This window comes from Gavia stellata, chromosome 12, assembly GCF_030936135.1.
Source record: "Gavia stellata isolate bGavSte3 chromosome 12, bGavSte3.hap2, whole genome shotgun sequence".
Classification (NCBI taxonomy): Eukaryota; Metazoa; Chordata; class Aves; order Gaviiformes; family Gaviidae; genus Gavia; species Gavia stellata.
Window position 1 is genome coordinate 18,582,035 of NC_082605.1, and position 144,179 is coordinate 18,726,213.

The window sequence follows — 144,179 nt, forward strand, 5'->3', positions numbered from 1 at the left end:
AAGGCCACAGCTTCAACAAATGGCCCTTCCACCCATACCCACACAGGTTCATGCAGCCAATTTCAGTGCCAGCAATGAGATGTCCCATGTGGGGCTGGTGGGCCCCAGAGGTATTCTTCTTGGAAAAGTCATGTCTTGAGAAATGCCTTAATTCTTCTGAATTAACGCAATCTCAATAGTCAAGTTTTTTGTCTTCTCCAAGTTCCAATTGACTAAAATGCCTCCACTGAGACATCCTTCTTGAAACCAAGAGGACTAGATGACTAGGTTGACACATAGATATCCTGGTTTGATATCGGAAGAACAAGAATCAGGGTATCTCTCCCTGGGACACAGTGAAAATCTGGGCACAAGTGCTCTGTAGATTCTTGCTGCAACTGATACTCTGATACTTGATCCCCAGTGTAGATGGTGCCTCATTAACAGAAGAGTTTTACAAGAGCCACATCCCCACGCCGGCATCTTCCTTGCACAGCCAGAAAGTAACTCTCCTTCCTTTTAGTGAGCTGAAGTTCTGAGTTAAGACTCATTTTTCTTTAAATGATATTTCACTGCTACAGTAAATGATCAATTTCTGTTCCTTGTAGCCAAGGTCAGGTGTTAGAGAATAATAGTCTCCTACCCTAGCCTTGCACACCGTGAAGAAATGATTTATTGCATTTCTAAAAGAGGATGCTTGACATTTCGAAAATGCAATGTAGTCCAACAGTAATTAAGCAAAAAGTAGACCGCTGAACAATTGATTGCCACTGTCAGCAAAGCCTGATTAACTCAGATGCTTGAAGAACTGTTTCTGCCACCTATGAATTAAAGGTTAGTAATTAAATTTATGGGCCATGGCCACTGTCTCTGGATGGTACTTCACTTATAAGGGTCCCAGTGAAGAATAATCAGATGGAAAAAATGCAGGTTGTTAACTCAAAGACTTTTTATTGAGAAACAGAGTGAAAAGTTCCTGAGGGCTGTGCCAGCCTACACACAGCATGATGTAGCGGTATCAGCCACTGGGAAACTTGCCTGAGGTGGCCAGCAAAGGCACATTTGGCAGGACTGATGTCCCAACGGGGTGAAGGAGCAATGTTCAAACTGAGAAGCAGGAGCTTGGCTTGAACAGGAATTTTAATTTGAAGGGATGAGCTTCAGTAACTTCTCTCCCACTTGGAGCCTTCAGGGTCAGTTCCTGATCCACCAGCCCAACTGCACAATGTTAAGCTTGATGCAGAAGTCACTGGTTGAGTTCTCCCAGTGATGGGAGAGGCCAGAGGGTGATCGCAGGAGCCCTTCTGTAATGCAAGCTGGTTATAATCACAGCTAGTAACAGGGAGTTTATTTTTGGGCCTGCCTGGCCAATGTGCAAAACAGATGACGGACAGCAGCTGCCATGAAAAATTGCTGAACCGTAAAGACAAGGGTCATCTCAATGTTACCAAGGCCCCATATTTCAGGTCCTCCCTTGTGCAGGCTGAGCAACATGAAGGGCTCATGGGAATTTTCCATCCTTTCAAAGACCCAAATTTAGGGCTTAGGTGTTTAGGGTTTCAGGCCCTGCTTTGGGCTGGGGCTGCCTCATCTGAGACCCACTGACCCCAGGGTAGGCAAAAGGCAGAGTTTGTACCCAACCATGGGATTTTACTGGTAAGTGACAAACATTTCTGTGAAACAACACTTTGGGGTTTGGTGAAGCCATCGTTTCTGTACTAGATTTGTGAAGGCCATGCCTTCACCATGCAGGTTTATTGAGTGCCTGTTGAGGTTAAGCCTTCCTATTTGGATAAAGATGATATAACTGTGGTTGACAAATACTGACTCATGCACTGTTGGGTTCCCTGCATCACCACTCACTGCTGTAGCTTGGACCTCTTTTGTGGTCCAGTGCACTGAGAGTTGGTCACTAAAACAGGGTGTCTGTGAACAATTCAGTGCAGTGAAAATTAAAAAAATAAACTCATTTACATGTGGATGTCGACAGGATGAGCTCGTGGCGCAAATCCGCTGTTGGCAATAAAGAGCAAAAGGTGCTCCTGGAGCCGGTTGCTCAGCAGGGTTTGAGGGGTCTGTGCTGCAGGAGAGGGAGGGTGCTCCAGCCATGCCAGTGGTGCCGTTGAGCCATTGCAGCGTACAAGGTCATGGGCGTTCTCCACCTGCCCCAGCACAACGTAGAGCACCTCAGGGACATCCCGTGCACAGGAGCATCCAGGCATGGGGAACATGGGCAACAACTGAGTCTGTTTTCACATTTGAGTGCAGATACCCAAATTCTGCCTTTTCGGGCACTCCAGTGAGCCTACAAGAGCATGCAAAAACAACAGCAAAGCACCTGGTGGGCACAACCTGAACCTAGCTTGTGCCCAGTCCAGCCATCCTCCTGCTATCCTCCATCTGCACGATGTTGCAAAAGCTGATTTAAATAATCAGGAGGTTTTGGGAGAGACCTGAAGTTTTGTTCCTAGGCAGAAGTTAATGGGTGTTTTTGATTGCTTTGACAGTCTTGAGCATTGTTTTCGAAGCTTTTTTTTCCACCACTGCGCTGTCACTCTTCATGAAAGCAACTTGAATTTAATTGCAAGGCTATGTCGGATTTCTGCAGAAGTGCTTTTTAGTCTCATTTTGACATTAGGATAAAATAATAATAATAATAAATTCAATGCATAATAATTTCTGCAATCTGCCATCCTCTTTGGTCAAACTCATCCATAACAAACTAAATAACATTAAAAAGCATTGCCTCTATGAAGACCCTTCTTAGCTAGTGGCACATTTAACATTTCTGCAGCCTTTTCCCCCCTTCTTGCCAGTCTTGACAGATACATTTAAAATCCTTGCACTTCACTGAGAGCAAATGACTCCTAGTTTCAACAGCTGGAAGAGCATAGCGTGATTAAGCTCATGCTGCACCTTTACTATTATTTTCCCTTGTGAACACATACCTGCAAACCCTGCCATGCATTCAAATGGTGTTTCCACCATGCATGGCATGTTTCTCAGAACGATTAGGGTTCATACTCCCTTGCTGGTGCAAACACATGGTATCTAAATGAGCCCATTGCCACCAGGTTTGCTCTAGTACCAGTCACCTCTCCTGATAATTGCATCTCTGTAGTTACCAGTGCTGTTTCTCAGTGTGGCTGCCAGCAGCTGAGGCATGAAGCATTTATGCTGTTTGCAGGATTTGGGTTGTGTTTGCCTGGTGGCACTGGCAATACCTGTTATTTGTGTAGGAGCTGAGCCCACTCCTGTGTGAGCAGGTCTTTCCTCACATGCTGGTATCTGGTTGGAAATCCAGAGTGGCCAGAACTGGAACCAGAACTGGTATTTTTTCCTGAATTTCAAAGCTGATAAGAGCATTAAAAATCCTGTCCAGAACCCAAAGTACTACTTTCTATGCATCTAAACAGCCAAGCATGGCATTTTCTTGGACTCAAAAGGGCAGAAATCTCATGGAAATTTTGATGATTTGGGGTTAAATTTATTAGGGTGTTTGGGAATCTCATACTGCTGGCTTTCAGACTTTGTCCTTGGGCTCTTCCTAACTGAAACGTGCACTAAACTCATCTTTCTTCTGATCTAAGGAAGGGGCTGAACAAGTCTCCATTAAAAGAAATGGTGCTTTATTGAAAGGAACAGAAAAGGGACGAGAAGACTTGCCACCATTAACTGAACACGGGATGACTGGCTGCATCCTAGTAAGTTTAAGGGGTAAGTATGGTAATCACACAAGCAGTTAGCATAGTAAATATTTCTCAAAATTTCTTCCTTTTTAAAAATACATTTGGGCATTGAGTCCCAGGAAAGTGAAGTGACATGTCCTCGACTGGGAGGTCCCCAGCTGTGGTCCATAGGCTGGTTGTGATCCACCTTACGGGACCTCTGGGACCGCTCTGCCTGGTGGTATTGCTGGTGGAGCTCGATGACGAGCAGACATGGCACTCATCTCATACCATAAGAACATGAAAATGTCCCCATGAGGCAGACTGGGGTGGCTGGGGACATGTGGCTGGGGCAGCAGCATTCACTCACACAGCCTGAATTGGACAAATAGGCACACATTCACGCAGCCGTACTGAAAGGAGAAGAAAGAGTTATTTATGATGTGTTCTGAAATATAAATTATATCAAAGTCAAAGCTCAGGGTAATTGCTGCTGAAGTAGATCCAAAGGTTGGCATTATGATTAAATAGCACTGCTGCCTTTTAGGGGAAATCTAGTTACAGACAACATGGAGGTCAGCAACAAAATATAATTCAATTCTTAGCTATGAATTAATGAATGTGTTTTAGATTAATTTAAATCCACAAAGAGACTTTGTGTTGCAGAAATATTCATTAGGAAGTTTACCAGATTATTCCTCTGGCAGGGGTTCAGCTTTCTGCGCTCCCCCAGGTGAACCCACTTCTCACAAAGCACAAGGAACGTGCCGGCTTTCCTTACAAAATGCATCTGTTTTGGTGCTCCAATGCTTTCCCTGCTTTGCAGCTGACCTGTATGATGCTTGCTACTGCCCACCGTGCTCTGAATAGGATGTTTGCGGTGTTCACCAGCAGGATGAGAGACTGAGGGTTGTTTGAGCTCAGCTCGATTCAGTAGCAATGAGATAATGGCAAATGGAACCAAAAAAAAAAATATGCTGGAAATGCCATCCATGGACCAGGCAGTATCTCTCCACCTTCTGTTCTGGAAGCGTGGCCTCTCTGCAGGAAAGCACAGGCTTCGGTGGGGCTTAAGTGTGTCCTTGAATGTTTTCTGGAATAACAGAACTCTTCCCAACCAGTGCTTATGGGGGTATGTGCTGGAAGTTTTTTATTTTTTAGTTTATTTGGAACCTCTTCTATGTGACGATAGTCTCTGGCCATCTTCCTAATTGTGCAAGGAAAAGAACTGGTGCAGCCAAGGACCATCCAGGGGAGGAAAATAGAATGCTTTCAGTGGTCGCAAGAGGGGATGGAGTAGGGACAAGTCACACCAGTAGGTTCACAGCGTTGCCAAGAGGTGCTGAGCCCTAGTCCTGCCTCCAGGAATGGTGCTGGAGTGGGAAAGACCCCTTGACCCACCACCCCTTCCCCGGAGGGAGCTGGGGCCGTGATGACTGTGCTGGCAGGACATGAAAGCAGCTCTGACACTGCCTTGGTTGCGCTGTCCCCATGTCATGGTGGTGGAGCGGGGAGGGATGGCTGGGCCAGAAGGCCTCCCACCTCCTTCCACCCCCTGTGAACTTGATTTGTTTCTTCTCAATGGTGGAGAGATTCGTGATGTGCCTTTACGGGGGCAGAAGGCTGCACTTGAAATAAGATGGGCATATCCCTCTGTCCTCACTCAGAGCTTCTACGGCTTTGGATTGCAAACCAAACCACAGAGAGTATACAGGGCATGGGAGAAGAGCAGACAGCACCTCCTAGAGTGAAATATTTGGATATTGAGAGCTAGGTCAGCTCACCCCCAAAATTAAACTGCTCTGAGCTTGCTGCCACCAGCTGCAGAACTGCTGCAAACGGAGATGGGCCGTCTGCGCCTAGCCCACGGTGCCCGCTCATGGGGTGTATGAGGGACTTTGGGGTGGCTCTGGGGGTTTGGTTAACTGGATGGAGCTGGAGCTTCCTCCTCCCACCCAGACCTGCAGAGAGATGCTAAAAGGGGAGGTGGGGGGGGGTATCTGGCTGCCCTGTCCCCCCCGGGGTCCCTGCACACTGAATGTACTGCTGCTCTCCCGGGAGATCCAGGGAGGCAGCGCGGGCCTGCGAGTTCATCTCCCGCATCTTGTTCGGAGTGGATTAGGGCGGGTGGATTAGGAAGCACTCACAGGAGATAACTGCAGGGCCAGCCCAGCTCCTGGAGATGCAGGCACAGTGGGGTGGGCTCCTGCCTGGACAGCTCCAGCCTCTGCGTGGCGGGGACCGCTGTCCTTCCCAGCCCTGGGCGTCCCAGCTGGACTGCTTCACGTCAACCACTGAGCACTCAAGTTCTCCTCCTTGTTTTTTTCACTCCTCCGATGGAAGTGGTACAAGAGGCGAAGGTGCTCTGACACCCTCCCTCATGGTTCCTTCTCATTCACCAGCACAAGAACAGCAGATTTCATTTCCTCCAGTCCCCAAAAAAGTGAGACTTATAGTTAGATTAAGACACTTTTGACAAATCCAAAGTTATAAATCCCGCTCGGGATATTTCTCACTCTGTGGAAATGGTATTTCCCTTTTTCTTTGCTTCCCCATCAGCTCCTTCCACTGCATTTGCAGTAATGACGGCCGCTCTCTGTTAGCTCTAATCTGGTGTTTGAGTGACTTCACTTTTTAACTCGAGTACAAGTTGTCTGAGCAATTTGCTCTTTGATTTCAGATCAGCTGCTCTTGACAGAAGTGCTTTGCTTTTGCGGTGCTCCTCGGTTTGTAAAACGTTGGTGGCTGAGGCTATGTGTATATGTATTATTTGAACATCTGGATTTTTATGACTTGGCATCCTGCTCTCTAATTAACAGCAATGTAATATAGCCTGTGCAGGAACCTCCAACGAGGGCAACTGCTGACCACAACAGCCGCCACCTGCTCTTGCTTGTGACATTGCTTGGTGCCCCCAAAGCACTGCAGGCAAAGCCTGCTTCCAACTCCACCTACCTACTAAGATGAAACACTTTGCTCCATGTCCTAAACATAGCTTGGTCGATTGTTTCTTCAATGCAATGCTGCTTTTTCTGGGTTTTGGGTGGGGTTTTTTTTGTTTTGTTTGTTTGGGTTTTTTAAGCAGAACAACTTTTTTCTTTTCCTGTGGCTTTATATGGTTTGTTTCAGAACACTGCCCTAGCCCTGGGTAGCCTCACCCTTCCCAGCCTTCTGCTCCAGATGGTTTTGCTTTCCTGCAACAGCAAGATCTTTGGTCACAGGGGCCAGCAAGCAATAATTCATAAGCCGGTTTTGGCTTCTTTTCGCTCACAGTCAGGAACCAGGGTAGAAATGCATTTATTAGGGACACGTTTTAGCCATTAAACCTGGACTTTGCCTTCCAAGCACTGCGGTAATTTCTCACCCCTAAGTTTCTCTCTTTGCTTATGGTAGGGAATCTGCTGCAGCAGTTTAGGATGCTCAGGATGTGGCTTCCTTCGCCCTTGTGCATGCCCAGGTCTCCAGGAGCAGGTGGAGACTCTTCCAGACTCATAAAAGATGATTTCTGGTGATCACCAACTCAGTCCTGGGGTTTCTGGAAGGATCTCACTTTGCTGAATATGGGCTTTTTTCCGGGCACCGTTTACACCATCCCTGGAGTCCCTGTACAGAGGTCAGAGGATGAAAACCCCTGTCCTGGGGTAAAGAAGCACATGGACTAGGGCATGTGTTTCTCTCTTGTATGGCAGCTCTGATAGCTGGAGTTTGAAAACAAGATTCATTGCTGGCATGAAATGGTACAGCTCAAATGAACTCAATATCTGCTTGAAATTAGCTGCTCCTAGTTTCCAAGCAGCAGGAAAAGCAGCTGAAGTTGCTCTGCTGAAGTCCTCCTTTTTGAGCACCAACGAAGCAGCAGAAAGAGGATGGTGAAGGCAAGTCTGCTTGTGCTGCTTGTGGGGATCGTAGCCCAGATCCTCCCCTCTGAGATTTAATTCAGCTTTAATTCAGTCACAAGTCCCAACCTCACTCTTTCTGGGTGCTGGAAATTATTTTTCTGTAAGCTTTTTTCTTAACCGAAATGCCACAACGGCATTTGAGCTGTGCACCTGCTCCCAGCAGAAGCACTTCACTTTCTAACCAATAATTTAATATTCTGGCAGTCCCCAGGATAAGTGTGCATGTGTTCCTGTTATCAGCCGTATCTAGTATCCATTACCTAAATATGTTAAAGGGTCAACATGGTGTTTGTAACCCTGTCCTATAAAGGGCCCCACACTGGAAGGAAGGGCCTGTGTTGATAGTGTTGCACTGATGACCAAACTGGATGCTTGATTCAAACTGAAGTTTATTAAAAGAATCCTATAATTTTGAAGGATTTGGGCCTGGACCCATACTAAGCAAGAGAAGAAATCTGTAACTAAAACTCAAGCCACAGTGAGAGGAAACACCAAGAGTGTGAATATTTGAAATAAGCAGCACACCATAATAGGTTCAGGAAATAGATGTTTTGGGCTCATGGAGAGTCCTCAAAAGCTGTAAAATTAATTGAACCAGGAATGACGCTGGTGACTCCCAGGAACAGATGCAGCAGAGATATCTTGACTATTTAGCTGTTGCTATAAAACTCCAGCTCAGTTTCTCTTTCCATTCTCACCCCTCTCTGGAGGGCAATCTTCTGGTGTCACTGGTGTCCTGCAGCATGGAGGCCACTGTTCCCCTTACCAAGCATTGGATATTGGGGTGCTTGCAAGTCAATTAACTGGGAGGTAGAGAGGGAAGCAGAAAGACTGTCCAATGGAAAACATGTCAGTTTGAGATGTCTCACCTGCAACCAAAGCATTCCCAAAGTGTTTACTGCTTTTCTCTCCAAGGGCACCTGGCACCTGCAGACCTTGGCTGAGATTTTTACCTCCACTGCTGGCAGCCCTATCTGCACTGCACACTTAAATTTTATAGGCTGGTTGCTGCATGTTTCTAGGAGAAATTTTTATCTTGGAGGATAACCAGTTGAGCGGATGGGAAAGGCTGAAGCAGCTGCTGGTCCAGGGAGCACATCTGGAAGGCTTGCTAGGCTCCCATCGGCTGCCAGCTCCCCCTGGATCAGGCCATGCTGATGCCTTGGTGCATCCCCCAAAGGGCATCTTGCACTGACTCTGGTACCAGCCTCTGGTACCAGGGGACAATGTCTCCCATTTCTGGAGCTTGAAGCTGCCAAATGCTTATTTTCATTAAATACAATAGCTTTATTGCCAGATTTGGAGATCGTGGGCTCTGTGTGTGTGTTCACTGACCTCTCCTGGCCGGACCCAGGATGCTCGGCTGGGCTGCACCAGGCATCTCGCAGCCGGCTGGAAACCAGGCACCCCTGAACACCTGCCCAGGGAACCATTCCCACTGGGCAAGCAGCGAGCAGCCTTAACTTCCAGGCAAAAGGCAAAAAAGAGGCAGCCCTTTGGGGAAATGCAGGAGATCGTCAGTGACATCTTTAATTAACAAACTAAATCACTTGTGTTTGTGATTGCTAATAGACCACAGCATGCACGTGTTTATTATTGCAGTAATAAACCACAGTATAGGACCCTGGATGAGGCAGATCTGGAAGCATCCAAAATCCATCCCAATCCTGCAGTCCTTACTGGGCAAAAATTAGGAGTGAAACTAAGGGCTGCAAAATCAGGCTTGAGAGGAAACTGGGCAACCTCGGAAATATTAAAGAAATAAGCGTAAGGAAGAAAGGAGACAATCCAGGAGATTATCGCAAGTATCGGGGAGGGCATCTTTTACTGAAGGGATCTGGTAAATCTCTTAGCTGCAGTGTGGGACCTTTTGTAAAAAACTGTATGAAAATGACTGTTATTGTGCAGTTGTAGTAAGACTTCAAATAAGCAGCAGTAATTTTCCTGACAAGATAAAACCAAAATCTCCCTGTTCTTATGGATTTCCACAAATTCCTCTTATTTATGTAACTGCCTCAAAATACCTCATTCAACTGATATTTCTCAGCTGAACGTTTCAACACCTGCCACCTTCCAGGCAGAGTACCATCGCTTAGAGCTCACATTTGCTTTCAGGAAGAGGCCGATGATGCAGTGGTGCCTCTCCAGCAGCCCCAGGGCAGCACTCGCCCCTCTGCAGCTCCCTTGCAAACCACTGCTCTGGGGCCGAACAGACCCAGACCTCCCTTCTCAGCCTGCTTTCCTTTTGGTTTTTTTCTCCTGGAAAACAAGGAGGATCAGCTAAGCCTATAGCTTAAATACTATAATTAATTGGTGCTTTTAAATTTTTTTTATATGTCTTCTGCTGCTATGCTAAAAGTGGGGTTTCTTTGTGTGAGAAAGCCTTTGTTTGCCTGAAATGGGTTTTTCCCACCCCTGCATAAATAACTCTTTGAAAAATCGCATCGCAAACCCCACAGCATTGCACTTTTAGAAAGAGAGCCTGAGAGGCTCGAAACTTCACATAGCTCCGCAGTGAGGAGAGCGTGGCTTTCATCTGACAGCCTGTTTAAGGATGGTTTGACCTCTCTCTTCCTTTACATGCTGGGAGTTAACTTCTCCTGTAAACGTCCAGCATAAATTCTTTTAATGCAAATTTCCTTGTCAAAACTACAAACAGACATTTGATCAAAGGTCAGCACTCCTTTGTGTTCCTGTTTGATATAGAAATTTCTATTTCATCTTTGACTGTCATGGTCAGTTAAGGGAACTGTAGTCTGACGGGAAATTACTGATGCATTTCATGTCCTCTCTCCAACGAGGCTTTTTTCCCCTCTTTCATATCTTATGGGTGTTTTAATTTGAATATGTTTTCATTTTTTAATGGAATAGTTAAATTAGCTTTGAAAATGTAGCGGTATGACACTGAAAATTGTCTGCTTTTTAACTGAAGCTCAATTTACTGCTATTTGATACCCTGGGAGCTGATCAAATAATTATTATTCCCTTACTGCTGGCTTTATTTCATGCTTAACTTGTGGATCTTTTTTTATGGGGCAGTCCCTGAAGAACAGGAATTGCAGCAAATAGAAGGGTTTGGAAATTTTTGTATTTACTTCTTGGGGTTCCTTGGCTCTGCCGGATCCAAGAGAGTGTGGGGACCCCTGTGACTGCGGCACTGGAGCCCGCTCAGACTCCTGAGCCAGGGATGCTGCAGGGAACTGGCCACACTGAGATTTGGGATGATGCAGAAAGTAGCCCCATTTCTATCCACACTGACTCTCCCAGGAGATATTTTCTTCTTTTCTAGAAGCAGCTCCATCGTTTAACTAGTCTGCACCAGGCTGTCCGAACTGTTTGCCTTTCCAGTCCCCCCTAAGCCCATCTGCCTCTTGACGTACAGTCCTTCTTGCCTCATTAGCTTTGCACCTGAGTCCCATGATGCGCTTTAACATCAGGGCACCTTTGGGAGGCAGGGGAATGTCATTTTACAGCTGTGGTCCTCGGGTTAAGTCTCCAGGGATGAAAAACAGTAACTCCCAGGAGCTTTCAAGGCACTGGACTTACATGCTTTGCTCAAAACAGCAAAGGAGGTTTTTGCCAAAGCAGGGAATTGAACACAGCTCTTCCCACACCACTGGCCAACATCTTAATCCCCATTTATCATCCTCCTGCAGTTTTTTTGGAGCTCTTCACAGTGTGTAAAGTCAAGCCCATGTCTAAGTCCTTGTAAGATTAAACCACCTCTACTGTATCCCTTCATTTATGCCTATGTAAGTGCACAGACATGGCTGTGTGGCTACGGGGCTGACAAAACCCTGGGGACAAGTGAAATTTGAGGACAAAACCCCAGATTATAACTACTGTACAGCTGTCCAAACCTAGAGCCACTTTGGGGTTCCCTGCCTGTCGATGAGGTCTGAAACCCAGCCCCTCTGGGGTTTTTGCTAATATGCACCATGATTGCTACTTAAAACAAGTACTGGAGCCATAACCATATCGGATGAGTGGGGTGGCATAATTGGATATCACTGTGCCTCTGGGAAAAGTGGCCGTAAAGCAGATCTCTGCTGCAGGGGCTGAGATGGACAACAGCCTCAACAACTGGGACTGTCTCCTGTGAAGATGCCTGGACCAAATGCTGGGCCATGCAAAGGCTGGAACGCAGGTGAGCATTGCTGCTGAGCAGATTGCAAGGCCTGGGAGTGGGCAGGAAAAGTGGGCATTCAGAAGAATAACATTTAGGAAATAGCCTTAAACTTAGCTTTATCACTACCACTCAGGAGAGCTGCTGAAGCACCTCTCCTGCTGCAAATCTGTGCCCTGGACCTGTAATTGCTGGTGAATTGATTCAGCTGCTTTTAGTGCTATGCAGTTCAGTGAGAAGCTGTAGCTTTCCAACCTGCAGGTAGCAAAAGGGACCGTGATGAGTGAGTCCTTCTATTGCCATCAGTTAAAAAATTGACACCTGGGCTTGTTGGCTTGATTCCCTACTGAGTATAATTGTCTCCTGAGGGAATAGGAGGCCATGGGCCCCCTCTCTCGGGATGTCACCTGGGTCTTGCAGCATCCGGGAACGGTGTCTGTTCAACAACTAGCCCACGCCAAGAGAGATTGTCCTTAGTGGCGACAAGAGGCACAAAAATCTCCTTTGTCACTGATCTCTTTGAAATAAATCACTTCTTTGTGTACCGGAAACAGTTCTTATAAATCAGAAACACATCACCCCTGCTAGCCCGGCTCTTGCCAGGGTTTAGCTCTCAGGAGCATCCAAGGCTTAATGAACCCATCAGCCAGCTGGCCCTGGGGCTCCAGAGAGGGGTCCCTGGTGCTTCCCAGGGCCTGACCCTTCCCTCACGCCCATGTTGGTGGGGGAGAAATCTCTCCCATGGAGAAATGCACATGCAGCTGCAGGACACAACCCTGCAAGCTCTTACGCTGATGGCAAATGCAAAGAAGATTTTCCCCAGATTGTCGCTATTTATTTTGTTTTCCTGGGAGTTAAGTTGATGAAAATACGCACAGCAATGTATCATGTCAGGAGAAATTGCATGAGATATCTGGAGATGGTCACCTAATTAATGCCACTAATGTCCCCTCGCTGTCTCTGAAATGAACCAGTGCTGCAGAGAGTTGTGCATATGCTTGCAGGGAGCTGGGGCAGTGTGGTGGCACCCAGTGCTGCGGCCAGGCTCCTACGGCTGGGGTGGCCCTCTGTGCCCACTGTTCCCAGGAGCCAAGCACTCTGCTCAGCCCCAAATGCTGTCTCAAATCCAGGTTTCTGGAGCCCCATATGAAATATGCTGCTCTGGCAGCCTGGAGTCAGCATTGCACTGGGAAAGGGAAGAAAGTGAGTTTGAAACTTGAACTGGTGATCGTAAAGGGCACGTTCTACCACGGTGGTCAGTGTGCTGGGATGAAGGAGGGAGCAGGGCTGGCCCCTAAGGCTGTAAAAGTGCGAGGGATGTTTGTATGAATGCTGTCTTTTAGTGAAAGAGGTGCCTTGGTTACAGGGCCAGGGCTTGTAGGGCATCTAGGGGTTGGTAAACACACAAAAGATAGATCAGGAAAATGCTGAACAAATGGCTGTGGAAGCACCATCCTCTCTTCTAAATGGTCCTCCTTCCCCAGTAAGGGTGCATTTTAGCCTTAAGGGAATGTTGCCTTCATACATAAAACTACTTAAGACCAAGGCTTGGAAGACCTAATCACCACTGAGCCACTGCCTCCTCCTCCCCACATGGCTCCAGTTTGAGCTCCCAGAGACCTGAACTTCCCCCTCCGCTCTGTAGCTTTGCAAACCTCCCCCCTTCCAGGAGCGCTTCCCCATGGCTCTGCTGGAGCAGGCTGACCACAGCCGCTGATCCGTAACTCATGCTGCTAGATTGCGTCTCTTCTCAGCAACAAGCCTTTTAAGCAATTTCTCTTCTCCTTTCTTACGTCTCTTTCTGTTATCTTCAAGCACACAAGCTGGCTCCTTTTAAATGGAGCTGGACGCGAGGTGGCTCAGATATCGGTGCAGAGCCGTCCTTTGCCAGGGAAGACTTTGTCCTTCCTCAATGTCTGGGTCCAAGTCACCTCTCATTTATCCAGCCTGAGTGAACACAACTTCTCCAGCCTGCACCGTCCCCGCTCTCCTCCATCCGGTGACAGTGACACCAGATGGCAGCAGTGGCCTTCGGATCCCAGCACAGCTGCCAGCTCCGAGTGAAGATGGGGGCGAGGTTTTCTCTGCAACCCGGGTATTTCGAGAACATCTTCCCTCTGTGCTCTCCTGCGCCCGGGCTCACTCAGCATCCTGCCCATGTGGGCTGTCAAAATATAATTGCACCGAGTATCTATATGCTGTAGCTGTGTAGTGTGTCAAAATGACACACAGACTCCAACTTAAAAAGTCAAGAAAGAAAATTCCTATCTTCAGTTGTGCTTTAATTAATCATTTTGTCATGGCTTTGATGGCTTTGGTGCTGCATTGACAGGTGAAAGCAAAGATTAGCATTTTTGAAGGTCATGGGGATTTTTGGGTGCCTGGTTAAAGTGATTGCTAACTCTGATCATCCGCTTTCTGAGGGGCTCCCAGTTGATCACTCAGGACTTGTTGCATCCTGCATCTTTGACCCTCGGACTCAAGAAGCTTTGGAAGACACTGGATGGCACTGGCTGCATCATCGCAGAGCCTCCTGCTTGCTGTGCCACGGTGCAAGTCCTGCCACTGGCCGGCCTGCCTGAACCTGCCTGCAGCACCTGAGTCTTCAGCGGGGTTAACATTAAAACCTTGGCAGAGAGAGACCGAAGGCTAGACCAGGAGGCCACAGGCTGTGTCAAGAGGTGGGTTTTTGGAGACGCATTCACCTAGCAAACCTCTTTTGCAGGTGGGGAATATGGGTCCTTGTGCAGTGCTCCCCAGGCAGAAATCGCCTCGGCCACTGCAGCCCAGGTGGGAGACAGGGTGCCGGGTGCGCGTCCTACGGAGCGGGAAAGACAAAGCAGCAAAGTGGAGGAGAGATCCTCACAGGTCAGATGAAGATGGCTTGATTTGGCTGGCTGCACCTCAGAAAACTTTCAGAGCATGTTATGAACCATACCAATGTGCAGTAGGGCAAAATATTGCTTATTCCACATTTTTTCTTGAAATAAATCAATTGAAGAAAGTTACATTAATTCTCTGGGTAGCAGTTTATTCTCTCACTTCAAATTACCATGCTGTAGTGCTTTAATCTCCTGAATGAGTTTTGTTTGTGATGACACCCAAATATTTATTGATTTTTTAAATGGATTTAGGGGCTAACAATTTACCTGTTAGCCTCTGGGTCACTCCAGGAATTATTAGTGTACTAACTGCAAAGAGAAAAAGAAAAAAAACCCAACGTGGATGATTGATTGTTCTGTGTGTTTGGGTAGAGAATGTCAGCAAAGAGAAAGAGCGGAGCTAAATCCTGTTGGCAGGGGGAGGACCTGTTTCTGACAGACAAAAATGAAGAAAGCCAAGTGAGTGCTGCTGGCAGTCCCGTCTGTGCTGGACAGGCTGCCTGGCCATGCTCGTTCTGTGGATTTCTGAATGGTACCGATGCCCAGTTAAAATGGCACTAAGGAACTCATATTGGCACACTTTAAAACAGTAAGCATTTTAAGCAGCCTGGCAGTGAGAATAATTTTGTTCAACACTGGAGATGGAGTTTTTAGGTTAAATGAGAGAAATACTGAAACAGGCCAGGATTCCTGCTCTTAGATACTAATAACTCTTAGATACTCTTAGATTCTCTTAGATACTAATAACTGCATTTTAACCTCTCTGCTACTCACATTGCCCTGATTTGCAAACAGAAATAAACCATTTCAGCTTAACTTAATGCAGGGCAGTGACCCTGCAAGTAGCAGGACAGGAGGTCTGGGTTCAGCTTTCTCTCTACCTGTGCCCACGAGCTTGGGGAAACTCAAATTTTAAGCAAAACCTCTGGAGTCAGGAAAGTCTTAGAAATGCCAGTAGTTGTGGACCACAGACTTAGTTTCTTTATCTGCCTCCACTACCCCTGAGCAAACCACTGGACTGGCCTCCAGGTGTACCCATTGCAGCAGGGATGAGCCTGGAGGGGCCAGGAGAGGCTGGGATGAATACCTCTGGAAGTGTTATACTAAAGGCTGGAAAATGAAGCCTGGCAGTGTCTCCTAGACACTAACATCTTGGAAACCTGATTAAGCTCACTAGATATCTCTGCCATAGAAATAAGTTACCATCTAGAGCACAGACCCCATTATGGCAGCCAAGCAGAGTTGGCTGGACACTGCTCTTGAGTTACCAGCACTTACAACCGGCTGCATAACCTGAAAACAATTGGCAGCATGTGACCAAAACTGTGGGTGTTCCCAACTGTAAGAGGAGCTTGCGCTAGCTTTGGATAGCAATAGCATTTAGGCTTTGCAACTTTGGATGCTAAGAAGGTGTTGCAGCATATTGCCTTGTAATAACATGAAGCAAAAGCTCAGCAGAAAGTCTGTGAACCAGATAAGATTGATTAAACAATTTCTAACCAACGGGGTTGCACATAAAAATTTTATTAAAACCTCAAGTGCTAAATTTATTTCCTGGGTCTGTCACTGCTATTTTTTTTTTTATTCAGTAGTGATAATTACTACATTAGAAATTAAATGAACCTCATATACTACATCTTTCAGACCTCCTAGGAGAGTTGTGAAAGTGATTTAGGGAAGTGAATTTGCTATTGTGCCTAATCAAGTTACAGTAATTGTCACCTATAATTTTAACTTGACTGCTATGCGTTTAATTGGAAGCTTTAGCTTTGGTTTTTCGTAACTGAGGTTCTCTATGACTGTTTTTCTACTTTCCATCCCCTCCCAAAACCCACTGACAGAAAACAAATCATTATGTACAGCTGTGCAGTTAACAGCATTGCCGTTTGCTACCACACTGGCATTTTCATCAACCTGATGCATTGCAGCATCAAGCGATTTTCCTTGTGGGACCAGCACCAAGGTTGTCTCCCTTGAGATTATAATCATAGCTGTGTAGATATCAGTGGCAATAAAGGGGCTTTCTAACCCTTAAACCCTTAACAGGACTGCAAGCATTGCAGCACGCTGAGAATCGCAGAGTTAGGGTAAGTCCTAGGAGTGTTTTATGTGTGCTGGGGTAAAAGCAGAGCTAATACGTACTAAAATCTCTGTGGTTGTTTCTGAGGGTGCTGACTTTCAGCAACATGGAGCCACGCTGATATGGCTCTGTGCGGCCCCTGGTTCTGTAGGTACTTGGTCAGAGGTACTTCCAGGGACTAGCTGCCCTGCTCTCTACCTTGTGCTTCAGAGATGCTGGGTCTTATGCAGATACCTTAGAAAAGATTATTAATGAGTCCCTTACCCTGATTCCCCCAATCAGGCCACAGCTTGTTTACTCAATGAGCTCTACGAGGCAGCAAACTGCACAGCAAACCAAAGAGTTTACAGAACAGCAGCAGGGGACCTGCAGATGGGTGGCAAAGTAAGATACAGCAGAGCCAAAGGTACCCCAAAGCCTCTCAGCAAGACCCCAAGGTACATAGGTTGGAAGCTGAGTCAAGGGTAGATTCATAGAGGCTGATAATGCCTCTTACATGTAGTGAGTTTAACACGCAGGTTCCCTTCTGCGGTCTGAGATCTAGGCAATTGCTTTGGTCACTCAGTGCTAAAACAGGCTCTCTGTGTGGCCACAGACCTGCTTGTTCCTCCTTCCCTTTTCTTGCTAAAGAAATGCGTCTATGCATGTGTATATATATGACTTCATCCTGCAAGGAGACAAGGTTTCTTCTGGATTTAGGGAAGATGGTGATAATTATGAGCATGGAAACTCTAAATGGGTTCATCAGATTATTGATCTTCAACCCTCCTGGATGTTTGCCCAATATCAGATTGAAGAATGAGGCTGCTTCTGACTGTACCTATTCAACATAAAGTAACACTTGTCCCATTGGAGTCGCACAGTATATAAAACCTGTTCAATTTAGACTGGGATCAAGCCATTCATTTTTAGAGTCTGTTATGGATCCTTAAAGATCCAGAAAGGCTGTATTATGTTGATGCAATTAATGGAGGTTATTTGAATCTATTTTATCACTGTAACACTCATAGAAATTATTGTGCTTGTGTGGGTTTGCGCTCACATTCTGGAGCGATGTGTGTAGAATAGCAGTAATGTTGTCCCTGAATAATTCATGTTGTTTGTTAGCCACTTTTTAAGCCTTTCTGCTTAACCACAGAAGATTAGCATTTTTTTTTGCTTTTTAATCAAAGGTTTGGGGCAGGGGGAAGGGAGAGCGTCGGTTTTCTTTTTAGCTTACTTTAAACAGTTCCCCAGGCTTTCAGTATGCAACTTAGCTATTCAAATTGGGGTATTTTGGCCTTAGAAGCATTTTAGCTAGCTCTTAGGCCTGCTACATTATACAACTTTCTAGCAAATCATGAATAAGTTGAAAGGCTATAGAGCTTTTTTCCTAATTTCTCAAGGGTCCTTTTACTACCTAATTTGTTTTCATCCCATGTTATTTACTGACTAACTCTAATCAACTCTTCTGGTATTGTTACAGTCCGCAAGTGTGGGAAGGTTTGGCGGGTAATGTGTGGCAGCACAGGGAGTTTGAAAGATCCTGGCCTTGAAATGAACATTGTTGGTTGGAAACTGGACTGCATTCATTACATGCTGGAGTCCTCCTGAGCTTTGTCTTCAAGAAAGGATGCTCCACTGGTGTAAAACAGCAAGGCTCTGTTAGGACTCCTGAGCTGCACAGCTGCAGTTCAGAAATACTTCGCTTCAAAATCAACAGGATGGAGGTAAAAGCCAAAGGTCTGGCTCAGAGCAGAGTGAGAAGGGAATGCCAACCTTGGCAAATGCAGGGCTGGGTGTGTATTTTTTTGCTTCCATCTTGGGGTAATGCAAAGTAGCATTTGTGTTTTGCTGCTGGGTTTTTTTCTCAAAAAAAAAAAAAAAAAAGTGGAAAGTTGAATTAGTGATCCCATTAAGCATCCATCCTGTGTTCCTCAGGGAAAGAGGACAAGAGAGGTAAGATAAGGGGTGTGCAATACCATTAGCTGATGAGATGACAATAGGAGACTGCCCACTGAAACCAGCCTGGCACCTTGGCTGGGAGCTCCTTCTGCCCAAGAGGTCACTCAATCAGTGACACACTCATTTGTCTGTGGATCCGCATCAGCCCTTTGTGTCTGAGTAAACTAAAATCACTGGTATGCAACCGCAGCCAAGTCCTGTTGGCAAAAGCCTATCACTGAAGGGGAGTATGTTTGGGTTGTTATGCTGACAGATTTGACAGAGAAATGTTGATGTGTGCAGAGAGGTCTATGGACATATTTGGTGAAGGAGAGGTTGGAGTGAGATCACTGCTATAGGAAACAAATTCCCTGTCTCTGCAAGGCATCTCTGCTCTCCGTTGTATTGTGTTTTCCCTTTATTTTCCATGCTCTTTCTTTCATTCTGAACCTTCCTCTGACATACCAGGTGAAGTCTGGCAGGGGATGGGGTGACAGAAGTCAGTACACGGCCACAGCTGTTTGAGTGTGGAGCACTGTGGTGTGACATTCACAGCTTCCTCTTGCACTTAGAGTTGTCTTATCTCCTTTTTCTTTCTTCTTCTCTCTATGCTGTAAAATTTAAGAAACAAAACAAGGATGCTCTTGGAAAAGCATATGGATTTTGAAAGAGACTGCTGTGTTAAATCCCAAATTTTGCAATGCTAACTTTCCAATCAAGCTGATTTTCCAAAATGCTGGCACTGATTTTCTCTTCCTTCTCTAATACTGTTCAAGCCTCTTCTCCTGGAATTGCAGCTCATTCTGTTGTGCATGGTTGTCAAGAGCCAGTCCACAGCTCCCACACTGACATGCGGTTGAAATGACAGCTCCAGCTTTCACACGCTGGTGCACTGTAGTTGCTGGGGAGCTTCTCTGTTCCTGTTCCACTATTAGGTTTCAAACCTCCCTGCTGAGCAGCTGTCCTCAAGTCACATCAGGTAAGCTTAGCTATGCATTGAATTCAGAGAGTGGAACTAATCCCACATTTCAGCTTTAGATAGAGGAGAACAATGAGATGAGGAGCTAAGCCTGGCCTCTGCCTCAAAGGTAAGGTTTTTAATATATTAAAAGAAAGAGATGCCCTACACTTAAGCATGTGTGGTGTATTTAATTCCAGGTCTACCTCTGTTTAGCTGAATGCCAGGCCTGTATATCTGAGGCAAAGTATGTACAATGCATAGTGCATTACACATGTCTAAATTACGTATATTACATTTAACGTGTGTATGTTTTGGTTCATTACTCTTGACAGGAAAGCTGTAATGTCAGGATCAATAGCTTCCTGAATTTATATACAGACTATAGAAAACTATTACTATTAGCAGACAGGAGCCAACCTCAACCAGTACATGCTTTTGCTTTCCCAACTGTTGATCTTTCTGTCACTGAAAGAATTAAGTTCTGCCCCCAGGTTTCATCTCCACTACTCTGTGGAGAAGTGACTGGCTCATAGTGAATTTTCTCCCAGCATTCCCTTTGCCTCAAAGGGACATTTATATTGACTATGATAGAACTGGATTTAAATTTTTTTAATGATAAAAAGATGAATCTTTTTTTGGATCTGATTTTATAAAATCCTTATTTATAAAGATTTGAATCTTTCAGCTGAAATGAGCAGATATGCTAGCTGCTAAAAATGGTACTTAATTGTCTTACCAGGTCCCCAAAGCGCACTTGCTATTTTCTTTGGCAAATAGAGGAAAATTTTAATTTCCCCTCATTTGAAATGTAAAAAGAATGGTGAATAAGAGTGACTACCCTGAGATCTTGCCTGCACAGCGCCTGCTAGAAATCAGAACAGTCTCTGCAAGAAGAAAGTGGCATTAAAATTACTTTCTCTTTCAGCATTTATACTATTGCTATGATTAGTAAAAGAACTGAGCTCTGAGTGTTCTTCATGCCTATGAGAAGCAAGCATGACGAATCTGGAAAAGAAATTAATGTCCTAACTCATTCTCCCTGCCCTTCAATTCCCATGCTCCATATGTTGCTGACAAGCTTTGCCTTCCAGTTTGTTAGGGGCAGGAGTGATGGGCTATTTCTGAGCAGGTGGAGGAACACTTCCCAGGCCATGTCTTGGGAGGGACTGGCGAGCCTGCTGAGGAGTTGCTACAGATGGCCTCAAGATTGGACAAGGAGCTGATGGGCATGTGGGCCCCTAGCTAGCCCAGCCATACCTGCAGTCACGTTTGTAGGCTTGCTTTCTGGCTGATCAGCAAGTTTAGTTTTGAAGGCACATTCAGACTTAAAAAAAAAAAAAAAAAAGCACAGATGTATCCTCTTGTAGTGACAGATCCTCCAGCGTGGCTGTCTCAGATTTCCTATGGGAACTGTATGTCCTTCTAGGCTCGCCTGGCATGTGACTCAGGCCAATGCCATTTGGTTTATGGTGAGTGCATGCAAAGGGTGGAAAAAAATAGTGAATCAGGCCCTTAGGTCAGGCTGTCTTTTCCCTGTGCATGTGCTGAATGTCTTGTCCTGGGATGAGGCAGGGAAAGGCTACTGTATGGAGCTTCGGTGCACTGGTGTGCATGGGCTATGCAAAGAAGTACTTTATGCAATACCAATTATCCATAAAACAAAACAAAAGGCACCAGAATGCCAGTTAAGGGGGTTAGGCTTCTTCAGCTGAGCATCCGACCTAGCACCAAAGTACTACTTAAAAAATTTGTAAGTGTAGTCATTTGAGATGTGGCCTCAAAAGTAGACCTTCCCCCATCTTGGCTCACAGGCTGTGCAGTCCCTTGGCAGACCTTGCAGTTCCCTTCTTTACTCAATTAATGGATTTTGCAAGTATCTTTTACCATGTGGTGCCCCAGTAAGTGAAACTGGTCACAATCTCTCCAAGATGTAGCTAATTCTAAATTGTTGACCTCTCATTTGTTTCTTACATTCCTCCTAAGGAGGGCCGAGTGCTAAAACTCATAAGGTTGAAACAGAAATGGTTGTGTGGGGCTCAAATGAGTGCTGAATAGAAAGCAAGGGGCTGGGGGGCACAACAGCTGGCAATTTCTGCATTTCAGCACAGCATGTTCCGTCTTGAGCCCGACAAATAAGAATCCTGGTTTTTGACTCGAATGTGGCCTTCGGTAGTTGTTCTTAAATTCGTGTAACAGTGCAAAAGAATTAAGTTTAAGTATGAATGGATGTTATGGCAGGATAATACAGGTATCTACATATGAACCTCTACTTTTATTTATATGTCACTTTAACATCTATTTATCAAACAAGCCTAGGAAAGTTCAGTAGTCAAGATACAGTGATAGTCAGTGTAATTATTAAATGGTCAGATTTGAAGTCTTGGAAACCCTTCCTCTTTCCACCCAATAGCAAAAAAGTGAATGCCCTGCTAGCTCCAAGTATTATATGAACCTTTTTATCTTAACTGTTTTTGCTTGGAAAGCTCTTCTTTATTTTACTAGATTAAAGAGCAGGCATGTTGTCTCAGCACAGTTAAATCCCACAGCTTATTACCATGAAATATGTGAGCTTCAAGGATATGAAAGTGTTCCATCCAAGAGGATATGAAAGCGGTCTGCCCAGAGAAAGTTCAAGGCCTCTTATATAAGGAACACAGTTCCAGGCTTTAAAGTTGCACCATGTGTCAGGATTCTCAAAAAGGTGGTTCCCAAAATGGCCTTTTAAACTGGCAGTTATTTCCCATATATCATCATGACAGACTTTTAGAGGAGAAATGAAGACCCTAAAAAGAATTTGGTTTGGAAGGGTTCCTCTGCTTCAGAGGCGCCATGGCAGGATGTGCAGGGACAGTCCAACTAGCTACAATTTGCCCAGCCCAGGTTCCCAAGAGCAGCTTAATCACTGAAGCTTTTGGAGCCTAAATTGGGTGGCTGGTCTGTATTACAGCCAGCATCACTGCAGCCTTGCTGTTGCTAGCATCTCCTTGGGCCAGATTAAAGCTGAGTGACTGCAGTTAGACATAGTCTTACTTGGCAAAAGAATTAGAGAGCAAAACCTGTATGACCTTATTTGGGGGAGGGAGGTGGGTCAAATGGGGGAAATCCTGTTTTCCATCTTACTGATGTAGATTCCAGAATGACTCATCTTCCTTTGTGTATATTTTAATACAGTATCTGCAAATAATTTCTAGGAATCCACCCATTGTCTGACTTGCAGTTATCTGATTTATTCTGTTGTACAGAGATTTTTAGAGGCAATAACCTCTCATTCTTTTTAATATGTAAGCATTAAATACACTTTTATAGTCAATAACAGACTAGGTGTTCTCCCTGGACCTCAGCTCAGCCTCCCTCCATTCAATAATAAAGCTATTCACCACAATGAGAAAAGGATCTAAAGCCACAAACAGAAAAGAAAAATTGCCAGTGCCCAGAAATATGTAAACTGAAGTTTTTCATAAACAGTCCAATACTCCAAATTGAATCCATACATTATGCAATTGAATTTGGGTGGGTCAAGTAAATAAGGACAGGTAATGAGACATCTGTATCACAGTCCATTATTTAAAAAAACTAATACCATGTATTAAACTTATTTCCTTACAAATGCTGACACATTGGGCTTTCCTCTATACAAAAAAGCAGATACAGGGGCACTTACAAAAATACTCACACTATCCATTACCCTTTCAAGGATGTTGAGATTGTTCAGGGTTGTTACCTTTCTGCATTCAGTGAATAGGTCTGTAACACCACACTGCCCCATCTTGTCAGATAGTATTGACTCAAAAATAGCTGTTAAAAGTTAGATGTCTAAGACACTTTTTTTTTAAGCAACAGGCCTTCTGAGTTATGAAAATAACTCCAGTGTATTAAGCTTCCAGTGTTCTTCAGGCTGAAGGTATGAAGGTGAGGGATACTTTCCTTCCTGTTGCAGCTCCAGGGATTGTCTTTTCTATATTCAAGTTCTTTAAAACACAAGAAAAGTTACTGAAGAGAAAAGAACTGAAAAACACTGCAGCTCTGAGTGATGACTTCAGAATGGCCCCGGGATATAGGATGGTGTTGAGTGATTCAAGTTTACTGTACTCTCCCTAAAAAGAAACAAATGTGGCTGAAGCTATGCCAGCTCCCCCAATTAAGAATGAAAACTAGTTTGCTCTTAACCTTCTCACCTTGTTCCAGGCAGAAGAGGCACTTTATTTTTTGCTCTTCCCTTTCTCTAGCCAACTGTGCTCTTTGGGAAGTGTCTGCACCTTTCCCGCAGTTGAATCACATTCTGACTAGTGGCTGGATCAGTTTACATCTGTATTAGTGCATTAAAGTCCCAGCTCTTCATTGTTGGAGCTGGCCAGGCCGTCAGTGACCTATTTCTTTGGAGGTCTGTATGGGTTTTTCCATGCAAACTGAAGAGTTTTAATAACACACACCCACATGTAGGTAGAAGTAAAGATGGATGGAGGAGAGAAGGGGCAGCAAGAAGTCATTATTCTTCTCTGTTGTTACCTCTTCCACCATTGCAAGGGTCTGTTTCATCTGGGCCCTCTGAAAGTAGAGAAGAGTTAGCCAGAAGGGTTTAGAGATGAGATTAAACTACTTGCTGAAATCCAGTTCTGGAGACAAGGTCAGAAATACACCTCTTCCTGCTCCAGAAGGGGCATTATTTCCCCTTTCTGTGTGGTTTGTTTTACAGAGTGGCCGAGAAGCCTGGGGGATATGGGTCATGTTTGCTGGCAAGAGGGATTTCAGAGACTCCAGGTCTGATAGGCAGTGTTTGTTCCAAATAGCTGGGAAGCTGGTTATTTTTTAAGTAGTGCTTTTAAACACGACTTTTAGGAATAAGAAATTAAACATGCACAGATGTGCATGAAATACCGGCAGAAATACTTTACCTGCAAAGAGGCTAGACTTAATTCAGTCTCAGTGAATGCTCTGGTAGTGACACATTTTCTGTTGGCAACCAGGGCTCTGATGCACACCTCTGTAACACAGCCACGAGAAGCTTAAGGGTCCTGGCGTGTTAAGGAGGGATCATCATAAAAATACAATCGGAGACTTGAGAAATTGGAACAGGGCTCATACACTGAGTCCACTGTAACCCACACAGGGCCATTTCCTCTGAGATCACTGTTGGGTGGTATCTGCTGAAAAATGAGGTTTCACTGGGACCAAACTCACTGAATCTCCTCTTTCTGTCCCCTGGGTAGAGCAGATCCAGCAGAGTACAGATTTCTGGTCTCTACGCAGGTACCCAAGCCTTCTCTGTCAGGCTCCTAGTAATTGCAGATTGCGCTGGTGAAACTTTATGTTGACATTGGATCAATGGGTATTTTGTTCTAAAGTGACTGCTCCAGAATACATCACTGTCACATCACCTAAAAAACACCAGTCACCCAGATTTTCGGTAGCTGCTGCGACTTGCCTAGAACAGTAGAGCCTGTCATTCTGAGATTAAGGAGGGATTAGCTGTGCGATTTCAGTCAGCCTTAAGAGAAAGGTTAAACACTTTGGGAGGAGGAAGTACATGTGTGTGCACGCATGTGTCTTCCAAAACAACAGATGGTTTCAATGAAGTTGCTCCTGCTGCTAGGAATTGGCACTTCTTGACATTAGCAGAACCGTATCTCATCAGGGTTCTTGTTTCTACCAGCCTGTCTCAGCAAGGCCAAATCCACTGTACAGTATGGGGTAATCAGAAAAGGCACTGCAATATCTGCCCCATTAATTGCCCCCTGCCACTCTCCCCTCTCTTCTGATGTAATGCCCACTGTGCTCAGTATGGCAGGATCGATCGGCTTTGAAGGGCAACTTCCCCTAATGATCCACAATTCCCCCTACTTAAACTGCAGCAAGAACTGTCTTTTTAAAGATTCTGCAAGATATGTGTGATTTCTTGGAACTGCTAAACAAAAACCTCTCTGCTTCAATCAATGTATCGATGTATTAAATTATTGTGCAACTAAATTAACGTGCCCCTTGGTGACAGAATTGCAGAAAATGAGCAGTGTTTTATGCATTAAAGACAAACTGCTAAAAGATTGTTTTTCAAGGTTAGATTGTTCCACAGTGAATATCAAAATTTTTCCAATTAAAATATGAGGGGTTTTCAGAGTGCAGTTGTATCAGCTGTATTACTTCTCACAGATTCACAGTACGAATTAACACATACAAGTAATTGAAAAATTGTAAATATTAGTAATTGAGACATATTTGGGAGATAGTAAGTAGCATTAATTTTTTTACTAGTATTGTATTTAAATGTTATAGTTAAACAATTTTGCTGGAAATTAATGTTTTTTTTTAAACTCAAGAGATTCATGAAAAAAGTGATTGTTCAAAATGTTGCTGGGAAAAACTAAGAAGTCTTGTCACACTTCTGCAAAACTTACTTTCCTTTGTTTGGACTCAGTGGCATGTGTGGGGGTAGTTTGGCCCTTCCTTTCATGATGTCCTCCACTTTTCCGTGAAAAAACACCATACAAGGACTGTCCAAGAAAAAAAGGAAAAGAGGCTGCAGTGACCTCTTTCTACAAATTTAAACTAAATTCGATATACAAAATGAAAATAGAAATATTCACGTGGATTAAAAATTGTTCCCTTTTAAAGCTGCTTGAACAAGCCCCTATTCATATTTTTCTTTAAGTTTTGGTCCAGTTGCATTTATTATCTTCATTTTGCCAGCAGCAGAAAACAGGGAAATTCTTGCCCAATACTGTGTAGCAAGAGCTGGATCCTCCAGAATTGCTCTGTGCATCATCTCTTATGCAGCAGAAGCACTGGGGATGGTTCAGGCAGTTCCCTACCAGATGACCCAAACCAAGAATTTGCCAAAGATACGATGCTCTCTTGTCCCTACATTGAAGGTAGGTGAGCTACAGTTTTTTAATTAACTACTTCTGTAGGTGTCATGAAGAAGGGAAACATTTTCAATAGCTTCATTGTTTGTTCAAACTTTTTCCCCTGGTATTTTCTAAGTTCTCAAATATCTGAAAAAGTGTGTATTTTTTTCATTGTCTCCTGAAACTTTTTCCTTACCCTCTTTTTCTTGCTTGGGCTTATGACAAAGACATTCTTATTCAGAAGGCAAGAATCCCAGAACAAGCAGTGCCAGTTCTGAGTTCATAAGGGGGACAGTGTTCCTAATCACTTATAGAAGACAGACGTGGACTTTGTGTTCCTTCTCAGTCAATGTTATTTCATCTTTATTTTTGAACCTTTGGAATATCAAATGGGAAAAAACACTTTCTCCATCAAGTGTTTTCAGCTGTATGTTTTCAAGCTGTATCTGCAGGAATGATAAATTAGGTGTGAAATTAAAGCATAAGTGAAAGCATCCCAGTCCCTCAATAACCAGGACATTTTGGATTCTTTCAAAATCTTAAAATGCTTTCAGTGCGTTGCTGGCCAGAAGAATTAAAAAAAAAAAACCAAAAAAACCCACCCCATGCTACCAAAAATTATTATAATATTGATAAAGGAATTTACATCAATATATCTCTAAGGGCTTCACAGCTCCTCATTGTCTCCTGGGAAGGCAGAATCCATGAAATCAAATTATTTGATCAACAGCATGCAGTAAATTAATGTCAGTACCAAGCCAAGAACCTAATTTTCTGACTTCTAGTTCTATGCTCAAATACTGGGCCTGCATCACTTCCCAGGCAAAACAATGACAGAAGAAAGAAAAGGATGCGGTGGAAGGAAAGGGAGCTGGAACTCACTAAGCATCCTGTAATTTCTGAAAGAACTGGTTCTAATATTTGTGTGTAATGCAAATGCCATTTATAATACCTAGCTTTAACATGCTAGGTGACTGCCACGGATTTCAGAGCAACTTGCTCAGGCACCATGCTTCTCATTTTGCACCTGAGAGATCCAGCAAATAATATGCAGAGCTGGGTGAAAAAGCCAGGTCCCTGGACTTCCACGGGAGTGCTACACTGTGCTAAATCTTCTGAGCGCTGGGGAGTGCTAATGAAGGTTTCCAGAGAGAGGAGTGGGTGATGGCATATTACACTTGACAAAGACTTCAGACTAAGAGAAAGTGCTGATATCAATGCCTCTTAAAGAATATTTAAACCTGTTTGTATGGCAATTTATTTGCTTCACCAAAAACCTTACAAAGGTAAGCTATTTCAAGAAAAGCTTGCACTCCAAAGTACCGGTTCAATGCAGTATCTGTATTAAAAAACATTCTCCATTTCGTTTCTGCATTTTGAACACTAATCCAGCCTGGCCTAAGTGTCCACACCAAAGGAAATGAACTGTATCAGGCAATGTCATTTGCTAAAAGGTAAGAGTGGAGGTATTCTCCTTCCCTTCGTTTTATATTTCTAGGGACAATTTCAAGGCCGTGCCATTGCTCAATGGGGAAATTGGAAAACTGCAGAATCGATTTACAGACGTGAAGTTCTATTTTCTTTTACACCTCCTTCATCAGAGTCTCCATCATTCCTGTGTTGTGTAGCATTATTATCGACAGCAGCCTGGACACCACTGATAATTGCTAAACTAGGGAAAAGCTATGCCTTGCAAGTGAAAGCAAAACCACAGAACTAGCAGTCAGATGACACTGAGTGGTACTATGCTCGCCTTTAAATTCATATGCTTTAGAGCATTGGTAATGTACCCATGCTATGTTATTTCTGAGAGTTAAAGGGAAATGTATTTTAAAAATATTAGTTAAATTGGGTTTGTTTGCATTTTTTTCTTAACAAATCTTTCCAGCTAAAAGCTGCAAAGTTGTATTAGATCTGTTTTGATTAAAACCAGAAAAACAGAATGGATTACAGAGTGCTTCCATTATTTCTTGTCTTCTTTCATTAATTGCCTTTCACAAAGAAGAAAAAAACCCCTCTTCCACAGCGAACTTCTGATAATGACTCAGTTACCAAGAATGAAACCAGTGGCTAGTTGCTGCACAAAACTTGAAAAGCCGGTGACTATCAGCCACTTCATCTCCAGGCTGGAGAGAGAGATGTGCTTTGTGATATTAAAGGTCATTGGCAACAAAACAGTTGCTTGTCTGCTGGAGTCATTCAGCTGCTCTCTGTATAGGATTGGTGTGGCTGATCTGGCTGGCCAGTGTGCTGGGGGGTACAAACACAGGGAAAAAAAAAAATACTCCCAGTGTGATGAGCTTTCAGACTAAGTAGCTGATTGTATGTTTTTTGTTAAAGGTCAATTCAGCTTCGCACAGCTCTGAGTCCTGCATCCAGGCGCTGCCCTGCCCCTGAGCATGTCCTTGCAGCATTAGGATAGCAGGATGCATTTTCTTTTCCCCTTTTCTGATTTTCCAGCAGTGGCCGTGGTGTCTGCTCTCCCTGGCCTGCTGGGCAGACAGCTTCTGGGTGACACCACTGACACCCTTCTGGAGTGTTTGCCCCAGGAGGTGCAGGTCAGTAAGGACAGGAGAGAGGCAGTGCAAGGCCTGACGAAGCAGGAATTGAGGGGGATTTATTTATGCGGAGAGGCCATGTCTGCTGGGTGCTCCTGGAGAGGAAACCACTCTGAGGCAAGGCGATGAAGGCCGCACACACGCCCCTGCCTGAGGGCCCCAAAATGGCCGATCCGCCCTCAGGCGCCCGCCTCGTCGTTGCTACGCGACGGGCAGAGCCCGCCCCCCGCCGCCGCCTCCTGGAAACTACAAGTACCAGGCAGCCCGCCCCGGAGGAACTACAACTCCCAGCAAGCCCCGCGCGCCAGGGGCGGTGCGCCTCCAGGGGCCTGCACTACATTTCCCGGCAGGCGGCGGGGGCGACGGCCAATCCGCACGTCCCAGGTTGGTCTGTGCGAGGAGCGGGGTTGGCTTCCGCGGGAGTAAGCGGGCCGCGGAGAGGAAGCGGCGCAGGGGAAGCAGCGCCGGTGACATTTCCTTTCGGGCCGCCCCCCTCTCCCGCTGCCGGAGCGGGGCCCCGAGAATGGCAGCTTTAGGAGGTCGGTGCGGCCGGGCCACTGGGGCGGTGGAACGGGCTGAAGGCGGGGAGCGGCCTATGGGGTGGGGCGCCGGGGAGAGGTCGCTGCTGAGGAGTGTTGAGGCCTATGTGCTGGCGGGTGTCTCTGTGGGGAGGGCACACAGAGGAGGGGTGCTGGGGCCTCCCTGCTGAGGGGTGTCCGTGCGGAGCACCATGTGGGGCGGCGTGCTTGGGGCCCCTGGGCTGAGGGGTAACTTTGAGGGGTGGGTGTGCCTTAGGAGGCCTGGTGGGGCAAGAGTGCTTGAATGAGGGGCCTGCAGTGTGGGGTGTCGCATCCGGATGGGGAAGGTGGTAGTGGAGGGGGGTGCCTGGGAGGTGTCTGTGGAGGATGGGGTCGGGGTATGGGGTAAGAGGACGCCTGAGTGAGGGCCTGTATACGGGGAGAGAGCAGTACCGTGTGAGGGAAGGTGTGCAGTGGTACTGTGCTTTGTTAGGGTAGGCAGTTTGTGGAAGGAGGGTTTCCTGTGAGGGCACCCTCGCACTGTGATCTGTGTGAGGGGAGCTGAGCCGAGAGGGAGGAGTGGGGTTGTCTGTGATGAAAGGCTTCTATGAAGGTGAGTATTTGAGGAGTGGAGACGGGAGAGGTGTCTAAGAAATTAATGTGGAGAGTATTTTGGGGTGAGGTCTGAAAGGAACAGAGTTAAAATTTTGAGGTGCAAGTGAGAGGAATAAAGGAAGAGGAAAGAGATGCTTGGGGTGGGAGGGAGAAAATGAAGGTGATGAGTGTGAGTGGGAAGGTTTTATGGGGTGAAAACTGTAATGTGGATAGTGTCAAGGATTAAATAGAAAAACTGGAGTACGGGAATGAGTATCTCTTCCTGGCTGAGTCTACCAGCGCTGGAAGCTGCCTTGATTGCATGTGCTCATTGCCCAAGTGACTGGCAGAGTCAGAGAAGAACTATTTTGCATCTTCTTGACTGTTAGAAAGTAAATTAAACTCTTCTGTAACTGTAGGTACATCAAAGTTTTCTTGTACATCAAAGCTTTGCTAGGTGGGAAGCCTTGGAACTGATCTAGCAAAGTATTGTTTACTTGAATTTGCTCACTAGTGATTACCATTGTTTCTGAACAAGTACAAGAACAAATTCTCCCCTTTGCTAATGATTGGTTAGTTTTGAATGTTGGAGCTCAGTTACTGTGATAAAGTAAACTCTCTTGCTGTAGATCTTACCTTCAAGTATTTACTATTGTATTTGGGGAAAAAACAAGTGTTTTGAAGACTTTTCCTAGCGGTACTTTGAAGAGACACTGACAGTATTTGGCCCAAGCCTGCCATGGGAAATGCATGCCTAACAGCAGATCCCTACTGATTTAATTGTGACTGTGCTCAAAGCTGTGTCTGAATTTTGAGTAAGAGAGATTGTAACTGCTGTATATCGTCATGAGTTAGAATTTAAATTTCCTATTCATCATTGACATTGTTGTTTGCTATCCTCTTTGCCCCTTTGTGTTGCTCAAAATTTGTTGGAAGCATTCTCTGTTGCAGTCAGCAGCTTTACCTGATTTGCAGCTCTTACCACCTAATGTTTTTCTTTTGAGCTCTCCTTTGTTGTTGTTGCATAAAAAATTTTGTTGCTATTACGAAACAGATTTTTGTGCTTGAGACATTGCTCAATTTTCACTTTGGGATTTACTTCATTAGGCATATCACATTTTACTTAGAAGCATATGCTTCACTTCATATGTTTTCACAATGATATGCAAACTCTTTCATACCTGAGTAATTTTAAATGGTAATTGTATTTTATTTGTAAAGAAAAACATATAACTGTATATACAAATTTATGTGAATTTAGGTTTGTTGCCCAACATACTTACTGTAGGGCTGTTTCTTCATGAGTCTACGCTATTAACAATCACTTGTGTAAGTTAGTAGCCAGTTCCTGTTTCAGTGTAAAGTTAAATATGTACATATAGACTTGCGTAATGGTGGTTTAGGTTGAGGGCTTGTTTTATTCTTCTGCATTCTTTGATTTTCCCATTTAATAGGTCAATAAGCATTGTGATTCTTTACTTAATTTCTGCCCCCCAAGTGATATAAAATAAATATGAACTATATATGATATATATATGATTTTTTCTCCTAATATTAATGGATATAATTTTATAGGTTAAGCTACACATACATTTGAAAAAGGGAAAAAAATGGAGATCTCTTTATACCTTTACTCACTCTTGAAAATTTTAGACTTGCTGTTGATGGATGGTGACAGTGAGGAAGTACGGAATATTAATTTGTGCTAATTATTGTTTGTGCATGGGGTTTTTTTTGGTGTGTGGGTGTTTTTTGAGGGTAGTTTGTTTTTTGTTAAACAGTTTCAATTTTGCTTTGTAGAACCAAGTAAGTTTTCACAAACAGTGAACGGAATTCCTTCTTCAAACACAGTCAGCAGTGGAATGGACCCCTTCCATGCTTGTAGTATTCTTCAACAGCTTAAAACCATGTATGATGAAGGACAACTGACAGATATCGTAGTGGAAGTGGATCATGGGAAAACATTCTCCTGTCATAGGAATGTTCTTGCTGCAATCAGTCCTTATTTCAGGTACAATAGTCCATTGTTCTAGTGGTGATCAAAAGCAGAATTATAACTTATTTTCATTAAATGAAAATTAGAAAAAAAAAAATCACACCTATACTAATATTCCATGGAACTATCAATATAGTGCATCTAGTAAGTAAAGATTATTGTTCTCTTAACATCAGTGCTTTATTAGTGTCTGTTTATCACAGGAGAGTTTCATTGGAGAAAATGTCACATGATTTAAAAAACAAACAAAAATGCCTCCAGTATTGTGGCTATCTTGGATACAGTAACAGCACAGTTAAACTACTTGTTTCCTTTTGAAGTTATATATTCTAGCATGCTAGAATATGTATATGAAAGGACATGTTGAAAGTTGAGTGCAAAGACTTGGATATGTCAAGAGCTTTGCTTGTATACTAGGTGAATTTTAATATGGGGTTAGTGAGATAATTAAGCAAGAAATTCCAGCTTGACGCTTTTGTTTCAGTAAGTCTAGAACTAATCTTAACTTTAGGTACCAAAACAGGACAGTGTAACATCAGTGATAACTGTACTTGTGCTGATATAAGGGCAAACACATTGAGATTAGCTGTACAATATAATTTCATTTGTTATACCTGTAGTTAGAAAGTAATTGCAAATAAACTGCTAAATATTTTTCTTTTGTAGATCTATGTTCACTAGCGGCCTTACAGAGAGTACCCAGAAAGAAGTTCGTATAGTTGGTGTTGAAGCAGAGTCAATGCATTTAGTATTGAACTATGCATATACCTCCAGAGTAATGCTGACAGAGGCCAACGTTCAAGCTTTGTTCACTGCAGCTAGTATCTTCCAGATCCCTTCCATACAAGACCAGTGTGCTAAATATATGATTAGTCATTTGGACCCACAGAACTCCATCGGGGTGTTTATCTTTGCTGATCACTATGGTCATCAGGAGCTCAAAGACAGATCACAGGACTACATTCGTAAAAAGTTTCTGAGTGTCACCAAAGAGCAAGAATTTCTTCAGTTGAGAAAAGACCAACTGATAAGTATACTCGACAGTGATGATTTAAATGTAGACAAAGAAGAACATGTTTATGACAGCATTATAAGGTGGTTTGAGCATGAACAAAATAAGAGAGAAGTGCACCTTCCAGAAATATTTGCCAAATGCATCCGTATGCCTCTGTTGGAAGAGACATTTTTAGAGAAAATCCCTCCCATGTTTGCACAGGCTATGGCCAAAAGCTGTGTACAAAAGGGACAACATAGTGCCAATGGCTATACACAACGGCTTGGAATGACCGCTTCTGAAATGATCATATGCTTTGATGCTGCCCACAAACACTCAGGAAAGAAGCAAACAGTGCCTTGTTTAGATTCGGTCACAGGGAGAGTGTTTAAACTATGCAAGCCACCAAATGACTTGAGAGAGGTTGGAATTCTTGTATCTCCTGATAATGATATTTATATTGCGGGTGGTTACAGACCAAGCAGCAGCGAGGTCTCCATTGACCACAGAGCAGAGAGTGATTTTTGGATGTATGATCACTCTGGCAATAGGTGGATTCCGAAAGCTCCTTTGTTGCGAGCCAGAATAGGCTGCAAATTGGTTCATTGCTGTGGTAAACTGTATGCAATAGGTGGTCGCGTTTATGAAGGAGATGGGAGAAACTCACTCAAGTCTGTGGAGTGTTATGACAGCCGAGAGAACTGTTGGACGGCTGTCTGTCCAATGCCGGTAGCAATGGAGTTTCATAGTGCTGTGGAATATAAGGATAACATCTATGTTTTACAGGGTAAGGTGGTTTGACTGACTATATGGTGTTTTATTGGAAGTGGGGGTTGTTCAATCCAACTGTCTGCACTTGCTTAAGCACCTTAGAAAACTCAAGTTTTCTGGACGTTTAAAGAGTGCCCTGGGACAATGGGGTGGGAGGAAAGCTAGGGAGGGCAGTGGGCAAGGAAGTGTGAGGTTGCTGCTTGAGTTCTTGTGCCCTGGGAATGTGTCACTAAGGTGTAGATTGAGTTATTGCACAAATGGCAGTTTTGGTGGTGTTCTAAGTCAGCAGTATAGTACTACATTTTACTCTGAAAATTGTTAATTAAATCTTCTTTATCTGGGTGAAATGCAGTAATGTCGAAGAAAAGATATTGTCCTATGAAAAAGCACTTTGAATTTTATTTAGCTAAACCTGTGAAAATTCCTGATGTCTGTATTCCTGGTGACTTGTAAAAGTCAATTAACCACTGTAGGCCTTTGTTTCCTGCCTACCCTGCTTTTTGAGGTCATCCTGGTAACTACGAGAGATGATTTACATCTTTCTAGTTAGCTCTGTTTCTTTGGTCAGTAATTATAGTACTGCCTTTACATCGTTTTTCCAGTAAATGATCAGACTTATTGGTGTATTAGATATTGATTCTTAAATGAATAAAAAGGATCATTATGGGAACGGATCAAACAATTTATTCTTCTCTTTATTTTATTTATGGAGATCTTACATAAAATATGTATTTGTATGTATGCATGAGCCATATAGCAGTCTACACTTAAAAGTGCTGAGACTGATCTATGAGGCTGTAGTTAAGATTCCCAAGAAGTGGAAAGAAAGGAGGAGGGGGTGTCTTGGTTATGTTTTGCTAAGGGCCACCTCTGTAAATGCCTGCAGAAGTTGGGGTCTTAGATCCATATCAGCTCCTTCTTTAGGTCGCTCTCCACACAAAGCTGGACCACAGGAAAGAAACAGGATAGAGAATACTGTAAGGTCATTGTTATTTACTGGAAGAAGTCAACCCGATTCCTTGACTTTGCATTCTTGCCACTTGGTAAGGTTGGTGGACTTCCACATGATTTGTAGAGAGTTTTCTTCTTTTGTTGTTCCTGTATCAGGTTTGATTCTTGTTGGTTGTGGCTTAAAATAATTCTGTTACACTAGCAAGTTCTCACAATCTGTCTCTTCTATTGGGTCAGACATCTGCTTTAGATGGTTAAACAGGAATGCTGAAGAATATTTAACTTGGTAGAGTATTTGTTCATCCTTTTTAAATGTTTCTTGGAACTGCTAAAAAGTGGATGTTGTTATACCCCATAGAATAAGAGTTAATCTTGTTTACAAATTTTAGCTGCACTAATTCTGTGCTTCAGTGGTTTAAACGACAACTCAATGCTCGCATAAATAAGCAAGCTACTTCACTGTGCTAACCAGCAAATTATAAAGATTCATGTTATGGGCAATAGGCAACTTTTCTATTTGAGTGTGGCAGATAAAACCTCAATTGAGTTGCGCTGAAGTAGTACAAAAAAGTTAACTTCCAATGATTTTTCTAGAGAAAGCTCGTAAGTTTTTAAGTAGCGAATAAGGATTGATGAGCGTGTTAAAATGCCAATGGAACGCAAGCGTCAGTCGTAGGAGATTACACCGTGGAACAAAAATGAATAATCAAAAAATGTATTATCTGTAAGACTTAATCTCTTAAGCTATGTTCCACTCATTTTACTGTATTATTTCTGTATTCTTTGTTATACTTGAGGTGCTTGGTTACACAGCAGCTTGGTTAAAGTTTTTAAAATAGCCATGTGAAATTATATATGATTTGGATTATGCTAATATTTGGCCAATGTTAGGCTTTTCTTCCCCCAGGCTTTACAAAAGGCAAGCGGTCTTTATCCATGTTCTTTTCATCAAGTTTGCAGAGCATGAGCTTTCAGTCGTCTGAACTTCCATTACCTACAGTCTGTAGATGCTACTCTGTGCAGTCAACAGAAGAGGGGTTTTATAATCTAATCGCAAAACTAACGATGAATCAGTAGCTTCATCCAAGTACTCACCTGGCATCCTCTTAAACAAATCAACCTAAATGTGTAGCCCAGTCACCTGATATAAGTAACTTCAAAATCTGTGTGTAGTACAAGACACAATTACTTGCTCAGATTTAACAACTTTCAAGCACTGAATTCTGAGACTCCACAGTCTGTAGATGATACGTTGTGAAGATGTTAAAGAATGAAACAAATACTTCAGACACTTCAAGACTGGAATCTTGAAAGGTTTTGTCCTAAATTAAGTGTTGTTCAGAAGTAGTAAAGGATAGCTAGGAAATATGTAAAACATTATATTTCTGATATCTTCAAATTCCCTCTTCCTCAGCTGGAATAGAAACTCAAAGTAGTTTTTACTCAGCTGATAATATTTTTGTAATGCACTTGGAAGAAAGCAGGTGATGGTTATTGGATTGAGGCTTATAAAAATTGGTAGACCATTTCTTCTGAAAGCTTAGTAGCTGCAGAATTGCTGTTCTAGAAATGAAGCATAAGTTATGTTTTATTTTTCCTCTCTCTTTTCAGGGGAATTTTTTCTCTGCTATGATCCTCAGAAGGATTACTGGGGATTTTTGACCCCAATGACTGTGCCTAGAATCCAAGGCTTGGCAACTGTATACAATGACTCCATCTACTACATAGCTGGAACCTGTGGAAACCATCAACGTATGTTTACCGTAGAGGCCTATGACATTGAACAAAATAAGTGGACTCGAAAAAAAGACTTCCCATGTGATCAGTCCATTAATCCATATATAAAACTCGTACTCCTCAAAAATAAACTCCATCTGTTTGTCAGAGCTACTCAAGTCACTGTTGAAGAACATGTTTTCAGAACCAGCAGGAAGAATTCACTCTACCAGTATGATGAGGTTGCTGACCAATGGCAAAAAGTATATGAGACTCCAGATAGGCTCTGGGATTTAGGCCGGCATTTTGAATGTGTTGTTGCTAAACTGTATCCGCAGTGTCTTCAGAAAGTTATTTAATTTTTTTTTTTCAGTAACAGGCCTTAGTGATTTCAGTGGTAATCTGATGCTAGAGAAAACATGTCTTAAAAGAAAACAAAGAAATTCTGTCAGTATTTATTGTAAGCTGAAACAGACAGTTTTTTGTGTATGGGGATGGGTGCTCTTTAAAGGTTGCAGTCTCGGGAGGGAATTACTCGTTCAGTTTCATATTTACTGATATTTTCCTGGGAAATGAGAAGGAGGTTACAAAGTGCAATTATCAGCATTTTTTTTCTGGTAAACACTTAATCATGTCATACTAGAGGGGTGTTTTTGTGGTAAGAGCAAATTAAGTGGAAGAGCCAGGATAACTATGCACTACAGTGAAAGAAAATCTAGCATTAATAGCTAAGGATGTCCAAGATGTTTTGAAGTGACTTTTCTTTTTTTTCTCTTTTTTTAAATACGGGTAAAATTTGAGGCAATATCACTAAGGTTTTTTTTAATTTTAGATTGAAAGTACATAGAGGAATGGTAGATCTTGATTCATAATGATCTTTTTTTTTGTATTGTTTTTGAAGTCTGCTGAGAAGTTTGTGATGTTGTTTGTGCACTACAATTTGGGAGAAAAAATCAAGTCAGAATTGGAACATGGAGTACCTTTGCCCCAGACGGAGGCCTGTTCAGATTACTGTACCACTTCTTGTCTGTGGATTTTTGGTAAAATTGAGCTTAATGATAGGGGGGGGAAATCCCAACACCTATTTTCTGCCACATAGATGTAGTGCTGTAAAAACATTTTTTTGACACTGCTCAAAACCTTTTTTTCATCCCATAAAGGGCTTTAACCCAAAAGTTGATGGTGCTAGTACGTTTTTAATACTTGTTTGTGTGAAATGGGCTAGCCTTATGCTACTGTTTAAGACAGCCTGTTATTTTTCATGGAGTGTGTGTCTGTCTTCAGGCCCTGTCCTGTCATCATATTGTCTTTTTTAACATAACATTTTTACTGCAGTGGTATTCTTGCACAGAATGGTGACAGGATATGGCCTTAATAATATCGATTATATTTTCTTTTTCTTTTTGTGTGGAGTGTTGATTCTGTCTCCACTAAAGTACAGTGCTATGTGCAGAGTTGGCATGTGCTCCAGTAATTTGGAAAAGTGTGGCTTAACTTTACAAGTTTTTCTTTTCTCCCCACAATCAAGCCCTCAAATACCTTCTATTTCATTCTGATCTATAATGTGAAAATTTGCACTACTGAGCTGTCTTCATTATCCGGTGTATTAAAGCAAAATTGACAATAAGTGTCCATGGCTTAAATAATCTTAGATGTAAATATAGAATAGGGATCCAATATACTGCAACACTTTTCTCTATGTATTTAACATTTAGCTTATTTTTAAGAAGTAAATAAGTTCAAAGTTCAGCCTCTACTTCAGTAGTGAAAACTGGATTTAAAAGGGAAAAGATGAAACCTAAAACTTGTATCAGCTGTAATTCACCGGGTTTAATTTGTTACAGCTCTAAATTTTGCAGAGCTGTGAGTATGTTATCTTACTCGTCCCTGTTTTCTCAAATTGACCTAAGTAAACCAGTTAACTTGAAATGGCAGTGGTCATCACTGGCTGCAAGTGCTTACCATTATCTGGCTTAACAGCTGATATTGCAGTAAGCCAAATATTTAGCTCATTGTTTATCCCCCTGGCATGGCTGAGGATTTGGATAATGTTTGTTTACCATGTGGTCTTACTGTTCCCAAATGGAATCTTTCTAATACATGAAAATACTTGCCTGGTTCTAGTTCTTAATTCTTGCACAAAATGTTTAAAAGGCAAAAACAAACAAAAAACTGTGAATTGAAAAGGAACAAAAAAATGCCTCTTTGCATTACATACCTCATCTTCCAGAGATTCACCAAACCGCTTCTTTCAAATGCGAGCGCCTGAATTTTTTTTCTGAAGTTGAAGTTGACAATTCTTGCTAAGACTGTGTTTTCCAACAGTGTTGAGGTGTGTTGTTTCTCTGTTTAGTTTTCTTCTGGATACTGTTTTATATATATCCATAGCCAAGAATAAGAGGTTTTTTTAAAAGTACAACTAATTTCATTTTTAAAATTATCCTTAGTCCTTGGCTAGCTCTCTTTGCGCTGTTGTAGGCCTCTAGCTGCAAGCTTTCTGAAGCACCCTCCCTAACAGTGTTGCATTTGTGTGTAAAACCATTTTTTTTGCAAAGTGTTATGTAACTTTTTTCTTGGTTTTTTGTTTTTTTTAAGCTTGGTTGAATATTTACAAGACTTCTTGCTGCTTTTTGACAATCTTCTATATTTATTTAGTAGAACAAATTTCAATATATTACTTGAAACTATGAAATAGAATTGAGTTAGCAATTGACTGGTCATGTGATGTATAGAAGTACAATATGCTGTGGTTAATTCTGCAGTAGGTTTGTTAATTTTGTTTATCTGCACTAAAGTACGAAGATCTCCATTCTGTTTAACCATTCAAACTAAGGGTGTGATCCAAGTCTGTAATGTATTTAAAAGCTAAATTCTGGAACTTGCTGTGGGAGTAGAATATACTAAATCTTGTGCATGAGGAGTTTGTTGAGACAGTAATGTAGCTGTGACATTTTGCCAATTCTTAAATGCTTTTACGTTTTGCTGAAAGTCAGATTCCTGGTAAAGTTTTGCTTTAGAGTCAGGCTTAAGTAAACTTGCACAGCACAAAAAAAAATAAAAGCACCAAAGGTACTGATAATATTTAAACAGTAATCTGTACATTTTCCCCACTTGGTATTTTTTCTGCATTCATTTATTTCCCTTTATTAAATGAATTTCTAGCGTTGTAAGGACTTACGTAAGTGTAAATCTCTTTTCCAAAATTTATTAGTTACTTTAGAAGGAAACATTTTGTAATTTCCACCTGATTCCATCAGTAAACTTTAGAATAACTAAAAGCAGTTTTGGTGCACCAAACATGCAGTGTGTGTATGTTCTACAAGAAGTCGAAGAGCTCCCTGTTCGTAAGGCTGTTTAGAAATGGCATCCAACATTCAGTGCTCAGGTATGTTAGTAAGAAGTACTGTAGTCCTCTGAGGGCAAATGTGTGGATTTTTAAACATTTTGCCATAATTGCACAATTTTGCATTTTTACTTAATGTCATGTTATGTTTCTTAAAATAAACCTATTGTTGAAATATAATGGAGTGCAGCTGGTTTTGTGATAAATCTCTTGCATGCATTTTAGTAGATTAAATTTCTGAAAATTAACCCAATGGTACAACTTTTTGATGCTTGTTCCATTTTTCTATTTCTGCACATGTGTGTCTCAGCTGTACGTAGTGTCACATGTTTGGGGTTTTTTTAAGGCAGCACTGCACTGTTGCTTGTGGTGGAAGGTGCTTTGTTCTGCTTTTTTTTGTCTCATTCCTTGTGGCTATTCAGGTCTAACTTCTCATTTGCTTACACACAGGTGACATTGTCTTTCCCCTTCCCTTCCTCCCTGTCTTTGGCTGGAGCTGACATCCCAACAGGAATGTCAGGTAGAACATTGTACGTTGAAAAACCCTGAAACACTTTGTACTGAATTTCCCAGCATCCTTACTTAGTAGGGAAGTTACTTCCCAGGTGGTAAAAGGGACGGAGAGCGCAGTGATGTTGGTTGCAAAGGCGCCTGCTGCAGAGCTGAGAATGAGAGGCCTCCTCTCCCCTAGCTGTTTAAGCAAAACTCCAGCATTGTACGTGGCTTCTGATGTAGTGATGGTGCTTAGCACACGTGCTTGTAAATTACACTTTTTATTCGAGAACCTTTGTTCCCTTTCAGAGACTCTAATGACTTTAGCAGTGATGCTAAGTCATCACAGCCTAGGAAAACAACGTGAAGTTCTCCTGTTTGGGAAGGCACTCCTATTACCAGGTTCTCTTAGGCATTGTTTACATCCTCTCAGCCCCTCACCCCCAGCCGTGGGAGTGATTTGAAGGCTGTTCACCTGGCAGTTTGGTCATAGCAGAAACAATTCAGGGATCTGGGCTAGTGGTGGTTGTGTATGTTCAGATCGACTCTGCCACATTGGATCAGTAAGCCAGCCTGGGTTGGCTGCCTAGGCTGTCTGTGCAGCCAGCTGATGTGGCAGACTGCTCGTGAGCTATGCAGTGTGGTACCCACCTCTGGAGAGTACTGCATGACGATCCTAACCTTGGGTGAGCTTGTGCTGACAGATCCGTGCTCCTGGTCACCGGTTCAGAATGGTACACTCCCTCCAGTCAGACTCCCTGGTTATAGCACCCAAGGGTCCCAGCCTCTTTGTATAATCACTGGTTTATTTGGTGTCATCATGGCATTGTTCCTCATATAGTTGAGCTCCTTTCCTCCAGCTTATGACAACACGTACCAGACAATCCTGGTATCTTTTCTGTTTGCAGCCTTCCATTGCTGGGAAGACTTCTCCAGAGAAATTAGCCAGAAGAGCAAAGGCACTGCGTGCCTTCCCGCATTCCTGTCCAGATCTGCAATTGCGCTGTTAAAAATCAGGGACGTGTCCCCTTGAAGACATAGTGGAAAAAGTGATGAAGCCAGCACAGAGGAGGTAGGCTTACTTTAGTGGGCTGAATAAATCAACATGTGCTAAACTATAGGCATTCTCTACTTGCTTCCACATTCAAGGACTCAGCTGAGGCAATGAAATACTAATGGCTGCTGTTAGGCAGAAAGGTCTAACTAGATTTGGCTGTACTTTCATGCTGCTTCTGGAGTTTGCTAATAAAATAATGACTGAGAGTCCAAATTGTCCATCCCCAGCATGGAGTTTGCAGTTGTATTCAAATACTTGAATGGTAAAAGCATCCTAACCTGAGTCTACCTGTCTGCTGCCTCCTTTGGAGCACCTTGCTCTGTCCAGAACTCTAAGAACTTACAGGGGAAGGTCCTCTAGTGCCATGTTAAGGTTTTGCAACATGCTAGTGTGTAATGAACTGTTGGGACTTAAAGAAATCAAGAAAGAGCTGAAGCTGACAAGATCTGTGATCCCCCAAGGGAAAAAGTTGTATCAAAGCAAAATAACAAGAGACTGCAAGAAAAAGATAAAAGATAATCAAATCGCGTCGGCTTCCTGGGGACAAATCAAATTAACTCGGGGTCCACAGTTTGGACATAACTAAAGCTTCAGAAGCTAACTGGAATTATCTTCTTATAAGGGTTTTTTTAATCAGAAGGGTAAAGAAACTGAACTGAGCAGTTGTAGCAGAAGCCTCAGTGAATGCCTCACTCTTCAGATACATCTGAATGGTTCTTGTGCTTTGCTGCTCATGGCTCCTTCAAAAAGAGGTCAGTGTATCTCTGAGTTAAGTAGTAACTGTTACCTGTTTTATAAAAGATGTTTATGGATGTATCTGCAAACTTTCAGTGAAGTAATCAAAGCAACATCTGGAAGGCACTCTGGGTTTGTAATGGCCAAAGAGAGGGACCACAGCCAAAACTGGAACAGGGGTAGTTCGACCATGTTCTTCGATTCTCTAATTTCCCTTTGCTCTCATGGCAAAAAATAGATAAATGAATCAGCCCCCAGTGCCCCAAATTTCCTAGTAGCTCTTGTGAAATCCTCTTAATGTTTGGCATGCATTATAATGTGAAATAATGCACAGCAGTGGATGAGAGAACTTTGCATGGTCAGGTTGACCTATTCAGGTATGAGGAGGGCTAACAGCTAACTGAGGGAACAGTTTTGCCAGTTTTGCGAATGAATATACCCTCTAACCATGAAAGAGAATTTTCCTTCTTTGGACTAAAGTACATTCTGATGTATTTTTGAAGAGAAAAATAGATGGGCAATTGAGACGCTGCTTCTGTCCTGGGGGGTTGGGGGCATGGAATTCTTTTCTGGCCATGTTGTTTTTCCTTTCAGACATCCTTTGGGAAGCAAGGCATGTTATTTTGGAAGCATTTGCTGGAGGAATGGAACACAGCAAAACGAAGTAGCATTACTTAAATGAAATAATCCACCAGTTTTGTTCCATGGCAGTCCACTTCTGTGAATCCATGCTCTGGTTCTTCATAGCTCCAAAGCTATGAAGAAGTACACTTGTGTATGCTGCGTGCAGGGGAGTATCTCACAATTGGGCACTCGGGTGCAGTCAATAGATGGAGAAATAACCACTCAGCCATTGCTTTCTCCTTATCTCTTTGCCACTCATACTCCCCCCTCTGCCTCTCAAAGGGGGAAGAGTTAGACCAACAAAGCTTGAACCTCTCCCCTTTCTTAACATCTAGTTAAGGTCCCATGTGCCTCACTGCTGAGTTATCTGGTTCTGTACCACATATCCACTGTAAGAGGCAGGTATTTATTAACTTTAGCTAAGTTTGTGATCAAGCTACGGTTTAACTAGTTATTTCAGGAGCAGCAAAACTGATTTCTAATGTATCTCTCCATAGTGGATTTTCTGAAGCATAACAAAGGTTGTGTATGTCAGCTTTCCCTTATGGGAGGTAGCAGTGTGATCTCTTCCCTTTTCAGCCACCTAATTGCACAGAAAACCTGTACAGAGTCTTTACATAGTTGAAAGCCTTGGCCCTCTGCAAAATGTCATTTAAACCAGGCACTATCTCAGAAGTTGAGGTGTCTGTGGTAGCTGATAGTGACAGGGATCGAGCACATGTACAAAACTCTAAATATTGTGTTTCCTCGTGGAAAAAATGCTGAAATCCCCACTTGGAGAACATTTGGCTGGGTTTGACTGTTTTTGAAGGGCTGGGCAGCTTCCTGCATGTCATAAGCTTTGAATAAAGAAGGCATAGATGTACCTGAAGAGGAACAAAAGGGAAATAGATAAAGTATGGTGTCCTACTCTTTATGGTACCTGGCTGATGGTGAGGCCCTCCCAGCGTGGAAGGACCATTGCTGAATGCAATTCTATAAAAATGGTCACGGGCTTCTCCTGTGTGCTGCTTCTCCTACGTGCTACTGCTCCCTACAACTGTGGACGAGGAGATAGCCTGGCCCCACAGCCACAACAGGTTAAGGGGAGAGGAGGCTGCGTGCCCCAATAGCCTCAGTTACTGTCTTTAAAGTGTGGCGTCTGACCTGTTAAAAGACAGTATGTCCTTATTTAGATCTTTAAGTGTCACTGAGTACCAGCAATGATAACATACCTGTAAAACATCAACCAAAATAGTACCAAATAAATCCATTTAAAGGAATGCTCTCTGTGTTCCCATGTCTCCTTAGACCTGCACATGACCTCTGTTCTGCAGCTCTTACTTTTGCAGAAAACTAGCAACATCCAGTCCAAATGTAAGAAGTAGGAACTGTATGCTTGGTTTGTGCCAACAGTTGATTCTCTTTTTTATGATACATACAGGTGGACTTGGCAGTGTTAGGTTTATGGTTGGACTTGATGATCTTAAAGGTCTTTTTCAACCTAAATGATTCTATGATTCTATATATTTTTTATTATCTGTAAACTCAATTTTAAATTTCATTAGATTAATTTGAAGTCGAGATGGTATGTGATACATCAGCTGCAGAAAAATATTTGCAGATAAATTTTGAATTACTTTATTAACTTCCAGTTTGATTCTATTCATATTCCTTCAGTAACAGATTTTTTTTCAAATGTTCTGAAAAACAAGTTCAGGGGCAGGAATATTTGGTGAACATCAAATTAATCTTCTCCCACAGCCAACAAATGAACTGAAGCACTTAAATTGTATTTAGTCTGCAAATTTGCTTTTTGCTTTTATTTAAACAACAAAAAAAGATATACCACTTTTTACATCAAAACTACTATATGGAGAGCAAATCTTAAGAAGAAAGAGCCATCTGATAAGACATTCAAATTTCAATTTTTCATAGGCCAATTAAATAGTAAAGGAGGGTTTCTGCTGCTCTTGTTCATCTCATCCACTGATGGAGGTGACCAAGGTTTTCCAAAGTGATTTTGAAAAGCAGTCTCAATAGTTTGAATTGCTATTGCTTCTGAAGTGCATACATATGATCACAGCCCAATAACTATCATCAGAAAACCTTTATAATTTAGGCAATAGCTATTAGCACAGATGTGGAAGGAGGGACAATATAATTTAACAAAGGCAAGTTCATGTTTTGATTTAGTAAAGCATCAGTCTAAAATGGCTTAGAGCCAAGGGAACTGTCAAGTGTCTGCAAGCAAAGGAGAAAGCACGTTTTTGGAAGAATATGTGTAGAAGCTACTTAATTCTGAAAGTGTAAAGGAATTTCACCTTTCGCAATGCCATTAAGTTTTTACACTAACATTATTTCTAAAGGTGTAGTGTTGAAAGAAATGACTCCCATGAACACTAGATCTGGTGTGATTCCAACCTCTACAACAGGCAGCTTCTGATGACCTCCTATGGGATGGAGCACAGAGGACCACATGCATCTTGAACAATCTGTAATGAATTCTCATAGCACCTATAACTGCATTTAAGAATTTATTCCTTTTAGAAGACAGAAAAACACCAGATATGCTTGTTATATTTCTGGTTGTAAAACATTGTTAGAAAGAATAACTGGTAGAAGCCATGACCAGTGAGGTAGAAAGAGCTGGATCACAGCAAGGTATGTCCAATTGGTATTCTCTCCCTGACAATGAATTAGTGGTGGATACCTGGGGAGACAAGAATGGAGCTAGCTGTCAATATTCCCCAGTCTCCAGCAATTTGCAATCCGCGGTGTCAGAGGAGTCATCTTTGTATTTAATAGCCCTCGATGGATTTCTCCCAAGAATTTATCTTACTGTCTTTTGACCATTGGAGACTTCTTAATATGCTGTTACTATTGGCTGGTGGAAAATCCTTTTAAATGGGAGGCGTGTGTTGTGTGTCCTGTGTTTGTGAGAAGAACATCTGAGCTGGCTGCGACAGCACTGGTAGCAGCCATTCTTATTAACATAAACTGGGATGTAGTGCATGGTTTTATGCATTTGTTGTGTCCTTGCAAGGAAGATATTTTTGCTGGGGCGATATGAAATAGCATGGCTGACTGCATGTGGCTACAAGGCGGGAAATATGGGCTACAGTAGGTGCTGACTTGCAAAGTTAGCTTGGATGAATAATTTTTCACTTTGTCTCTGTTTACCTTTCTGCTGAGTTTTCTACTCAGATTGGATGAGAACAGTACCCCATCCCGCCTACGGTCAGCTTTTTTCCTGTTTTTTCTTGTGCTTAAGTAGTGCGTTGCAGCGTCTGGATTATAAACACGGCAGGGGAATGTTTTAAATCCCCCAAACGGGGATTTGCAACGTAAGTCTTGTGGAAACATTCCTACTGAAATTGGGTTATATAAACCACCGCAAAGCGCAGACTCGAGTCGTGGACATTGCTCGCTCACTAGTCCAAGTCAACTGCTCTGTTACTGGCTAGAAATTCAGGAACTTTCCATACCCCCTCCCCTCACTCCAGGGTGAAATTTACCCCTTGATAAATGTTGCTGTGGCCTGCGAATCCCTTCCTTTGTTCTTAAGTGATCAAAATAAGTCTGATGCAGGATTTTAGGTGACCCAGAGGTCATGCAAGAGAATTTCAGCCAGAAGGTTAAAATTGCTGTAGCAGGATGGGCAAAGATAGGGGCTCTCCGTATGCAAACTCCCCCAGAGGACAGTGGGAGAAGAGCCTGCACAAATGTGTCATGAACAAAGAATAAGTTAATATGTACAGGGAAGAGAGGGAGGACGGAAAAGGGATATCTGACAAATAATTTATTAACATCCACAGAGATCTGAGAGAGGCCAGCACTCCGAGCACTGCAAATGGGGAGTTTGCCCTGAATTTGTCCCTGGTGGGTGAAGGGCCATCCCTGTTCATGAAAGGTTAGTCAATGTGCGATGCAGTTGCCTTTGGATGTAACTTGAGGGGTCGGGTGGCAGAAGGTGTTGCAAGTTACAGAAAGGTCTTGCATCTGAGGATAAGCTTCTGATCTCAACCTTTGATCTCAGCTGCATCTGGCATGGGGGAAGAGTTCAGCAGATGGCTTTAAAAGCTGAGCAGGTCGCTGCGAGGGGAGCCAGCAACCGGAGTGCCACAGGGAGGGGAGTCCAAGCGGTACCCACCTCTGCCGAAGAGAGAGCAGTCCCACTGAATGGCGGTTAGTGAGTTTGTGCATCTGGTGTGTGGTGGCTTGCTTGGGTTGAGGGCAGCTGGGCACCAGGGAGTCCCTGGATCAACAGGTGAAGCTACGTTAGACTTGGTTTTGATTTGTCGTGGTGCTCTCATTTAAAAACAAAAAAAAACCCCAACCAAATAAAACAAATGTTGTAGAAAATAATAGTATAGTCCAAGAATAGTCCCCAGTTGATTTGGCTTACAGAATGTGAAGACTGTGATAGTATATGTTGGTTCCAAAAGATAAAAGTTCAAAAAATGAAGGAAAGAAGCTGGTAATAGCAACTGAATTAAGACGTAAGGGTCTTGATTGTGCAAGAGACCTGGAATTTCTTTATTTTGAAGTTGTTGATGGTAGCCTCAGCCAGTTTCCTAAAGAGAAGGGAAGAATAGTGGATAAGGAAGATCCACATGTGACCAATGAATAACTAACTACAAAAAAGTAACAGGAATAAAGCAGGAAGGCAATAGGGAATGGTGGATGGAGAAATGGGAAGTCCAGACATGTATAACTTCACAAAAAGGAAATAGGGGTAAAATGAGAGAGCCTACAAGTGAATTTGAGTCAGACCATGGCTCTACAAAGGCAACTCTCATAATTTTCCTCTGCTACAATGAAAGAGGAATAAAGAGGTGGGGGTTTCAATGCTCTCTGGGTAAAGCAAAGATAAAACCTGTCAAGGATGGGGTGAGATGGGATGATCTCAAAGAGCTGACAAATGAAATTCCATGCACAATGTAACTGGAGAACATCAAATGAAATGTAATGTCTCCATTTGTTTAAACAGGACCTGGAAAATTATAGGTCTGTAATTGTACTTCAGTAGTGTGGCAGGGCCTGAACAATATTGAGCGGAAAAAGCAAGCGTGGTCCTGGAGGTAAATGGGCATTGACCTAAGAAAACAAGGGCTTCCCAGAGGACATCAAACAATTAAAAGAACAGTTATTAAAAAGGAAAATCAAAATGTAGAAGACTTCCTTGAAGTGGATATTGGAGAAGGAGCTGCTGTAGTGCCACATGGAAATTAAGAGCAAACCTGTAGAAGATGGGGGGCTGGTGCAAAGAAACTTTAAGGTGACAAAGGCATGGCTAAGAGGGTGGTAATGGAAGGGGTAATGTCACATGAAAGAATGGTCCTGGGCCCTCCTTAGTGCTGATGTCCCCATAAACCGTGGGAGTGCCACAGGAGAAATGAGGGGAGCATGTGAACGTATCACGTTGTCTGTTCATTGCTCAGGCTATTAAACTCATAAAATAATCCCTAAAGTTCAGTTCCTCCAAGTTAGCCTCTAGAAGCCTTGTTTTACAGTCAGGAAAGTAAGAGTCAACTGATGTGATTTTTATTTTTTAGTGCACACTACATTTTCATTTAACTTCAGTTCCTCTCTTTGGTTTTCTGTAGTATGTAAGAATTAGCCTTGATATAGAAAAGCTGGACAATGAAGCTGATACCATAATCTGATTTTATGATAATGTCTTCTCAATAAATCTCCCATTAAACAGAAAATGAAATTAAATGAACAAATATATTCATAATGTGAGACTTTAAAAGGTGGTGTACAATTAGTCACAGTTTTACAAGCAGAATGAATTGGTGGTAATAAAAAATAACCTTTCTTGTTAATCCCTGAAAATATATTTAAAGTTCAGGCTCAACCTTTTTAAAGGACTGTCAAAACCAATTTTAAATTGAGGGGCCTGAGAATTTTTGCATATCCCAAGCTTTGGTAGATTGTGAATACCAAACATAATGTTAAGTAAGGAATCATGTCCTCACCATGATCACCCCTTAATCAATTTTAGTTTGTCTAATTTCAGAACCTCTAGGATATGTCAATATTTTTTGGAGTTTGGTATTCTCCGTAATATTTGAATGGCCTAAATTATGTGGAATAACCATAAATGGAAACAGTGCAATGAAATGCATATTTGATAAGTAATAAAAGCTCTTAAACAACTTGTCAATGAACAGTCATTCCAACATCACCGCTATTACTCTTCAGCTTGGGTTTTCTTTTAAATCCCACCCTGCAGTAATGAAGTATAGTTAATATAATTCTAAAAGACAATTATTTTTTTCTATGGAAAAACTTAGATGAGGGGAGATAATAGATTCTGCATCAGAATAACTTGTTCCATATATTCTGGATGCCTGTAACGGAAAAATATTGTTCCACAAATTTCTATCAGAACATTTTATTACTTAATATCCGAACAGGAGAAACTTTGCAAGTGCAATCTTCCTTGCTGCTGAAATTATAACATAGCATCCCTCATAGTGTAACAGGACATTTTCATTATTATTTATTACTTTGTTGTTGTAAAAGATTTCTTAGTTGGTCTTCTCTTGATACAGCGATGAAATCTCAGAAAACCCAACAACTTGCCACCCTGGATGTTATCCAGGTAGAAATTAGACTTCTTCAAGAGTGGACTTATTAAATATTAGTATTTTGGACTAATGTTTCCTCCAGTTACAATTGGGTTTTGCTCATCTACTTTGGACAGAGGTCTAGGGCCATAGGGATTTTCTTTCATGTTAAGAGTTGAGTAGTTCTTTTGTGTGCGTGGATCTCTGGAGCAAATCTTGCAGCCACGTGAGCAATGCAATCGCTATGTGCTGTTAGACTGGATCTGACCACAAGTTGTTCTTGCCCGCAGTGGCTGGTAGTGGATGCCGAGGGAGGAGGATGAGAATAAGACTGATGTGTGGCGATCTTTCTCCAGCGTAACCTTTGAGGGCCTCCAGAACCAGTGGTGATGCCTTTGCAACTCTGAGCATGGGGTTAGATAAATTCCCTTAAATAAAACGTAAAAGGAGGTGAACAGCCTCAGTCTCTGATAAAAAAGACAGTGAAGAAAGGTTACAATAGGAAAAAAGCAGCAATTATCTTCGGGGGAATTGAAAACTTTCAATGGACATCTGATGAGTATTTTGCAAAGGGCTTCCTAAACTCATCCCTATATTTCCAGATGTATCTGGAAATCTCATCCAAAAGCAATGTGGTATTCTCTTTGATTGGGGCTGTTTTCCCTTTCACCACCTTTAGTTGCCACCAAAATGATGTGCAGTGTGGACATGAGTAACCAGGGGAAGGTAGGTTCTCTGTTCCCACCATCCTTGTTAAGGAGAGGCGAAAAATACAGCTTCTTTACCTAAGTGAAGTAAAGGCTAAGAGGGATATGCTTACTCTCAGTAAAACCATCAGAGGATAACACCAAGGAAGAGGATAAAGCCTTTGAGCTGTAGAATGCCATCAGCACAAAAACATTATAAAATAGAAGCAGATAAACTTGAGTTAGACGGTATGTTATTAACAATGAGAAGTGGGAGGCTCTGGGATGTCTTCATGAGAGGAGTGGGGAATAAATGCTTACGGCAGTTTGAGGGTTTACGAACCAGCTCTCATTATATTTATAAGTGTTCTTGAACTGGCTTTCAGCTCCTTGTCTTAATGCTGTACGTTCAGTCCGCAATCAGGGGGTGCCCCAGCATGTTGCTGAGGTTGGAGAGGAGATAACGTGTCTCTGTCTACTGCGTGTGCAACAGCTGTCCAGACATAGGGACAGCTTGAAGCCTGTAGCATAAGGGCCCCGTATTAATCTTATCACTTATAGCTGTAAAAGTAGATGAAAGAAAGTGTGAATTCAGGAGTGTATCTGTAGGCACATCACTAGTTTAAAATAATAGTTTTTTTCTCTACTGTTCCAGCATCCTCCTCACAGTTTGAATCCAAACTGCATCTCTGAAGAGACAGTGGACTCTCAAATAGATGCAAATTACACCATATTTTTCCTACAGTGGTTTTTTGCTTTTTTTTTGCAAGATAAGCAAAGGTCCCTCTCTCCCTAGTCAGCTGACTACTGCTTCTGAGGTTCAGCAAAATGTGTCCAGCTGATATCTGGGCCTGCTCCTTCCCATGAGCTCTGATGATGCCTTTTCCTATCAGCTTCCCTTGCTTCTGATTTTGCAATATATAAAGGCAATAAACCACCTTTTATCTGCAAAGATGCAGGTGTACCTACCTGGCACCCTTTGCTGTGGGACCTTCTCCTCTCCCCTCTGATTTAATGTCTTGACCTTGAGAGGAGGCTTGTGGATTAACTCCTGAGAGGCATGTAGGTTTTACTTTTTTTCTTTTTACCCTCATTTTATTTTAATGGCCAGGGAAAATGGGAAGAATGCAAATGAGTGAATGCCCTCTTTGATGTGTGTTGCTCCTGAGCATAATCTGCTAACCTGGCAGGCACCAGGCACAAGAGGAATTGCTGCCCCTAAGCAGGAAGAAACTTCAGCCTCTTTTTGCAAGCAGTTGCTCGCAGTTTGCTTGTTGGCTCGGGGGAAGCGAGCAGCCAAGAGAGCCTCGTCCTCCCGCAGAACAGGGGAGCTGGACGCACCGTGGGGCCAATCGCCTGCTGCTCACGTAATGGGAATTATTCTTTTAAGCAGGGATAACCTGAAATCATAAGGTTTTCCACCCGCATCTGAAAACTACACAATGAAGCGTTTACCCTAAAAACGGTGCAACTGTGGCATCTGCTTCTCTGCGGAGGGACGGGCTGAGCAACTGTGAGAGGGGCAACCTAGAGAAGCCATCTCCCGAGGTGAGACACTGAGCCACGGGCTGGCTGCGGAAGAGAAAATGGAGGCGTTAACTTCAGTGCTGAATGAGGTCCATCCCTGAACACGGAAGCCGTGGGAGTATTTTAAGGGTGTGTATTTAAAATACAGGTGAAAGGGCTGGAGAGGGTGATTGGGGAGGGAAGGGTGATTTTGGTTGTGTTAGAATTGAACAATAAAACTGTTAATAGCCAGCAGAAGATCGAGGCTTCAAGAGTGGGTGATCCTCTGTACCTCTAAATTATTTTACTGCCCTTCAAAATGATGCCTGATTACACGATATGCATATGCTGTAAAACACACGTATCCTTTGTGCTGCAGGACACCGGGAAGTGGTTTTTGCTCTGCAATCTGGACGGACCATGTCTCCTCCAGTCCCTTCAGACCTGGGCTACGTACCCCCTGATGGCGGATGGGGGTGGGCAGTGGTGTTTGGAGCCTCCATCTCAGTTGGGTTTGCATATACTTTTCCTAAAGCTTTCACAATCTACTTTAAAGAGCTCCAGGCTGTTTACAGCATCTCCTACAGCCAGATTGCCTGGATAACATCCATCATGTGCGCTACCACCTACGGAGGAGGTAAGTGAAGCAAGACTGTATCTTTCTTTGGAAAAGAGGAGGTCTGACCTCTTCAGCAGAAGGGGAGGGGAGAATATATTCCTCTGAGAGAGGTCTTGGAAAGTTCTAACTGCAGGTTTGTCTCTCTGTTTTCTGATGATGTACATTGGCAAAACAGCGAAAACCAGTACTGCGGAGTATTTTATTGACAACATATATGATGTCACCATTTCTTGTTATTTTATCAGAAATCTTGCTATGTGTGGGTGGAGGCTTGGCCATGGTGGAATTATTTGAGCCTTGGACAGTTATTTCAGCATATTTAGTATTGCATCTTTTCTGTTCATATTCTTGGCTTTCTTTTTGAAACAAAATGTATTTCTTGCACTCATGATTGTAGAGAAGATGCTGGAAACTTGAAACCTGAAGTTTTGCTCATGAACAGGCATGGCATACATGCCTGTAAATGTTGAGATAGTATGTAAATATGTTTTTAAATATTCCCTAATTCTGTTGCTAAAATCTTGCTGTAAGTCATTTATTAAGGTATGGTGTTTTAGATTTCTTTCTGCAGAATCTTTCTGAAAGGACAAATGTGTCCATTGGTTACTTCAAGTTAAAAGGTTCACTGAGTACTTGCACCTCGTCTGCAAAAGTTGGTGTTGTGCAAAGGTTGTGGGAAGGTATTGCTTGTCCTCAGATTTAAATCACCAAATGGATATTCTCAGAGGGATGTTTGCCTCAGATACTGATGCGAGGTATCAGTCTGCCACTTTGATCTGAGTAGCTGGTGTGTATCATTAACATTGCTGTTAATGGTTAGTAGAGGACCATCTTGCTTTTAGGTTGCTGATGCCTGTGAGGTGCGGCTGCTGGAGGTTATTGCCGGGCTCTTAGCAGACTCTTGGTTCTTCTTAGCTTGTTTTGCAAGGGTGAAACATAAAAGGATTAGCACTTAAGAACACGAGAATAACCACACCGACTCACATCTACCCAAACCCGTATTCTTCCTCAAACAAGGTCAGTGACACACACTTTGGGAAAGACTATCACAGGCAAGTCGTAGATGGAGGGATCCTCTCGGTACCCCCTCACCCTCAGGATGGTGCGGTTCGGAGGCTTCCTGGGTCACACACTACAAACGTCAGGGTACACCCTGTCTACGGGAGTTGTGCATACTCATCTCATGTACTTTAGGAACTGGTTTTATGTGGCAATACAGAAAGAGCTGTTTTGTCATCTGATATGGAAAGGATTAAGGTGAAAGGAGAAAATTGCTGTAAGGCTCACCTGGCGCTCGGGACAGCGATACACGTCGCTCTGTCAGTGCCCTCAGCAATGCCTGTGACTCTGTGGACAACCTGTGTCTTTACTCTTTTGACAGAATCACACAATCACTAAGGTTGGAAAAGACCTGTAAGATCATCAAGTCCAACCATCAACCAACAAACACCACCATGCCCACTAAACCGTGTCCCACAATGCCATGTCCACACGTTCCTTGAACACCTCCAGGGATGGTGACTCCACCACTTCCCTGGGCAGTTTATTCCAGTGTCTCACCACTCTCTCAGTAAAGAAATTTTTCCTAATATTGAGTCTAAACCTCCCCTGGTGCAACTTGAGGCCATTTCCTCTTGTCCTGACAGCTCATGCCTAGCGTTATTGAGCGTGCGATTCCCAAGATGACTGCATGCCTGGGAAAGCTGGCACGGGAGCAAGCGACTTTTTTCTTACCAATTCAAATCCAGCCCTCATCGAGGGAGACGGAAGGCTCCTCCTGCCACCGAGCCAGCAGCTGGTCTCAGCCCGTTCCCAGCGGGCAGGTACCGGCGTCGCTGACCCACTGGGGCTGACTGGCACCCTCAGGGTTCGGGGTGACCAGGGAGGTGTGAGAGATGAGTTGCTTCCCTGCTTGCAGAAAGAGCCTTTTCGGGTCTGGCTGGAGTTGATCGGCCAGGCAGTGAGGAGGCTTCGTTGGGCTCTTTGGCCTATGGTGTCTGCTGCAGATGGACAGAAACATTCACTTCCAGGGTTATTAAATCAGCAGCTCTGCTGAGCACCTATTTGCCCTTGAAACAATGAATGCGTGTCCTGTGGCCGCTGTTTGGCTCTGGTGCTTTCATGTCAGGAGCTGAGAAGGGCTAAAGGAGTCTGAGAGAGAGACGGAAAAGCGACTCAGGCTGTGGGGACTGTTAGAGGGCTCGTTTCCTCAGGGTGGCTGTTCAGGCCCTCTGAAAATTGGATGTCTGAAACTGAGCACTGAACATTAGAGATGTCTCAGAGTGGTTGAGACTTCTGGCTTTTGGTTTTCCACATTCCCTGAGCTAGGGCTCTCGACACCCAGACGAAGATACAGAGGAGATTAAAGCAAGGGAACGGCTGTCAGTGATCCTGATGGGGGAAGAAGCCATTACAGTATAAAAAAACCTTGTGGTTTTCATCATTGATCTTCCCATCTTTAAATACAGACTTCGGTGAAATCTTATTGCTGCAGAGCTATCATTATAAGCTACGGCTGAGCATGCAAGCGCCTGACTTTCCCAGATGTCGCATGTAACATCAGGAGGCTGTCAGCCTAAGCAGGAAAACACGAGATGCTGTGAAGCAAGATGACTTTTCCTTTTCAGCATTGCATTTACCTTTACACTGACTCTGAGCTAAGAACTCGGTGCTGGCAGGGGGGTCCTGTCCCACCTTTCCTGGCATTGTCACAAACACCTGTGTTCATTGCTTCAAGAGCACCTTTCCTCTTTGGGGGTCTGTCCTGTGCTGGGGTAGCTGTTGCTGTTCAGCTCACTTAGTTTTTAAATCACTGTAGCATCTGGGTTAAAAAAAAAAAAAGGAAAGAAATAGATCTTGAAATAAAAGTCTGAGGAAGAATCCCTGTGTAACGATTATAGACTCTTCCAGAATTAAGGAAGATCAATTATCTCCTCTGTTCTTGCAAATGATTAATAATTCTAAACATTTCCCTGTCATGCTCTCATCTTTCAGTTGTTGTTTCCAGTAAATGGTGTTGACACCTCCATAGATCTGAAAGCAGCAGCATGCTAATAGTAATAGAAGAGGGAATGGCAATAATAACAGATTTAGGAGTTTCATCTCGGGGAATAAATATCTTTGAATGCATAAGTAATTGAATACTCAGTTTGATCTTCCTTTCAGCTACACCAGCATAAATGTAGAGCAGTTCTGTAGCATCCAGTGAAGCTGTATGCTGTGTTTGAGGGAGGAAGAGAGCACCAGCAATGCCTGCCCAGAGTGGTTGAGGGCATGCAGGGCATCCCTTCAGGGAGAATTATACCTTTAAACCCCAGCTTTAGTTTTACAATATTCAGAAATGCTACAGCTAACTGTATGCAAAGTAGTCCTTTAGGACAGCATGTGTTTCTTTGCACTAGAGTAATTTAAAAAAAGCTCCAACAAACATTGAATACCGTTTCTGGGTGAAACTTTGGCTGCACTGAAGTCAGCAGGCACCTTGCCATCACCTTTAGCGGAGCCAGGATTTCACCTTTCAGCTGCAAAGTTTGATCTGCTGATCTATAGCACTAGAAGACGGGCAAATTTCAGCCCCAAGCATGGCATTTGGCAAAGGGGGCTGAGAGCCCTGAGAAATTTTAGAAATGAATTCTGTGTCTGTAAATGCCCGGTTTCACAGAGGTCTCCAGGAATGTTGAGTGATGGAGTGCCCTATAAACATCACCTAGATAATAGGTGCGTCTTTGAAGCCTGTCTTACAAGGAGTCATTTCTGTGGCCCTTAGGGGGCTCTTGGGAAGGTCAGTCTGTAAACCCAGGATTACAGCAAGCTTGAGCAAATACTTGGACCAAAAGTCTCCTGTTTTTGATCTTGTGGGGTAACATGGATGTACAGTGTCAAAAGTTCAACAAGCTCCTAAAGAACAATCTGTGTAAGACCTTGAAAGTTAATACTAAAGCATTGTGCTTGATCTGCTGGACAACGGTCAGCCAGAAGGGCAAAGCAACACAGAAAATGCAGGCGCAGGAGCCCGACTGAGTTTACCTACAGTAATATTGTGTATTGCATCACCCTGTGTTAAGGGCACAGAGGGCTGATCAGCCCCAGGTGGTATTAGACACAGCTAGCCACACCGCGTGCTGCATGAACTAATCTCTTCCCATGTTTGATTCTGTTTCTTGTTTCCGTATCCCAGCATTTAGCTGAGTTTGAAAGGTAATGAAGGAGCTTGCTGGGTTTCCTCCACCCCGTGAAGAAGAGCTGGTTACGTGCAGAGTGGCTGCAGACTTCATCCTGCAGTCCTGCTTCCCACCCGCTCTCTTGCAGAGTCCAGCAGCCTCACTGGTGATGAGAGCTACGTGGTGTCAGCTAAGATTGGCTTCTGCTCGGTGCGTCCTTGTCCGTGAAGCAAATCAAAGGTGCCCTACATATATGCAGCAAACAGCGGTACCTGTTCCAAGAATGCTACAGTCCTAGAGGAAGGTTTCTTGGGGGAACTCACATCAAGAGCAGAAGTCCTCATGGAATTACGATCACTTGTCACAACAGTTTTATCTGATGGGGGGAAAAAAACCCAACAAAGCCCCATCTGCCTCTTCATGATAGTTTTCTGTAGCTTTAATTGACTATCCCTCTAATACCTTAAAACTTGGGTGAGGTGGGGTTAACTTTTTGGGAAAATAAATACCTGCATTATATAATGGCTCAGAGTACTATGATCTGCAAACAGCAGTGTCCCAGAGACTACTTGCAAACTGCTGTGACGTCCCCCTATCACCAAGCCACTGACCCTCAATTCAAGCTCAGCCAATGTTGTACAGTTCCAGCTTTTTGCTGTTCTCAAGTGGGAATCGCTCTTCATGGTGGCCCTGTAACATCTGTCCTCTCTCAAACATCAGAAGGGTTTAATGACATCTAAAGCACTCCACCTTGTTGAAGCGTTATTCAGGCAGCCCTGTGGCAGGTGATCCTCTTTCTGTCTTGTTGACAACTACTTGAGAGTTTGTTTGTGGCAGGACAGCCTTGGAGATGCGCTGGAGACAGCAGTGGTCTTCTGGACTCAGCTGTGCCACAACTGCTTAGGGCCATGCCTTGGAGAAGGTGCTTGTGGAGGGACTGGATGTGTTTGGACCCTGCAGTCACAATGCGTTGGATTAGTTTTGACAGTCTAAGCTGCAGATCTTTGCTAACCTGTTTCCTTTTCACTGAAATGAGTAAGGAAACTCTCACAAGAATATCTCCATCAGAAGTCACAGGAGAACTGTATGCTCAGTGGAGGTGAGCCCAAGCCCACACACTTGTGCTGCAGTACACGGAGGGTATATCCACCACCCAGAAACTCTCTCCGTGTTTGCAGGCTGTGACCTTGTGGAGATCAGCTAAATTCACTCAGGGTGAAAAATGTAGTAAAGTAGCATCATAAGCAAACAGGTCTAAGATACCTAGCATGCATCATGGGGAATACGGGTTGGGGTAACACAAGGCAAGAGCAAACACTGCCCTTGGAAACATCTCCAAGGATTTAGGTGGTTGCTGCCTTTCTAGTACAATACCATCATTTCACATCTTCCTAAGTGAAGGGGTGCACAGGATCACATGAAAATAATTATTCTAGCTAAAACTGGGATTATGCAGTGGCTCTAAGTAAGTTGGCTGAAAGTGGCAGAAGATGCTCTGGGGTGGAGGAAGCCGCTGTCTCTGTCGCTGGTGTAACCAGGTGTCCCTGGTGGGATCAGCTACTCTGTGACAGCACTGGGGAGCTGCACGGTGGTACCTGTGTGACACAGCTTGTGTTTACCAGGACTTCCCATCCTTGACAGGACAGAAATGTAGGTCCTTTATTTTTTTGTATGCTTTTGCTTCAAAATAAGAACAAGCAGGCAAAGTAGGTAAGGCAAACTGGAATAAGATGGGATATAGTACTGATTTTACTTTGACAACAATAAATTGACTTTATTCACTACGTGTTTACCTTGAGCAGAAAGGTATGAACTCGTTATCCTGTGGTAAAACCTCACAGCAAGGAAAACAAGGCTGGAGTCTGGGAGTGGAGAACCACAGATTGGCAAGGCAGAGGTTTCCCTTGGCACACAGTGTCCTGCAGGAAAGAGTCCCCTTTACTTTCGGTACAAATGAAAGAGTGACCTGCTCTGCTCTGGCTAATGTGTAATTACACCTTCAACACAACCTTATGCCCCAGCTATTTGTTCCCCCGTGTTTGTGTGCACGATCTGAAATGCCACCAGGCTCTGCATTCAGTGGTGTTTGGAAAAAAACACAGTATTTGTCCTAATTTTCAATCATTCAGGGCTTGGCATAGCCAGACTTCTGCCATAAAAGTTAATAGCTAAATTCTCGATGCGTCTTTGAGTACTTCAACCATGTTGTTTTTCCCTTTCTATGCAGTCATTTTCCAAATGTAACAGAGGAAGATCCTACTGGGATTAAAATGTAAATGAGATGGAGATGCAATAGCAAAGGAATAATTTGTTTTAATTCCCTGTGAAAACATTCCAGTTATTAGGTTTAGATTAACTGCAGCCATCTTTTTACCAAGACAAATGTTTTGGTTTGGGCTGCTGATTAAAATCCTGCGTCAGGGGAAAACCAAAAGAAGTGATGTCACTGCTCAGTTTATTTTATCATCTCCAGGAAACCAGCACATCCAGCAGCGATGCTTCATGCACCTGGCTGGTTTGACAGCACTGACGCAGGGCTGGAGCCGTCTAAGAGGTCTGCTGGCTCGGGAGAGAGTTATTTCATGTCGTATGAATCCCTCCGCCTGCCTGGCCTCCGCGCTATTAATACTGGGGCTTAGCAAAAAGCAAGTTTGACATTTCATAACTTTCTGTTTTGACCTGTCCTTGACCCCCTTGTAAAACATTACTTGGTGGAAAGCAGAGCCACAAGGCTCTGCCAGCATTCCGGGTGGTTCCCAGCAGCACCAGCACCGACATCCCTTGGCTCCGCGCTGTGTCACCCCGCCACCAAGCTCAGGGACCTGTGGGGCTGGTGGCTCTGCCTGCAGCAGAGCATCTCGCACAGCCGCGGAGAGGCTGCGTGGAAATTAGAGGTCTCCCCAAAATAGCCATAGGGATGCAGATTGACTGTGCTTGACCCGCGTGCCCTATCGGAGCATGCTCAGGTGCTGTGTCGGTGGGGTGCTGCTCAGCATCCCAGGAGCTGCCGGGCAGAGTTAGGTTCCCTTTAATTAAAACCTTGAGCACGAAAATATTACTGGTAAATCCCTGAACGCTGGAGGTCTTGTGGCTAAACACTGAGGAATGTGTTGTATCAGCCTGGTCACGCTCAGCGGTGAGGAAAGCGCGGGGGGGATAAGGGTAATTCTGCACTCCCCGGGCAGGGAACTATTGATCTGTCCTCAGGCTTGCTTTTCGTGATTGCTTCTGGTTGGGGTCCAGAGCCAAGAATTTTGCTGAATTCAAACCTTTTCCCAAGCAATAATCTATATTAGTATGGATTGATCCCTTGGAAAAAGTTAAGGATATTATTAGGAATGTAAATGCGTGGGCCTATTTTCAGAGGACTGGGATCCCTCTCTCCCAAGACAGATTGCACTGAGGAAAGTAACGGCATTGCAGCCTGGGTCACGGGGGCCAGCCCTCCGGTTTTGCAGACAATTGCTGTATATAATCTCATTCATAAATTCAGAAGATCTGTTTTAACCGTGGTTATGGATTGGATTTGACTGCTGATGCATTTTATGAGCAAATGGAAAATGACAATGGAATAGTTTTGAGAAATGCGGGTATGCCGTGGAAGTGAAAATCACAGATGCTTTGAAGAAGTGCAGAGTTACCTCTTTAGGAGCTCACTTACCCGATGCTGTTTTGATGCAGCAGAGCTAGGAATGGATTTTTTTTCTTTAATGTGGAAGCAATTTCTAAAGCCTTTAATTGACTTTCAAAGACTCAATGAAGGAAAACCACTGTTGAGTTTATAGAGTTGTAGCTCCTACCTTTGGCTGCAATAAAATGCCTTGCGTAAAAGGCTTAGAACAAAATTCTTTTCAAATACCGAAGTGGTCCACTGAGAATAAATAGAAATGCTTTCCATTCTCAGGGGAGCCCAGGGGTTTTTTTCCCTTTTTTTTTTTTAAGGAAAAGAAAAACACTCAAGTTGTCAACACTAGTCACTTTTTCTCGGTGACCTTACATTTTAAATATTGTTTATCCAACCTTGGACTTCAATAAGTGAAGGACATGAGTTCATTGGATTTAAAAATCATGACTTAAAATATCTATAGGAACTGTCACAGAAAGCTTTGCAAAGATTGGAAAACAGGCCCTTTTGGGGAGAGAGGAAGAGTTTCAGATTCTGCCTTGCTCCAGGCCCCTTTTCCCCCCTTGCCCCTCTTCTTTCAACAGCTCTGGAGTGGAGTCCTGGGAATACAATAGCAGTCACTTATTTACATGGAGGACTGCGACAGGGAAATGAGTCATTTGAAAAGGTATTTTGCAATTTTAATCAATTTTGTTGCCGCTTGCCAACAAATTAAAAAACCTGCCCTCCAGGAAGCGTCTGCTGTCTGTGGGTGAGTAAGCGGAGCCTGGCTCTGGGGGGGCTGTGTTCCCGAAATGGAGGGGGAGCGCTCACATAGGCAGCTATTGTGAGATGAGCCCAAGTCTCCCCAAATTGCTGGGAAGTCCTTTTTGGCCTTGTGAGCCCAGGATTGCTGCTGTCAGTCCCTCCCTCCGCCCTCAGGCTGTCGTGCTTTGTTTGTGAGCATCTCTTCAGAGCAGCGACACAAGAGCAAAGACTAATCGATTTCAGACATCTTTAGAAATAATTTGTGTCCCTCCCAGCATCTCCTGCTGCAGCTGGTTTCCTGCTGGAGTTTTGAGTTTGCCACCAGTTTGTGTGAACATTTACCCAGAAGCTGTTATGCCAGGGTTTGCTGCAGAGCAAATTCTTCAACATTACACCAAATTTAGCATTTCTGCAGAAGGAAACTGTCCCATCTTCCAGCCGAGGTCATGGCTGGAGTTGTAGCTGCTTCTTCATCCCTCTGCTCCCGGGAGTTTCCATCTGCCCCCTCCCTCCCCGATGCTAAGGAGGTGCCCAAGTTCAATCTCAGGTGTGTTTATTTAGATTTGGTCCAATTTTTTATTTTTGGCAAAACACAAAAACCAGCTGCTGAAACAAACTTAATTCCCATTTATTAGAAAAACTCCACTGATCCAAACTCTCATCCCTCTGTAGCAAAACAGAAGAAAACAGCCCTGTCCCCTTGGCCGTCCCCTTGTTCAGCTGCAGACAGGGTTTTTGTACCCGAGAGACTTTCATTGTCTCCTGCGATGGCAGACTGCCCGCCACTGCACCCTGCACCTTCGTGCATGCAGGACTGTACGTCGTACAAGCGATGCTGTAGAAGCAGGTATCTTTACAGCCCATAAAGTGGGTCTGGGCTGTACCAAAACAAAACTGTCCAGGTCATCACGCTGTGACCCTGCACCTGAGAGTAAAGGTCTTCTGGTCGTTTTAAGTTTACTCAGTTTTATAGGAAGAAAGAAATAGTAGTAATAAAACATCTTACAGAGGTGTTGTAAGGAGATCTTTAAAGCTCTAGATTACTGAGCAAGGCACTGATTTTTTTTCCCCCTCTCCATTACCGCTTAATTGCGTATGTAGAAAAATGGGATTTACAGTAACACAGGGGCTGTTTCGGGAGCATTGGAGGGAAGGTGGAAATAGGGAGGAGGGGACCTCCTTCTCGTTTCATTAGAGATTGACATGTTTGTACCTGAACCGAAAGTGGTACCGCTGTTAAAATCTAATTCAAAATTAGAGAAGAAACACCAGCCCAGACCAGCAAGCTTTGCCTCCCCATGTTCTTGGGGAGGGAAGAGCTGCGTACAGGCCCAGAAGGGTGTGAGAGTGGCAAAGCCTTACAGAGCCCTTCTCGAGCGTAAGGATTTGCTCTTTCCCGGACTATCTGGGAAGGGCTCCCGGCATCCCCATGCAGAGGCTGTGGGCAGGCAGGGACCCCCTGTCTCAGGCGGAGCGGGAAGGGGAAGCCCACTGCCCCCTGCGACATCACCACGTGGGTAGCGTTCGGCTCAAGAAGAAGAGGAGGAACGAAAAATGTAAACAGCAGCAGTGTTTAAATGCAGATTTTAAAAACAACTGATTTCCACACACCTAACTAGCGTGACTTGGTTTTTGAGCGTTAGGTTGCCTTTTTTGCAAACAGATTGACTAGAGATTTATAAGAGATTAGGGAAGAGTTCGTCTGAACCTTAAAATACAGCAAAGCCAAAGGGGAGTCGAAGCTCTGCCTGGGGGAAGAAAGGGCCGTGTTTGTGATGCGGGTAGTGTTACTGATTTGCAGGCAAAATGTCTTTTGCCAAAATGATTTGTAAAATCTGCCCAAATCATACCCCAGCCTTCGTGGTTACGCATGGAGGGAAGAAGGCCTCCCTCTCCCGGGAGGCTGGAGGCAGAGCGGGACGTGCCAGAGCGCTGACACTCACCTGCCAGCTCCATATGAATTTCCCCAAAACTGGGGCCGGGAGGGCACGTGGCTGAATTCCTCCAAGACCCGTGGGGCTGGTACTTAAGCCAGGGGGAGGCAAGGTGGAGCAAAATGCACGTCTGATCGTGGAACTGCAACTTCCCAGCAAGAGCAAACACCGCACTTTTCCCCAAAGGGACTTCAGTGTAAAAACGAGAATATACAGCGAATTGGTGAACTTCAACAGCGGGTGGACAACTGCACAAGTCTGCAATGATGTGGTGGTACGGGGAGAGGAGAGTGTCCTGCAACTTGGTAAAGAGGAGAAAAGAGCTGGGATGCTGGTGGACACACAGGGGGAAAAAAATAATTATCGTTTAAATAACTGAGGATGGTTTAATTAATGCCCGGGGGTGGCTGGGTGCTGCTGCCTCCCGCAGCGCCCGGGCTTGGGGGGGGGCGAGGAAAAACAAGGGGAGAAAGGGAAAAGGAGAAAGGCATGTAAAACCCGGAGGAGGTTCGGTCCGTGTCCCCGTCTGCCGGGGCGGGGTGGGAGCCGGGCCGAGGCGGGCCGGTCCCGCGTGGGGCGGTGCGGGCGGCTCCCCCGCCCCGCCCCGCCCCGCCCCGTCCCGTCCCGTCCCGTCCCGTCCCGTCCCGTCCCGTCCCGTCCGGGCGGCCGCGGCGGGGCTCAGTGGCCGCGCCGGCGCCGCGCTCCCGCAGGTGGGTGCTGCCGCGTGGGGACTGCGGGGTCCCACGCGTGTCCGGGGGCTGCGGCCCAGCCTGCCGTGCGGAGGGGGTCCGGGGGGGCTGAGCACGCACGAGTGGGGCGGTGCACCGGGTCGGAGCCGCCGTTTGTGATCTTACCCACCGCCACGGGGCAGTTCTGGCACCGTCCGGCTCTCCCCCCAGCCCCAGTGTGGGTGCCAGGGGACACTGCTACATATAGCTGATATTCTTTGCGTTAAATGGCAACGCAGAGCGGCATGGGTGGGGTGCGACATTAGAAATTGATAACCAGACTGAAGCTGCGTTGGGGCGATGCCGTTGCTGCAGGCCGGGGATCTGGGGGAGCAGCATCTCCGGGACTGACCCTGCGCCTTTGCACTTTCTTTTTCAGGGCTTCCCGAGGAGCGCTGGGCACAGCTGAGCGCTCGCCCAGCCCCGCCATGCCACCCCCTGCCATGCCACCCCCTGCTAACGTGGGGCGAGCCCCTGGCCCGCCGGACGGCGGCTGGGGCTGGGTGGTGGTCTTCGGCGCTTTCATTTCTATCGGCTTCGCATACGCCTTCCCCAAAGGCGTAGCCATCTTCTTCAAAGAAATCCAGGATTTCTTTGGCACGTCCTATAGCGAGATCGCCTGGGTCTCCTCGATCATGTTGGCCACGACGTATGGTGCAGGTGAGTAAACCTGCACCAGCCCCTGCGGTTGTAACACCAGAAATAAGCCAGAAATCCCTGCTCCGGGCCAGCGGACAGGGAAAGCAGCAGTGTCCATCTGCATGAGCGCTATCAACAGGTTCACTTTCTGATCGTGTTTCCAATGTCGTTTAGGGAAACAAGTCGTATGTGGAGTCGAAAGGGGTGAAGTGGCAGTTTTTTCAGAGGTAAATTGGTGTTGGTTGGGATTTTCAAACAGGTCTGGTGCCTTCCAAATTTGTCACTGGGTTCAGCGGGTGCAGGCATCTTTTGACCCCTCTGGGTGCCTTTTGCACCTGTGGGGGACACCAAATGCCTTTGAAAATGTCGTCTGTGACCAGTTTGGTGCTGACATCCCCTTCTTTTCCAGCTGGGTTTGCAGCACCTTTGCTGCTTTTCAATTTAGGGCTTATTTCACTAATATGGGTGCGGGGTTACGTGGAAGCCTTTATAAAGGGGTGCAGTATCCTCTGCGCACCAGATACTGAGCTGCATGGTGTGTCCAATTGCTGCATTCCCTTCCCCGGCTATGCTGCCAGCCACGGGCTGCATTGGAGGATTTCTCTGACACCACAAACAAAAGGTGGCCTTGGCCCTGTCACACAGCACCTCTGTTCGCCCAAAGACAGGCAGCAGCAGCCCTGCTCCTTGTATCCGAGTGGCGAGGGGACGGGTGAGCTGTTTCGAAGAGACACGGGCATCCTCCTGCCTTGCTTGGACACAAACTCGTAACTTGCACCCAAGAGGCTGTGAAGTAGAAGCACGGCCCAGACCTGGCATGTTGCTGAGGGTAGCACTGGTGGTCCACTACCAGCAACCAGAATATCATCTGCGAAAGCTTTCCGTGGGCATCAGTGAAAAAGCCCTGAGAATAGGCTGGTGTGAAATAGCTGGGTCTGGGTTTCAGCCAAAGGTGAGTGTGGAGTAGAGCAATAAACGAAGTAGCTGCTTGTTTATTGTGGCGGCTTGTAATTACAGCAATGAAATTGCCAGAGTCAATCGTTCTTATCAGTTGCAAAGCAGTGCATATAACTTTGCTCTTTTTTTATGATTTTGATATCACTTTCATGACTCAATGAAAAACTTGGGCTGCCTTTGATTAAATCTCCAATGGGAGTTAGACAGGAACCACGCTCTGTAATTGCAGGAAACTTCATCAACATTTATCTTGGCTTTTAAAGCAATTCTGAAAATATTCTTTGTTTTTAAAAAGGGATTTTTTATTCCTTAATAATGCACTGTAGAGCTTTTTGGAGAGCGCAGTTGGTAATGAAAGTAAAGATGCTTTGTAAAGGTTTGTAAAGCAGAAGCGATGCTTGAATCAGAGCCTATTGTAATCCACTCTTTTGTAACCCACTGCGAAGGCTTGGTCCCACGGAGAGTAGCTCTGCAAGGGCTGAGTTGCTATTTGAGAACCCACAAATGGAGAACTTCGAGGGCAAAACCCAACCAGCGATTTAGAAAGAGAAATCCTCCACTTAAGCCAGTGCCATTGTCTCAGGCCACCCCCTTGGCCTTCCTGATGGGATGCTGAGCCTGAGCCCTGGGAAGCGCTGCGGCTTTGGGATAGGTTTCCACTGGAGCTTCTTATTAAATGCAGAGAAAAGCACCTTTCCCTCAGCCCCAGCAATACAAATAAGCAGTCTGCAGTGAAAAGGAAAGAGCCGGGCTCTGTGTAGGCTGAACAGGAGCATGTGGGTTGCAGTGAGGGAGGGAAACACTGCCGTGGGGAGGCAGGCAGAAGGACCGCTTGCCATTTAGATGCTACTTAAGCCCTGTTTTAAAGGGGTAAATTTCAGGCTGATTAGCTGGTTTCCATTTGGATCTGCTGTGTTGTGGAACATCTCTGAAGCAGTCAGGTGGGAAAAAAAGGAAAAGTAGGCAGCCCATGCCTTTGGTGTGTTCAGTTGCCTACAGATGAGTGTCTAGGAAGCTGCGTGGTTTGGAAGTCAAAGACAGATGGGTAATATTTGGTTCCAGAAGTATGTGAATGAGTGGAGACTGCTGTAAATTTCATGGTCTGGTACTAAAATTAGGACATGACTTCTTGGGAAGGCTGTAGTTGGGGTTTTAATATAGGTGAGTGTGCTAAATGTGTCCCACGGAGAGCAGGGACTGCTCCTTTCCCTGATGGCTGGGTCCCTAACACATTTCCTTCTGTCTGCCCAGTAGCTCAGGTTATCATACAGTGCAAGCATTCTTCCTGGGGAAATGCTGTTTCTTCCACTGCACTTAGTCTTGGGTAGATGTTAGCTGGGGCTCAAGGCACCATGATGATGATCTTATGATTTCAACCTCCATCATCCACAGTGAAGCAGTGGGAAACCCTGCTCTGCCATAGTGTAGGGGGGAGACGCTGATGGAGCAGCCCCAAAAATCATGTCCTTTCCGCAGACCGCCATGTGCTGAAGTGATATCCCATTGCCTGTCCTGTAACGCTGCAATAAACGTGCCAAAGTAGTTACCTGTAGGTTGGGGGCTCCCTGGCTGCCTCTGTGGGTTGTTGCCAGCTCTGCTTTGTCTTCCAATAAAAACGTGTCCCCCCACCCTCTGGTACGGAAGAGGTGCCTCGTGCCTGACCATGGGCGAGCGAGGAACGTGCTTTGCAGGCTAACCCTGCACCTGGCAGCTCCTGAAGTTACTCACAGGGGTGTAGATGGGGATCTTGAGCCTCTTGGCATGCAGGTCACGGCTGATGAGCTGGTGCTGGAGCAGGTGAAATTCTGCTCTCATCGCCTCTACCTTCTCCCATCTGCAGACTCTCCAACCCACTTTCTTCACTTTCTCTCCAAGTGTTCAAGCCAGTGGCATGTGCTCTGTACCTGGGATGTTGTAGTGGACTTTTATCCCAATTAACTGAGTGTCTCCTGCCTTTTTGCAAGGAGCTTTAACTTTACCCTCCCTTACACTATTATACGGTAATATGGGGCATGATACAACTGGGCACTGTTAGACTTAATTGCAGATGATTGTACCTTTGTACCTTCACACTTGCCTTGCAGTTGCTCGGAGTTATGTCCGTTTAATTGTCCTCCCCTCCTCTGCTCTGCTCTTGAATAAGATTTATGCTTGTTTGATCGTCCCTCTCTCTGCAGCAATCCAGGCTGAGCCGCCGAGTCGCTCAGTGGATGCAGACAGGTCCGCGGTGGGAGTTTGCAGAACATGGAGCAAATGAAACACATGTGCCCAAGAGCGTATTTAACACATCTAATTTGATTGACTGGGCATTTAATGCCAGAGCAGGTTTGATTTATGAACCGGGCACCGGTTCCTGTGAGCTGCCAAAGTCTTGCTCTGCTGCGGTGCCTGTTAGAGCTGTTAGGATGCCTGTGTGCCAAAGCTTCATTTACTTTGCTGAAAAACTAGAAAATAGTTTAACACTAGATTTTTGCTAATCTTTTCTGAAAAAAAGAAATTCTAAAAATGCCAAAGTAAGCTTTCAACATAGTCCTGAGTAACTAGTAGAGTTACTAAACCAGGTAATTATTGCTATGGCTTGTCCATTCCTTCCCTTCCCAAACCGGTGGTGAGGCAGAATCACAGCCTGCGTGGAGGTGCAGGGGTGGGTGGGCTATGACCACGCAGAAACCACGCCGGGTGCACTGAGCATCTGCTATGTGAAGCTTCAGGCCTTTTGTCCTGGGGGCTGGAGGGGCCAAGGGGTGCATATGCTGGTGTCAGGCATGGGCATCGCAGCCACGAAAGGAAAGCCCCAAACTTGCCTCACCTCCACCCCTTCCCCTGCTCCAGCAGCAGTAAATGGCCATGATTTGGAAGGTGGCCACGTAGATCAAAAGCTTTGCTCAAGAGTGCAGCGGCTTTGCTGTTTGCTCAGTTGGCTTCAGGGAAAGGCTGTGGCATTGCTGTCCCCTCCCCGGTGTTCGGCCACGTCTCCTGTGTGTCGTGGCTCTCGGAGCCAGGACTCAGGGCAGCGAGGCTGGCATCCGAGCACGGGGATGTCCCCTGCGAGGACTGACCTGGCCGCCCTGCTCGACTCCTTCCATCGCCGGGAGCTCGGGGCAGCTGTGTCGCCCGGTGCCTTGGCAGGGTGCGGAGGGTCTGATGCTCCCACTGACAACAGCTTTTGTTTGCAAACATCCTCAGGAGACAGTTCCTTGTTTCCTTGGCCTGCTCGTTGGTGGGGACTTGTTTTTAGGCTGTGCTGCTTACTGTGTAACAGAGCTTATGTTTGCATTTTGTAAATAATGCAAATGAAGCATGTTTTCTGAAAATGCTTGTATAAACTAACCCAAATCTCCACTGGAGTAGCTCTGTTGACTTTGACAGCATGGATGCAGATTTACAGTGACCACCTGAGGCTTCGGCTTGTAGCAGCAGAGCAGTGCCAGTTTTTCAGACTAAGACTGAAAAATCAGCAGCCAAGACTGTTTCTGCCCTTCACTTTTTGCTTAATTCCCCTAGGAAGCTGTTTTACACCAGCCGAGCCTCTGGCAATATATATTGCAGAAGTTTTAATGTGTCTTATCCCCCAGTTTCTTAATCTGAACTAGGTTGCAGAAAACAATTCTGTCACTATAATACAAGTAGTAAAACAGATTAGTGTGCAGTAAAGTGGATAGCCTGGACTTTATGATAGGGTACTTGTAGTTCTCTCCAGTGTTCATGTTCAGCAATTCCACGTTTCCAGTTGCGGAGGGCAAACCGGGAGGTTGGTGAGTGAGGAGCACAAGGGAACATTGCTTTTCTCTGACTAATCCTGCAGGGTGAAACCCTGTCAATCTGATAAAGAAGGATTTCTGTTTTGCAATGTTTCCACTTTTTTTTCTGGTCATGGGCAAAGAGCTCATTCCTTACCCGAAATGAGAAAACTATTATGGAGCAGAGTCTTTGCTGGTTGTAAAGAAAAGGTACCAGGACCTGTCCGTACGAGACCAGGGGAGATGCCACGATCGTTCTCTAAAGGTTTCTTCAGCTGCAGCCTAACTCCCCGATCAGGCTCTGGGGGTGACAAGGACACACCAACATTGTCAAAATGTGGAGAATCATAGGGCACCCGTCGTCCTGCTGCGTGTCCTTGGTGGGGTTTCCTTTTGCAAACTGCCTCCTTGGACTTTGCTATGCCAACACAAGACCAAGGCTCCCAAGGTCTTCCTCATGGGCAGGGATGGGTTTTGTTCAAGGAGACAATCTTAAATAATATAATTGCAAAAATGAAAGCCTTTGGCCTTCACGCCTCCTGACTTGGGCCGCGTGCCTGCATCGTGTTCACAATACCAAACTGAGCTGCCCTTTTCCCATTTTTAAGGGTGACACATTTCAAGCTAGGCCACAGATGGGTCCCCAGAGATAACCATTGCCCAGGGAAAGCAGGAGGCAGTTGAGCTCCCAGGAAAGAGAAGATAAGCAATATTAATTTGCTAGTAATTTAGTTGCCCTATTCAGCATCGGGGGAAGCAGCCAAACATTCTAAAAATAAGAAATACTGATGCTACTAATTTAATAGCAGCAATGTTCTTGTAGCTGTTACGGTCTCCTCTAGGGCTATAAGAGAGGTAAGGATCATGGGAAGAAGTAATGTCTTTTATAATCGCCAATTGTTAGAGTTTGAACAATGAGACGGCTTTCCGGCACGTGTGCCAGGATAGAGAGAATAATTTAATACCTAGGTCAGTATCTGCATTTTCAGGGTTTTTTTATGGTGACTTTGTGGCCAAAATGCTCCTTTCATCATTGTAATGAAACAACAGAAGTCGTCTGAGTGAAACTCCAGAGACCAAATCCTGACACAGAGTCATTTCAGCTGATAAGCTTGAATAGCTGGGGCTAGAGCAGGAGATATCTGACCAGTTTTTTCCCTCATTTTGAAGAATCTCACTCTTTCTTTTGCAATTGTTGTGCGGCTAAGCCTTATGCATGTTTGTATACAGTTGGTAGATGTAAATATGTGCTGCTTCTGTTGCCCCTTAATACATAAAAAGCTAAGTTGCATCAGGACCATACAGTGTTTTTATTCAGTATGTAGCGCAGCAGAGTCTTGGTCTCAGTCTTGCTATAATACTCCCCTCAAAGTCTCCAGGGTGCTGTTCTTACAGATCCAAATTTCTATTAAAATTAGGGAATCACCTTTTGTCTATTTTGCAAAGACAGGAGCAGAGAGCCACCTTTTGCAAACACAAGAAAAATGAGAGCATTTCTGAAGTAAAAGCCTTATCCTGAAGCCAGCCAGTGTTTATTACTCTTGTTATTTATTATTTATTGTTTTGTAATTGGATGAAATGTCTGAAGATTTAATTTTGGAGGTGCTCCACAACTGAGTCTTTTCTCCAAAGAAACTTTCTCCCAGAGCTTGTAACTGCTTAATAGAGCATCTGCTAAAGCAGCAAGGAAGAGATTGGGAAGTTGAAAGTCAACCATTGACCTTGAACATTTAATCCAAAATTTTATAGCCGTATTTTATTACACTGCTAGCATGATAAATTGCAGTGACAGGTTTAGAAAGCACCTTACAACATGCAGTGGCGTAAAGCTATATTAATAATGAGTTTGATTCTGCAGTTTTTAACTTAATCAAAACTGCCAATGTTCTCTTCTGGTCTGGTCCAAACGTCATCAAAACCTTCTCTGCTTCTGGAAGACCTCACCCAGGGCTCTCCACGCATCCCAAGTGCTTGCAAATAGTTGTGAAGTACCACAGCACTAAAAGGGGAAACTGAGGCACAGGAAGGGAGGTGTGGGGTTTTTTCAAGGACAAGCAGCAAGTGGCTAACAGAGTCCCGGCCAGGCCTCAGGAGGTGCCTGCCCTCCGCAAGCCAGTTTTGGCTCAGACATTGCCTGATGGACCGCAAGCGCCAGGGCAGGATGTACCCTGACTGGTGGTGGCTTTACCTGCTAGAAGCTTGGTGATGGGGGTACCTGGCAAAATTTTGCAGTAGATTTTCTATGTGTGGAGTCCCAAAGAGCTGGGCAGAGGAAAAGAGCTGTTTGCATGAGAGCAGGTTGCCTGTGTGAAGCGTCCTGTGGGGCTGTTGTTCGGCTTAAGAAATAATCTCTGCAAGGCATGTGTCCTTTTGCAGATGCTGAGCTCACATGCTGTTGCTACTGTTTTCATCCCCTGCTGCTGAGAAATGAGTTGCCGCAGCATGTGCTGGGGCTTTTTCTTGTTCTTTAACAAACCCAGAGCCCCAAGCCTGTGAGTTCCCACATGAGTGGCTTCACTCCTAGAAAGCGAAGGGGTTATCCTTGTGCGTTATGCTTGGGTGGTTGAAATAAAAGGGTAAGTACCTGGGCACGGTTTGCATTCGGAGATGCTCAGCCCGTACGGATGCAGTGCGGATCTGCGGTGCGCAGCCAGCTGCTCGCTGGTCCTTCCAGGAAATCCAGCACCTGTGTCCTCTGGGTCCTGTGCTGTGTCTGACCACCCCGTGGGATGCCTCATTTACCTGAGGGTGTCTGAAATGACACAAGCGCCTCCTTCATCAGCCGTTAGTGCTGAGCGAGGGTTACGAGAGAGGAGAGGGAGAGGTGATATTTGCAGTAATGTATCATGCATCAGCTCGCTCTACTTCACAGTATCATAGAATAGTTTGGGTTGGAAGGGACCTTTAAAGGTCATCTAGTCCAACCCCTCTGCAATGATCAGGGACATCTTCAACTAGATCAGGTTGCTCAGAGCCCCTTGAATGTTTCCAGGGATGGGGCATCTACAGCCTCTCTGGGCAACCTGTGCCAGTGTTTCACCACCCTCATCAGAAAAAATGTCTTCCTTATATCTAGTCTGAATCTGCTCTCTTTTAGTTTAAAACCATTACCCCTTGTCTTATCACAACAGGCACTACTAAAAAGTCTGTCCCCAGACTTACACGCTTACAGCATTGGTTCAACAAAAATTCTCAAGCTAGGATTTCCCTGGGCAGGTGCTTTTCCACCTGGATCTTTTGTGTAGGCTGAAACAAAAGGAATATCTCTGGTTATCCCTGATGGATATCCAGCATCCTGCCGTTGTGGCCCAAGCCCAGGCAGGTTCTCCCTGCGTACCCGCAGCTCAGCTGCCCAGTGCTGGACTTCATCCTTTTGCTTATTGTCACCACCTCTTGGAGTCCCACCAAGAGTCAATCAGTCTCCCCGTGTCATTGAAACAAGACATATTCCCACGCTGGGGCAATCCCCGAGGTAGCAGCACCATTATGATCGTGGATTTTGTTAAGAAAGACGGGTGAGGAATGATTTGATTTCTGTAATGGATGGTGCTGCAGATTCATATACTTCTGACTCTCAGAGAGCACTCAAGCCCTGCAAGGTCACCACGTATGTGCTTGTATTTTTTATTTTTTTAAATAGCCCTGTTCTACTTAAGAGCAATAATAGCACTATAGGTTTAGGTGAAATATTTCTGTGTTCGTGGACTTGGTCACAAAGCTTTATCATTTTGCCCTTCATTGGAGTTAGGAAGGTCACCAGGCAGCAGTAAGAGAGATGTGATAGACTTAATAAAAACCGAGATTAATAAGAACTAGGAAGAAGAAAGCGAAGAGTTTTGGTTGAGGGGTTCTTAATGCTTCGCAAGCAGGTGTTAAGGCCAGGAGTAAGTTATAATCCACTCCCCCAAGTGAAGTTCAAACATGTGAAAGCTGCTTCTCCCGGTCAGTACAGCATGCGTTTTCTGTGTTGCTGTAGGAAGGAGTGCGAGAGCTTTGATGCCAACCTATCCTGCAGCATTGCAGCTCTTCTGCCCCTGGATGGCTCTCCAGCATAACTGGTCTCTTGGTCAAATTATGTAGGGCTTCCAGGAGGTGGACAAAGCCCTTTGGAGAACATGGCCAGGTAGGGGCCAATTTGCTTGCAGAGCAGTATGTTAGGACTGGTAACGAAGGGCTGCTGATCTCAGGGAATAGGTGTTTCAGCTGCATAGGGAACTCATGTTCTGCAGCTGGGCTTCAAATGACGGAAGGGATATAAGTCTGCAGTCCTGCCAAAGCAAAAGGTTAGCTAAAAAAAATCATGGGAAAGAAATTCAAAAAACGTGAAGTCATGACCTTCTGATGGTCAGCGGCTGTGATCTGCTGTGTGGGTGAGATCCAAACCAGCAGCCCGGGGAAACCACTGAGCACAGGCAGCTGCGTGCTCGGCACCTGCGACGCCATCCCCTTGCAGGAGTGGTTATTTAATTGCCTAAATACGAAGTGACACGAAGGACCTTGGCTCCAGCCCCAATTTTGGAGCTGTTGGCCTGTGGCTTCTCCGTGTGCCGCAGGAGCAGCGCGTGTCAGCTGTGTAATCTGGAAATTGAAATGCCGAAGCACTGATCAGATAAGATTGCTGGATAAGGAAGAGGACGCTTTGTCTTTCTGAAGCTTGGGCCTCATCTGCTTTGTTTTTCTTCTTTTTTTAACATCAGGATGCTGCTGTGGCAAATGCGTGTATTTCTGATGGGAGGTCAGGGTCCCTGGCTTCCCAAGGACGTGCCTGGTGGGTGCTGGGGAGGGAGGGCTGCCGCGGCTTGGTTTCTGCACCAGATCATTACACTCACTGCCTTCTCAGCTGGATACGGTGCCAGTCCTGCCCGGGACACCCAGCACCACAGAGCCTGGACTGACCAGTTTGATGACCAAGTAACCTGTGTCCAGGCACTCTCTCCCATGCTCGGCTTATGCATCTCACAGGGGTTGTGCTGGAACTGCAGCCATTGCCCCCTTTAATGTATAGACCATTTTCCTCACCTATGAGGAAGAACGAGAGGCAGCTTCTGGTGAGTGGTTAGCTGTTGGAGCTGCTATTGCGTATGCTGGACTTCAGCCTCCGTACTTAAAAATTATTATTTGCAGTGTAAAGAAATACTAACAGAAGGCATCAGGGCAGTTTAGGGGTGGACAGGTCTTTGGAAGCTGCCCTTTGGGGTCTGGCAGAAGGGTGTATGATACCATGGCTGTCACCTGGGGCGTTTGCTCGCTGCCGCTTGTCCTCCAGCACCAGCGTGCATGGCCGTCCTGTCTGCAGCAGCACTGCCTGAGGAAGAGCCAGTTGTGTGTGGGCTCCTCAGCCATTGCAGGTGCAAAACAAAGCATCTGAACCAAGCAGTTGAGACTATTAATACACGGTATTATTACCAGATAGCAGCAATTCTCCTCCTCTGGTGATCTGGAGCAGGCATGTTCAGGGCTCATTTTACATGGGTCAGCTGGTGAGCAACAGTCTTCCAAGCCCTGGTGACAAACACTTGAGAGCAGGAGCCACCCAGGTCCTGGACCTTGGAATTCTCTTCTAGCAAGGCAAAGGACTGAAAGGCTTCAGGTTTTAACCCTCTCATCCCTTTCCCCCTGCCTTTGCGACTGTGCCCTGTGTTTTCTCAGGCCACTTCCCTTTCGGGCCATGCATCGTTACCGGGTGCTGATGGCTGATGCTGATCCCCTCCACCTCGGGAGGTTGGTGGATTCTGGCAGTGTGTTAATAACGTGGGGGCACTTGCTTTCATTTGCCGGGTAATGAGGAGGTTGCTCTGTTACAATGGGCTGGTACCCTGGTGGATAAGTTACGAGGCCGAAGGCAGTGTTGTTATTCCACCGAGGGAATGAGATTATTACTGAGGAAATTGCAGGCCTGCTCCTGTCGTTGTTTTACTACTAGTGTAATAATAGACTTTGTTTTATTAGTATAAATGATTTCCCCCCTTTTCCTCCCAGCTGAGTATGCTCCGCTCCTTCTTACGTCCCCAGTGACTCCACATAGTCAACGCCAGTCATGTCGTGCTGAGTTCCTTAGTATTGTCTGTGTTTTCACAGCAGTTTGGAAAATATTAACTATCTGGGCAGTTCTTTTGGTGCTGACCAATGTCCCTGTACAGTAACAGCTCTTTAGAGCCACTTGTCACTACGGAAAAGTGGTAAAACCTGAGCTGCACGTTGCAGCCCCGGTGATGGGGGCACTGGTGGTCCCAAATCTGCCAGCACTGGGGTCCTTTCAGTGGGCTGTTTTAAAGTGTTGCTATTTTATCATCTGCGTGGCCGTCAAATGGTCTTACCAGCAGACATATGATGTTTGCAGTGGCTCTGTGCCACTTTACACTGTCAGAAGGTCAGTCTTGTGAAACCTGGAAAAAACCCACATTGCATGGAGGCCTCAGGGTTACGGGGTCTGTCTTTCAGGGTCTCTGCTCCTAGTTGCTTGTCTGAGAGCCCTGCACAGAAGTATTTCAGCAGAAATTCATGCAAGCCAGGTCCCACTGAAAACGGGGAAAACTGTTTCTCTTAGTATTAGGTTAAGATAAAAAAAAAGACAAACTAAACTTTACAAATAAGGGATATATATGTGGTTAGAGGTATGGGAGAGAAGAATGCTTTAGCGCTTGTTAAAAATACATTGGTGTTTTTCACCAACACTGGAAGTTTTACAGCTCATAAAAAATTCATAAAGCTTATTGAGGAAAACAGAAAGGCAATTCAGGTGTCTATTTTTTGAGCACTGTCATACTTGCAAGAGTTTAAGCCAGTCTGGATTGATGTTTCTTGTTAAATGCCAGCTCTGTGTTATGATCCTGTCTGGATCATAGTTCAGCGGCTCAAAAAGGATAAATGACAAGGTGGCCTGGCTTTGTGGAGGAGAAGAGAGGACGGTCCAGGGTATTTGCATTTTCTTTATGGTTTTACAATCTCCTCTTCAGGGTCCTTTTCACTTCTGCAAACACAAAACTCAAGGTGAAAAGTAATTGGACAAGCTAACAAATGAGTTAGGGCTTGCTGTATTTCCCACCGGCGAGTTGCTGTGTTTTGCTTGCCACCAAGATCAGCTTCTTTGACATGGCCTTTCATGTACCAGCTAACAACGAGTGGAAGTCTGCCACAGGTATGAGAAAAGAGAGGCTTTATACAGGACAGGCGCTAAACCGGCATGATTTATATGAGCTGAGGATAGTGCTTTATATTACATCAGTCTTCCAGGAGTGCCATGATCCCAGCTGCATCTTTCAGGGATATTTGGTGCGAACTGTTGCTCTCCAGACTGCAGAGTTTTGCTGCAGGCAGAACCCCCTTTGTGTGCACCCTGCTCTGCAAGGGCTTGGGGTGTAAAGCGAGGCATTTCTGAGCCGGCTTTCCTTGCTGTTATCCAAGGGATGATGGTAGCTCCACCGGAGAGAGTGTCCCCCAGCAGTGACCTGAGAACCAGGGGCGGTGCAGAGCCACAGGGATGGCTCTGAGCGAAGCCAGCAGCAGGGTGAGGCTCAGCATCCCCCCTCTGTCCTCCGCTGTCTCGTGTCATCGCCTTGCGATGGATGATAAATGATGCCTGCGGCTGGAAGGTCATCAGGAGGGAGGAAGCCTCTTGCTGGGTTGTAGAAGGGGCTGCCTTCTTTCCTAAGGCTGGGTGGGTGGAAATCCCACCCCTTCCCACAGGGAAGCACTGGCTGCTACCACCCCTGTGTTGGCAGCCTCATCCTTGGAAGGTATTGGGGTGCAAGGTAGTGATTAAATTTTACTTCTAATTTCCTCATTAGAAGTTGCAATGCTGCCATGGTGGTGGGGTTGTGGGGACAGCGCTGGCTGGGTGACACTAGCCCTGGCTGTTCCAGTCTCTCAGCAGCTGAGATGGCTTTTGCTCCTCACCATGACTTTTCAGGGACTTAGACAGCATTAGTGCGGCTGCTTCTGCAAGGTCAAGCCAGGTAAATGGCAGCTTTCTGAGAGCTTTGCCAGCTGTTTCTCTTGCCCTGTCCTCACCTCACTCTGTAAATTAAGAGGCAAAAATCACCCCGACTCCTGTTAGCTTCTCCCGCCGTTGGTTCGCAGGAAGGAAGGATGATTTAGTTTGGATGCCAGGACAGGGAGCCTGTGGTTCCTGCACGTTTGACCAGGCAGGTATTAGCAAGTAAAGGTGCCTTGGGATCTAAGCTGCACACGTTGTTATCATAATTGGTTTCTGTGTGGTAATATACAGCATCTTTATTCTTTTCACGCAGGCTGAATAACTGGTAAATGACAGGTCCTGCTTTTCAATTTCACCGTGTTTCCAGGGGCTGTCACACTTTTAATTTTTGCAATAGCTGCAAGCAAAGCAGTAATCGTGTTTCCTATTTCCCACAACTGCAGTGCTGGCTTTGTTGTTCCCTCTTCTGAATTCCTCTGCCTTCACTTGAGCTATTTGATGTTTTCTGAAGCTCCCCTGAACACTGCTGTTAAAGTTACCTAGTGCTTGATGGCTAATCAGCCCCCTACGAGAAGTACACTATGGGTGGCATGCGGTGGAGCAGGGCAGGAGAGGTGCATTTATATCTGTTAGGTGTGATGCTGATCATTGAAGACATCTGGGCAGGGTGAAGGTGTACGTGTCTGTGCTTCTTACGCCTGCCCAAATTGGCAAGGTTTGCGTGCTGAAGTGTGCAAAGCTATGTGACATATTGCGTGCGCCGGTTTCTGCCAAGAGATGGGACAGCTTTTGAAAGGCTGCTCCGTTAAAGCCTATGGACGTTTCTGTAGGTCCAAATGACTAAAGTGGAAGTAATTCTGGGGATGTGATTTTGCATTTGCTTCAGTGCATTTGAAAGGTGTGCTCAGGGCTATTACAAAACCGTCGCCCTATGAGCAGCAGCTCGGGGAGGTTTGGTTTCCCAACTGTTCGAGGCCTTGGGTTGGATCCTCTGGTGTCTCGTAAAGTGTAGGTCTAGCTGATGCTTTCCCTGCAGGTTGAGTGCTCATCATGGCCTTCGCTGTGGATTCTCCGGTGGCTGGAAAGGTTTAGTCCGGATGCTCTGCTCCTGTTTTCTCCTCTAATTGGCTGCACTTAGCATCTTAGAGGTCTCCGACCCTCAGTCCTACGTGGGTGAGGCTGGTCAGGGAGATCAAATGCTGGCATTCACGAGTGTGTGCTATGATCCTGTATGCCATGCTTATTTGCAAAGCAGGCTCACAGGGCCTGGACTTAAGGTTTCAGGCTGCAAAGGAGAAAGGCTTATGTTGCTTCTGAAGTTTGTCACAGTTCCCTGTGAGCTCATCCCAGCCCAGGCAGATAACACCTTTGAGACCACAGCTCTCCCACCCAGACTGGCAAACAAGTGGGACTGATTATCCCCCTGTAAAACTGGTAATGCTGGTTACAGCAGATGAAGGCTGTTTGCTGAAGGTCATGCAGACCTGCTGTAAAGCATTGCTGAGAGATCACACAAGACAAGAACAGGGAGCAATTGCAGTTGGCTTAATAAGTGATCGCTGGGAAGTTGGGATGCAGTTGAGGACACTGCACATTCATGGAGGGTGCACAGGAAGGGTGCTCTCATCTGTAAAGCCAGTGGTTGGGATAGGAACTTTTGCTTTCATCTACTCCAGCCTCTACCCCGGGTTGTCCCCGTAGCTGGGAAGCAGAGCAGAATGTGTCTCGTCCTCACCTCTTCCAGTTCAACATCTGCTGTCATGGTCCAAACCCATCCTTACTGATGGGTGAAGCCAATATGAAAGCTTATGGCCTGGAGTGAGAGGGGCGTGGATCCATACTCCCCTTCCCCTGAGGTGGATGCTGCAAGAGTGGGACATAAGTGAGCATTTTGTTTTACTTCTCATAGGAGGGGCTTCTATTCCCAGGAATTGACCCAAATCAGAGCAGGAGAGGGGCCTTAGCAGAAATCTTGTGGGCTTTAAATGGTCTGCTCCATGGTACGATGTCCTGTAGTGAAAGTCCCCTTCCAGCGGGAGGGGGAAGTGAAACCACCTTCTCTTAGTTGAGTAATTAGATTAATTCTGGAGAAACATGGACATATGGAAAATCGAAAAATGGAAGAGTTGTGTGGCCTTAGGCTGCAGAGGAATGTGTTGGTGCCTTTCTGAGGAACACTGGCTCCATCTATTGAATTACAGGACATGCTGAGACCAGCTCAAGCATGATGCAAGTCCAAGCCCTGACCAGGGGAAACTCAGTGAGAAAGGGGTCCCTTTCCTGCTGTGCTGATTTGATATATGTATCTCTTTCCCCAGAACTTCTTATTGAATTCTGTAGTGCTCTGTGCAGCAAAAGGGTGCATGCATGTGAATCCAGTTACAGGATTAGGAGAAAAAACTCTCCATGTAATTACACACTCACAGAAAATTTAATTAAACGGTGCATTCAATGGGACCAGCTCACAGATCACGCAGTTAAGACTGTGCTTGTGTGTATTTCATTTATGAGTGTTTTGACCTTAGACATCTAGTAGAAAGTATTTTACATGTTACTGATGTAACAATGGGCTTCATTCCCTAGATTAAACCAGTCATACCTACTGTTTTTTATTCTTGCACATTATAACAGCTTATAACAGAACTTGTTTGGATGCTGTCAGCCACACTGAGGGGATATGGGGTTTTTTGGGTCTCGCTCCTGTGCTCAAGTGTGCCGTGGTTTGCAGGGTCTGGGAAGAGCTCTGGCACTATTTCTGGCTGAGATTATTTAAGCAAGGGTAAATATCCTACTAAATGGCTCCGCGGTGAGGTAGATCCCACAGTCGAACTCTTCAGAGGTGCCTGTAAGCTTAAAATACCCATTTCCAGTAATCTGTATGTGGGTGGTGTGGGCTGTTCGTAATGGCAGGAATGAAGGCAAACAGACACACTGGGCTCTGAAACACCATTGCTGTGTGCTGAGTAACACCAGAAATAGTCAGGTAAAATAAGATACTAAATGCTGCCTGTATCCCCCTGCCTCATTTCCAGCATCGTTTTTGCAGCATTTTGGTTCAGGGTTTTTGAGTAACACAGAATCTTTCTCTTAGATCTCATAGTTTGACTTCTGGACCTCTCTTTCTGCTCAGTTTGCTTTCTCTTGTTCTGACTTCTCAGCCTGATCTAACTTCAGAGTTGGCTCTGCTTTGAGCAGGAGGTTGGTCTTGAGACCTTCAAAGTCCCTCTGACATATATTATTCTGTGATTCCGATTTTCACTGGTCCTCCAACTGGTAGAGACTACTATGCACAAGACCTCCCTTCTTTCCTCCTCCGCCCAAAGCTGCTGGCATGTTCCACTTCCTCAGATTTAAACCCTTCCTTTCAGCGTGCACAGTCTTCGTTAATCTATTTCCCTCTTTCATAATTTTGCACTTTCCTGAACCACCTCTTTACATAAATGCAAGACCAAACTCATTCTTCTGAGCTACAGCTAATCCATCATCCCAAACTGTTTCTACCTACATAGATTGCTATTAAGATTTAATTAACAACTGTTCTGCTGAAGCTTCAGTCCTGGTCAGCAGTATCGGAGTTGCATTATATAGAGGCATTAAAAATGCAACAGTATTCATGATATGAGCTTCGTAATATGAACCAGTGCTTTGTGTGTATGGTTTAGCATCATAATAAATCAAGAAGCTCCTATGTTGCGATCATGTATTCACCTGGTTTATTATTGCCATTTGCCTTCTCTGATGACAGTTTAAAGTCCTGGAGGCAGGAGCTGTCACCGACTACACAGCCACCGTGTGGCATGGGACATGCTGCCATCTCCACACAGTGCGGATCATCTTTCTCTTCCAATTTTCTTCCTGAAGTCACCCTAGAAGCTGGCAGCAGCACCTCAGGGGCACTAATATTGCAGAATTTTACCTGCTTTGTGTCAAAGATGCCCTTCTGTCAGAAGATACCTGCCTCAAGGACCATTTTGCACTCTTTCCCCAGGTCCCATTAGCAGTATTTTAGTAAACCGCTATGGCAGCCGACCCGTGGTTATATTCGGAGGCCTGCTGTGTGGCATTGGGATGGTCTCAGCTGCCTTCTGCACCAGCATCCTGCAGCTCTACATCTGTGTGGGCTTCATCACAGGTAAGAAGAAAGTGTCTCCTTTCCACTTGCATTTGAGGTTGTCTTCTGTTGGCTTGGGCACCCACCCTTGGACACCTCAGCCAAACACAGTGGGAACCTGGGGAGATAAAAAGCTGGTGGGACAGGGGCCCTCACTTGTTAGCTGCTCCAGGTGAGCTTTAGCAAAGAGCATATCCCCGGCTAAGCGTGGTGTTCCTGACTGAACATCGCGTGTGGGATTTTAGCAGGGGATGTGCTCTTTGCAGATGAGTGCTCTCAGCCAGAGGCAATGGTGAGCATGGACATCAGTGCCCTCAGCTCCCAATGAAGTGAACGCGGGTTGACTGCACTCTGCCCTGGGCAAAGCAAGCCCTTTGAGATACAAGTGCAACTATGAAGAAAGCACCCGTGTTCCTATATTACTGTACGTTATCTTCCCTCTATGAGATATACGAAATGAGATTTCAGGGGTTTGCTTTGGTTTACTTGCCCTTTGCTTGCTTGTGAGGTTAGGAGGTCCTTTATCTGAAAATAATAACCACTAGTGTTGATTGAAAATGTGCAATATTCTCCATATTGAGAAAAAAAATAAACTATATTTCCTTATTGAAGTTATAATTTGAATTTTCTGTATTGAAATATGAATTTCCATATTGGAAACTCAAGCAGGAGAAGGCATAGGCTCAGTCCAGCATCTTTAAAACCTGCAGGTCCTGGGTTACTGCTTTTAAAGGTGGATGGATTGGAGTTCTCCACCTGTGTGAGTATAGATGCTTAATTGTAAGCATTTTTGTTTGATTGTTTTGGCTAAGGTACAGCCAATATTTCTTCCAGTGCAGGTGGGACGTCTGCCTGAAAACATGACACAATGAGTTCAAAATTGGCTTCTGAGGTTGCAGAGTGTATGTTTTAATGAATGTTCCCTATCTCTCTGCCGCTGCATTAAGTGTTGCTGCTTTCTGAACATGAAAAGTGCGAGCTCAACATTTAAAATCAATAAAACCAGCCACTAGCAAAGTAAATTGGTACAGAAAGTTTGTCACCCTGTTCTCCTACAACAATATTGCTTTATTAGATCTGTACAGTAGTGAATAAATCCCCATGTAGGTTTCCCTCTCTTAAACCTTACTCTTTCTAAGGTGAGTCACTGTAGTTAGATGAAACTGTGTTATTACTAAGTGGATAAATCTTGTAGATTCCTTGAAAGAGATTCTAGAAACAAAGTGATAAGAAATAAAAATAACCACTGTCTCCCATGGATAAATTCAATATTTAGCGATGCATGAGCTTGCATCATTCCCTGCTAAACAAATGTCCTCTAGCAAGTTCACTAACCCTGGATTAGCACAAGAAAACCATAAAACCTTTACTAAAAACATGCCTTTTTGTGAGCAGAAGGGCTCAGGCAAGGAACAGTGCTGTAGGAAGGCACCAACTCCTATTTTCAAAGGTACTTGTCTAAAAATGTGCCAGGAGGGAATTTTGTGCCTAACCCCAATGGGCCTAGGATTTATGAAGACCTTGCACTTTTTTGGTCCAAATCTGGTCCGTTGCCCATCCCAGAGAGTCGATATATGAGCTGTGCACGTGTAACCCTCATGCCAGTGACAGGGTACAGGGGCAAAGCTGCCCCCGTGTCTCCCTTGTCTTTAATGCCGTGATGTTTCCTCAGAGCAAATCACATTTTTTGTCACGTACGTCTTTCCCTCCTGCTTGCTGAATGAGGGCAGCTGCATGGATGAGGTCTTAGCTAATAACCCACCGTTTCCAGGCATGGTGTGTGTGTGCTGGGGAAGGAATATTAATTTGTCAGAGAAGGGAAGATGCTTGTAATCCTGCTAACATGCTTGATGCCTCTAATTATGCTTGAAGCGCTTTCACTGCTCAGGCCTAACGTGGAAGCATTCAAGGGCAATTAAGAAGCTGCCTGCTCATCACGCGGCTGAGACAGCGTTACTGTATGAGGAGAGAGACTTCTGTAAAGGCGATTTGCAATGACTGTAAAGCAACCTGTAAACATCACACTCTCTCTAGCGTCCTTCCCACTAGCCTGAAAAGAAAACAGACTGATGTAAAAGACCATGTTCATGTAATTTGCAGGGATGGAGATAAAAACAAGATAGTTGGTACTAGGCGGTCCCTGCTACAGTCCTGTGCCTTTGGCATATTAATAGAGGTCTTTTCAGAGGAGCAGAGCAGGAAGTATCTGTTTACAGTGGAGGGATTAGACACGGCAATCTCAGTTGCTTTCTTGATTATGTCTTTTTCCATTTGCATGTAGAACAGGGGCCGGGCTCCACTGTCAGAGGCAGGTCTGAAGCAGCTCTGTCCTTGATGGCACCAAGCTGTGGGCTGCACGAGGCACTTTGCATATGCTGTAAAACCCATGTTCTCTTCCTCACTTGTTTCCTTATAGCACTTAGAAAAATAAATGGGGTTTGCAAGCTGTCGACCTGGATAGATGCCAGCCAGGATGCATTAAATAGGTGTTTAGGCATGCAACCTCTTTGTCAAGTCCGAGGTAGTAGCAAGCAAATTTCAAAGCTAAATACAAGGCAATAATGACTGGTCAGAGTTTAGTTCAATGTGTAGCAATTAGACTGCCACGAAATAAAATGGGATGTAGGGTGAAGCATGTTGACTAATGAGTCTGGAGTCTTTGCCTCAGCTGTTAATGTTGAACATTGAAATACCTGGTAGGGTCTTCCCTTGCTAATAAAGTAAGAACAAGATCAATAGCTACACAGCTCACTCCTGAAGCACCACTTATTTCCTTCTAATATGAGGGAGATGTATTTAATCTAGGGAAGGATGCTCCCTCTGGCACAGGCTTGCTTCTGTTCATGCAACATCACTGATAGGCCTCCCTGTTGTATCCTTGGGGAGAAAATGTGGCTATTATTTGAGTAACAATTTCAGCCATGGAAAAGCTGCTGTAGTTTCTGAAAACTGGAATAAAATGGATGTAAATATTTCCAACTAAAGTCAGCCAAAAGCTTAAAGTAAATTGAAATTCCAGTCAGTCAATTTGAAACTCTCTGAATTTAATTAATGGGAAGAGCATGAGGTAATATTAAATTAGATTTGTCTGACTGGCAAATTAATGTTCACATAATAAAAAATTTGATTTGATTATTGGTTAAGTGGGTAGCTGGCATCCAGTCTGATTTTCCTTCTCCACACAACATGTGGTAGGTCCCTACCAAAAATGATTCTGTGGAAATGATGGTTCAATTTCTGCCCTTACCTACCAGCCTGGGAAATAGGGAGTTAAATGCAGTAATCCACTGGGTTGCATCTTCTCAGGTGAAAGAAGATGCATTCCTATATCTGCGCACCATCAAGGGTGTTCTCTAACCAAGGCTGTGTTTTGCCTCCATAGTTCTCAGGTCAGCCCTCTCACCGGGATGAATTTGGCCCCTTATGGGTTATGAGCAGGCTGTACTTCCCGAAGACATGCCCTACCAAATATATGGACTACCTAGAAAAGCTCATGCTGAGAATGTGTTTCATATCAAGACTAATTTTTATATGTTGCCATTTCAATTTATTTTTAATGTTGTAAACTTCCAAGTAATTAAAAAAATGAATCATATACTTGGCAAAAAACATACTTTTGTGTAACCATTCAAACTGAAGCTATCCAACATCAGTTGAATTCTGCTGCATCAGTTGGATTCTACTCTATCAGCGACTAATGGTAGTGTTCCTTAATTAATTTTGAGGACCTTGACCTTTCTAAATTCTCTTCTGTAAAGCAATATGCCTAATTATGTACTGCACAGTTAAACAAACTAATTATGTAGACTAATGAACAAGAAAAAATCTGCATGACCCTATTTTCAGGATTCATGTTCTCTGGTATAATCACTTCAAGGATTACATTTCTGCTTAGTTCTAATGTGGCTCATTCTTTCTTGGATGATAGGGTGGTAAATATGTGGCATGATTTTAAAGTGTCATTTTGATGGAGTTCTGACAATTTAACTTTTTAAGGAAATACAGCACATCATAGAAATGTTTGAAAGGAAGAGATTATTACATGCTAGCACTCTCAAACAGAACCACAGAAAGTTGAGACCATGACAGCATTTGGTATCTCTGCCTTCAGATTTCACCTGTGCAAGAGAAGCTGGCTAACTGAATTAGCAATGCAGATTTATAATACCATTTATATATCTAAATGCAATAAAAATACATTTTAATTAAAGGAAACACTCTAGGGTCCTGTTTAATTAGCATCCTCAGTAGCTGTTTTGCTGTGTACTTGCAGACCTCTTAATCTTTTGCATCAGACCTGAATTGCTCACACCACCAAATTAGTAGCGGCTGAGACAGGTGATGTTATTTTCTGTGAAGGTCTGTCTGCCCGGCAGCAGTGTTGGGTGCCCACCACCCGTGGAAGGGGGTGCCAGCCCCAGCCGCACGTGAGGAGGATGCGCTTTGGTGGTCAGCACTGTCCAAGCCAGAACAACCTACCTCAAACAGGGAGTTGTCATGTTTTTTTAATAGATCCGTCTTCTTCTCCAACAAGGCTGCTGTGTCTGGACAAAATCAGCCAGCATTCGTTGAGGGTATAGTTTCAGTTTATTCTGAAGCAAACTCTTTGTGCTATGTTTGCCACCCAAGAGATTTGCAGTGCGAAAGGAAGGGGTGTTCTCTGACTGAAAGTGTCTTTGTGGGGTCTGGTTACCCAAATGCGGCAGCCAGAAGCTTAGGGATATCTTAAGCAAAGTTGGCATCCAGACTACCATGTTGAAGAGGCACCAGTGGACCTACTGTTCATGAATTTGCCTAAAACAATGAGCTGAGGATAAATGGGTCTCAAATCTTCCCTTGTGTATCTCAACTATTTTCCTCTGTTCCAGGATTCGGCCTTGCTCTCAACCTCCAACCATCAGTAATAATCATAGGGAAATACTTTTTAAAGAGAAGACCCATCGCAAATGGCCTTGCTATGGCGGGGAGCCCTGTGATGCTTTGCACCCTGGCTCCTCTCAACCAGTTCCTTTTTGACAACTTTGGCTGGAGGGGCAGCTTTTTAATTCTTGGGGCAATTTTATTAAACTGCTGTGTGGCTGGAGCCCTTTTCAGACCCATCGGGGCAGCCACAGCATCAGTCAAAACCCAGGCGATTGAGGAAGGGAAGGATGCTCTCAAGGACAAGGTCACTAAGGATGTCATGGAAATGAGTAGTCCTGTGAACATCCCCATGGAGACCAAAACGGAAGACGAAGGAGGAAAAGACTGTTGTGAGAAAATCAATCAATACCTTGATTTTTCCCTCTTTAAGCACAGAGGGTTCTTGATTTACTTGATCGGAAATGTGCTCATGTTCCTGGGATTTTTTGCCCCCATTGTTTTTCTGGCACCCTATGCAAAGCACATCGGCATTGATGAATATTCAGCTGCTTTCCTCCTTTCTATCCTTGCTATTGTGGATATGATTGCCCGACCTACCACTGGCATCATTGCAAACAGCAAGTGGGTGAGGCCGCGGATTCAATACTTTTTCAGCTTCTCCATTGCTTTCAACGGCACCTGCCACCTTCTGTGCCCACTGGCTTCTGGCTACACGGGGCTTGTCGTCTACTCTGTCTTTTTCGGCTTGGCCTTCGGCATGGTTTGTGCCATGCTCTTTGAAACGCTCATGGACCTCGTGGGAGCTGCCCGGTTCACAAGCGCTGTTGGCCTGGTCACCATTGCGGAGTGCTGCACAATATTGCTGGGACCACCTATTGGAGGTGAGTGTATTTTCTTCCTCTGCTTCCACTGGGTTGTTGCTTATATTTAGACTCTTGCAAGCACAGTTGGCAAGAACTGATTCTAAATGTGTTTTCTCTGCTTCCTACCCAATTTTCCCACTAGTAATTGGGCAGGGAAGGCAGGTCCTAGGTATGTCCTCCAGCATTTACTCTTTACTCCTTTCTGTGTAGTCCTCCAGTTGGAGTCAAGGGTTTGTAGAATGATCTTTTAGTCCCTGATACCTTCAAACACTTGAACTGAACTTGCAGAGTGGGACTTCCTGCAACACCAAGAACCTTGCACTTCAGACAACTCCTTCTGGAGGCTCCTCCTGTTGCAAAAGGCTGGAGTCCACCACAATTTAAGCACAGTAAAATACAATGGTTCTATGAAATCCTCTTGTCGACTCAAACCTGGTATATGCTATTTGTCTCTAAGGCTCTGAGTACTTCCACTTATGGATTTCAATTATCTCAGAGCATCTGATAGATTTAAGGCTCTTCCAAAAATAAAAAAATGTTTATTTTGGATGGCATGGTTTGAAATATCAAAAGACAGAGACCCTCAAATGTCCATGCTGACAATATTGAACCTCCAGCAGGGCTTACAGTCATCTGAAGATAAATGATTTTAACAGCCTCCGCTTCTTTCCCTCTATAGCGTGTGCTCATTTCTTTTTCTACAAGGAACACACCATGTCTGGAAGACACCATATTTGAATCTGGCATTTGGCTCAAGTGCAGTCCTTACCAAATCTGAGCTGACTATGAATTAAATGACTTTATAGGTGACATCCTCTCAGTGTATAGATACCATCCTATCTATGTGCCCTGTCCTGCAATTTGCATTTCACCTGTAGGCAAGCTTGAATAACTGGTTTGGAAACTGTTTACCTTTAAGTATGCTAAAATGTTTAATTAGGTTGTGTGTGCTGTCTGTATTTTGATGTATAAAAGTTAAAGTCTGCTAATTCTTTTGATATGACAGCATCATCATAAATTTAAAGAATACACAGAAAGAAGGCAGTTTAAACCCGTTTCCTGGATTCAAAACTGAGATCTGGCTAATACTCTGTATGACGCAACTTGCAGAGCCGTTTAATTCTTCATATGACCATGTAGCTCATACAGTGTGACAGAAGCAGCTGTATCCTCTTGCTTAGAGATTCATTATTTAGTTAATGACAAACAAAAGAAAATAGAATTTTAAAATGACCATTTTCTGAATTATGTAATTTTCTGTGTGGAAGATTAAGTTAATGACCAGAGACTGCTAATGAGGCTAAAACAGTTCTATGTAATAATCAGTAATATTAGTTTTGTAGGGTTTTCCCCACCATTTTAATAAGCAGCAAATTTATTGGTTCTTTGGCATTTTAATAACCTACTGCAGGGTTCTGCTTTAATGAACTAAGTAAATTGTTCCCAGTGTGTTTTACGACTTTATCTTATTCTCAAAGGAAAAGAGGCAAGGCTATCCTACTGTTGAATTTTCCAATACTCTACTCATTAAAACTCTCATTGAAACCAATTTAGGAGACCTCTAGGTCATCCTGATTAGCAGAAAAGGAAAAATTGTTGCAATTAGCGTTTGGTTGATGTTTCACCAGTAACATGAAAAACACAGTGCATTGAAAATGGTGCACCAAGACATCTAGGAATGATTCAGGAAGAACCGTTGACCAAAACCAGTTAAAAATTACTGGTTTTGTGATCAAGAAATCTATTTGGTGGCCATAAAATCCCTTGTTAGTGTAATGCAGTGGGATAATTAATCATCAGCTTTTCAACATTAGGGGTCAGTCAGGAAGTAATTAAAGGTCCCTCTTTTTAAGGAGGAGAACGCATTCCAAAAAGTCAGAGAGCTAATGGATGATGGGCCAGTTTCAAGGAGGACTATCTGTACTGTGAAGGCCAGGTTAGGAGTGGGTCTTACTTTAATCAGGATTTGGGATGTTAAGGATGGTTTGTGTTGCGCCAGTAAATGGGAATTAATGCTCAGGATCATAATCCCAATAAGATTTGCATTACATTTTGACATAATGGAGAACACTGACATTTCAATTAAGCCGTCTCCCTTCAATTATTCTGTAACTCCGTAGCAGAGGCATTAACCTTTGAGAGGAACCTGTCACATTTGTCTTGGCATTGAAATTATCTGACATTGACAGCATCATCTTTGCTTTCCCTGGAACTAATGTTTTCCAGTTCCACGCAGTGCCCTTTCATCTTTAGCTCACGAGTATAGACGCAGAAAGGGCAGCTGTGACCAAAAGCTGAGTCCCCTCTAATGCTGGTGAATGACCCGTGGTGGAATAAATTGGAGGGTCTTTGTCAAGAGTCTGAGATGAGACCCTGTGGCCAGGTGCCATCTCATGAAGGTCTTCCTGAAAGCTGTCGCTTTTGTTGGCAGCCTGACGACTACCGAGTCAAATGGACATCCTTGTAGGTGATCATTGGAATCAGTGGAAAGACTGCAGACTCTGTGATCAGAGGACTTAGGTTCTGCATGGAAAAAATAGGTGTGCCTGAAAAGTCCAGACTTTGCAATGTAGGTTCTCTGTTCCCTTCTACTTAACTGTACACATTATTGGTAGTATTACCTGTATGAACGTTAACTACCCACAGGCTAATAGTGGAACATGTGTGAAGTATTTGCAGGATTTCCACAAATACTCTACGTATTTGTGGAAGAGATCAGAAGTCCAGAGAATGTCTTATCCTAAAGCCACATAGGGTGTCCCTTTACATTTAGGATCTGAAAACACAATGTTCTTGCCTTCATCTCTAAGTTTCTTTTTTTTTTTTTTTAATATATGTTTTACAGGAACTCTTATTGATACCTTTGGGGACTATAAATATATGTTCATTAAATGTGGAGCTGTGATGGTCCTGGCAGGAACCTTCCTGTTCATCATGAATTATTATAATTATCGTATGCTTGCCAAGGAGGAGAAGGAAAGAAAGGCAAAAGAAGAGGAGCCTAAATCTGTAAGGACAGAAAATGAAGGCAGAAATAACTGGAAGAAAGAAACCACACAGGATGGGCCTGAGTTGGAACCTTTGAGACAGGAACAAGAAGGACTGAAGAAGGAAGTGAATGGCACAAATGAAGTTTAAACCTGTTCTCATGGACTGAGCGGAAAATTACTTCTGGGCTGCTTAAGTGGACACCAGCTGTGAAATCACACTAGGTTTTTAAATCTTGCTCTATGCTCTGCCATGTGCATCCTCTTCTTTGTTGTAGGAAAAGACTAGAACAGAAACAAGTCTAGTTTCTTACACAGTGCTGGGACACACAGTGCAGTATCCATTTTCATACCCAAGGTCCTGCAACGTTGTTCTTTAGATATTTCCCATTTCCCAGAGGGGCTGAGTAAGGGTGTAACTGACACGCCACTCTTATTCCCTGTACTACAGCTCTACTCAGTGAAAAGGCCAAGGGCCATCAGAGTCAAGGGCCACGTAGGGCCCTTCCAGCAGCCTGAACAGGCTTTGTGTTGAGTACTGTTGTGACTGGATCTTCTCATCATGCAGTCAAAACTCTTTGACACTCTTTGACTGCAGTGTCGGAATTATCCCAGGGATTTGGTGCTGCCTTCCACTGGCAGCTGCACTGTGACTTGCACCTCTGTCTCATGGAAGTGTAAAATAGATCTTACACTCATCTTAAATACTGCATGAGAGAGCTGCTTGAACAGAACAAGGGCAGTACATGCCTGTGTGTGAAGCGGCAGCAAGGCAGCCTGTGCTTGTGGCCGGACCATGCTAGGAAGGAATGAACTTGGGGTGGCTCCTCATGGCTTGACCAGGGACTTTCTCAGGGACCTCTGCATTTAGCAAAATGCCTTGAGAAAGGTGATGTTATGCAGGGGGCCAGCACAAGGCCAACATGCTACAGGAGTCCTTCTTCCAGGTCCTTTGTCTGTGCAGGGCAGAAACTTAGTCTTAAAGGGCTTAAACTTTGATCTACATTCGACCAGTACAAATTCTTTAAAATTTTCCCTAGGAGGTTACAAAGTCTGTATTATCCAATATCCGAGTGCCTTACTGTTTTTAGCATGCTTTTTCTTTACGACACCCTGGGGAGGCAGTAAGTGTTGTTACTATTAATTAATTGTATAAATGAAGAACTGAAGCACAGAGGAGCTGTGGGCATCATTGCTTCATTGAATAAAGCTTAGGCATGCCATAGCTGTAATGGGATCCACTGGTGTGAGTTAGGTGCCTGCTGAGCACAGGTATCCCCCTGCTAGAAAATAGGAAATACCGTGGATAGTCGTGCATTAAACCACAGCCCTCTCTGCAGTGCAGCCTGCTTACTTTGTGCTTCATACTACTCAGGATTAATGATTTTAAACACTGTCTTAGACCTGCGACCTTGTGCCATATTTTTTTAACTTGGTTAAGTTGCATCCATCCTGGAGGGAATCCCAACACAGCTGCCCCCCCCTTGTTTGGGCCAGGTTAGGCACCTCACTGTTGCTAGCACTGCAATACCTGGTGGCCTCATGCCATCCTGTTGCACGAGGTCAGTGATGCAGAGCTGGAGCTGAGGCTGCGTAGGAGGCTCTCATCCAGTGGTGATAATTTTGAGCTGGGAAGATCTGGACTCTGATAGCAAGCACTGATATATTTTATAAGAAGCAGCCATTGCCCAAGAGCCGTGGATGCTGAGCATGGCATCATGTAGTTGAATCATCAGCCTTTTGTGGATTTAGTTCCAAGTGACTGGATAAAAACAAGGACTTTTGAGGCAGATCACCCAAATCCGAAGCTAACACCAGTCTGTAGGCTAGGTCTCTTCTTTCTTTGCTTCAGTGGCACCCTTATGTGATCAGATAAAGTTTTTTTCATGACTTTGTCACTGAAGAAGTGTATTTAATTATCACTTGTATACACACTATGAAGAATGGCTTGTAAAAATAATTCGATAAATACACTATACACTTAAATTTAGATCACTCATATCTTCTTGTACACAACCTTTTCTGTGAAATCTTTTGTTCTGCTAAAGAATAATGGCCTTTAGCCATTGACTTCAGTAGGACTTAAATTTTATCCTTATGTAGTATCTTGCATTTTCTCTGCAAAACAAAATCTATACAATATACTTAGGCTTTTGTTGCTGTGTTTTTAATATTCTTTATTTCTGTAAAATATAGCTATAGTATTTCAGTAAAAAAGGTATTGATAGAAGGTCCTGAACATTTTCCAATATGCCTTCTGGAAGCTTTAATATGCTTAATAAAGCTCTTTTAAAAAAATGAAATGAGTTTACATTTGCCCATTGTGATCTGTAGGGTTTTCTTTCATTCTTTCTATTCAGTAAGGAATTTATCCTCCTAGGGTTTCTACTCCTGGCTCCATGTACGTGGTAATACAACTCGGTTGTAGCCTCTTATTCCAGGACAGCCATCAGGACCTCCTTGCCACACAGTTTCTTTGACATTTTCAGTGATCTGGGCCAGCCTGACTCACACCTCCAGTTGTGTGGGCCCATAATGAGTCTGAAAGTGGCTGAGAATAACCTGGCAAGGATCTGACAAGATGATTTTCATACTGTCCCATCAGGTCATATCAATTAATTCTAGGAACAATGACCCAGATCCTCAGCTGTCCTTACTGCAGGAGCTGATGCTAAGGCTCTTTGTCTAGCAGAAAACCAAAACAAGCTTTTTAGATCATAAAACTCTGTTAATACAGATAAACTTTTTGATAAAAAAGCTTTTTGTCCAGCTATCTATGAAAGTCGTCTGGAAAAGAGACACCTTTCCTAACCTGTCCATGAGGGCAGAAAAAGCTACATTGGATAAGTAGTTCTTTACGGCTTCAGAGGTCTTGTAACATTAAGCAGCTACTTCATTTAACCTATTCAACCTCCTGTCATAGAAACATATACTGTCTGTAAGATTATGGCCCTATTTCTATCATGTAGGAAGCCAGGCTATTTTAATATAATTTTGGAGATTATGGCTGGTTTTCAGTGGTGGGTGTCCTGCCTCTTCCCTGTTACCCTACCTCCTGTCCCCACTGTGGGTTCAAACCACAACATCTCACTAATCAATGTGGCAAAGCAATGCCAAATAACTGTGTACTTTTAAGCATGTGAGCAACCCTAGAAATGCTTCACTGAATCAAGTCCTGTGAATTCAACACCTTGTAGGCTCAAGCTGTAATCCAGGCTTGGAAAACTCTAAAACTTCCCTAAGAACATTATCAGTTATTAAAAATGGTTGCTGCAATATGAAACATTCATTAGAAAAAGCTCTTGTGAAGGAGTAGAAGCTGCCTGTGCATCTAATTTAGTGATTTGTGTGGCAAATGGAACACAATATTCATATTTACATGCATGCTTAAGTCTGGAAAGCACCTGTGTAGGAAAGCCAAGAGGTGTGAGTGTTGTACCATAAACACATGTACTAGGCACATGGGACATGTTTGGGATACCAGAGGTGCAAGAATGATTACTAACACTTTCATTGGAGTGCAATTATTAGATGTCTTTTATATTTCATTAGCTTGCGACACTATTAGAAGCAACTGCCCATTGTTTCCAGGGTTGCCTGAACTTCTACGAGAGCCTGATTTTGATGCTGAACCATCATTCCCAACAACCACAAAAGAAGCCAACAGACCAGGCAGCAACACAGCACTCCCTGCAGCCACGTCCTCCTGGTGAGGCATGAGTGAGGTTTGATGGGGAGGTGTGACAAATCCAAATCCATGGATTGGATTTAGGTTTATCCCACATACTCATTTCTTATTTATAGTTCCCCTCACTTTTTCTTTCCCTATATTTAGCTTTCCAAATTTAAAGGCACGGGGGAGGAATTCAAATACTTCAACACTTATTCAGAAGTGGCAAAATTTGTACACCTTCCCACCTCCCTTTTTAACAGAATGATAAAGCAGCGACTCTGCCACACTACTAGAAGGGGACACTTTCCACCATCACACGTCGTGCCAGATGCTCCTTTGCCACACATAGCGTTGTCTTAGCCTGGGAAAGGAGCAACATGGACTGCCCGAAAGCAGGGCTGATGAGCCAGGCTGGGGGACACAGCTCTGCAAGGTCAGCTCTAGATTTCAGCTCATCACAAAGAGCTTTAGTGCTTTTTATTTCATACCACTAATGAAAACCTTATTCAGTGAGGTGATAGCCAAGAGGATGCCAGTACCCAGCACTTAAGGAACAGGGTGTAAAACCAGGCTGTCTTGTTACATGAGCACAGGAGGCTGCAGTTTTCAGGTTTGTAACCATCACCGGTGTGTATTTATGCTGCTCTGGGCAGTCCTCCACATTCAGCACACAAAGGAGCTCATGGCTGCAAAGGGGAAGGATGTTCACTGGCAATATGTGCAGCAGTAGAGCAAAATATAATTGACCTTCTTTTAATATGAAGAATGAACCATGTCCAGAAAGTGCAAAACACAGGAGGAGAGCAGAGAGGTCTGGAACCACAACTGAGTAGAGGTAACTTGGTAGTAACTGTGTTAATAACAAGCAAGCAAGCAATCAAACAAAAAAAATGAACTGCCAACCTGTATGTTTGAAATATGCAATCATTTTAGACAACACAAGAGATTATTCAGAGGGACAGTTCCTGTGGCAGCTGACACCAAATTTATTGGGCTGCATTCGGAAAACGCCTAGTAGACAATACAGGGGCATTCAGATTACATTGAGGAATGAATTTAAAAGACGACTTCCGTGCCCTCTGCGGTGACAGTGACATTGACTATCAAACAGCACTATTTAGACTTATCAGAACCATGTGAGGGTGTTTTGATGAGTGACATTCATAACTGTCAGCAAAGCTTCCCATAATGGCGGTGCAGCTCAGAAACAAAGACTCGATTTGCTGTCTGCTTTGGCACTCGCTAGAACATTGCTATGCTTTTGTTTGTGTTTGGAGAGAGGCTCATTTACATTCTGACACCAAAAAAAAGAACAAATACAGGTAAATGGGATCTTCTGTGTCACCATGGTCAAGACCCTGCTGTCACAGGTAATGGCGTCATATAATTCCTTTTATAGAAGGTACAACCCATTGTCCTGCAGAGCCAAGCACCCGTCAAGGTGTGACCCTGCTATGACATCTGTGCCTGCAACTTCGGTGTGTCTGCAGAGAGTGAATCTCCACATGTTCGACAGTGCAGGTGTCTAGAGGCTTAAACATGATCCTACATGGCTTGAGATACCCAAGCCCTTTAGCCCATCAATCAAAGAGTTAGAGAGGATATTTATACAAGGGAAAAATTGTATGTCCCCTCCCTCCAAAAAGGCATAAATTTGGACAATATTTTAAAATAATCTTTCTTTTTTTAGTATTTATTTATTTGTTTGTTTATACTTTATATGTTCTACTTTCTGAAACATACTCTACATCTCTTCAACTTTAGTATTACTGATGAATTTGGAGTGAAAATGCTTCCTCTAGTGACTTCCCTTTCTTTTCTCTTTTTAAACGACTTTATTCAGACACACTAACTTTACACTGAACTTGGCTGTCATAGCATGCTGTTTCTGTACTTTTCAAAAGCATCTTTTCCCCTATTCCAACATTTTTGAAACGCTACAAAGTCATTTAAGCGTTGTAGATCATATTTTAGTCAGAAATTCAAGACGCAGTTTTGCTGGACAGCCTGAGAAACCTCTTACAGCGCAAGGCAGACAGGGAAAGCTTCAGCGGAGCAACACCATGCCTCTTGCAGCAGGGACCGGGCAATTCATGGAGACTCTAGCACAGACACTGAGGTTTGCACCTCTAAATATAACAGTCCCTCCCAGTGCTCAAAAGATTCATTTACATTTTGAAATCTCTGAATTCATAGGTAAGTCAGTGACAGATATTTGGCCGTAAGTGTCCAAGGCAGCTGACTGTCCCCATCAGCTGTCTTTGGGAAACTGAACACTGCAAAGGACCCTCTCTTCAGAGACCGCATGTCCAGCACTGCGGAAACTGCCTGTCTGCAAAGGGTTATTAAAATCACACCAGAAGCTTGCATTTAGCTGAATTAGTGTTTCCCAGCCAATGCTGTGGGAAAGGCTAGAGGCAGTCCCAGCAGGCCAGCATATAGTTTAAAGCCTTTTGGTGAATGCAGCTCTGTTTTATGTCTTACCTATTAAGGCATACGTGCCCAGCAGATTTTAGGAGGGGTAAGAAGGAAATACGGCTATTGCTACAAAGGCAGCTAAGAAGTATCTTATGCTGGAAAGGATGGGGGTGTCCCTCAATGCATACACAGGAGAGAGTCCTGCACTTTGCCCATAGGTACAGGGACCACAGTCTACATCTACTTCAAACTTACTATCTGATAGTCCTAATGGTGCAAACCCCTCAGCTGGTACTGCCCATCATCACACCGTGATCATCTCTGAACAGTCTATTTTTCACTACCAACTCCCCAGCCCATGAATTTGTCATTTTTCACACCAGAGTAAATCTGTGGGAAGAGAAACACAAACAAACATGACTTCCCATAGGCTCTCCAGAGTTTTGTAGACTTCTGTGTGCTCAGCGCAAAGGCATCCCACCAAAATGTGTCGCATGAAGAAATTCCCACCTTCTGAGGGAACACTGCTGTTTTGGATAGGCACCAAACAAGAACGAGCTTCTATGCTTTCCTGGTCAAATCCATTGGCTTCTGAGGAGGGGATGATATCCATTCACCAAAGACATCAGCTTCAAGGTCTAATTCTGATGAAACTCGGACACATTGGATTCCTTATGTATCCTGGATTCCCTTTGATGTGCAAAGCAGAGTTGTTCAGTGCCTGCTGCTAGTGACAGATGAACTTGTACAACTGAAATGAAATAGGAACAAGCACATCCCTCGTACTGCAGGGCTTGGCATTCCCTTCCTGGACAGATGAGATTCTTAAGTAGTTTTTAATCAGTATGTAATCAGCCCCAGCCATTAGTTATGCCATCTGATCACAAAACACAACTCCAGAGAGAGATCCTTAGTATATCTAGGAGGATCCATGCATTATTAAGTGAAAAAACCACAGACTCTACCAATCACCCATTAATACTATGTATAATAAGTGCTTGTTGAGCAAACTTGCCAAGTCTAATTATTCTACCAGCAGACGATGGGGGGTTTTTTGGCACTTCTACAAGTCTAATGGAAACCACAGTAGGCCTGCTCCTGCAGAGGCAGCCTGGGGAAGAAAATCTCTCTGATGTGCTTCAGACTTCCCAGATAGTCCCTATCTTGCGTGCACATGCATGCACCCATGCCTCAGCCTCGCTCCAACAGATTGGAGGGAAAATCCTCAAGCTAAAGCCTTGTGTGCAAGGGCTGCATTCCCTGGTGATGTAAGGACTGATGTGTTGAAAGACTGCGAGTCACTTAAATCTGGTGGTAAGAGGGAACCTCAAAGCATATTTGGTGGTGCCAGGTTGGTCCTAGCCAGGTGCCAGTCACCATGTGAAGAGAGAAGGGAGCTTCTTTCAACCCTCACTTCCAACCCCAGACCACAGCCGGGGACTGAGGAGGCAGCACAACTTGCTCTCCACGGCTGGGCTCTCCTCTCTGCTCTTTCAGCCAGGACAATCCATGTAATAAAGTTTGTTCTCAGCTCGTGACTGGGGGCATGATGTATGATGGTTCATATTTCTTATTCCTATGGACTTAATTTTTTTTGAGATCTTTTACCATTAGTCCCAAAAGTCAATTTAACACTGAGATTGTGGGTATTTATGTGGAAAGATTTTTGAGCACACATGCTCCTTCATGAGATGTTGTGTTCTCCAGAAAGTCTGTCAAGAGTCTGTCGGACAACAGTGCTAGTGGGTTGATATGGGGAAGATGAATGAGTCCTCATATCTCGTCCAAGAAGTTAAAGATGACTGTGCTGATTAATTAAGACCAGAAGCAGAATGTCCCTGCTGCTCAAAGGGTGAGCTACAGCCATGTGGGGCTTCTCCTCCGTGGCGTGCAAACGTCATCTGTATTACAATATTTAAACAGAGGTCTACAAGGAGGAATCATCACCTTTCCAAAGATAAGCCTCCATTTGGAGACCTCCATCAATGGATTGGCTTAGAAAATCCCAAACATCCAGAAGGCTGGTGTCCTTCTCACTAAGCACAACATTTTGGAAAACAGCCTGACTGTTTGGGTTTATCTTTTTCTCTTTTCGTTTTTGTTAGCAAATGATTGCCAAACTCTTTATTTACTTTTTTAAACAAAAAAGATTGTGAGTGCAATGGCTAGAAATATATTGAATTCATTTACCCAGTAGATATTTGTCCTCTGACTTAGCTGTTACAGATATCCTTCAAAATACAGCATTGTGTAGTACATTCCGGTATGAAACATGAGGGACAATTATATCATGATTTCAGCTTTCAGCCAGAGAAGATAGTAGTTACACACTATATAAATAGAAGTGCTTTGTAATTCCAGTGTACCTAGGCTGTAGCTAATTTACTTGTATTCTGAAGCGTGTCTGAAGTTAGTAATTAGGGCCAGTACATGATGAAACACTAGCAATATACTTACCTTCACACAGTGTATTATTTTTCACTCGTATCTATCATGAACTTAGATGTTTTCCAGGGATTAATGATAGGCTGTGAAAAGTTGATAGCCTGAAGTTCAGCAGAGAGCCATTAAACTGGCCTGGTCATTAATCCCTAGAAAATACCCTACACCAAGGTTATTATAAGGTGAATATGGAAAATAACTTTCCACACATGTTGATTTTTGTCTTAGCTGTTATGGTTTTGACAGTGTGTAGAAACAACACCCCAAATGCAAGTGACTCCCTCTCCCTTGTGTTTGCATGTGCTTAATGTTAAAGAGGATGAATCGTCCCTAAGTTCACCTTTGTACATCACTAGGAGATGCCAGTAGAAGACCCTGAATAGACAGCTTGTATTCCAGCAAGTCTGTCTTAGCCACAGTTGTCTGACAATGTTTGGAGGTTAATTTTAGACTGAACCTCCATTTTCTGAAACGTGTAATTCCAGCTTCTGTGAACTGAGAAACAACACTGGCGGCCAAGTAAAAATATCCATTACCAGGGGAATATATAAAAACACTGTTTCATCAGTCATTCTGCTCACACGATTCCCTCCCAGAACTGAGGGTGGTAATGAAAGTAATTTAACATACATCTATAATTAATTTACTACATTCTTCCTGCTGATGGCAATCATCTTACCTAGGAAAGTTCATGAAATTGATCTTAATGCGTAAAAATAGAGATGGAAAAGCGTTAAAGGCAGCTAAATGTGGTTTACTCCTAAGCATGTAAGCAGTTAAGCACTGTTTGGAGAAATGTTTTGGGGCTCATTTAGCAGGAGCCATTACCTGTGAGAAACGACGGCAAGCACACAAGCTGAGCAGGGCTTTCCCCTCGACACACGCAGTTTGCAAGCACTGATGAGAGCAGCAGGTCTTTGCTCCTGGAGCTGCTCCTGTTTTGCATAAAGTGAACAGAAATGTGAGAGTAGGTTCAAAGAGGCTTTGCAGAAGGGGACAAACCTGCTGGACAAAGCTAGAGGCAGCACCAGGGACATGAACTGCACCAGCTCGTGGCTGTTACTCCAGTGCCATTTTAAGCCATGAGCCCAGGCCCTGGGCACCCAGTCAGAAGGACAACTCTGGCCAATGTGCAGAACATCCAGATGTGCAGATGTGTCGGGGCACTCTGTGCACTGCACACACAGTTATCTGTGCATGCATTGCATGCAGAGAACAGATACCGTGTCATGTGTATATGTTTGCAGGCTGTGTATAGGCCTCCCTAGTGGCTTAAAAGCATTCTGGCATTGCTGAGATATCCCTGGGTCCTTGTCTGTTAGCCATTATCATCTCACCAGCTGTGGCTTTTCTGCACATCCATGAGCCCCACACTCAGCTGGGCTGGTGGCCGCTACCCTCCCAGTGTCTCTACACTCCTAGAGCAGCAGAGCACCACTTGGGCCTGTCAGCCCGGTAAGAACTCATACATTTATCTACAGACCATGAGCTGCACTTCCCAGAGACCCTATTTTAAAATGCCAGTCATGACATTATGACTTTAATACAAGCTGGAAAACCTAGAAAAGCAGAAATCCATAACAAAGAATACTTCGATACTCTTCCAGCAACTATATAAATACGCATATAAATAAGTAAGAAGACTTTTAAGTGTGTCTCCCATCACTGTGACCTCCAAACGAGAGAGTACAGTAGCCTTATCTGGATGGGGGTCAGCGGAGGAAGAGTTATTGCTCCCTTTAGTGCCCCCTGCAAGGTGGAGCACAGCCTGTCCTGCCTGCGCTGCAAGAGGGGAAGGAAATCCTGCATGGGAAATGTCACTCCTCCTATGGAAAAGCCCCAAATAGCATAGAAGTAGGGCAATTCTTTCATTCCCCTACACCTGCCTGTGCATGAGAGAGACTACTGAATGGAAACCTGGCCTCTGCAGCCAGGGCTGCTCATTGCAAGCGCGGCGGGGAGAGGAGGATTCCTTGGCAAGGCTCAGCGAGAGGTGTTTTCTACAGGCTGCTTCCTCCGAGTGCAAAGCTGTTGACTGGCTTCTCCTTAGCACCAGAAAGAGCAGGATGTGTCAGGCCCGTGCTGCCGGAGAGAGAGGCATGAATCAGCCAAAGGATCCATACAGATGGCAGCGGGTCGCTGCAGGACTTTTATTGCCCGTTGGCTGTCACACTGCTCCTCATCACAGGGCAACAAATGCTTTCAGTGCTCACCGCTGGAGCCGTGAGAGGGACAGACAGTGGCAAAATGTAAAAAAAGGCTCTGAAGCCAGCAAAAAGCATTCAGGGTTGCTTTTGAAATTCTGGGGCGTGAGCCCTGAATACCAGCTTTTCACAGTGCCCCCATGGCAGGAGCCTGAGAAAGCATCTGCCCCACCAAAACCCAAACTGCTCTCCAAGGAGGTACAGGAAAGTTGCCAAAATTGGGGAACTTCCTCTGCACAGGTTTGTGCTCCCAGTTTATGCTGGCATGAGAGCCTCCAGAGGCCCCTGCCCAACTCATGGCATGAACTAGTATGTTGTGCAAGACCTGCACACCTTCCTCACTTTAACACCGAAGTTACATTAAAATGAAAAAAGCCATGTAGTTAACCCTTTTATTATAGACATTAAGGAAATTTCAGGACATATAAGCACCATATGGAAAGGCTGAGACCTGCCCTGACTGGCTGGTGGATGGATGGGACTTGCCACCACTCTCTTGAGGAGCGAGGTCTCTTTCTTCCCATAGGCACTTGTCACTCGGGAGGCGTTGCTGCAGGGGACAGCCCTGCTTTTGCCAAAAAGGAAAGATTTCAGCAAGAGGCAGGAAAAAAGAGATTCCCTGGACTGAAAGCACGATTGAGAACTATAGCTCCTTCTCAAGCCAAAATATGGACATTGACTATGGCAGCACAGGTCAGTGAGGAGCTCAGGGCAAGCCGCTCGCTATCCCTGGCTGAGCTCCACTACCGAGTGAGAGATGCCCTAAGACATGCTAATTCCTGAGGTTTTAAAATGTGAGGAACATCAGAGGGATTGCATTCACCTAAAAAAGGGGATCTTAGTAGTGCCATTGGTGGGAGAAGAATTAGACCAGTGTTGGAAACTTAAAGAAAAAAACAAACCTGCCCTTTCTATAAATTCCCGTATCCCTCCTCTTGGCTCCTTCCCACTACATTGCGGTTATGTGCTGATTAGGTGTTTCTGTTTTTCCCTGAAGGGGTTGTGGTTTGGGTGATAATATTATTAGTTGTTGTTGTGAGATGCCCAGCTGGGGAATAGATCATGGGGTGTTAGCTTCTGTACAGGCAGAATGAAAACTGCTTGGGATGGGAAGGATGTGATATGCAAAGCATCCTTGAATGAACTATGCTAGATCAATTTGAAGTATTCTTAATCATATCTTCTTTAACTAAGAAAAGGTAATATTTTTTCCGGAAAAAAAAAATCATCACCTGTTTCAAAGGACAACAATGGATGAAATATTTTTCTGAAGTTTGTAGGCTTTTCTCTCTAGACTTACGTGATGTTCATCAGCAAACGTTATTAAGCAATGATTACTAATGGAACATACAGAAATATACAGCAGTGCTGTGTGTTTTATCAGCTAATAAAAGAAAGCCCTTAGATTAAGGATGTGTGAGCATATATAATCACGTAAGTGATGTTCTGAATGTGTGGTTTCTGTCTCAGTGACTTGTCAGCACTATGCAGAACACAAATACATACAATGACTGAAAAAGCGATAGTATCGTCACTATTTGTCTTGCAGCTTGAGAACAAATTAGTGGGTTTAGGTGGTACAGCACAACCCAGAGGGAAATGATTTCTCCTGACAAATCCAATATTATATAGCCCTTCAAAGTACATAGTACTCATAATGTTTGTCTATTTTGAAATGTGGATTCCTTCTTTCCTCCTTGTTCCTATGAGTGGTGGCTAGAAGGTGCCTGATTTTCCCAGTTGCCTTTTCAGAGAGTCTGACTGAGAAACCAGAAAGCATGAACCAGGCACTAATTGACTGGGGCACATTTGAGCAAGAACTGCTTTGCTGCCTGGCTGATGGCACAAGTGTGCGCTTTGCTTAGTGAGGAGTTGCATTTTCCTATTGGAAAGGAACCAGCCTTTTTTCCTCCAAAGAACTAATGTCTTTTTTTTTTTTCTTCTTGTTAATAGCATGGCAAATATTATGCATAAAAGGCCACTTTTTTTTATTTTTGTTACAACTAAAAAGAAAATTGTTTCAAACAAATAAAAAATACTTCATGTCTGGCTTTACCTTTTCGCCTTCCATCAGTCATAGGAGGAACAAGATTGGACATCACAGAGAAAGTAAAAAGAAACCAAGTATCCAACCGAGAATAAAAAAGAAACAATTGATTTGAACCAGAATCTTAAAAATTCTAGACGGATGTTTTCCTGTTTTGTCCAAACAATTCTTATTAAGAAGCCCAACACAGGAGCAAGAGCTCCGCTCCAAGAGACACACGGTAGTGCTGCTACAGAAACAGCCGCTTCGCGAGAGAAAACACATTCTGGTGTGTTACTTAAAGGCGACAAAAACAATCTGGGCAAATTTTCACCCTGCTCTGGGTCGCGGTGCTGGGAGAGACACTCCGGCAAGACAGCCCTCACCTCCGCGAAGCAGCGGTGCGGGAGCGGTCCGCCCGCAGCCGCGAGCAGCCGCTCCGCCCGCAGCCGCTAGAGATCAGCCTCGCCCCGCTCCTGCCCGCCGCGGGCTGCCCTCCGCCCGCCCTTCGGCTTGCCACGCCCGACTTCTTTCTTCTTTTGAACGTGCATGCCCTTTCCAGAGCGTTTTCAGCTTCCCCTCTGTGCTTTCCCCCATCACTTTCATCTGGGGTGTCATTAATTAGCTGACAGCACGATAGATACAGTTTCTTGCAGGGAAATTTTGTGCATTTCTCCGCAGCAGAAATGCAGAACTCCCTCTTTCCCCAGGCTGTTTGCTTTGGTTTAGCTGGTTTTTTATACTATACTCTGTTACAAACTTTTAGAGTTTTGTTTCCCCCCTCCTCTCTCCCCCGGCTCCTATCTGCTGTTAGATGACTGTGTTAGTGCTATGCCTGACATTTTCCTTTCTTAGATAATGCAAATCTGGGAGGGGGAATAAAAACAGCCAAGGAAAAGGATGTTTTGCCTTTCTGCAAGGGCACTCCCATCCCAGCCCGCTGCCTGCTCTCTGAGATTGGAGGCAGCAGGCAGCATGACAAGCCCAGCACTACCCTATATGCTTGGGGCAGGGCTGGTGGGCACCCATCTTCCACCTGCCCTGTGCCCACACCACTTCACTCGCGCGCTGGGGATACTGGGGGCAGTGATATTGCACTGCGCGATAACCAAAGTGGCAAAGCAGTGTGCAGTGGCCCTCCATAAGAAGCAACTCAGCAGATGCTTCCCCTGAAGCAGAACTCTTCCAGCTCCCGCTTAGTGCCACACTCAGACTTACTGCTGCAATTAAGCTCATAGTTTTCCTGTTTCGGATATTTCAGAACTTCTCTGATCATCGCTCATTTTGGACCTCGGAAATATATTGAATATGATGTGCCGAAGTATCCAGCTGTGACAAATTGTTGCATAGATGTGGGAAGCATGTGGAATACAGAAGGATGAGAAACGTCAGGAACTGGACTTCAACATAATTTGTGTTATAGGACCTCAGTTATAAGTTTGTCTCAGGCAGAACCACGTTCACCCTCAGGATTTGTCCCAGTGCTGTACCAAATAGCTGGGATTTTCCTCCTAAATGAAGACCACCAGAGTTAATGTGCATGCCTGTGTGTGCACATATTTATGTTCATATGTGCATCTCACATGATATGTATATGTTTTGAGTGCACGCCTCACTATTAGAGTGAAACAGTTAATCTGCAATAAATATTTTTAGTTCACTACAGTCTTTTCTGGAAAAATGTATAGCAGTTCTCATTATGCCACACTGCAAAAACCTGCCTATGGGTTGGCTTAAAGTGATGAGGCTGCTCTCCTGATTCTCCAGCTAAAATGAACACACTGAAAATGAAAGTGAAAATGAACAACGTGGCTGTGTGGTAAGCTGAGGGCAGATGTGGGCTCAGCCTTCTCCTGCTGTGAGCTGGCCAGATGTGGCAGCCCCCAAGGAACCTGCTCGCCTGAGGTCACTGCCGCTCGGGAAACGATGCTGTGCAAATACCTGAATGGGTGGATTTGAAAGCCACTCTCTTCAGGTGCTGGGAACTTTCCTCCTCCTGCTCATCTCTGGGAAACAAATTCGGAAAGCACAGAGAGACGGCCAAAATGAATTTATGAATTCTGCAGAGATTTTAGTGTGCAGAGCTAGAGCTGACAGTTAGTGTATATGGCATCAAACGTCTCTTTTCATACTAGAAGGACAGTTATCGGCCACCCAGAAATTCAGATTCTAACACCTGTATCTACCTCAATCTTGAAAGCCTAAAGTGCTAATATCCGCACATTAGACTTGTGATGAGCAGGAAGGCTCTTTGAAAAGCCAAGAGTGACAGCACGTGACTGCTGGGTGATGGAAACCAGACCAAAAGAGAAGCCAGCCCTTCTGCCGGATCCATAAGCCGCTAACCCAAAGTGATCCCTGCAAACTGGGATGGGCGCTTGAGGGTCAGAGACCGAGTGGGAGGAGAGAGAACTGAGAGAAATGGGAACAGTGCAGGAAGTGTCAGTTCAAAATAACCTCCATGGCCACCCAGACTGAGAGCTTTTTTCTGCTGTCACACATGGTATGTAGGCACGTGTTATTCTTATGTATTCATAAGAATTATGCATTCATGCAAAGTCCTCATGACTGCAGGGGACAAGAATGGGCCTGGCATTATAATATCCATTCCTGCATGTGCGCACACATGCAGAGGATTTTACGAGAAAGATGGCAATATCTGAGAACCTAATCTCTTTCAAAGAGAGAAAATAACCAGGAAACACTGGAGTGAGTCCCAAAAGAGATGTCACTGTGTCTAATGTGTATTTATGCAGCTATTTAGAGGCAAACGAGAAGCAGTGATTATGTATAGAATAAAATGGAACAACAAATTGAGATTGTTTTAGCTTCCGCTCTATCTGATTAGCCAGGAAGAACAACAGACTGATATGCTCTGAACAAACAAAAATATGCTAAGCCTAAATGCTCTGGTCCTTGGGGGATTCATTTTTATTTACTACATGAAACACAGGGGGAGAACAAAAGAGATTTTTTTCGAATCAGCTGGGAGGCTGGGCAGCCCAGGCTGAGCCGGTCCTTCTGGGCACCTACGTGCTGCTGAAGTTCATGGGACTTCTCAGTGTCACTTCTCTGCTCCTGGGATGAGAAGTCCTCAGTTAATTGTAGCACCAACAACGGCAGCTTTGCAAGTCAGCCCTGACAATTGGTGGGAATCGTAGCACAAAAAAGGGCTGCAGCACAAGATATTCCTCTCCTAAATGCATTTAACGGCAGAATATTAGGTTGAATAGCTGAACTTGATGCCTCAGGGTCCCCCAGCTCAGATGCCTGCTCAGTGCTGTGAGACATGAGTCAGATGCTGAGAGAATGAAAACCCATTACAGATACAGCCAGACTGAATGGAAAGCAGTGATTTACAGGGACAGCCAGTGGTCTTTCCAAACCTCACGCACAGCTATCGGGAGCGGTGAAACCCTGAGACGATTGGCATGATCACAAGTTGTAACTGGGGAGAATTCCAGCACCCAGGTTTCAAAGAAGCAAGCAAATTGTAATTGGCATGAGCTCCTCTCTAGATGGCATCTCAGAAAGACCGAAGTCACCAACCCATGGCCTTGCTCTCATAGAGCCCTGACGGGCACACAAAAGGGATGTGCTGGGGTTGAACAGGAACCACTGGATGAGCTCTTTGGAGCTGCCTGACTTCATTCATCTACCTTTAGCACATACCATGGAATCACAAATCACTAATGAGCATCCTTGCTCAGTGCACCAGGTGATGATATATATTACCAAGGCTTAGGTACTACATTGCAAGGGTAACATGTCTCAGATAAGTGACAGAGTGGCTGAAATAACTAGTTTAGTGGTAAAGGTGAATGTTTAGTAGCTTTTTCATGCAGCAAATAGAATCCTACACCAACAAAGTCCTCATGAGCTAAGTTATAAGTAACACGACTGGAGCAGACTATAAGACTGCACTGAACAAGTATTTTGCATACCTGCAGCCATCAAACAAACCTTTCATGCAGCTGGGGAGGACAAGCTAAATCTTGTTTACCTCCTCCTCTCTTGTAGGGCCACGCTGGTGTGGGTACCCGTCAGGGCATAATGCAGTGCAGCAGCAAGACATTCAATTAATTCATCACCGCCAGCCATCGGAGCCCTGCTCCCTCCCTGCTCTGTGGGGAGACGCAGTGCTGTGCACAAGGTAGAAAGCCTGAGTATACCCCAAAAGCTGCAAAACAACTGAAATACGGCTTAATAAATGATGGATTTTGTTCTGTCTCATCAGAATATAGGACACCAAGTGCTTCACTCTATTAACCTATCCCTGGCTCCTTAAATGTTTTAATACTATTATTTCAGTTTCTCAATTTTGTTTTATATAGAATCAGAAACTGAGGTTTCCCCACAAAAGGTGTTGTGCTATAAACACCATTACAGACGTACTTAACAAATGGTTGAATAAACACACTGACGCAGAATAGAAAGAACTATTCCTACTTAGAGTCAATGATATGATTTTCAACTTGCAAAAAGATCCTGTTAAGTATAAAGAAAGGTCAGCAGCATAATTCTTTGTTCCTTTCCCCAAAAAGGGAAGATTCATCAGAAAAAATATCTATGGTTTCTGCAAACACGCTTTAGCGAATTTCTAAATGAAGAATGGCAATAGTTTTACAAAGCCTGGCATGGAAAAGGTCATTCGTGGAAAGGAGAGCCACTAATGCAGAACCTGAGTGAAACAGAAGCGACTTAATAGAATATGTCAGAAAGGACTGTTCAGCTGTGTTAATAACAAGGCTTCTGCATTTTATTATTTTTTAGCGTATTTTCCCAAGCAAGTGAGGTTCACACAATCATACTCCATGTACCACTATGTGTCTATGTCTGTTCTCCCCGAGTAATTTTTGAATCCATGGGGCTGTCTGCACCAAATTTGAAAGGGAACAGCAGTTTCAAAGGCAACTGAGATCTTCTGGCTGTCATGAAAACAGGTGCTGCTATCCCCGCTGATGGAAAGGTTGCAACCAGACCTCATCCTCACTCAGCCATGGAAAAGTCCACATGGGGAAAGATGTTATCAGGACCCCAAACCCAGGAAAATGTTCAACTGGAGTCTGCCCCTTCCTGGCTCCCAGAAAATCCAACTACAAAGTACAAAACGGTAAGAAATCAGCTTTTATTAGTCCTTATGCTGAAGGAACTACTCATTTAAAATTCAACATTTCTGAGCAAGTTCTGTAAGGAGAAATCTTTTTACTTCTGACTTTTACAAACAGATCTCAAAGCCATTGCAATAAGCTGTTAGGCTGTTCACTGCTGAAAACCAGATCTGCAGAGGACATGGCGGGAGAGGTACAGGCTGTGAAAACTTTTCTGTAACTTATGGAGCTCAGGGAGGTGTTTCACCCCTTGAGCTCGCAGGGGAGAGCGGCCCCAGGGAGAGCTGCAATCCCTCCTCTACCATGAATTTGGAAACCCAGGACGTCCCCATGTGACTGTCCCCATGATGCCTTCAGAAAAACTACAAGATTGTTGTCCTCTGTCCTAAAGGTGTCTGGAAGATTTTGAGCTAGATTCTTAATCTCTGTAATGGGGAAAACCTTTGGTGGAGCCAAGGGAAAATCCTATAATTTACTAAGCTGGGTGTCAGCATACTGTGTCTTTTCTAGGCTCAAGGACTCGGGCAACTCTCTCTTGGCAGCGCAAGGTGTTGCCCTTCATTGGGCATGCGTTGGTCTTTAGACAGGTATAGGACCCTTATTTTGTATGGAGGAAGGATGCTCCACCTTGTGGCTTTGGATAGCTGTGTTCAGTTTTCCCGTAAACATGTCACTTAGTGCCCGAGCTTCTTGGCAGATAAACATTTGTATCTCACTTTTTTCTGCACTGACTGTATTGAGGTTACTGTGCTGTTACAGCCAAGCCCTGTGATCACTCAGCTTTCCACCACTTGATGCAATTCAAAACACACGGCAAGTTCAAAGCGCAGCTGGGGATGCATTATCTCCTTCCCAGCGGGGCGTGACTTTGTAAGAGTTTGCAGAGGAGGCTGCAGAGGAGAGGTCCTGGCCTCTCTCCTGCTTGTCCTGACCATCCCTTCTTCATTTCACACCTCACAAGCAAACCAAGTGCCCTTCTCAGCTGATAGCTGAGGGTCTCTGCTGTGTGACCCTACATTTCCCCGTGACAACAGGCTTTTGGGGTGTGTGAGAGTTGGATGCTAACAGCCAAGTAAAGCAAAGCCTCTCCCTAAAGAGCCCCTCTCTCCATTCCCCAGGTCCCAGTCTGACATGTGGGGGTAAATGCATGAAAGACTGAGGTATTCAAAGACCACACCACAGAGCAGAGACACAATAGGTAGACCAAAGACCTCAAGCAATTCCAGTCATACAACAATATAAATCCCAGAGCTATGTATGGCAAAGCAAGCCCAGCCTGTCCTGAGAGACCCTGCTTCCAGACTGGAGCTACCCTTTCTACATGGTGTTGCACTGCCTCATATAAAAGTTCCCATTCAAGCCAATGCTAGGTTAGGTTTCATGGGTAGGTCAGGATTCATTTTATGCTGTGAAGTACAGATATCCCTGACAGAGTTCCCTTTGTCCCAGCCTCAGTGATGCCTCACACTGCCCTCCCAGATTTTGGAAGGATGAAGGCAACCATCCTATTAAAGCAACACAGTACTTTGGTGCTATCCTCTGCAGGACAGGGGAGGCAGCTGGGAACATTATTTGCAGGGGTAAGGAGGAGGCTGATTGAATTGAGAAGCAGCATTTGTAATCCTGATTTGAGGAAATGCCTGTGTTTAACAGGGCATTATGCCCTCCATTTATCTGTCATCTCTTCCCTTCTTCAGCTGACCAGTGAGGTTTTACATTGGCCAAATTTGGCAGGCTTCATTTTGTGTATTTACTTTTTCCTTGTCATCCTTGCAAACAAATGCACGTATCACACACTGACTAGTTTATCTATATAGCGCATACAGACTATCATCTCTTATGAATGCACCAAAAAGGTCAGAGCATTCAGCTTGCATTGCAAATCAGCACCAGTTATGTACTCTGACAGCACCAGATGTCAGCTCCAAAATGAACTGCATCTGTTCAGCAGTACACGAGGAGCAATGCATGCGAGGATGAGACTAGACTCTTGAATGGCCCCTCAGAGCCAGGGCTGTGGACTTGCATTGCAAATGCAGCAATGAATCCATCTGCAGACAGGTTTGGACTTCTCTCCTAGGACTTGTTGCTCTGCTTAAGCTGAGTTGAGAATGAGCACTGCAGGTAAAATACACCAGTCAGGCAAAATAACTGACCTTGGGGCTGGCCTGAGTGTGGCAATTCCCTTTCCTGGCTCTGAGCAGCTTAGGTGCGCTCTTATTTTTCCATCAACTGTTTCCTATTCCAAATCCTGCTCCCCACCAGCTAGGTGTTTTGAGACACCCCACATTACATCTACACCAGCCCCTTGCTCTGCCTGTTGGTTGGAGCAGATGACTTCTTTGCTGGGCTTTTGGGACAAGGGGGCTTGTCTACTCAGCCTTTCCAACCTATTGCACAGGTGCCTCGTGCCACATCAGTGGGTGGTCAAGTTTAGCTGAAGTTCAGAGACACAGTGTGCATCAGCCTGTCCGCCTCAGCTGCTCGTCCCCATAGTCCTGCTCCTCCAGAAGGAAGATGGCGTTTTCCTAACAGGTTACTGGAAACATGTTGGAAGGAGTCACCCCCCACTGATAAGCAATCCAGAGGATCTTGGTCTGTGATGTATTTGGACTCAGCTGGTTGAAGGGGTGCTTGAGCTACCCTGTTACTCATGTGCGGGAGTCTGGGCTGGGTTTTGCAGTGTGAAGAACCTTGTTTGCACATCATTTCAATCAAGATCTGACCTGACTGCGACTATGTCGATGGGAGCAGGGCCAAGGTTTTAGATGGAGCTATGAAGTTCTGTGCTTTGCCAAGCAACTCCTCCAATTAAAACTTTTCTAGTATATTTGCAATCCAAATAATTAGCACCCTTGAGATATCCATGGCCCTCTATAGATTACCAACTTCTACATTTACAGTAACCGCTGCATTCAACAAGCATTTCAGAATAAAGGCAGTAGCACAAAAACGGAAACACATATCTGCTTTAATGTTACTTGTTCGTAAGTATTTAAAAACATCATGCATTTTAATATCTGTGACACACTTCCTGCCACCCTTTAGAAGAGGTATGATGTTATAGGCTCAAAGTGGTTTCCTTCCTCTTGTCAAGTCCTCAAGTAGCATCTACGTACCAGAATGCCAGTTTTCACCGATGCCGGGGGAAGAGCTGGTTTGGTAGCTACAGCCGGGGCAGGGCTACCGGCCCTGCCCCAGAGCATCCAGCCTGGAAGGGCTCCTCAGGGTTGTACCATCTGAGCTAATCGTGCCCCTTGTGAGGCTTGGCAAAATACATGCTCATGAACATGACAAGGATAATTTGGCTTATTTTGTCTGTTTGATTTTTTTAAGATAAGGGCAAGGAAGGTTTTCCTTTCCTCCCTTGCACATTGCACCTGACATGATAGATCTTAGAACAGTAATGAGAACAAGTTAATATGGGACTATATTTTCTTTTCTTATAATGAGCTTTGTCATGGAAATGGATTGATTTTATGTCACTTTCTGTTCTCTTTATAATTTTTATGGGTGGAACAAGGTAGCAAAATTTTCTCTCTCGTAAATTCAATACAAATTTGCCTTAGCTTACGTAACTCGGTGTTTATTTCAGCCACCTATTTCACTGCTCCCCTGTTTACAGCCTGGGAAAGAGGGGAAATGGTCAGTCAATCAAAATCTGGAATACTGAAAAGGTCACAGCCATCCTCACAATACCACAATCCCCTGCAGCATTAGGCATCTCCCAGCTGCTGCATCGCTCCAGATGTGCCTCACTCTGTCTTTCCTGTAGTTTCCTCAGGCCCTGGAGGAACCGGGGAAAGGCAGATCATACCTAAAGGAAACCCAAGCGCAAAGGATGGGAGCGAGAGGTTTCTGCCTCCCCTCCAACCAGAGCAGATGTCCCGTCTGGCACATGGCGAGCAGTGCGCTGTGCTGAGATGAGCCACCGTGCTCTTGTATGGCAAAGCTCCCGTCACGCTGCTGTTATCCTGTCACTGATATTGTCAGCTCCTCAGAGGGAAGAATGTATTAACTATTTACCAGCTTCTTCCAACTGTTTTTCACTGCAGCCCCGAAGCTTGAGACTGTGGATCGATTCTGAATCATTTCCCCTTGAATGCTGTACGGCTTTGTCCATCCTCTCCAAATTTCTTGCATACTACTTTTTATTAATCCTCTTTCCCTCCAATTCAACAGCTGTCACTGTGACAGAGAATCAATTTTCTCCCAGGTACACGCAAATAAATGAGGGGTTGAACTTTCGCTATTCCTCCTTGTAAGGCTAAACCAGACACCTGTATATTCATTGGTGTTCATCTCTCATTGCACCAACTAATTGAAACTTACCCTCATTCAAAATGGAAGTGTGGAAATACAGAGGGATTTTCACTTTGTGCAGCTGACTGTGTGCAAAATCAGCTGTGATGACTACAAGAAGGACAGTTATCTTCTGCTGCCCACAACAGCAGGGCAGCAGGTATGGGCCCAAGGATGGCCAGTGTGTACCACAGCGGCCTCCGGGTATGTTAGGAGTCGGACTAGTCCTGTCCTGACCAGGTAAAGATCTGGCCTCTTGAAGTCAAAGTGGACCAATAATTTGGACTCATAATGAATTGGCACAGAGTCAGAGGCTAGCTCAACTCTCTGAAAATCATAAACCTTTGCAGTAAAATAGCATATTCCCGTAATAAGAGACAAAAACATTGCTTAACGGGTTTTTGGATGATAACTCTTTTAAATGGGAAGACTGTATAGAAGAAAAATTAAGCAGGGGAATTGCAATTTTGCATTTTATGTGATAAAAACAATGAGGGGATGAAGAGAACATGTGGATGGTATTTTACAAATTGAGTTGTGGAAGCCAAGCTCCAGCTTTGCTCCCATTAAGGATTAACATCTGGAGATAAGAGTTTAAAATCCAATATTGCCTTGAAAATGATGCACAGACACAGCTTCAAGTCGCTGTCTTGGCTGCATATTCACAGCTCACCAATTTTATACCCATTGTTTCCCCCTAAATTATTCATCCTGAGCATCCTTTGTTTTCCTTACATCATGTCACAGCTGGAAAAGGAGGAAGACATCCTGCATGTACAGTAGGGCCTTTTGTCCCTGCTTTCACCCTCCAGGTGGGGCACATTTCCTACCTCCTTTGCTTCCCTACGACATCACTGCTGGCAGGTTTGGGGTCCCTCTGCCTTCTCAAACAGAAGAGTGGAAATAAGAAGTGGGCAGGTTTGTACACAAATAGTTGCCAAAGGCAATGAATATGTCATGGATCGTGATCAGCCCAGGAAATCAAGCATGCTCTTACTTCAGCTCCTCTCCAGCCTGTATCGCTCTTCAAATAAAAATGACACCCCACTCCAACAGAAAATAACATCCCACTTGAACTATGTCAAAGACTCCTCCACTTGTGCACAACACCCTCATTAACCTCTCCCTGCTAAATCGCCAAGCAGTTGTTTCTGCTGCCTTGCAGTTATATCCAAGCATCCATCAGAAAGAGAAATTCAGGATATTCACCCAAGCTCACACGTGCCCTGTCAGGATACACACTTACTGTAGGCACTACACAACTGTTTTGCTAAACAGCCCCATCAAACACTGCAGAAAGGGAGGGAAAGCTGAGGCACGGACGCGGGGAAGTGCCAGGGGAATATGGTTGTGGAATGAGACTCTTCCTCTCCCTTGTCCTTCAGGATAACTGTCCTCTATCAGCACCTCAAAACCATCACACTAATAAATGAGAGAAGAGACCCATTTGCTGTTAAGAAGGATTAATTTTTGTCTTTACCTTTAAAGAGAAATTTAAAAAAATGTGAAAAAAAAAAATTACTGCAGCAAATACTGATTTAAATCACTGGAAAATTTTAAACCTTATTATATAAGGGGAACAAGTCCTAGAGAAGCAGAAAAACTATCCCAGCTATTGAGTGATGCCAACATACAGACAAATGGGTGTCATATGGCTTTCTGAAGGCATGAAGTTTGGAAATGAGAAGTCAGCTTCCATCGAGAGATAGAGCGAGAAAGGAGTAGGTTTAGGTCCTTTGACACTAATATTAGCAGGTTTGCATCCATTTTCCTTCTACAGTGTAACTGAGTAATCAACCAGTGATATAGGGAATAAGAAATCTGTAATGTATAAACAGTGCGTAAGAAGGAGACCTGTCTGTGTGTTACATATTCACAGAAGGAGAAGGCAAATAAAGAGCTCAAGGTCCTCTGTTTAAAAAACCAAAATCCTTATTTTTCACAGCAAACTGAGTGTGTCAGTTTGTCTCAAAAGTGTTGGGAATAAATGTAATTGTAAATAAGAATTCCTAGAGGTAATGTAAATAGAACAAAAAACCTCAGCCCAGTAAGCAGTGACGACGTAATGTTGAAATCATAGTCACTCTTGCTACCATGGGTTCTGAAGTTTGGCAAAGTCAAAACTTAAAAGAGACACAAAAACCTTCTAACTCCACCCAAACACAAAGCTGAGGGGTCACTGCAAGTGCGAAGCCCAGGGGGGCCCTTCTTTACCAACATTTGTTTCTACTCCTGGATGAATCCTCACACCCACTTAAAAGGCAGCAGGGCAGGAAGGTGTGTGCTGAACTCGAACTCCTGGTTCCAGGACTGTGACGATTTGTTTGGCTGCACGGTGTTTAGCGTTGAGCACATCAATCAGCTAATTGACAGCTAATTGGCTTGTCAGCTAAAAATAGTCCTTTCTGCCATAAGTATTAGGGGTGGGGAAAAAAGCCACCTGGGAGTCAGTATAAGTTTTTCTGCATGCAAAGCTTTCAGATAAATCGTATTTTCTTGGCAGCTAAAACAGAATTGTCCACGGAGCTGTTCGGCGCAGTTCCATTGCTTAATATAAGGGCTCTAACATACTGTTCACATATGAATGGAGTTACGAAAGCATGCTGTGATTTATAGGCACCTTTCAGTTTATATGTCTGATTTAGCTAGGCTGGGATTTGATTCTTTAGGGAGTTTTTCACTGGCATTTACAAAGCACCAGACCACAGCAAGTTGTGAAGGACTTAGAAGGTCAAGAAAAATTGTTACTGTACATCTCTAACAGAGCCAGAGTGCTCTGAATGAGGACAATAAGAAATGTTTACCCTGCAAATGCTCTTTCAAATCCTCCTTCAAAAAGACTGGTTCTTCTGCAGTATTGCTTTGTCATCTTAGCTTTACAGCATGCCTGTAAGGAACAACTCAGGGGACAAAACTTAGAGCAAATATGTCTTTCATTTCCTAAATCGGGAAAAATATCTGTTGCCCTGGTTAAATACATCTGGAAGAGGTAAAGTGATTTGAATGTTATACTCTTTCCATCACCGCCTCCTTGACTTTGTTTGCCATCTGTTGCCCAGCCTTTGCAGCAGGACAGAGTGGTCCATCGGTGTACGAGAGACTCAAGAGAAAGGTCTTGGTTTACAGGTGCTGAGCAACCTTAACACATCGCCTGTCCTCCCTCTCCTCCTCCCTCAGTTTGCCCGTTTGGAACTGGAGGACAGTACTGATCTCCTTGGAAAGACCCTTTGGGATCAATGGCTGACATATTAACTTCAAAGCAGCAAAACAAGCAGACGATGGCTTATGAATCAGGAGGGATGAGGGTAAACCATCCCAGGTCATAGCAGCGCACAGTGGTGAGTGACGGGGTTTATCACACCTTCCTGCAGAGGCCTGTGGGACCTCATGCAGCTCTGTCTTCTGAGCTGCTTTCCTCAGGCTCCTCAGTTGTCAGCAATCCTTAGGGTCTACAACCTGCAGAAGGCAGTGGGCATGCTGTCACATCCATGTACCTGGCTAGTCGTGTTTGCTTCTTCGTTCTCTTCTCCTCTCACTGATTTGTGCTGTTCACCCAGGTCTCACCTCTCTGCTCAGGCAGTAAATGCTTCATGCTGGGGCCATCCACGGGAATGGGTGCACGCACAAAGAGCTGACACCGTAATAAATGCAGTATTAACACAAAAAGAAAAAGGAAAGGACTTCGGCAGGGACCATGGTGTGTTAACTTGACAGAAACAGCCAATAACATGATCGTATAATTTTAGTTCTCTTTGCCGACTATATGGCATGAAGATTCCTCCTAAGTTCATGTCATCAGAGCTGAAAATTTAAATAAAACTTACATCATTTAACAATGCCTTAAACATGGGTGACATTTATTTGCCTTCCCTTTTTCTTTCATTAGTGTCAGTTTTGCTGTTAGATTTGTTTGTTAATCCTACAAACGAAATTAAACCAAGGCTGTTTTACATAAAGGGTTTGCGCGGATCAGATCCAATAATGTCGTATTGTGTTATTTTATACAAAATGATTAGCTAGTAATTGGTTTAATGGAGGAAAAAATAAACAAAAACCTCCATGAAATGGATATTTCACATGCCATGCATGGCTGAAGTTACGCTAACTGGGCAAGTAGTATCAGCTACTTCATGCCGGACACAGTCTTGTTCCCACTTGCATCAGCAGAGATATTCCAGTGTTGGGAGCAAGCTCAGATGCAGTATGTCATGGACCCAGTTGATGTAATTCACTGTGGTTTTACTGATCCTGGCACTGCTGAGCTGACAGCAGCATATTCTGGTAATGAGCAAATCTCCCTCTACAAGGTGTTCTGAGTGGTGCAGGAATATTCCACTTTATTTTCTGTTTGTGTGTGTACCAGCAGTCTCTCCAGACCTGCTTTCCTTTGCCACAAGAGCAGCTGTGATAAATGACTGTAAACTTTTGAGACCTACAAATCTGGTTCACCACCCTGTTACAGCCCCGATCATCTCCCCACACCTCTGTGGTCTGCAATGGCTCAGGTCCCCCCTGGCTGTGGTGTCCATCCATCTGCATCACCCTGCAGCTTCAAGTCTCTCACAAATCCACTGAGCACGAGTTTAGATGCTGCACAATGCCAAAATGACAGCATAGGGGCAGTTGAGGCTTTTTAAAGAATCTTATACCTATAGAATCTTTTACATACTGCATCAAATTTTTAAGCATCATTTTGGTTTGGTGTCTGTTTAGAAATTCTACTCCATTCTGTTAGTATCAAGGGAACTGTGTTAATTTGCCCCAGAAGAGGATTTGTCTCTTGTTTTGATCAGTGGCATGACCAGGATATTTGTGTATTTTCTGTTCTAATGTCAGAGTGACTTGATGACAGGCACAGGCTATTATTCAATAATGATGCCTAAATGGAGCTATCAGAAAGGTTATTATCAAGGTTATTAAAAAGCAATTCTTTCTGCCTTCAGTTTAACCATGAATTGCAGCGCTAACCATCATCTAGGTGAGGATGTGTGTATTAATCAAGGGGCTTCCTATGGTCTACCTAGATATCCCGAGCCTGGATAATGATTGATTTACTCTACCCTTAGATTAGCACACAATCAACCGGGAGTGTTGAACATCTGACCAGCAGAGTTAATTCATAATGCTTGGCAACCATTTTGCAATTTTCTCACATCTGTTCTTTCTGGCTGAGACACTAGATTTCTTTTAAGAGCCCAGAAAATGGCACATAGAGAAATGTTTGTGGTGCAGTATTCCCTGCTATCAAATGGTAACGGTCCTGCTAAAATCCCTTTCACTTCAACATATTTCCAGGAGAAATAAACCTTCTATATAATAATATGCCAGATGCTAAAGTATGGAAAATGCCAATAATTTTTTAGTAATCATTTAAAGGTAGCTGCACATAATTGCACTCCTATGCAAACCAAATTTGATCAGGTAAGTTACTAATGAACCTGTGAGCACCATTTGGGCTGAGTCACCAACTTTAGGGAAATGTATTTAATTTCACTTCTTGCCTTGCGTAGGTAAAGGGCAGCTCCATATTGCTCTCACATGCTTCTAGCAAACCCTGAAGTGCAACATGACTTGCATCTGTTGCTGCAATTTCTTTGAACGCAAGCACAGCGATTCAGCTGGCTCGGGTCTTTTCTGCCGACTCTGCACTATCAAGGCATACATTTCAGGTTTGGCAAAATTCTCGCAGTGCTGTCAAGCTAACCAACACATCTAGTATTAAATGGTTTCCCATTTGCTGTTATCATCATTTTCACAGGCTACACGTCAGCTTTGCTGTGTACTTCTAATGCTTTCAATAATGCTTTTTGCAAGTGAAGAGACCAGAGATGCCAAGACACAGACACGTCCGCTCCAGCCCCTTTCCCCAGCAGCCTGAGGATGACATAATGGAAATTAAAAATGGTCACTAAAGGCAGACAGACTTCTCTCTGGTCTGTTCCTCAGTTATGTTATCAAAACTGTTCATCCTGTCGTGGGAAGTTGTTAAAGATGAAGCGTGCAAAACAAATGTGAGGGTGGATTTAATAGAGAGTCCTCTGAGAAGTATTGCTTGCACAATCAATAAAAAGCTTTGGAGGGGCCCTCAGGGCTTTTGGACAGTCATATGAGTACAAGGAGCTGAGCTGCAACAAACTGGGAGACACAGGCACTTCATAGAGAACACCCGAGATTCACCTACTTAGACCTAAGCTTTGCGTGGCAGGCAACGGTGTGCTGATGTTTTTTAAAACATTATTGTGAAGAGTTACAATGATTACACTGATTTGGAATAGCTGCCAAAAGCGTTTGAGAGGAAGAGAAGACGTATCATTTGTATGCAGAAAGACATACCTATCAAAAGTAAAGTAGTCTGAATTTCATACCATTCATGGAGTCGGTAGCCTGGAAGCTGGCTTCACAGTGAATCGAGTAGGACCAACCAAAACTGCTTCACTGGAAGCACATGAAAAGTCTAGTGGAGAATCATCTTAAAAACCTATACCCTTTTATTGAATAATTCAGTAGTAGGAGACTCATGTTTAGTTGCTTCTTCTGCTTATAAAGCAAAAACTATTAGGACTCTATTTTTAGAGAGGATTTATCAATGCCAACAGATGAAGAGCACCCAGCCCACAAATCTCTCCAGGGTACAGCCTTCTGGGAGCTACGAAGATGCTGAGCACTGTTACGACAATCAATTTTGTATATGTCTGGAAGACAAGTTTCAGGGAACAGAGTTGCTGAAGGCTTGGCTTTGTGGGGAGCTGAAGTGCCCCCAGGGTGGACAGCACTGGGGTGAGGGCATGGGGTGTAGGTGGCTTGGTTCTTCTCACCCTCAGGGGTTGTTTGAGCCCAGCTTAGCTCAGTGAAGTGGACTCCTGCGGCCTGATAATTTATGCCTTGTTATGTCTTAGCACTGTAATTTACCAAAATAAAGAATAACATTCCTGTAACGGAGATTAATGGCTGTCAGGCTGCAAAGTAATTTTTCAATATGAAATGAAGCAAAACTTACATTTTTAGCACAATTTCCCAGTTCAGTGATGCACCTGGTAATAATTATGATTTACATTAACCATACCATCATCCTTCTTATATCAACTTCCCTTAGTGAAGAATGAAATAGGCCCTTGTTAAATGTTTCATGAAATAATTCAAATTACCTATGCTAAAATTTCCCAGCTCCCACTAGCCAAGATAAAAATCAACAAGAATAAAAATTATTTGCTGCTGCAAAGGCCCTGATTCTGCATTAAGAATTAGGTGAGTAGAGCCCTAAGAGCTCATGGTTAAGTTAATTACAACAACAGCTGACAAAAACTTTAAGTCCAGAACAACAATGCAGCTGCAAAACCCATTCTCAGCAGATTTTCCATGTGCTGAGACTATGTTCAAGCTTTCTCCTGTAAGAGTTTGCTTGTAACAAACCGAAAAGAAATAAAAAACCCTGCTGTCTCCAAAGTCAGCGAAGTTCAACCCTTCAAGACCACCTAATTAATGAACTTCCAGGCAGCAGGACTGTAGCATGGTGAAGAAGTTTGTAATTTGTTGCTTTGTTTATCTAGGGCCTGAGCACGTCTCTTTTCTCTAAGGCACGATGAAACATTTTCCTAGTGGAGTTTCCTTCCAATATATAATAAACAAAGCACCTACAACAAACCCAAAAAACAATGTCCTTTCTTTGGCATTTGTGAGGAATGCAAAACATTTACATGCTAAAACATTACAGCAAAAAAAAAAGCACTGAAATAGTGTGCATTATTTGCCTTAGAAACACAGATAAATGAAATGAAATACAGAACTAATGTAGCCCTAAAGAGCAGGTAAATTCATTTGAATAATAGGAGTATGATTTATGAATTTCCTATTACAAGAACAATTTTCAATTCTACAGCCTTTAATTATGCACTGGCTTGCACAAAAGCTGCTCTGTTCCCGTGCATGAAGTATCAGAGCCTCAGACAGGATTCAGCAGAGACCTCGGGCACTGTGCATAGACACAGCTTCAAAATACTCCCCTTCCTGGGGTCCTGCATCTCCACCGAAAGGAGCGCCTTAGTCAGCAGCTTACCAGGAATCCAGCGGGCTGGAAGCCCTCGTCCCCTGTTAAATATGCTTCATTTTACCTAAATAGTTGCTGGAGCACCCGCTGGAGACAGATATGACCTTTCTCCCTTGTAGGTGCCCTAGCTTAGACCGCAGAATCGTTTTAAACCTCTCGCTCCACCCTCCTACATATTAGGCATCCCGCTGCTGTTTGAGGAGGAGTGACTGGATGCAGTTCACCCCAGAGAGGTGCAGTCTTATCCTGTAGTACTCGACCCCATGTCCATCCCACAGGGTTACGGTTTGAACCCGACACCAGCCAAATGCTACAAACGTGGCTATTAGGTGGCAGGGGCAGCTGTGTTCGGCATCAGTGACCACCAGTGTTGCCCTGGGTGGGTGCAGGTCGGTACAGAGCTACCCAGGTAGCAGCAGCCCTGCATCACCAGCCCAAAGGGAGGTTCCGATTCCTCCGACTCGCTCGGTCGCTATCGGCCCAGATGGGTAATAGCCTGGTTCTGCTGCCACTGCCGGAGTAAAGTTCAGCACTGAATCATTAATTAGGATGACTGGATACTCTGGGATTTAAACTAGTGATTAATGAGCCTTTCCAGCTCTAGCGCCGTGTGAACAACTATCTAGTTCATGTTATATTTAATTTATTTTAAAAAACCTCACCGAGACAGTATATCTTGCTCAGAAGAATTAGCGGAGGAAGAAATAACACTCACACCACATTTATAATGTTGATTGCAAATTTATATTCACACTCTTTTGCACTAATTTGAATGCCTTCTTCAGAAAGACAATATAATTCATGTTTTAGGGGATTCTTTGAAAATCTATTTAGAAATGGGAAATGGCGAAGGGGACATCATGGTAGGGTAAGTAAAATGGGTATGGCAAATATGTAAAATAATTCAAACTAAGCAAGTTCTTTTTAATTTTGGCATAAATCTCACGTTCCTTTTGTGGTAAGACACTATATTCTGCCAAATCAATCAATCTCCCCACTGTTAATATCTTACAACGTAAGTTTGAATTATACTGTTTGCATCATGCAGATGCTGAGACATCCAAGGTTTTTCTGGTGTTTTTTTTTTTTTTTCCTCATAAACAAAGGTTACAGTGCAAAGGTGCATGGCAAGTGTATTGGAAATACAATTTTGAATTAAACTGTTCAGAGCATTAATCCACTCCTAAACTCCCTTTTCTCCTGTATGCTACATAATCGAAAGCTGGGATCATGGCTGCTTGAGCAATGCTTTCCCTCACATCTGCATTCAGACACCATGAACTCAAAGGCCACCAGTCTTAACTAATTCCTCTAAGTCTGTGTTCAGTGATTTCCCTACCAGGAGTCAGTCCAGGGTCTCTGCAAATTTCCATATGTTTGAAGTTTTCCTCTCCTCTTTTATCTTTGTCTGAAAGCTGTCAAAATGCAGCTACAATTTCATAGGGTAATGAGAAAGAGATTAAGGAACGTACACATCTGTCACCTAAATACGTGCAATAAGGAGAACATAAAATAAATAAAATTAGGATCACATAAAGGCAAACAACAGCCACTAAATTGCCTGCACAGTCGCCTCCTGCACCAAGTGGTGCATCAGGTTAACTCCTGCAGCCCTGAGCTGCAGCAGCACAGCCTCTGCAAGCCACAGGCCCGGCCACCAGCAGCTCCTGGGACATTTATTATGGCCAGGCTTGTGTCCAGAGATGTAGATGGGCTGGAGGAAGGTGGGGTGGGTAAGCGTGCTCTCCATCCTGTCCAGGCCCCTTTGCAAATGGGACATAGCCTAAACCACTTGTGATGCTCCAGCAGGTCTTCCCCAGCTGTGGCTCATCTTTCATGTAGCTGAATGGAAAACCCAGAATTTCAAATCAGCTGCAAAACTCAAAGCAGAGTCTTTATGCAGCAAATTAAAAATCCACCAGCATTAAGCTTAAAATATTGACATCTTGCTCTTTGGGATTGCTCTAGTGTCATCTCTGGAAGCACCATCAGGCCTCAGTTTCCCATATCTCTGCAAGACCGAAGAGATCAGCCCGAGCCTGTTCATGGGCAGGAAAGCTCCAGGTAAATGGGGCCATAGGGGCTGGGATGTCTGTGCAGCTTTCTCCACGGGAGGTAATGGAGACTGTGGAAACGGGCTCATTCTCTTTACATTTAAGCAATAAAGTCTTGGAAAAACTCTCATTTTCAACCTTTATCCAGAACTGGTTAAGCTCCTAAATTGGATCCATTATCACTCAAATGAAGACACATACCAGTAAGCTAATTATGTTTCTTACCAAATCGTGAATAATTAAATATTTTATTGTGGTGTTACAATTTGTATTTATTATGCTTTGCTAAGGAGCGAAATTAAACATAATGAGGCCTGTTAGTGTCTCTCTTCAGAGATGAGCCCATGTTACAGGCACCTATATCATTTGCACCAATGGTGATTAATGGGTTTAATTTACTTGACTTGCATATGTTGGAATTTGTGAGGGGGAGAGAGGATGGAACTCAGATTGTTAAAATCCTTTTAATTAGACTAATAATGCCAAGTTTGCATGTGTTAACTAGGGTGCACTATTAATTAGTTTTAGTAGGCTGTTTTCTGAAAGGTGGCACTGTAGCATTTAGGCATGTCTTACAATCCCAGGGGAGCTATTAAGATGACAAACAGTGCATGACATTACACGTAACTGCAAACAAACAGCCTTTAATCTTTCTGGATGAAGAATTGGGGGTAATTGATGGACAAAACACTTTCTGTACTGTAGCTGCCTCTTCCTCTTGTTGCCTTTACTGGGTGTTACTCATTCAGCTATGGCACAGGCTCCGCAGAGCGGTCCATCCTCAGCGGTGGTAGAGCTGGAGGTTAGCCTGGGGTCTCAAGTCCCACAAAACTGACAGCTGAGGGCTTGGCCACAAGCAAGATGCTCACTCCTGGGGTTTCACAGCTAAAACAGCTCTTCCACCCCCAGGAGACAGTAGGCTGGACAGATTGGTCCCATTGGCAAACAGCCTTCAACGCAGGTACCTGGATGCTCGGCCCCTGGCTGCACCACAGCAGCTCTTGTGCTTGTGCCGGGGAGCCCGGGGCAGCCGGGATGCTCTCAAGGCACCACCAAAGCAAAACTCACTGTCTTGCCTGCTCCCACAGGAGGGGCAAACTGAGAGAACGAGGGGGCCGACTCGGTCTCTAATTAGATGGCAGGTCAAGCAAAAAGCACACTGTCAGGCAGGGGTTAGGGAAAGGGGGCAGAGATGTCATGGTTGAGGAGGGCAGGTGTAAAGCTCTCTGGCATAATTTGGCTCCCAATAGCATAGAGGTAAGAAATGCATCTTTCCATACAACTTAATTGCCGGTTACCAGACTGATTTTCTTCCATCAGAGCTCAGCACAATCAGTGGGCAGGTAAAATTATCTCCAGTTACCCCGTGTGAGCAACTGGCACCATGATCTGTACGCATCCCCAACCGAGGGCCAGCAGGCAGGACCTGAGCTAGAGCTGCCAACTACAGCTGGGTAAAGCACAGGCTCCCCAGTTTTTTCTAATCCATATTAGCCAAGCTGTGCCATCACAAGCAGCCTTCGGGGTGTTCTCAGACTACAGAAGCAATAAAATTCCTGCCTCTTTACTGCTATAAACCTGGAGTTCAGCTGCACTGTCAACAGGCATTTATAACAGTTAGCAGTTTCACTGCTTGTATGGATGTCTAAAGGACTGAAGATTTCAATCTTCACTTGGCTTTCTCTGTTCATATTAAATACCTGTCAGTGTACTAATGTGTGGAATTTGCATCCATATCCGCAGAGACATTTTGAATGCAGAACAAGTGGGATTGTGCAATAAAGATTCGTAGTGCAGACAGGAACTGTGATAATAGAGGAAAAATGTCTTCAGTCTATTCTTTCCGCAGCCCTGCCACTCTGCCCCCAAGAAATATGGGCGAGTGTGTGGTTCAGGTCCCTGTAGGCTACAGGCTTACTCAGCTATAATGACAAAGGAAGTTACCTCCTGCTTGAAAAAAACAGGAGGGGAGAAGGGGTGTTTTGGCATATGTGCCAGGTCAGGAGTTTGGAAGCCAATGTAACCCCATCGAAATGGAAAGGTGCATTTTATATCACCCTAAAATCTACATGCATGGAGGGGGGTGGGTCTGGAGTTACCCAGTTTGGAGGATCAGCTCTACAGGATCAAAGGAGAGATAAATGCAGCTGTAGAAAGACTGTATCTCTACAGATCCCCCAAGGCTGGGGTCAAGAGGGGGGGATTTGGGACACTAGAGTCACCACAGGCATCCAGAGCAGAGGAACTACTTAGGAACAAGGAATTTGGGGTTAGTTTCATGCCATGAACACTTTAAAATGGATAGTATTACAAAATGGACTCAATATCATCCATTTTCTTGAAAAGCTCTACTCCCACCACCCATGGCAGAGTCGGGAGGGAAGGGGGAAAAAGACCTTGCTCTTCACTGATTTGTGCCCAACAGGACACAGACACTTGGCTAGGTTTGCTGTTCCCAGTGCTGCTGGCTGTGCTTAAATAAGAGTTATTGCTCTGGACCTTTCTTGCTTTGCTGCTCATTTACAAGAACTGTTTATGAAATAGCTTTAGGCTGGCAATAAAATGAGTCCATTTGGAAGCTGGAGCAATTGGCAAGCACCTGTGTATGGGGATGCCCTGAGTGGAAGTGGGGCTGAACATGTGCTGCTTTCTGCCCCAGCCAAGCACCCCTGAGCCATAGCATCAGGGCTTGCTCGGCAGCACCTGCACGTGGAAAAGCCACAATCCTCCCACAGCTGGACGCACAAGGCTGGTTAATGCATCTTCTGAGGGTAAATAGTTGTATACAAGTAATCACTTGAAGTTTCTCATTTATTTCTCCCACCATTTAAAAACATGCAACATAGATCAGAGCGAGACCCTTTTTAGCCTAATATCCTTTCTCCAAAGTGTCCAGTAACAGATGCCCTGTTTCTTACAATGACTGCTTGGTCTTGAATCATCCAATGTCCCCAGTTGCTAGAAATCTGAAAGCTAGAGATTCATTTAATGGCCTCCAATAGACTTTTCTTCAATTAATTTCTCATTGCTTTTTATTCCCTTTGTCCTGCAGCATCCTGCGGCTATGAGTTCCACAATTTCATTATGCATTCCCTTTTTTGTATTTCTGCTCAATAGTGTCATGTGGTATCTCCTTCCATCACATTTGTGAGAAACTGAGAATAACCATTTCCTGACATTTGTAATAGTAAAAAAGGTTATTTGCTTCTCAAAGCGGGAATACAGATTGTATCTATAATAAGATCAGTGACTTAGGGATACTAAATACATATAAATTATCTGAGTAAATAATTGCTTAATGTATGTTGTTTGATTCTTAAAGAAATAGATATTGAATCTTTGAGTAGGATATCCACCCAGGGGTTCCCATGAAATGAGTAGTAGGTCTTAAGAATTTAGCGGAGCTCAAAAGCCAGAGATGTCAAAAACCCCTTTTGGTTTATTGCTGAAATGTAGTGACAGGCTAAATAATGTAGTTTCCTACATAATAGGAACACTATTTATTGTTTTGATTTCTATTTAGGTAGCAAGAAGATCAAATAAATATCTGCTCTCTTGATAGAGGTGTCTAAAAGTTCCCCGTATTTGAGGATGCTTTTCAGAGACACTGACCACATTAATTCACCTGACTGGCTCACTGTACTTTCGTCTCTATGAATTAACTATTCTTTATTTAATAACTTTTAATACACCTGTAAATTAATGATATTTAATATTTTCCACTTACAGCCTTCTGGATCTGCTGGTTAGCTATCTCTAAGGTCAATCCTGGCCTTCTTTGTCCATTTTTTTGGGAAAAATCTCAGTAAATGCAGGTTCACAAATTGCAATAACACTACTAGTATAACGGAAGCTAGATCATGCTTAAGCAACCAGTCAAGCTACGAACAATGCCATATTCTGCTCTATGTCAGCTCACCTATGTAGCAACAGTAAAACCAGAAATGCTGCTAACCCTCCCTCACAGAAGGACATATAGCTTAAATTGATCTCTTGCTGATGCACATCCCTTCACTCCTCAATCCCTTCAGCTGCTCAACTCAAGTATTCAAAACGTACTCTCAGCCTTGTAGTCTGTTTGCTTAATTCCCACAGAAGACCTGCTGAGTTGTTTTCAGGCTAAGCAAAGACAGATCAGGAAAACAAAGTCTGAGAACTCAAGCCTGAAAAAACATCATGTTCCCACTCTCTAAATTGTGAGCCAGGGCGGATAGATCTTGCAAACTTCACAAGGACTGCCGAATAACTGAAATGTTTGAGGCAGAGGAGTGCACGGCTGGCAATGCTGTTTGATCTATTTGCTAATCTGTCTGTGGCATGCAGCCCTCTGCATCTCAAGCATAGGTTTTCCTGCATCCCCCCACCCCCATAATTTCTTTATCACTTAGATGAAAGCTGGTACTATCATCCTTCTGACCGACTGCCATGCATTGCCAAGGCAGACTGTTCTAGGGAATACATCCATAATTTACCAATATTTCCATTCACACTTAGCTCCCTTGTTTCCTCCACTGCGTGAAGTTACCCTGATTCAAAGCCCACTGAAACCAACAGAAAGGCTCCCAATGATCTGGTCCGGACCAGGCCAGTGGGTTTAGCTTCAGGTCCCAGGTGGAGGCAATGCTTTAGGAACGGGGCACCTAAACCCTGAGCTCAGGTACTATGTCAGCATCTTCCCTGCCTTGGAGATGTTGAAACCATCAGCAGTCTAGTCCATAAATAAGCAGAGGTTAAATTAAAGCAACAGCCACAGAAGAAAAGAACCATAAAAAATGCTGGAAAAGAATGCCAGGTGTAAAAAAAAAAAGGCGGAAGAGAGGAGAGAAAGTACCAGGATGTTTGCAAATCCCTCTTTCTGTGTTTCAGCCCACATCAGAGCAGCATGGGGCTGCAGCCCCTGGGTATCTCTACGGCATCACTCAGATGAGCAGTCACTGCTTAGCACAGGTAAGGATCACAGCTGAGCCAGAGATGCAAATCTAATTGCCACTATAACAAACACTCCAGCAACACCTCATTTCATCTACTTTGAATGAGCATCAAGTGACCATCAAGACATTATCTGACAAGTGATGTGTCTAGGCAATGCACTGGCTGTGTACTGGCTTCCTTTGGTGATGAGTGGAGGAGTTAGTGGCCAATAAACCAATGTTTTTACCATTTACCAACTGCTAGACTATGAGCTGGGTTTTCAATCAGACCTTGTCGGCCTAAATAGTAACACATCATTCTGAACTGGTGGTCTGGGATTTGAAAGGAGGCACACTGCAGATTCTTCAAGGAAAATGGGATACAGGCATTCATGCCTATTACAAGCGTATCACTGTAGTTTACACCTGGTGCTTTGCACACAGCCACAGTTTAAAATCTGCCTTGCAATGAGGAATGAACTGGTACATTTCTCCCACAAAATAAATATGGATAAAAGCATGTTTTGTTTAGTTCAGGTTCCTTATCTGGCTGCAATGAGACTATGGCCACAAGCAAAGCACCCATCGCAAGAACAGATTGCAGAATCACGATAAGCATTTCTGGCACATACCACCTTCAAGTGGTTTCCTCTGTGAACATTTTGAGCACCCTGAGACATTTTATCCTGAACTGGGATAAGGTGAACTCTCAATTATGCTTAGATACTAAGAAAAGTTTCAGTCTGAGTCAGCTAGTCATTGACCTTTCTGATAAAGTTTCAGACTTAAAATCAAGCAAGTTGTGGATTAGCTAACATGTCAAACCACAACGTTATTTCACATTACAGAAATAATTTTAATCTTAAAAAAAAGAAATGAAACTGTGTGCTTTTAAAGCATCTTCAAATTCTAGTCACAAAGACCCATAGGGCTCACAGTTCGCAAAACTAAAACCAACCCACACAAACTATAGGCTAGAATCTGTTCTTCAGGAACTAGTTTCCCAATAGGTTAAATGAGAGAAATATCAGGTCCTTCGACATAGATGAGGAAATATGCTTATTTTTAATTCCTCCTGGCAGGTAAAAAGTACCTATCACAGCAGGAACAAAGACACCCAAAAGAAAATACCAGAAGGTCGTTATGATAATAAGCTTATTTTCATTACAGTAGGATTATATTTTAAACCTTTGATTAGACTCTTAAAATTTCAGAACATGCTTCTTCAATCCTAGATTTTTAAAAGACAAAAGAAAAACAAGAAGACAAAGTAAAGTCTTACTCCTGTGGATGAACCCAGTTTTGTTACAATAAGATCTTCTCTATGCAAAGTTACTTAATTACATTCAGAGGACATCTTTAATTCTGATTATGACTAGAATCATGCATGTCTTCATCTGGGAAGTCCTGTTGGAGTCTGTGTGTCCTAAGCATAGGCTCTTTGAAGCATTGCTACGCGGGGTAATTTTATTGTACGAGTTTTCTTGTAAAAATTATTGTCTTTCTGGATGTCTAATTAAAATAAAGATGTAATAAAGAATTTATGGTTTTAATTAGAGCATAGATCTTAAAGCAATTATAGTGTGATTAATAATTCCTTAACAGGCTTTCTTATAAGAGATGAAGAAAAAAGATTTGAGCCCCATGAAAAATCAATATGCATTACTCAATTACATTAACGAAGCTACACAAAGCAGTCTAAGTCCCAATTAAATTGCTCCTCATGTTAAACTGGCAATGGAGTCTGCAGTTATTAATGAGTCTTGATCTATTTGTTTAGTCATTGTGCGGGTTTTTTTGAACTGTAGGGTTTTGGGTTGTTTTTATTGGAAAGATGCTGTAGCATGGAGATGGGTTTATGGCCTCATCCTGCCTGGATATTATTTCAGAGGACAGGGTGAACAAGGTTTGCTCTAGAATCAACAGGACTGAGCACACACCCCATCTGCTTTGCCTTTACCTGCATCTTGACCCAAGGCACAACGGAGGAGTTGCTCATCAGGACCAAGCAGCAAGGCACTACGCCCCTTTCCAGTGATCCATGTTCCCCCCAGCCCCACTCAGTGGAGGGGGCTCAGGGGACCACCAGGACCTAGCCTGAAAGCACACGCCTGGGCCAAGCATGTTGCTGCCCTTTTTCCATCCATAAAGATCACTCCCAGGAGCGCCGTAAGCTGAAAGGCCCAGGACCCCACATGCACCCAGTGTCTTGCTCCACTGGTTGCAGCTCCAGGTCCTAAGCACAGGGGCTGGAAGCCAGCAGTGTCTCCGGGAGCTGCACACAGGAGCTCAGCACAAGGGACCCCTCACTGGGCAGCACTTCATTTTTGTGGGGAAAAGGGAGCACTAAGAGTCCTGTGCTGCACCGGCACATCCAAATACTTCTCTGGCTAATGGTGAACAGAAAGCTAACTGGCACAAAAGCCTTGGCCCTGACTCAGGCAAGCACTTTACAACATGCTTAATTTTAAACGCACAGTGGCCAATAGCATTATTTATGTACCTAAAATTAAAAATAAAATAACTGAGGGAGGACAGGGTATAGATCTACAATGAATGGTGAATTGAAGCTGAACACGAAACAGTTATTCCCTGTTTCTCATAAAAGCAGGCAATTGGGTGAACCCAATGAATGTACCACGACCAGGTCTGAAACAAACCAAAGGAAATATAACCTTGAACAACAACCCTGCGAAAGTTCCTGCCAAAAAGTTATTGTAAAGGCCAAAAATATAAATTGATTCAAAAGGGGAACAGGGAAGAGTCACTCACTGATAGGGAGGTTTTCTCCTAACGGTTCAGATACCAGTTTGGTGAAGCCCCTAATACAGGGGTGGCCCAAGGCATCGGAGAACAACCACCTAGACCTGCCCATCCTTGTGTCCTTAACCATCTGCAGCTGGTTGCTGTCAGGGACAGGACACTTATGACACCCAATATGGCTGCTCTCATCTTCCATGGGTTTTTTTTTAGGTGATGGTTTTGCAAGTATTGACGAGAGGGTTTGGGGGGGATCAGGATTTAATATACAACTTACGTGTCATCACTGAAATTTCTATCAAAAATTTTATTTTACCTTTCATTAATAACCTAGCTGAACTGGTAGAGCAGGGAACTAGATAAGTTCAGATTTTACAGATCAAATGAACTTTAAAAACAACAATGTAGCTACACATTCACTCATGCACAAACAGCTCCTCTGATCAAGCTGCCCAGCAAATGAAGCCATACTAATTTAGATGTACTACAGGGGGAAAATGATCTCACAAGAAACTTCTAATTTATCGTTCTGTAATATGGATTGTGGCTTGGAAACTTGCTAATTGATCATTAAGAACACATTGTTATAAAAGTGGACTTCTTGGTGTGAGAAGAAAAAAACCCCAAACTTCTGAAAGAAAGAAACCACCTTTCACTCCAAATAAATCTAGAGGACACTGATGTTCCATTATGTTCAGACCCAGCTATAACAGAACATAGATTTATTTTGGCCCTGTCAGCTTGGGTGCATCGCTGCCTGCAGACCTGAGCCTTCATTGATATCTGTGAGTGATGTTGCCCTACTGCAGCAATGCACAAGGGTAAAGATGCTATTAAAGCTACCTGTACATTTCAGCATCCAGTGAAACCTATGCATTGAGCCAGATTTCGTTTCTTGAGCACATCCTGTGTAGTTCCCTTTAAAAATGCAGCTTCCTTCAGCCAAATGACTGCACAAATTCATGTTGATTTTGAAGAGCTAGTCAGGTTAAAAAAGAAAAGATTCAGTAATTGCAATGGGGAAGAGCAAGAGCTATTTAATTCCAAGTTAATGCTGTGATTTGAGTGAATGCCTTAGAGCTGGTTTCAGTTACTTGAAAATCTGATTCTAAAAATCCTTGAGAACACTTCAAAAAGAGTGCAAAGTTACCCTACAATTTTCCTTTCATGTTATTGTCTCTCCTGTTCAACACCTTTGGGTTTTCCCAATACTCTGTGACTGCAGCATTCACCAAAGACACAGGACAGGGTGGTGGACAGCACATTTCAGTTGAAAGGTGTACGTCCAACTTGAGCTAGCTGGTTGAGCAGCTCCCCTTCTCCTCTTGCCATCAAATCTGGGCTAAGAAAACCCTAAATGTGGGGCTGCAGGTGCAGTAGAGGAGCTTAGTGTGACAGCCTGGTTCTCTAGATAAGTGTGTAAAGGAATCGAAGTGGAAAAAACCCACCTAACAGACTAGTGAAGTGGTTAAAGCACTACAGACATGCGACAGCCATTTGTATTTGGTTTTGAATTACTGAAGGCAGCATGGGTTGCTGTTTTGTGCCTGGCCTGGACGGACCCTGCATAGAAAGGCCCCATTTGTGCAGCATCTGAGACAAGAAGGGACGACATGGGTCTAGGGTTTGTCCAAGTAAGAGGAGCCGTCAGCACTTCATGCCTTTCAAGGCCATGTCCCAGTTAGTGAAGAGATTTTTCAGGAGACCACGTTCTGCATCAAACACTGAGGATTAATTTTGGCAAGGTCCTGCACTCAGTCTCCTGTCTCTAAATACTATCTTCGCTTAACACACACCTTCCTCCCGTTACTTCTTTTCCTATCCCTTTTTCCATCAGGAAACCATTTGCCTTGGCATGTTTTTTCATCTTCTCATTTACATGTCTCCGGCAAGACTGAAACTCCAGCATTGATTTTACCACAAGATAATGTTAATAGGATCAATAAACCGCAATGACTGTATCAAAGTGTCTGTTCTTCACCCTCCAGGACTGCAGAAGGTGCTTTAGTCTTAAAGTACATCTAATATACCATCTCTCACTCTTTTTGTCTACTCTTATGCATGAGAGACTGTCTGCCAGGTAGAAAATAAATTATTAGCTTGCTGAAATAATTTAAATTTTAATACCACTTCAGCACATATAAAATATTACTGACGCAATTAAAAAATAGACAACCAGCTCAATGCATCTAAAAATGGGTGCTGTATGCCCTGACAGGAATAAATTAAGTCTTTTGGGAAGACTATTATAAGTACAGATTTATCCTTAACCTAAAAATTTCCTAGCTGGTAAAAATCAGGTGTCCTATTTCAGTCAGGTCAGCCACCATTTAACAATATTTCTAGGGGAAGACTGGGAAAGACTTGGTTCAAAACAAGCTGCATCCTCTGAGGATGCATGGAAGGGTAATTGTCAGTGGAGTAAATGGAGTTACGTACTCTTTGGTTTCTTGCTTAGTTGTTCCATGTACTGTTTTAGACGGATCATTTCTCAAAGGTTACAAAATAGAAATTGTCCTGGTTACAGGATGGGACAAAAGGTTACAACAGAAAGTTTCTTCTGGTTACTTCAAGTCCTGTGCTGTGCACCCCCAGCAAGCACTCGCATGGTCTCAAACTGGTTATTGCAGCCAGCTGCAAAGTCACAGGAGCAAAGAGGTGAATAATGTCATCTATCATTTTAAAACAAAATATTTCCTTGTTCTTTTGTGGTTTATTTTTCCTTATTCTTTTTGATTCTAACCAATATCAGACACTTGAACTCAAAGCATTTTGGAGACAGGATTAAAGGACCTGAAAGTCAACCTAGTTATTTTTCTCAAGATCATATGAAGTGTTTCAGTGAAACACTAATGACTTTGTTCAGCTTTGTGACCAAAATAATTTCACAGTTAACTAGCAAGGTCTGTGGCAGTGGCGAGTTTGAAGGCAGTGTAGGGTCTTTGTGCAGATGAAAGTTGGTCTGGGCTGACACAAAAGGACATCTCTGTGTTCATGTGAATGGGAACCAGGTTTCTACCTCAAGTAATCAGAATCATTTCACTGGCTGATAAAGGTAAGCAGGTGTTTCTCTGAAGAGGCATAAAGCTTTTAGACAGAGGAGATGAAGGCAGTCTGGCTGGGAAGCAGCAACTAAAAGTCATCACCTTTCAGGAGACCATGTGAAACGCAGGGGAGGGCTCAGCCCCTTTCCTAGTAAATGCCTGTTTGAAAAAACGGTGTAAAACCCTACCAGTCTGAGTAAATCAAACCCAGCAGACTACATTTGTGAGACTTTTCTGGAGATAAAGCATGAGATTTATAAAGCTCCTGTGTAATTCAGCAACACAAGTGCTACCAAAAATTCTTCCCTAAGGGTTCTTGTAAATCCAAAACCTCTAAAAAACAGATTTTGTGACTTTTTTCCTATTGATTTAAAAGGACTCTGTGTTATCCCCAGAGGATTTTAAACTTCTTGTCAATATAATTTTCGAGTTTTGTTTGTATATGCCAAACAAAGCAAAAACTTTAACATTATCCATATACATAATGAAGCAGATTTATTCTGACAGTTTAAGTTTGCTTAAATCTAAATCAAAGTTCAGGGCTTTAAAAACCTAGCTGAGATATTATCATCATGTGATAGAATGCCACTTTGCCCACACAATTATCTGTTTTCCAACTCTATATTTAAAAAAAAATCTGGAAGCTTGAAAAATATGTCAGTACTTCTATTGAAATATTTAAAGAGCCCCATTATAAAAATTCAGCTCTAAAAATAAGTTGACAGGGAGGACAACTAGCACAGTGTGCTCAGTTACACTGGTGCACATCAGTAATTTGGAAAGGGAGGGATTTTTAAAGGTCATCTAGAGCAACCTCCTGCTCCACCAAGAGCCAACACTTGCTCAGGTCAACTGTGCATTTGTCTTGTTGAATCTTGAAATCCTGGAATAACTTTTGATTTATTCCAAATTTACCTTGGTGTAGAACTTGTCTACATAGCAAAACTAGGGAAATGTATCCAAATTAAAACTAGACACCAGTGTAAGATGAATTTCTTGAATCGTATTTACCTTTTTGTAGGCATGGTTATTCATGACTAAGAGAGCCATATTTTGATTTTTGTTTCCAAAGTAAATTAAGGTAAGCTCAATTAAATCCAGTCTAATTCTGTATAAGATTTTCTTTTCAGAGATTTAATGCGGTTCAGCGAGTTGGTTTTAAAAGATATTTTGGAATGGTTTGACTGAGTGCCTACAAGTTAGATGCTTAAAAATTTACTTGAACCCTTTTGTGACAATTAAGGATCATTTTTTCTAATGGATACACTTTTTTTTTTTACTTGCCATACAAAACTGGAATAGCTGGTTTTAAATTAGAATTTTATCTGAAAGAAAAAGGCCAATTAAACACTCAGAAGAATATTGCAGGCTTACTCTCAGTAATGTCCAAGGGAGACAGAAGTAACAGACCCACTTTATTCCATGGGATTAGCAAGGTAACTAGGGACTGGAACTTAATTTCATTATAGAATTATAATTTCCCATTATTTACTGTGATGAGTTAGCTGTAGGTTGGCTTTCTAATGTCACCTTAACTGGCTCTTGAAAAAAGAGCAGGATGAAATAAGAATTAAGGTGACGTGCTCAGCTAAAAGGTCAAATTCTGGTCTCAGCAAAGCCATCAGCTTCTGAGGTTCCCACCTGGGTGCAAACTTCTCACCAGGGGCTCTGGCCACAGTCTGGCTCATAGAGTCTCCAAACAGAATTTGGTCAAAGTACAGCTGGAGAAATTACTTTAACCTTTTAATAAGTGTCCAGCGTTAAGCAGATATGAATGACTTCCAAGGCAAAATGTCATAGCAGAACAACTGTGAACAGTGGGGAAGTCAGTGAAGGAAATCAAGGTCAATTTACACTGAGAGACAAACTGCCATTTCTTCTTCCCTCCCTTCTCCAAGTAAGCATGTGATACAATAATGTGGGTGGCAGATTGGTCTCAAAGAAGGCAAGGACTTGCCAACTTACTGGCACTCTGAAATAATTGCAGTAATTGCTTTCAAATTTCTAATTTCTGTTTTTACTACACCTACAGTTGAGGAAATCAGATTTTTAAAATCCATTTTCAGAAGTCCTCTGGAGTTTTGATTTATACAGATTTTATAGATTTAATGTCCTTGTCTGAGGATGAGAATGTCCAGAAATGGCAATGAGGGTGAGCAAAGGGCAGAGCTGGTGCAGTAAGAGCCCCCAAGAGCATACTGCTCTGCTGGGTGTCTGGCGGATCGCTGTGCTCCAGTCCAAAAGGAGCCCGCTTGCGTGCCAGGGAGGATGTTTTCCAGCGCTAAGGGAGTTCCATGGGGAAAAGGCTGATCAAAGTAGTGATTAAAGGGGGATCTTGCAGGGTCAGACTGAGCTCCTTTGTTCTTCTGATTTTTTTAAAAAACATTTGCACTCAATAAAGCTAGCTTTTCTCTTGAGGACACATCCGCAATTAAACCCTTGCTTGGCTAGCTAGACTGTCTCAGATTTGTTTTAGAAATACGGAAGAAAGTGGCACATCTACATCCTGGTAACCTGAATTCTCTCCATGTCATTCATTTCTGCTCAAGCTGTTGAATTTTTATATTAAGCTGTATTTCCAGAAATATATTTGCAAAAAGGCTGGATATACAGTGAAGCTAGTGAAAGGATGCATTTCCTCAGCCACTCAGAACGCTCATTATAAACATTTTAAAAAAATCATTGTGTCCTGTTATTTATTATTGCAGTAATAAAAAAGCTAATTACACCATAAATGCAGAAGTCCCCATCATGTTTGAGGGTGTGGCACCCGCAAGAAACTTGAATCCAAGAAATCTTTACCTGAACGGAAAATATTTTTTATGACTACACAACTTCTAAGGATAAAGTAGGTCTGGTAATCTGTGCATAGGCAGGGAGGGAATTAGTTGTGATTTTCATAGGAAATTGGAGTTTTTAAGTGCAGTCTTCATCATTTGATGAAGACTACATCACCCTGAGGATGAAGGGGAAAGAGCACAAACCCAATATAGCAACTTTGCACCATAAGAAGTGATTGTTGTTTTCCAAAACCTTTGTTTCCCAAATCAGAACTTTAAAATTGCTCAACTGTAGTAACATCTTCTGAAACTAATCACCTAAACAGAGCCCACCTCAGAGGACAGTCAGATCTTACTTTAGCTGCCCCACTCAACCTAACTGACCCCTCAGTGTTGACCCAAGCACTCAGATGTGGGATACAGGAGCCAGAAACTCACACAGAAAAATGGATTCTTTCCCAGGTTTTCCAAATGTGAGGCTTTCCTATAGGAGCTGACAAGCATTGCCTATTCACTCTGAAGCCCTGGTACAGGGCACATTACCAGACTAAGTCCCTACAAGTAGACATACAAAAATTCCACTATTTTCTAAGTTTTAGCAACAAGTTTTGCCAACTTTAACCAAGCAAATTTTTTGGTTTTTATTTTTTTTGCACTGAAGCATCTCAGTTTTTCTTTTCTTCCCTCTTGCTTTTTTGGCAGACTTGTACAAACTGCATCTTTGACATAGCATGAAATGTGGAAAGGCCCCATTACCCCACCCTGTTACAAACCATTAAAGAAAAAATATTATTTTCCCCCCGTGGTTTTACAAAAAAGTATTTGCAGTAGCTGGAAAGAGAATTTTTTTAAGCTACATGTTAGTTTCAAAAAACCCCACAAAGATTTTGTTCACAAAATGCTTGACAAGATGAAAATTATGCTGCTTCAGAAGTCTGCAAAACAGTTTGACCTAGTAATTCCAGTTCCCCAAATGTACCGATGCAAGAATAGAATTATTCTGAACAATATAACCATTCCCATGCATATGCAATGCTGTTTGCACAAAGTCTCATATCTCCAACTTGCAGTCTTTACTCACTCATGGCCCCCACAAGATTGGTTCCACAAGTAAACCATCTCTCAAGGATTATTGACTGCCCACAACTGAAAACCATGTGGAGCCCAAGCAACTTTAATCACAGCACTATTAAACCAACTTAAAATCTGACCTTTTACATTAGAACTTGAATCTCCCATGCACATCTCTTGTTCCATCCCATGGGAAGAATCAGGGCCAGAAGGCACAGGCAAGAGATATAGACACGAGAGGAGACACCTGACAGCAGAGGGAAGGTGGCCACACCCTTTTTCAGCCTTTAAATAGCAAAAGGTGGTCAGGAGCTGCCTGGTCAGGAACAGGCTGATTTGGCCACACAGGTTTGGTCAGGAGCAGGTGGAGTTGGCCACTTGGGATTGGTCAGGTTGCAAGCTGTTCTCCACAAGTTCACCATCTAACACTAACATGTGAGGAGGACGTATAGCCCATCTCAGCTCAGGCTTCTTCTGGAGGTAGCAGTTGTAAAGTTGCCACTTTGGGTTTAATGAGTATGGGCTTGCTCCTACTTCAAAGAAATCTGTAGCAAAGTTCCCATTACCTGTGGTTGTGTAGGATCAGGATGAGTTTGGTTAACTTTGTCCTTGGTGTCCAACAGTGTCCTTGGTTAATAGGTGTTGCTGTTCTTTGCACAGAGCGACAAAGAAATACATAAGAACCAAAGGAGAAGCCAGCTGTAGTATTAACACCACCAACATAGCCTGAATCCCAAGTGGCTGGCGCTCCTGAAATCAGTCTGTAATAAGCTGTACTACAATGTCCTCCTTTGTATGCTACTGCTGTATCTGAAATGCCTTATAGCATGTTGAGGGAACTTTTAGCGGAATAAAGCTCTATCCAATACAAGTTTAGTGGTGTATCCATAATGAAATGACAACTTAGTGTCTAGAGAAAGCAGCCTTCTTCCAGCTGCTTGATGAAGTCAAATTAAATTAAATAAATAAAAGTTAATTTTTCTCTCTGCTTGAGGAACTTCAGGTGCTGAAAAAACATGGTCTATGGAGTGCAAGTAGGCAGTCCACACATCTTCCCACCAGATTATCATCAGAGGATCAGAAATGAAATGCCATATCTTGCACCCAAGTAATGCATTCTGAAGAGGAACCAATTAATTATTGCCAGGTAATATTGTCACAGGCTGATTAGGTGACACAGTGACTAATGCATTTCCTCAACCAGCTCATAGCTGCAATGAAGACACAGCAAGATTCTGTTTCACTGGAAGCAGATATTAAAACAACATTCATTATCATTTCATGAAAGGGAGAAAAACAGTGACCTTGGCAGAATTTCTGTCTCTCCTTCTCTCTCTTCCAAAACAAAACCAAAGCAAGGCAGCATCTCCCCTCCAAGCCCATCAAAAGACAAAGCCGCAGCAGAAAGAAGCATAGTCTTTTTAACCATTGCAGATGTTTGAAGATGGACCTTTCCTACAGGGATTTCAGAAGCTCCATTGCAGCCACAGCAAGCAAATGAAGCGAAGCATGGGCCACTGAGTCAAAGAGGGAGCGAGAGCAGACAGACTACAGCGAACTGTTTTAAACCATCATCAGAGATCTGTAGCTAAGCTCTCCAGCGGCCTGCTTCTAGCTAAAAGGCTTCCACTTGAGTGCTTTAGATCATGTAAGTTTGTTTAAGATGCATAATTCATGAAGGGTACATAACATCATCCTTGAATAACTTTTCACTCGCCACCTGCTTGACAGGGAGAGAGCTGACAGAGTAGTGTGACTTCAGCAATCTGACATTAGCACGCTATGTGTCCTGGGAAGGGGCAGGGGTCACCCCATTGTCTTAACCCCTTCGTTAGTTTGAATGCCTGAGGAAGCCAATTGCACCAGCTAACTCCATGGTTAGGACTATTTCCATCTGTTGTCATTGCCATTATAATAAGAGAAAGACAAATGATGTGAAGAGTTATAACTGCTTACATTATAGTCCTTGGAAAGAGTATGTAAAGAAAACATCTGTTTTTATAGGCTTTTTTAAAAAAAATCTATTGCACACCAAAGGCCAAGTACAACCATCCCTACTCAAGCTGAGTAGTACCTTGCAACTCAAATAGTCCCACTGAAATCAATTTGGGATTATATAATGCACGTAAGGAAAACACCACCTGGTCTTTTGGTAGCAAAATAAGATATGTAAGGAACAAATCTTCAGCTAAAATTAAGTGATTTGCCTCGTTGTGGCTAATGGAGCTGTGCCCATTTACATCAGTCTGGAGTCCACTGTAACAGCATGCCTATTCTAGAGCACTTGGGTTTTAATTACCAATGGTAAATAGTACGTCCTTAAACTTTATAGACCTTATATATTTGCCCTACTTTATTTTGTAGATAAAAGCCCAACTGTGGCCTGATAGGCAATTTAGGAATGATTTATGGACTTTGTCTGCTGTTAGTAACAGTTTGGAAGTTGCTGCATGACAGAAGGGAGGGATTTTTTTCTAATTTATTTTGAGAGATAACAGTTGGAGTGGAAGTGTCGTACATCGCCTTCCCTTATAAAATTGTGACTATTGTTTTTTAGCAGTGCTTTAGAAAAAGGGAAAAAAAAATATAAGGCAAGACAAGATATAAAGGGAACAATGGACACAATAGATGGGATGAAGGATCTAGTGCATAGTGGAGGAAGAGCACTGCTTTCATAATTCATGCTGTGGGCCAGCCATCCAAGCAGTGAGCCTTGTCCCACTCCCACCTGAATCCCAGGCTATTCTCCCTAGAACTCTGTTTATTTTGGCTCTTTTATCACCAAAATGTGCTTCCTGCTGTCAGGCTTGATGTGATACTTGGATTAAGCACGGACACCTCTCTGTTCTATCTAAAAGGCAGAAACAGCAAACACATGCACACACAAACCAGGACAGGTTAATTTTCAAAAAACACAGTATATTAGAATTGTCATCCCCCTGTACACACAGTCCCCAAAATAAACATTGCACACGAAGCAATATTTTGCCTCCTGTGTACAGCAGAGCAGTGAAGTGAAGCAGGACTTCCACCCAGGGCACTCTGAGCATGCACATTTTTTAAACAAGGAGGTTTTTTCTCCCAGGAGTTCAGAGAGGTTTTGTAATTGGTGGCTTACATGACCCCGCTGTGATTTCTGCCCTATACCAGAGTGCTGAGACTACCTAAAAAGTGATTTGTAAGTCAGACAGAAATAGTGAAATATATGGACGTGGTGTACTGACATGCACTTTATCCATCCTTCTGTTACTCTGAAAGCTAGCATGGTTTTCTGCTTTTACAAGGGTCATTTGAGTCTTTTATCTGAGTCAAATTCTGCTCTTGCTTCCTGCAGGGCGTACAAGAGAAATGACACCGAACATTATTCTCTTACCAAGGGAGAGAGATTATTTCTGAGACATGGGTGCTTCCTGGGGACAGTCAAAAAACTGACAGTGGGAAAAAACTGTCCGTTCCTCATGCTGATTGCTCCCTGTTTACTGACACATTGTTCAGAGAGAAGAAGCTGAGCAGGCCTATTAATGTAATTAATTTGCACCTCTTCCTGTGTAAATCTGAGCAGAAAGGCTGGTGAGGCAGAAGGTGTACGCAGGATGCTTTGGCTCAGGCTTCCTTCCTCAGTGTCCCCAAGACTGACCTGGAAAGGGGCGCAGCTTTTGCTGGCACGTGTCGTGGGGTTCAGCCACAGTTGTGGGTTATGGAAACATCCCCAAGAGGAATGGGAACTTATTCTGGGTAGCTGGGATAAGCAATATAAGTAAACCTGGGAGTTTAAAGATTAGTGGCTGCTTTTGTGCAGCAGAGCTAAAGCCAGGCTGCCTCTGAACCATAGGCTAGAGGGCAAGCTGGAGAGGAGGGTGGGAGCCACACTTATAGCTCTGCCAAATTTCTGGGATCTGTAGGGAACAGACCCACATTTCACCCAGCAACTGTCCTGCAAAGGGCCCACATCCACTTTAGCTGATATGATCTATTATTACCTGCTTCTGTCCTTGTCCTCTTCCTGCCTGCCATTGCTGACCTGATGTAACTGCCTCCTGATGAAACTCTGCTCAAATCGAAAGGCTGCCTCTGTGCAGGACTAAACCTTCTCCCAAATAGGCCTGTTGAAATATATATTGCAATAGTCTTTAAGAGTTTACAGAGTATTACAAGATCAGTACAGATCTGACCATTACTTATTAATTGTTCAATTCAAGGAATAACTGTTTGATAGAAAATGGGGTGGAGACCTGGGAAAGAATGAATTTAATGAGATCTCGGTGACTGATATTTGGAAATACATTATTAAGTTTCTGCAGTGCGGCACTGAGATTTCCTAGTGTCCTCAGGAAAAGGAATAGCACCCTATGCTCTTGTGTCTCTTGTAGGGTAGAGGCATTAGAGATCAGCTCAAATACACCCACCCTCTGCTAAAAACCAAGGGGGCTTCGGAAATGGCTTAGCAGGGTTGCGCTCTGCATTGCCGAGGGGTGGAAGAGTCTGGGCCTTTGCCTCTTGAAGCTATCTTTTCCTCCAGCAACCTTTTCCCTCCTGCCTTCTCTTCCAGCTTTTCTATCCAGCTCCTCAGTCCTTGTGACTCCACACTGATGTATAAACAGGCTTTTCCTAAATCATCCCCCTGTGTTAAAATTAAAAGAATGTAAGCATGCGTTGTCTTCCCAGAAACAAACACCCAAGACAGGAGGCAGAAGAACTGCATCTCACCCATTTCATTCCTTCAGAGATGTAACATGCTCACTGCAAACGTAAACAAGGTTGTGCAGTGCCATCCCACAATTGATATTCAAACAGGAGGATGTGTGGGCAAGTGTGTACAGAACAAAACAATTTCAGGTACCAAATCTTATACAAGCACACATACATGCAAAAAGCTATTTGTAGCCAAGATATGCAAAGAATTACATGTTCAACCATCCAGCCAAAATCTGCAGACAAGGCAACACAAAACAATGAAAGTGTTGATGTGCACTTGTCTCTGGCATGAGGATGTGAAAAGAATTACATCTGTCTTCTCCAACGGGCAATTAGTCATGATTCCTAATGGATAAAATCAGAAAGCACAACAGATCCCTGAAAACTCAGTGGTTTTCAGGACTGATGGGAGGAGGGCTTTAAGCATGTCCTTTCTAATAGCCATTCAACCCTTCAGCAAAAGGATGGTTTAAAGGCCGCTGTGTTGGACTTGGAAGGTAATACGCAGCTCGTTCCGAGTATAGCTTTCCTTTGTGAGCATGAGAAAGGCTTGGACAGAGCTCATAGAAAATTGTCCTACTAGTGTCATATCAGAAACTAAAGAGAGAGATTAGATCATCTCTATTTCCTGGGATACATTATCCAGTGAGTAGGAAAAGCCCAAGTGCAACCCCTATTTATACATGGGTCCTGTACAAAAGAGAGCACTCATCCTTACATGAGAGGTGCAGAAGGCTCCTGACCCATGTGGTAGCATCATTCAATTGACACTTCAGCAGCTAAATAACCATCCTACTGAAGCATGTCACTGTGTGAATACAGTCAAATTTCCACTGTTGAATGCAGAAGAAGGAATAAATACAAGCAAATGAGAAAAAGGTTCCTGCACACTTAGACAAAGAGCCTGCTTTTTGGCTCTGCTCCTTACACAAGTTGTGCTCGCAGATGTGCCCAGCCCGTGACCTCCTCTGTGGCAGGGGGATGTGACGAATTGCTGTGTCACTCAGCTACGTGGGAAGGGAATGAAGCCCGCGACCAGCAGTGCTATGAGAGATGAGGTGAGACGAGACAAACCTCCCTGTCCTCAGCAGGGCTCCATTTGCAAAAAAGAGGCCAACAACGTGGCAGGGCACATATTCTGCACAGAGCACCGGAGGTGCAGTAAACCTTGACGTACAGCATATATCCACACAGCTGTAAAGAGGTTAAGACTCTCTCGGTAGGAACCAGTAGGCAAGAGCCTCAGGAATGACTATTTTTCTTTCTTGACTGCCCCATAAGAGAACATAGGGAACAATTCCTCCTGCCTCAGTTAATGGTCTCTCCCCCAAGAGTTTCGCTGCTTGATTGAGGACAATATTGTTTGTACAGGGACGCTGTAAGAACAACCACAGTTTTATAAGGAAGGAAGAGATGACACCCAGTCTTGCCACATCAGCATCACGAGTGACAATGAAGCAATTAAATCACTAACTAGATCCAAACTGTACATAATTTTCATATTTATTATGCTGTAATTTGGGCTTTCATTCTTTCCTTGGTTCTTTGCAGAGGTTGCTAAAGATTTCTGATTTATAAAAGCATCAGGCTGCACTGTGTTTCCTCGGGTCCAGTTAAGGAAATCCAATAACACGGGAGTTTTGTGTTGTGAACATACATATAAATTTCTTCCCCTGTAATGTTAGGCCTGTCAAAATGAAACTGATAGGTTGGAAACGAGTCTGCTGAGGAGCCAAAAAGGAGAATAATTTTACCAGAACTGGTGAAACCCATCAGACAAGTATCAGAGAGTGGGAATTAGCACAATGTGCTGTGCTATTTGAGGAAGAAGAGGAGCAGTGGGGTCTAACTGGCCAAAGAGTTCAAGACACCTGGGTTTTAGGTCTGCTTCTTCTGAAAATCTGTTGTATGACCTTGGAGAAGCACACTTTTTCTCTCCACGCTTGATTCTCTCACAATTTGTTTTGCCTTATCCATTTAAATTGGAAGCTCTTAGGATGGGGTTTCGCTCCTAATGTGTGTTCAAACAGAAGCTGAAATGGAGAGATCTTCATCTCTGTTGTGGGGTTCAAGGTGCTACAGTAATACAAACAATAATAAAAAAGAATGAGTGATGCAGTATAATTGCATGAATAATAGGGTACCTTTTAAGACCATTCTTCCTGCCAGATCATCTTTGTGATAATAAGTTCTGTTTACTCAGGGAATATTCAATAAATAATAAATAAAAGCTCAGACTGAGACTTCCCCAAGCACAGCAGGTAATTTAGATGTATAGTCCATTAAAATTAATGCAAAGGGTGCATCTAAATCCCTTAGCGCTCTCAGAAAATTCTTAGCTTGAATATTTAATTTCCAAGCTAGGCAACCGGCAGGGTGGTCTCTGTATCCAGCAGACAGTGGGGTAGAAATTAAGAGGAGTAAGGGGCATACTTGGGTGCAGAGGTCTTACTCACCTGAGTAGATTTGCTGGTGACCCCATTGCTTTTTCTTCCCCGAAGTCCTGTGTGAAGGCTCTGGGAATCCATCACTGCATGCCTACAGGGGATAGGGCTGGGCGACTTTTGTTTCCTCTGGATTCCGAAGATGAACAGATGGGGCAAAGAAAGGAAGATTAAAAAGGAGAAATAGCACCTTCCTTGTGTGCAATATGCTGTCTACCTCCTCTCCCCCCACTGCTCCAGCCTGAAATCGTGCTCCTGAAAGCACGCAGTGCTGCTTTTGCTTTTGGCAAGGATCGGTGGGGATCCATCGTGGATCCCCATGGTGGATACAGCAAACAGGAAGTTTAAAGCAACTCAGAGGCACCTACTCTCCATTTCTCATCTCCATATTTCTTAAACCTAGAGCAAGGGGGGAGGAACAACACGACTTATTGTAAATGCCACATCACTATGTAGGACAGGACTGATGTGCTTTGAAAGGTGCTCACTGCAGCTTTGGTAGATCACTCTGTCTCTGTCAGCATGACAGATAACAGCCTCCAGACAGCTATAAACACATTAAAAATATACTTCCGTCTCCGAGCAATCACACATCGGTGCAGTGCTGTCTCACTGTAGAGAAGCAAAGAAGGCCGTACCTCTGGGAGAGCTGTACAAACATCTGTGTCTGCTTCAGCTCTATTTTTCACTATTGTTCCTTGCTGACAATTTTGCCACCCTTGATAAAAACCCAAGCGAGAGGTAAAAATGAAATGAGTTCTTTCTGACGCGTGCATACATATTTAAGCATTTCTGTCACTATATGTTAGAGTTGCAGGCATCTTAACGATGCCGCTC

General features: G+C 43.9%; 2 protein-coding genes across 3 annotated transcripts; both read left to right on the forward strand.

The window, feature by feature from the left end:
• Nucleotides 1–29,079: 29,079 nt before the first annotated feature.
• On the forward strand, nt 29,080–36,844 carry KBTBD8 (kelch repeat and BTB domain containing 8). 2 transcript variants are annotated; one of them, XM_059823151.1, is made up of 5 exons: nt 29,080–29,143; nt 29,179–29,382; nt 31,828–32,038; nt 32,690–33,804; nt 36,351–36,844. In XM_059823151.1, exons 1-5 carry the CDS (start codon nt 29,080–29,082, stop codon nt 36,812–36,814), a joined length of 2,058 nt encoding a protein of 685 aa, XP_059679134.1. In that variant the 3' UTR covers nt 36,815–36,844. The 2 variants fall into 2 exon arrangements, with proteins under 2 accessions (XP_059679134.1, XP_059679135.1); XM_059823152.1 differs by lacking the exons at nt 29,080–29,143; nt 29,179–29,382 and adding an exon at nt 29,439–29,454.
• A 26,867-nt stretch (nt 36,845–63,711) lies between these two features.
• LOC104252607 (monocarboxylate transporter 2) lies at nt 63,712–89,515 on the forward strand. Its single transcript, XM_059823276.1, has 4 exons — nt 63,712–63,928; nt 80,529–80,672; nt 85,520–86,395; nt 89,223–89,515. Exons 1-4 carry the CDS (start codon nt 63,712–63,714, stop codon nt 89,513–89,515), a joined length of 1,530 nt encoding a protein of 509 aa, XP_059679259.1.
• Nucleotides 89,516–144,179: the final 54,664 nt, after the last annotated feature.

Excerpts from the sequence above, each read along its gene's own strand:
- KBTBD8 (XM_059823151.1), top strand. The coding sequence starts at position 29,080 with ATGGCCGATCCGCCCTCAGGCGCCCGCCTCGTCGTTGCTACGCGACGG. Across the intron at positions 29,144-29,178 it reads ACGGGCAGAGCCCGCCCCCC|CCCGCCCCGGAGGAACTACA; the intron begins GCCGCCGCCTCC and ends AGTACCAGGCAG. Across the intron at positions 32,039-32,689 it reads GCAATCAGTCCTTATTTCAG|ATCTATGTTCACTAGCGGCC; the intron begins GTACAATAGTCC and ends TTTCTTTTGTAG.
- LOC104252607 (XM_059823276.1), top strand. The coding sequence starts at position 63,712 with ATGCCACCCCCTGCTAACGTGGGGCGAGCCCCTGGCCCGCCGGACGGC. Across the intron at positions 63,929-80,528 it reads GGCCACGACGTATGGTGCAG|GTCCCATTAGCAGTATTTTA; the intron begins GTGAGTAAACCT and ends CTCTTTCCCCAG. Across the intron at positions 86,396-89,222 it reads GCTGGGACCACCTATTGGAG|GAACTCTTATTGATACCTTT; the intron begins GTGAGTGTATTT and ends TATGTTTTACAG.